The sequence below is a fragment of the Odocoileus virginianus genome, chromosome 34, assembly GCF_023699985.2.
Source record: "Odocoileus virginianus isolate 20LAN1187 ecotype Illinois chromosome 34, Ovbor_1.2, whole genome shotgun sequence".
Taxonomy (NCBI): Eukaryota; Metazoa; Chordata; class Mammalia; order Artiodactyla; family Cervidae; genus Odocoileus; species Odocoileus virginianus.
This window is the reverse complement of record NC_069707.1, coordinates 7,922,402-8,066,580: the sequence shown is the minus strand read 5'-3', so window position 1 is coordinate 8,066,580 and position 144,179 is coordinate 7,922,402. Positions and strand designations below refer to the sequence as shown.

At 43.9% G+C, this 144,179-nt stretch overlaps 1 long non-coding RNA gene across 1 annotated transcript; it reads right to left on the bottom strand.

The window, feature by feature from the left end:
• Positions 1-81,385: 81,385 nt before the first annotated feature.
• Positions 81,386-121,022, bottom strand: LOC110126781 (uncharacterized). Its single transcript, XR_002310539.2, has 4 exons — positions 120,739-121,022; positions 88,538-88,645; positions 87,190-87,343; positions 81,386-86,853 (listed from the first exon to the last, which is right to left on the bottom strand). It is a non-coding gene; the product is annotated as an uncharacterized lncRNA (long non-coding RNA).
• Between the last annotated feature and the right edge of the window lie 23,157 nt (positions 121,023-144,179).

The following is a 144,179-nucleotide window of genomic DNA, read 5'->3' as shown; positions in this document are numbered from 1 at the left end:
GAATCTCAGGTAACACCTCAAATACACTCGTTTCCAAATTGCTTTTGCCCTTCTCACACGAGCCCAAACTCTAACCCCAGGCTGGATGCTCTGTGTCAGGGAAGGAGGTTGACTGAGTCGATCAAGGCTGTGGCTGCTTATCTGCCTTGTCATTTGACTCTGTGTCAGTGGCTCTAACAAAGGACCACAGGCTGGGGGCTTAAACAGCATGGTCCTGGGGGCCAGAAGTCCAAGGTCAAGGTGTCAGAGGGGTTGGTTTCTTTTGGTCCACACCTCTCTCCTAGCCTCTGGTGTTTGGCTGGCAATCCTTAGGGTTCCTCAGTTTGTAAGTGGGGTTCCCCCTGGGTCTTCACGTTGTCTCCCCTACCCGTATATACCTCATTCTCTTCAGATGGAATTTCTTTTATGAAGACACCAGTCATTGGATTAGTAGCCCACAACACTCCAGCGTGACCTCAATTTAACTTCATTACGTCCGCAGTAACCCCATTTCCAAATATGGTCCTTCTGAAATACCAAGGGTTGGGACTTTACCATGTGATTTTTTTGTGGTGGGGTGATGGGGGTGAGGAGGAGGACACAACTCAGCCCATAAGAGGCCCCTTTCTCCTCCTTGGGCTGCTCTGAACAATTTCCAAGAGTCGAAAGACTTCTGGGACTTCCCTGGGGGTCAAATGGTTAAGCCACTGCCCTCCCAATGCAGGGGCCATACGTTCGCCCATAGGTCGGGAACTACGACCCTACATGCTGCACGGAGTGACTTAAAAAAAATCTTTTTAAAAAGTCAAAAGACTTCTGATCCCAGGCTGTCTTTTGCCACATCCCTCATTTCAGAGATGCATCCACCATCTCATGCTCTCAAGGCAGAGGAGCTGTGCTTTTAACCCAGTGGACACTGGAAGCAGGAATCCTTACCTGAGCAGTCAGCCTGACTTATGGTTGATGACAAGCAGGTCAAGAAGAGTGAGCGAAGCAGGTCTGTACTGGTGTTGAATTCAAATTGGATTTGATTTCATTCCAGGGCCCATGGAGACTCTTACTCACATTGTCTTCTTTTATAAATAATCTTCAGCTTTTGTTAGTGTCAAGCACTCAATTTAGCTCAAAATCAAGTTACTCATTATATTCAGCTACAATTCCAATGGCTCATTAAGCCAAGCCTGTGGCGGGATGAAGTCAGTGACCTTGCATGAATGAGCAGGTGACTAAGGAGACTCGGAGCCAGCTAATTAGGTAACACTTCTATTTCTCCTGAAACGTTAGACAAGCTGTATGTGTTGAGAGGTCTGAGAGCTCAGACATGAACCATTTCGTGCACCAGCATCTCGAAGACATCTGTGCTCTCACTGTTCACTCACCTTTGACACCGAGGACCCACTGGGGCCGGAGCTGATGTCAGGGCTGTCTCCTTCTCAGGTGAGAAGAACTTCTCCCCGTGGCAGAAAAGAGGCACAGGTGTCTCTCTACCCCCTGCCCCCAAAGACAACAGAAGCTCCATCTTTCCTCCAGAATCATGCAAGAGGCAGGGAACCGAGGTTGACCGAGAGCATCAAACTTTAGAAGACAAAGAATTGGAGTAGCTTTTTTTTTTCCATTGAACTATAGTTACTTTACAACTGTTGTGTTAATCTCAAGTGGACAGCGAAGTGATGCCATTTTATGGACAGAGGAGTTGCATGGGGTCTTTACGGACACGGGGTCACAAAGAGTCGGACACAACTGAGCGACTAACACACACACATATATGTACATATGTATTTGTTTACATATACACATGCATATGTACACATGTATTATATGTATACATATAGATGTACACATGTACATACATATATGTATTTATATAATATGTATATTTGTTTTCAGATTCTTTTCCACTATACATTATCACAACATATTTAATATACTTCCTTGTGCTACATGTAGGTCTTTGCTGTTTACCTACTTTATTTATTTCAGTTGTGTATGGAGTGGTTACTTTTAAGTACTGCATGGTTTTTAAGCCCCTCCCATCTCAGCCCCTGAAAATACGTCTGGTCTCAGAGACACAGGGGCCCGCACATTCAGGGCTGTCTCAGCACTCCTCATCACTGAGAAGTCAGGACCCAAGTCCACGGGCTCTTGTCCTCGTGCCTGTGGACCCACCTTTCTGCCCTCCTCCCTCCTGCTAAATAAGCACCCCATTGTTTAGGGAGCTCATGTTTGCCTGAGGCTGGAATTACCTTCTCTGCCCAGACTCACTCTTTCTGCCAGCTGACAGTGTGAAGATATCACTAATCTTTGAGTTTGAGTTAATGTCAAAAATATAGACAGCCTGGGAACAATTATGGACATCTCCAGATACACCATATTATCTTTGGCATCAGTTTTACTTGGTTGAAAATGAAACTCTAAAACGATGCATTCAGTTTGTTACTCATATGGCTATTCCCACACAACTCAAATGAAATATTGACCCATAACAGGGTTTATACTTGCTTATAACACTTTCAAAGACTGAGGTCGAGTGGAGCATGGATGATCACTCACTAGTTAGTGCTCACAACTAGTTGCAGAGCATCATAAAACCCAGATCAGAGACGCGGTGGTGCAAAGTCAAAGGCAGAATTAACTATGAGAGCAGAGTCAAGGGAACAAGCCAGGGTTGCTGACTGACAGGGTGGTAAAAGCCAGTAGCCAAGAAAATATGGAGATCCACTTTGGGAATCTGTGCTACACTGAAAACTGGAAGGATCACAGGAAGGAACCAGAAATCCATGCAGCCCAGCTGAACACCAGCAGAGAGCCTATCTTAAGTAAAAGACTCTTCTTGATGTTTTCAAATACTGCCATTTATACCTATGTACCCGTCAGTGTTGGGTCTGAAATTTCAGATCTGAGGCAGCTCTGTTTACATAATGTTTGCAGTTTTGTAGTGTCAATCTGTTGTTCAGTTATGTTTAGAACTGTGCAAAATACTATCTGTTATCTACAGATTGAGATTAATCCTCTTCTTCAAACTGGAATGCTCTATTTTTCCATATTTACAGTATTCACCATGGAAATGAATGGTTAGATAATCCTTGGGAAACCTGTTGACACCAATCCTGGCTGGGAGAAGTGGTTTCTAGCCAGAAGAATGTTTGGCTAACAAATGGTAAATGATTAACCTTGCTTGCCTAGTTCAAACATCCAACTAGATTTTTAACAATTTCCCAACCCCAACCCCCTAGAAGGACCCCAGGAGTCTTTTATGCTTTATCCCAACTTGTAATCACTCCCACTTACTCTGTAAAGTCCTCCATATATACTGCAAGGCCTTGAAAGTATGTAGACGGTGACTGCATTCATCTATTGGTTTCTTTTGTTCGATGTGGTGGAGAGGCAAAGATGGCCTGAGGTCTGATGGGCCGAGAGGAGAAAAGAACGGAAGCCGTCACCTCCCTTCACTGCCAAGGCTTCATGCTGTCCTGCTCACTTGCTGGTGGATCTTGGGTCATGAGACATGTAACAGCACATCTCCAATAAAGCAACTTTGTAAAACCAAAACTGGATTTTTAGGGACTTCCCTCGTGGCCCAAGGGTTAAGAATGCACCTTGCAATGCAGGGACGTGGTTCAATCCCTGTTCAGGGAACTAAGATCCCCCACGCCATGGAGCAACCAAGCCTGAGCCAAAATTATAGAGTCTGAGTGCTGCAACGAAAAATCTTGCATGCCACTATGAAAGATCCCGTGCGCTGCAACTAAGACCCAATGCAGCCAAACCAATAAAAATAAGTTTAAAAAAAAACTGGGTCTTTACTGTAAACTCGATTTAAGTGGGGGGGTTTATGGAGTTCAACTTATTAATTCATTCAATAAATACTTAATGAGAGTTGATATGATGCTTGGTATGTTCTAGGTGCTGGAGATTCAGCAATAAAAGTAAGTCCATCCCTCAAGTAGGAGTATTAAGAGATACACTCTATCATATACAAAATAGACAAGCAACATGGATTTACTGTATAGTACAGGGAGCTATATTCAATATTTTGCAATAAACCATACAAACTGTAATGGAAAAGAATCTGAAAAAAAGAATATAGACATTTAATTTTCTGTGCGTAACTGAATCACTTTGGTGTATACCTGAAACAAATATACTATTGTATTAAGGCACAAGAAAGGAAAGAAAAAAGTCCATCCCTAAAGGAGACTGTATTTCATTATGCCTGTGGGAGAGAGGGTCATGGGAGATGAATAATGGACAAGTAAATAAATGTACATGGGAGCAGGTGACACCTACTGTGAGAAATACAACAGTGTTTAGGGAGAAAGAGTGATGGCTGACAGTGACTTCTTTTTTTTTGATGGAGTCACCAGGGCCTCCCTCTGATCAGTGGTCCTGTAAGCAGAGACTTAAGTACTGAAGCCACCAGGCTCCCCAGCCCTCCCCTTGCCCCACCCCCACCATAGGATTTCTTATCACTGTCTCATTTCCCTTCAGTCCACAGCCCACAAAACTCAGCTCGGCCCCACTGCCTTAGGCCAGAAAACAAAGGGGAACATTATTCACCAGTCATTTTAAAAGCGATTGAGCCAGGCATAAGACACAAAGGATTTGAAAGGCGGTGTGACCTGGTATCACTGTGTCCCCTGCCTTCCCTTCTGGTTTCCAGGTTTGTTAAAATCCCTTGAGCTGGGACGAGGGCAGAGAGTCAGGGATGAGGCAGAGGAAGACGTGAGCAGGGAGTTCTGAGGCTAAGGACCACCTGGGAGGGAGCTGGGGCCACCTGATGGAATCCCTTTCTGAACTTTGGGGGATCCAAATAGGGGGCGTCCAGTAGCAGTGCTGTGCTTCCAAGGTGCAGTCTGAGGAGTCCTGCCCAGACACGTCGCAGCAGCTCCGGAGGGCTCCGGAGGCCAGAGACAGATCCAGGGACTGTCTGTGCCTCTAGAGGGGTGTGGGAAGGTAGCATCTTGAAGTTTCCATGGGAAGTGGGGGGTGGGGGTGGGCCGGTGGTTAGGGGAGAGGCAGGAGGAGGAGAGCGGGAAGCAAGTGGCAAGCGCTCTGGTCGCTGACCTGAACCAAGAGCAGCAATTCAGGAGCACGAGGGGCGCCCGCACAGCTGGGAGCCTGCCCAGCTGGCACAGGAAGGCCGCACGCCTGGCATAGCCCGTCCTGATGACGAGGACCGCACAGGGCGAGCTTCACCTGCCCTTGATTCCAGAAGCAGACGGAGACTGAGGTGGGGACGTCCCCATGCCCCACCTGCTGGGCTCACCTGGGTACAACCCAGGGAGGGGACGCACGGGGACTGTGATGCCAAGACCAGCCTTTGAACCCACAGCTACCAAGAAGTCTCTACATTTGACGGAGTTTCCCAGAAATGACTAGAAGAAAGTCATGTCTGGATGTGTTTAGTTTTTAATTGAACAGGATTCAGAGCCAGAAATGTATCTAATTATTCTAATTATGAAAAATTAACTTTCACCCACTCCAGTTTGCGACTGTGAAAATTAGCTCCTGCTACACAAAACTGAACTGGCTGATTCTGTGGGAATTTGTGAGACTGAGTTACTTGTACATAGATAATAAGGATGCCACCGAGCTCTGCCAGGGAGCTGCCCCAGAGTTCTGCTTTGAGGCAAACCCAGGCCTGCTTCTCATCCTGGATTCTCCACAAATGATCTGATACCCTGCAGGTCGCTGCTCTTTCATATTTGAAACTACCATGATGATATTGGGTTTTTATGTTGGCTGTGAGAATGAAGGTATTTGGAAGTGTGTAAAGCTCTAGAATGGAAGCTTCCATTGAATGCCTGTGGCTGCCAGGTTACGCTTCCCTTCTGGGGAAAGCTCTCCAAACAGGGCATTTGCATCCTGTGTGCTCACAGTTTCCAGAACTCTGTAATGCCCCTCCTTTTTAAAGAGGAATCCCCCCAAAGATGTGCATTTGAGTAACCATCATTCAGGTCTGTATATCTTGTATGTAACCTCAAAGAGCATATGAACATACATCAGGCAAATAAATGAATTTACATCAGGCAAATAAATAGAGGCCAACAAATAAAATAGGAGTAGACCGACAAATGTGGGTTCCCCTTGTGGCTCGGGGGTAAAGAATCTGCCTGCAATGAAAGAGACATGGGCTCGATCTCTGGGTTGGAAGGATCCCCTGGAGGAGGAAATAGTGACCCACTCCAGCATCTTGCCTGGAAAATCCCACGGACAGAGGAGACTGGCAGGCTACAGTCCACGGGGTCATACGAGAGTCGGACACGACTCAGTGACTAACCGACAACAACCAACTGACAAATAAAATACAAACCTCTTATCGGCAGTTTGCATCAAAGCAATACACTGATTTGGATGGTTAAGGGGGTGCTTTGTAACTGTGAGTCACGTTGTTTATTAGACACTCTTATTCTGTAGCATGCCAGGGGACATCTGTTGTAGCATCCTTTGTCCACCTTGTAGACGCATCAGCAAGCCACTTCCCAGGAAGGCCCTCTCCTGGGATGGAAGTGGACATCTGAGCGCATGTCGGGGACTGAAGTAGGCTGGGTGAGGCCCGGGGAGGCAGGCCCCGGCAGCTGCATTTTGTCTCAGAGCTGGAGCCCCAGGGTGGAGGGAGGCCAGTGCTGCTGTCTGCAAAGTACCTCCAGCTACTGCAAAGAAATGGCAACACCCGGCACGTCTGCACATCGTTAGAAGTGGGTTTGGTCACCTGCAAAGAATCGTCAACTGCTCTGAGTAAAGGTGATGGGGATGGGGGATAGGATGTCTTGGGGACCGCTCTTCTAGATAGGATTGCACTCCAGAATCCGCTCAGAGGGGAAGCGATTTTGGGGCTGGGGGAGGCAGAGATGGCCAAGGTTTGGAGACGGACTAGAGAGAGGCCAGAGCTCAGCCAGGCCCTGCCCAGGAAGTACGGTTCATTTAACTGGGCGCAGTGTGTCTTTTAGAAACTCGATTTCTGTTTCTGGGCTAAAGCAGTCTCCTATAAATTTTCTTTTGTTGACTGGGTCCCATGAATTCACTTTTCATCAGAGCCAACTTTCTTATCAGCAAACTAGTTTGCTGCTCCGTGTAGAGGCAGGCCAGACAGCTGTAGAGAGCTGCTGCTTTGACAGTATTTACAAAGAGCTTTTGAGACAAGATATGATCTTTTTATGGTATTTTTCCTCTTTCAATGAGAAAATGTTTCTTGGAATAAATGTGCTCATCACTTAGTAATTCCACAAACCTGGGATTGTTTAGCTAAATTTGTTTTTTCTGTGCCAATCATATACAAATGTTTTCAAGTTTGATGGAGCAAGAGTGAGAGAAAGGAATGGAACAAAGGATCAAGGTTACTCAAATGCACATCTTTGGGGGGACTCCTCTTTAAAAAGGAGGGGCATTACAGAGTTCTGGAAACTGTGAGCACACAGGATGCAAGATTGATTAACTAACTCCGCAGGCAGGACATGGAGTAAAACCCACAGAGGATGCATGGCTACTCCAGGCATCTTGTTGTTTAGTTGCTAAGTTGTATCCAACTCTTTGTGACCCCATGGACTGTAGCCCACCAGGCTCCTCTGTCTGTGCGATTTTCCAGGCAAGAATACTGGAGTGGGTTGCTGTTCTCGTCTCCAGCTCCAGGCATAGGGAACAGCATATGCCAAGGTCCTGAGAGAAGATAGAGCTTGGAGAATTCCAGGATCAGAAAGATGACTGGATCATCTCATCTTGAGAGCAGGGAGCAAGAGGAAGAGAGAGATGAGCTAGAGCTAGAGAGGCCAGAAAGGACCAGACTACAGGGGCACCAGACGCCACAGCAAGAGTTTAGTGGTTTATCCCATGAGAAGGAAAAAGCGCAAAATGGTTCAGTTCAGTTCAGTTCAGTTCAGTCGCTCAGTCATGTCTGACTGTTTGCGACCCCATGGGCTGCAGCACACCAGGCCTCCCTGTCCATCACCTACTCCTGGAGCCTAACCAAACTCATGTCCATTGAGTCAGTGATGCCATCCAGCCATCTCATCCTCTGTCATCCCCTTCTCCTCCTGCCCTCAATCTTTCCCAGCATCAGGATCTTTTCAAATGAGTCAGCTCTTCGCATCAGGTGGCCAGAGTACTGGAGTTTCAGCTTCAACCTCAGTCCTTCCAATGAACACCCAGGACTGATCTCCTTTAGGAGTAACTGGTTGGATCTCCTTGCAGTCCAAGGAACTCTCAAAGAGTCTTCTCCAACACCACAGTTCAAAATGGTTAAAACTATATAAAAGAGAGGGGGTAGGTTGGGAGGGTGAGGGTGGGGTGTAACTGGATTTACATGCTAGGATCGCCTTGGCTGCAGCAGAAAGGATTGGAAGCAGGGGAGTGGGGAGGCTGGACAGAGAACCCTGTGATATTGGTGCCAGAGCCTGAGTCCCAACTGGGGTGAATGGATAGAAGGAGAAATGGACCAGTCATGAGACCAAGAGGGTGAATCAGAAAGGACAGCCCTGGGTTGTGGATGGAGAGTGCCCAAGAGGGAACAGAAACGTTCGTTTGTTCAAAACTTTGTTTACAGTTGCAGAGGCGGGTAGAGCATTTGACTGCAAACTTTTGTTTACATTTGTATTAGTTTCCTAGAGCTGACTTAACACAGTTGAGGCCAGGTGGCTTGAAAGAACAGGAATTTATTCTCTCATTGTCCTGGGGACCAGAAGTCTGCCATGATGATGTCAGTGGGCCAAGCTCCCCAAAGGCTCAAAGGGAGAATTCTTCCTTGTTTCTCTTGCCTCTGGTGTTGCCAGCAATCCTCGATGTTATTTATTGCTGCCTCACTCCAGTCTCTGCCTCCGTCATCATGCGCACTTCCTCCTTCGGCGTGTGTTTCTCTGTACCTAAATCTCTCTCTCCTTTTCTTGAGACAGCAGTGATTGGCTTTAGGATTCACCTTAACCTACACTGACCTCAACCTAAAATGATTTTATCTGCAAATGAAGTCATATTCACAGGCACTGGGGATTACGACCTCAGTATGTCTTTCGTGGGGCAGAGAGGTGGAGGGGACACAATTCAACGGACTATATCCTATATCTTAAGATAATACCCTGTCATGGCTGTTGATGTTTTAAATAAACATAAAAGATCAACAGTTTCCCTGAATGTCATAGTTGTCTTCATTATTATATTACAACGTGTTGATTTTATGTATTGTATCATAGTCAATTTCCACAGCCTCACAAATGAATTCAGTATTGGTGGAATCCATATTACAAAGTCATATTACAGCTTACTGGTTTCTCTATTGTTATAGACATTTCTCATTTTCCTAAAAAAATATTTTGGTTAAAGTGTTTTACGGTGAATTTCTTTGATGACTTTCTCCTTTTCCCAAAGGAAAACATGGCTAAAGGTCATAACTATGTTAAATTTGATCTTTGAAGATGATAGCCACAGAATTCTATTGAGAATATCATCTGTGTGAAGGCTTTTATTGCCCTGGAAGAGAGCCTCATGGGTTCAAGTCCTGGATTCTGGAAGAACTGACATACCCAAGCCATGCTGAATTTGTGGTAGTTCTCCTAGTGAAGAATACACACACCCCAAAACGCATTTCAATAAAGACATCACCCCATAGTAAATATGATGCCCTGGAGGCAGAACCACTGTTAAGTTTTACAGAGTTAAGTTATTATGGCAAACCTCAGATAGTTGCAAGTACCTGTATATTTATCTGTGTGAGTATATGTTACCTTACCAGATACAATGGGCCTGAAAAATGACCCACTTTATTTTCGTAAGTCCCCAGGAAAAAATGGATAAACTATTGCAATTTTTCCATTCCTATAAACATATGCATTTTGTATGTTTATATACCCAGAATATGCTTTTCAAGTTCAGACATAACATTACTTGCCTTTGTTGCTTGGCCTGCCCCATTTGTTATAGTCTACATGGCCATCAGGGTTGTATCAACAAGACTTCAACTTGCCCTCAGCCAAGATGCACAGATTACAGTTTAGCCAACAGCGAGACCCAGTCATGCTCCTACTGTCTGGGTAGGAGCCAGACAAGCTCCTCCAAGCTCCTCTCACCCTCCAAGCCCTGGTGAGATCCCTCCCTGCTAGCATTTTGCTCCTTGGTCTTCTAAACATCCCTCTGGGTCTCATGAAGTCTCAAGATCTTGAGTACAGTTGATCTTTGAGCAATGAGGGAGTTGGTGGAATCAATCCTCTAAACAATCAAAAATCCAAGTATAGCTTTACAGTTGGCTCTCCATATGTGAGGTTCCACACCCTCAGATTCAACCATCATATGGTACTGTGCATGCGTGCCTGCTCAGTAGTGTCTGACTCCTTGCCACCCCATGGACTATAACCCACCGGGCCCCTCCATCCATGGGATTTTTCAGGCAAGAAGGCTGGAGTGGGTGGCAATTTCCTCCTCCAGGGGAGCTTCCTAACCCAGAGATTGAACCCGTATCTCCTGCGTCTCCTGCATTGGCAGGTGGATTCTTCACTACTGAGCCACCTATGAGGCTATAGTACATGATATGCATTTATTATTTATTATTATTTATTGAAAAAAATCCACTATAAGTGGACCAGCTCAGTTCAAACCTGTGTTGTTCAAGGGTCAACTGCATTGCATCTATTTCAACTATAGCAATAAGCTTCTTAAACCCAAGTTCCTTAAATGTCCTTAAACCTGGAAACTAAACCTGCAGGTCAACTCTACATCATTCTTTTTTCTCCAGCTCTGTTGAGATATGATTGACATATAACATCATATGAGTTTAAGATATGCAGTGTGATAATTTGATGCATCTATATCATGAAATGATTACCACAATAAGGTTAGTTAGCATATCCTTCACCACATGTAATTATCATCTTTTAATTGTGGTGGTGGTAGTGCTGACATTTGAGATTTACACTCTTAGCAACTTTCAAGGATAAGATTCAATATTGTTAACTATAGTCGCCATGTTGTATATTAATCCCCAGAGCTTATTTATATCATAACTGAAAGTGTGTCTTTTGACCATCACACCCATTTCCCTTCACCCACAACACCTGGCAACCACCATTCTACTATTTCTATGAATTTAGCTCTTTCATATTCTCTATATAAGTGACATGATGCAGTATTTTGCCTCTTCTGTCTGACTTATTTCACTTAGCACAATGCCTTCCACGTCCATCCAAGTTTTTGCGAATGGTAGGATTTCCTTCTTTCTCGTGGCTGAGTAATATTCCATTAGGTATGTGTATTTCTTTATACATTCAATGGACAATAAGTTTGTTCTATATTTTGGCTATTATGAATAATGCTGCAATGAATATGTGTGTATATAGATCTCTTCAAGATAGTGAGTTTTATTTCCTTCAGATAAATATCCCAAAGTTTAATTACTGGCTCATGTGGTCATGCTATTAAATTAGCTTATTCATTTTTTGAAGAATCTCCATACTATTTTCCACAATGACTGTGTCATTTGTATTCCCACCAACAGTGTACTAGGGTTTCCTTTCCTCCACACTCTCACCAATACTTGTTTTCTCTTTTTTTTTGAAAGTAGCTGTTCTATCAGGTGTGAAGTGATAGCGTGCTGTGGTTTTCATTTACATTTCCCTGATGATTAGTGATGTTTAGCATCTTTTCATGTATTTTGGGGCCATTTTGTATATCTACTTTGGAAACATTTCTATTTAGATTCTTTCTCCATTTTTCAATCAGATTATTTGCTTTTTTGCTATTGAGTTGTATGAGTTCCTGATATATTTTGGATATTAACCCTTTATTAGACATATGGTCACAAATATTTTCTCCCTTTCCATAGGTTGTCTTTTTATCTTCTTGATGATTTCTCCTATTGTGCAGAAACTTTTTCATCTGATATAGTTCAACTTGTTGATTTTTATTTTCATTGCTTATGCTTCTGGTGTCATGTTAAAAAAATCATTGCCAATACCAATGTCAGGAAGTTTTCCACTGTGTTGCTGTCTAGGAGTTTTACCCTTTGGGGTCTTACATTTAAATTCTTAACTGGTTTAGAGTTCATTTTTGTGAGTGGTATAAGACAGGGGTTCAATTTCATTCTTTTGCATGTGAATATTCAATTTTCCTAACATCATTTATTGAAGAGCCTGTCTTTCCCAACTGAGAATTCTTGGATCCATTCTCAAATGTTAGCTGACCTTATATGCATAAGTTTATGTCTGGGCTCTTGATACTGTTTCATTGGTCTATGTGTCTGTTCTAATGCCAGTACTAATATGTTTGATTACTATAACTTTGTAATGTAGTTGGAAATCAGAAAGTGTGATGCCTCCAGCTTTGTTCTTTCTCAAGCTTGCTTTGGCTATTGGGAGTCTTTTGTGGTTCCCTACATGGCATCCCACTCCAGTACTCCTGCCTGGAAAATCCCATGGACGGAGGAGCCTGTTAGGTTGCAGTCCATGGAGTCACAAAGAGTCAGGACTGCTTGACTTCGCTTTCACTTTTCACTTTCATGCATTGGAGAAGGCAATGGCAACCCACTCCAGTGTCCTTGCCTGGAGAATCCCAGGGACGGGGGAGCCTGGTGGGCTGCCGTCTATGGGGTCGCACAGGGTCGGACACGACTGAAGCGACTTAGCAGCAGCAGCACACCAATTTTAGAATAACTTTTTTCATTCTTGTGGAAAATGCCTTTGGAATTTTGATAGGGATTGCATTGAGTCTATAAATGGTTTTGGGTAGCATGGATATTTTAACACTATTAATTCTTTTGATTCATAAACAAGTATTTCCATTTACTTGTGTCTTTTGCTGTTTCTTTCATCCATGTCATAGTTTTCAATATATAGATCTTTCACTTCCTTGATTATATATATTCCTAAGAATTTTATTATTTTGATGCCATTTTAAATGGAATTTTTTCCTTATCTTTTTGCAGATAGTTCATTGTTCCTGTACAAAAAAATAAACTGATTTTTGTACGCCAATTTCATATCCTGAAACTATTGCATTTTAAAATTAGTTCTAACAGTTTTTTTGGTGTGGAGTCTTTAGGATTTTCTTAATATAAGATCATGTCTTCTGCAAATAAAGGCAATTTTCCAAGAGTATCACTCTTCTTTGCATTCTTCTACATATTCCTGTGGGCTTCCTAGGTAGCGTTAGTGGTAAAAGAACTCGTTTGCCAATGTAGGAGACATAAGAGGTGTAGGTTCGATTCCTGGGTTGGGAAGATCCCCTGGAGAAGGAAATGGCAACCCTCTCCAGTATTCTTATGTGGAGAATCCCATGGACAGAGGAGACTGGTAGGCTGTAGTTCATAAGTTCGCAAAGAATCAGGCACGACTGAAATGATTCAGCATGAACGTACGCACATATTCTTGTGCAAGAGTGAAGAGGTGGAATCAGTGTGATCTAGCTGGGACTTGTTCGTGGGTGGGCCATGCCTGGGAGCACCATCTCCTGTCCTCCCCATCTTTCTCCCTAGAGAATTCTCCAGCCTTGGTTCCCCACTTTCTGGATGATGTCTTGTGTGCCCATCCCTGGATTAATGCATCCCTTAATGCATTTAGTGGAATGAATGGCTGAATATCTAAAACCCTGTGCTGGGGCACAGCCACTGTCCCCGCTCCCCGGAGTCTGCCATCATGCTTTCCCCACCCCAGCCCTGTTCCACTAGCCACTGTAACTTACAGTCACATGTGGCTTCCCCCAGGCCTTTTCAGGAGACAGTGAGGGATGCTGAGGAAATGTAGAGAAGCCCTCCAACTGAACACATCCTGGGGAATTCCTTTGCCAAAAGTTCTGGGTTTGAATAGGTTTCTGTCACAGGCTTTACATGGACACATCAGAGTCATCAGATGGAGGGAATCCCCTAAGACTCAACCTGGTGTTGTGGAGGAGTATTTGGAACCATCATAAAAGGTTTCAGTTGACTGGCAGGTAAGGAATGACCAATTATTAATGACAATACAGAGAAAGCCTGTGAGGAGAAGGGGAAGAAGACCAGATAAGTCTGGAATGGAGGTTGATAAATGCTCCCAAGCAATGCAGATGAGCCTCCCTGTGGCGCTCACCCTCTTACCACAGAGAAAGGACCGGAGATCTCAGGAAAATCAGAGGTGGCCAGAGTCTAGAGGCAGAGATGTGTTCTTTACTCCCTGTAAGTCACAAAAACAGAAAGCCCTTTTTCTTTCTTTTGCCGAGAGATCAACTTACAGATGGGTTTGGGGAAGGGCGTGGGTGAGCTTGGTCAGTTTGGTTGGAAGATTTAGAAGCCAATTCTTTCTTCACACTCCACTTCCTCTTGTAGTCTGTTTCTGATCATCTGTTACTGATTCATTTAATAAAAATGAAGTTTAAAGGTTATTTAAAAAATCTTATGATTAATTATGCAATCGGACCATAATTATTCATTAACATGAGATTTTTGAAGATACATGGTAACAAAATAACCCCTTTAGGACTTAAAGGCATTAAACACGACTACATTTTTTTAAAGACCTCTTTTGGTATAATATGAGTACTTCTGGTACCCAGTTTATATTGGGCTAACCCAGATAAAGAGATTTAATGTGAATAAAGGCTCCATAAAAGATATATGAAGAGAATGGGAAACACATCAAGTACTTAACCAGCTAACATGAAAGAGACTATTTTATGTGTTCTGGAAAATTATATTGTAAAGGAGTGTTTTTCAAACAGTGAAAAAACAAAACCCAGTAGAGCTCTTTCTATAAATAAAATCTTGCACATACTCACAACATGTAAAACTGACTTGACAGAGCTCCTCCTGTTGGCTCCTGGATGGTGCCCCAGGTCCCTCTGTCCCATCCCCCTCCCCTCGGAGGTCCAGACTTAGAATCCCCAGCACTCTACAAGAAAGAGTTTGGAAACATCTAGAAGCTCCTACTCGGCTGTTCTCCATACACATTCAGGTGGTTCAAGAGTAAGTGAATTTAAAATGTGAGGGGAGGAACTTTAGATACAACACAGGGTTTTTTAAAAACATCAAACTCAAGCCCCCAACAGAATTTCAGTGATTTCTCAATTCAGTTCAGTCGCTCAGTCATGCCTGACTGCGATCCCATGGACTGCAGCATGCCAGGCCTCCCTGTCCATCACCAACTCCCGGAGCTTGCTCAAACTCATGTCCATTGAGACAATGATGCCATCCAACCATCTCAGCTTCTGTCATCCCCTTCTCCTGCTCTCAATTTTTCCCAGCATCAGGGTCTTTTCCAATGAGTCAGCTCAGTTAGAAGTACAGAAAGCGCCGTCTTAAGAGCACTCATGATCCGATGTCGACCTCTCTCTACAGCCTGGCCCTCCACCACCAGGGAGGGCCCAGCCCCACACCAGGTACCACGCCCCAGCCCCACACCAGGTACCACGCCCCCGCCCCACACCAGGTACCACGCCCCAGCCCCACACCAGGTACCACGCCCCCGCCCCACACCAGGTACCACGCCCCAGCCCCACACCAGGTACCAAGCCCCAGCCCCACACCAGGTACCACGCCCCCGCCCCACACCAGGTACCACGCTGTAACCCTCCGCCGTCCTGTCTGCCCCGACCTGTAGCACTGACACAGGCAGAGGCTGAATTGGGATGCGCTGTAAGAATAACACTGAATTACGAAGATTTGGCACGGGCTTCCCTGGTGTCTCAGACAGTAGAGAATCTGCCTGCGATGCTGGAGACCTGGGTTCAACCCCCGGATCAGAAAGACCTCCTGGAGAAGAAAATGGCAACCCGCTTCAGTATTCTTGCCTGAAAAATCCCATGGACAGAGGAGCCTGGTGGGCTACAGTCCATGGGGTCGCCAAGAGTGGGACATGACTGAGCAACTAATGTTTTCACTTTAATATGAATAAAGAACGTAAGTATCTCAATAAAAATTATTGAGATAATAAAATTTTAAATATATTTTAAAAATTTAAATATAAAAATTATTGGTGGAATCACATTTCGACATATTGGGTTAAACAAAATACATTGCTAAATTACTTTTATCTGTTTCTCCTGTTTAAAAAAATGAGGCTGTTAGAAAATGTACATTGCATATATGGCTTGCATCTGTGGCTGATGATACATTCACATTAGCGAATCTCCAGTCGGTGGTCTGACTGGTAACACAGGCGGCCCTTCCGGGGCGTCCATGGGCAGTTGTGGGGGAACATGGGGAACCAAGTTATGTACTCCTGAAAGGTGGGCCTGGTTGTCTCTAGGTCTCCTGAGCTTATAAAAAGATGTCGAACATCTGGAGGTAAATGTGTGTGGGGAGTGCATGTTCATGAGTGTGCATGAATTTTCCAAATTTTTTCATGTTGGCAGCTATTTCATAATTTTAAAAACTAATCTAGCACAGCACTGTTGAAGCCAAACAAAACACACTGGGAGCCAGACCTGGCCCACAGGCTGCCAGTGGGTGTGACAGTCTCCACTCTCTCCATCTTCCCCAGGACGCTGCATCTGGCTGCTCCCCGACCAGCTGGGAGGGCCTCTCAGGCTGGTTCCTGTATCTTCCAGGCCCTGGCACCTCATCTGAGACACCAAAGATGCTAAATAGACAATTGTCAAAAGACCAAATGAACAGGTTCTAGAATATTCTTATTTGGAGGTTCTCGAATGGGAAATATATTTTTTCCAGGGTCTGAGTTGTGCTCCTGCCCTGAAGGAGAACCAGCTACCTTACCTGCCAAGACCCTTCATGTCTGAACAACCACTGCAGAACATCCACTTCTTGGAGCAAAAGGAGTTCTTGTAAGTTCTCTTGTGTTAGCATTGAAAAAAATTGTTAATTAACTAGTTTATTTTAATTTGAGGATAATTACAACATTGTGGTGGTTTTTGCCAGACATCAACATGAATCAGCCATGGGTGCACATGTGTCCCCCACCCTGAGCCCCCCTCCCACCTCCCTTCCCACCCCATCCCTCTGGGTTGTCCCAGAGCACTAGATTTGGGTGTCCTGCTTCCTGCGTTGAACTTGCACTGGTCATCTGTTTTACATATGGTAACATACATGTTTCAATGCTATTCTCACAAACCATCCCACCCTCCTCTTTTTCCACTGAGTCCAAAATTCTGGTCTTTACGTCTGTGCCTCTTTTGCTGCCCAGCTTTTAGGATCGTTGGTACCATCTTTCTAAACTCCATATATATGCATTAATATACTGTATTGGTATTTTTCTTTCTGACTTACTTCACTGTGTATAATAGGCTCCAGTTTCATCCACCTCATTCAAACTGATTCAAATGCATTCTTTTTTAATAGCTGAGTAACATTCCATTCTGTATATGTACCACAACTTCCTTATCCATTCATCTGCTGATGGATATTTAGGTTGCTTTCATGTCCTAGCTATCATAAATTGTGCTGCAATGAACATCGGGGTACATGTGTCTCTTTCAAATCTGGTTTCCTTGGGGACCCAGCAGTGGGATTGCTGGGTCATATGGCAGTTCTATTCCCAGTTATTCAAGGAATCACTGCACTATTCTCTATAGTGGCTGTACCAGTTTGCATTCCCACCAACAGTGTAGGGGAGAAACATCAGAAAGTGTGATTCTTCCAACACCCATTCTTTCTCAAGGTTGTTTTGGCTATTCGGGGTCTTCGTGTTTACATACAAAGTTAATTTTTTTTGTCCTAATTCTATGAAAACGTCCATCAGTAATTTGATAGGGATTTCATTGAATCTGTAGATTGCCTTGGGTAGTATGGTCATTGTGCCAATATTGACTCTTCCAATCAAAGAATATGGTGTATCTTTCCATCTGTTTGTGTTGCCTTCAATTTCTTTCATCATTGTCTTATAGTTTTTGGAGTACTTATATTTTGTCTCCTTAGGTATGGTATTGTATAGGTAGGTATAGTATAGGTAGCCCTTCCCTAAAAGGTCTTAACATTAATATGCATCCATGTTTACTAAATAACTAACCTCTATTTTGTAAAGCATAAGAAACACAATTCTTAGATCATTTATATCAGAACATCAAGAATGCTTCTGAATTCTTGTAATCTGTGTTTTGGGCTAGAATCATATAGTGCATTGTGAAAAGATTTATTTAGACTATGTGTGAACTTAGTATATGTTAATTAATATAGTCGAATGATTTTTCTCTTTACATATACATATATTTGTTGAAGTATAGTTGAGGTACAATGTTTCTGGAACACAGAAATGTGATTCAGTTGTTACGCATATACATATACATATTTTGGGTTGTACATATACACATATTATTTTTCAGAGTATTTTCCATTATAGGTTATTACAAGATAATAACTATAGTTCCCTATCCTATACTGTAAACTTTTGTTGCTTGTTGTGTATCTTTTTTAAATTAGAAATCTAACATTCTATTCATACTAGATCAAAAAGGATTTTCTACTATGCTTGATAAAAGCTTGAGAAAGAATATAAAGAAAAAAGAGATGGAGAAATTGAAAAACATAAACTAAGTGAAATGGGAGCACTGAATATGACATATTAATAGAAAAAGTGAAACAAACTAGATAAAAGTAAAGGATCCTCATATAGTCCAGTTGTTTTTTAAACATGGCTTCTCATTAGAAACATATCTGGTTCTCTGGAGAAACAAAGAAATACCGAGGCATTTGTATTTTTCAAAAACTTCCAAGATAACTGTTACATGCATCTGGATTTTAAAGAGCAATTACAGGGTTTTCTATTAAATGGTAGTTTGGGTGATATAAAAACACTTCCCTGGTGGCTCAGATGCTAAAGCACCTGGATACAATGCAGGAGGCCTGGGTCCAATCCCTGGGTCGGGAAGATCTCCTGGAGAAGGAAATGGCAACCCACTCCAGTACTCTTGCCTGGAAAATCCCATGGATGGAGAAGCCTGGTAGGCTACAGTCCATGGGATTGCAAAAAGAGTCGGACACGACTGAGCGACTTCACTTCACTTGGTGATATAGCATTCTATTATTTTCTGCTGATCAGTTATGATACAGTGATATTAAGTGAATAATAGTTACATAATCACAACAGTAAAAGATGCTTATCAGCTTTCACAATCAATAGCCAGACAAAAAATAAAAGATAATTACAATTGCAAGCCACAGTGGAAACATGATTAACCTAACAGTATAAAATAAATACATACAATTTGGGAACTTAAGTAGAGTGATGTGGTAAGCGACAGTGCATACATGCACATTTTCATCCACCCAGCCTGTCTCTGTCTTTTGGTTGGTGCGATTAATCCATTTACATTTAAGGTAATTATCAATATGCATGATCCTATGATCATTTTCTTAATTGTTTTGGGTTTATTTTGTGTAGATCTTTTCTTTCACTTCTGTTTCCTCCCTAAAGAAGTTCCTTTATCATTTGTTGTACAGTTGGTGGTGCTGAATTTTCTTTAACTTTTGCTTTTCTGGAAATCTTTTGATTTCTTCATCAGATTTGAGCAAGAGTCTTGCTGGATAAGAGTATTCTTGGTTGCAGTTTCTTCTCTTTCATCACTTTAAATATATGGTGCCATTCCCTTCTGGCTTATAGAGTTTCTGCTGAGAAATCAGCAGATAACCCTATGGGAATTCCCTTGTATGTTATTTGTCATTTTTTCCTTGCTGCTTTAATATTTTATCTTTGTCTTTAGTTTTTGTTAGTTTGATTACTGTGTGTTCCTCCTTGGGTTTATCCTGTCTGGGACACTCTGGGCTTCCTGGACTTGGCTGACTATTTCCTTTCCCATGTTAGGGAAATTTTCTTTCAGCTTTTTAGGTTCAAGTTTTTCATTTCAGCTTTATTAAGCTGAATGATTTTTAACATGGTTTAAAAAATGTCATGTATGGATGTGAGAGTTCTACTATAAAGAAATCTGAGTGCCGAAGAATTGATGCTTTTGAACTGTGGCGTTGGAGAAGACTCTTGAGAGTCCCTTGGACTGCATGGAGATCCAACCAGTCCATCCTAAAGAAAATCAGCCCTGAATATTCACTGGAAGGACTGATGCTGAAGCTCCAATACTTTGGCCACCTGATGGGAAGAACTGACTCATTGGAAAAGACCCTGATACTGGGAAAGATTGAAGGCAGGAGGAGAAGGGGATTACAGAGGATGAGATGGTTGGATGGCATCACCGACATGAGCTTGAGTAAACTCTGGGGGTTGGTGATAGACAGGCAGGCCTGTCGTGCCGCCATCAATGAGGTTGCAAAGAGTCGGACACAATTGAGCAACTGAACTGAACTGAACTGAAAAAAAAGTTGAAACTGAGATATTGGAGTGTAATTTTATTTTTTCTGTCTTATAAGTGACTGTTCATTTTTCTTTTAAACAAGTTGTAAGGCCAGATATTAGTATTAAAATTTTATTTCATAATAGAATACAATATTACCTCAAGCTGTTTTTCCTCTTTTACAAGGGTTAGTGGTAAAAAATCAACTTAAAAAAAAATTTAAATGAGGCCTGAAGTTTACCTGGATCCCAGAATCTTAGGGAATCCACGCTCTTCATGGCCAGGTTGCGGCTGCATCTGTGGAGGAAGTGACTCTGCGTTGAGGTCTGTATGGGGCCAGATGCCCCGGGCTGGGTGTGGCTGGCCGTGAACCTAGCCTGTACAGGGGGCCACACAGAGCCAGCGTTCTGCCCACCCTGCATGCTGAGTCATCACACACCAGCGAGAACAGGTGGATCTATAAAACCAAACCCTTGCCAACACCTTATTTTTTTAAACATACAGTATAACATTTTAGAAATCTGGGAGGTTTAAATTCTTCAGATTCTTTTTTTTAGTCTAGTGATTTACAATGTAATAGCATAAGTCTTAACCCCGGGAGTTCATCTTCCTTTTCTGAGCCCCCAGCAACATCACTTTACTGTGTCCTAAATCCACGACAGGAGGAGATGACACCAAAATAGAGATTCTGAATGCGAGTAGCTGGCTCCCCGTGTTTCTGGACCGTACCAACCCAATCAACTTCGGTATCTGAAAACTTTGCACTTTCCAAATAGCAACAGTTAACAGAAATCAAAAAACCTTAGTATTTTATATCACCATGTGGGAAGCTGGCTAAAGCGCCTGCCTGGAAAACCCAGAGAAAAATAAGAAAACGGGCATTAAAAGCGTAGGAATTAAAGCACCTCTCTCTAGGAATGAAAAGGCAATCTAGGAACTTATAAACAGGACTTCTGAGTCAACTTTGGGCTCTGCATTTACCAAGTTTCTTCCATAACCTGGGGTGGACCCTAGCGACGTGGTCACAGGATCACAAGTTTTTGGTGATGTTCACACAGGAGGATGTGTTGGCTGCTCATGGCCAAGGCCATTATCTCTCTGCCCTTCAATGTCCCTATTGCCACCTCTCTCCCCATATGGTGGCACTGGAGAGTCAAAGGGCATTTTGGGGATCTGTCCAAAGAGAAGCTGAGTTTAGTGGGATACACACGTGTATTAGATATATATTATTATTATATTATATATATAAAATACACACATCTGTATCCCACTAAACTCATCTATATCCATAGCCATGTCTGTGTTTATGTCTCTATTTATCTATACGTTACAGTCGTTTCCATGTATGTTTAAGTCATTCCCAGCTGACACAGGAGAAGCTTCCAGGAATTCTCCAATTCTCCTCCCTCCCACCTGCTGACTCCACTAGGTCAGACACAGATGGGACAAAGACTCAGGAAGTCTTTGTCTTCCCATGCAACATGCGTGGGAGCTCCAGGGCCTGACCTTGGATTCACGTGGGCAGTGGAGAAGAAACAAGGTTAAAATGAACAGCATCAGAAGTGACACCACTTCCATTTCCTCCTCCAGGGGATCTTGCCGACCCTAGGACTGAACCCCTGTCTCCCTCATTGCAGGCGGATTCTTTACCACTGAGCCGCTAAATGAGGTCATTAAGGTGGGTCTTAATCCAATATAACTGATGTTCTTATAAGAACAGGAAATTTGGACATCAAGTTACAGAGCAAAGAAAATGTGAAAACAGGGAGAAGAAGGCCATGTGCAGACCAAGGAGACAGGCTCCGAAGAAACCAGCCTTGCAGACACTTTGATCTTGGTCTTATAGCTTTCAGGATTGTGAGAACATAGATTTCTATTGTTTATGCCAAAAAAAAAAAAAAAAAGTTATCCCATAGAAGTTCCTCCACATCAAGCACAAAAATTGTAAGCAGAGGATTTAGTTCAGATGCCTATTCAAAATTTAAGTTCTTTCTTACTGGGATTATACTCCAAAATGCAGTGTGTGAAATTATAAACATGTTGTGTGATTTTGTTCTTCTTTCTTGGGAACAATGCAGAATAGATAGTATCAGAACTCCTGTGTTTCGAAGGCACAAACTTGCAGCAGTAAACCCAAAAAGTTGAGTGTGTCCATGACAGCCCCTGGGGGAAGGAAGATTGATAGAGATTTTCCCAAATTTAATACTGATTCGGAAACTTTACACATCATCAAAATTGAGTCAAGAAGCTAAGGAAACTTTGCTAAACTATCAAATAGTAAAATAACCAAATTCAAGGGAAGACTGAACCACCTGATGTGAAGAGTCAACTCCCTGGAAAGACTCCAATGTTGGGAAAGACTGAGGGCAAGAGGAGAAGGGGGCGACAGAGGATGAGATGATTGGATGGCATCTCTAACTCAGTGGACATGAGTTTGAACAAATTTCTGGAGACAGTGAAGGAGAGGGAAGGCTGATGTGCTGCAGTCCATGGGGTCACAGAGTTGGATACATCAGCAATTGAACAACAACAAAAATAGTATGAAATTTTTACTAAATGAAAAAGTGGTCAGAGTATGCAGCCAAAAATGTAGGAAAACATATGATAGTCAGACACCTCATTAATAAAAATAGTACGATATTTTTCTAGATCTAATGATGCTTTTTGACAACTTTTGTTGTGGCTTATTTTCTCATACCAAATTCATATTTTCACCATGGCACCTAATTTCATCTTACGCCTGCTCAGTCACTCAGTCGTGTCCAACTCTTTGCGACCCCATGGACTGTAGCCCACCATGCTCATCTGTTCAAGGAATTTCCCAGGGAGGAAAACAGAAGTGGGTTGCCATTTCCTCCTCCAGGGGACCTTCCCAACCCAAGGATCAAACCAACGTCTCTTACGTCTCCTGCATTGGCAGGTGGACTCTCTATCACTGTGTTATCTGGGAAGCCATCTGGTCACTAGTTCATTCGTAGATGGCCGGACTACATAGTGACTTGGGCTTCATGTTAAAATTTTTCTATTCTTTTTCTCAGAGAGGACCACTCCCAAACTGTGTAAGCTTCAGGCCCCACAAAACCAGATCCACCCCTGCCCCTGGGTGAAAGAGGAGACGACATTCTAGAGAAATTGTGAAACACACATTTTCCTACTGGCAAAGGAGGGAAAAATAAGGTAAAAAAAAAATCCTGATGACAAAATAACTGAAGCAGGAAAATCTGAAAATGGCAAAAATTCAGCAAATAAAAATAAATCCTCTAGCTTATAGATCTGCATCCTCCTTCATCAGCAGTTTTCCTTCCAGCAGCCAGAGCATCCCCAGGGTCCAGCCTGGATAACAAGCCCTGAACAGGCTTCCAGAAAACGTCCGCTCAATGTTCTCATTCAGAACCTGCCTTCTCCCCTTGCAAGGCTTCAGCCTGGCCCCTGGAGCCCCAGACCAGATTATGAAATCCAGCTCTGCCTTGTAGATGGCTCACTCCCACGGGCAGACACTGTTCCCTGTGAATGAGAAGGAAGCAACAGACCCAGGGTGTCATGACCTTGTGAGTCTGTGTTTCTTTTTCCCACTACTGGGATGAAATCGTCCTGAGCCACTGGAGTTCTTTTCCATTACTGGTTGTGCAAGGAGCATCTATGTTGAGCATAAAGTGTCCCTTCCAGCCCCGGCCCTATTAACACACGCGTGATCCACCCAGACGTCATGGATTGTTCAATTTGTTCACACAAGCAAGACACTGAAATGGGCATCCTGTCAAGGCCAAAGCTATCCATCTACCCTGCCATCTCACCTTCTACTGGTATTTGAACTTGATTGTGTCTTGCTAACCCTAGACCGTGGCTCTGACGTCAGCTTCTGGCCGCCCTTCCATCTTGGTAACTCTCTCAACTCCATTCCCGGCGTGGGAACCCCGGTTTTGCTGTGCCCAGCCTGCCTTTCTGTGCCTTCCCCACGCAGAAACCACACCCCAGGGCCCCGCAGTGGTCCCAACACTCACAGACTCTCCTCTTCTCTGCTGTCTCCTCCTTCCCTGTGTGTTTGGCCATGCTCACCTTGGAGTCCCTGGTTGCGGTCTTGTCGCTGCAGCCTTTCTGCCCAGGTCCTTCCCACTCTTCCATCTCTGCCGGTTTAATTCTGAACGTTGATTTTGGGCTCTAGATCTGCAGCCACATCCCTCCTCTGTGCTTGGCTGGCTCCCAGGACCCAGGCCAAGGCCAGATCCCGGGAGACCCACTGCCAAGGACAGAACGTTGAGCACACAGTCCAGTTTTGCTGTTTCTCTTGGTCTGAACTTTCATGTTGCCCCAATCTAGCCCCTATTCCACAGAATTTCGTGGACTCATCCTTTCCAATGAAAAGAATTTGATGACTAAGTTTATTGGAATAGAAAAGTTGGGAGTTATCTGGTTCAACACTAAGTCTGGAGCCCCTGACATCACCGGCGCCCTGTGGTACCCAGCTTTGTTAACCCCTGGGTCCACCCAGCTAACCTCCCTCCTGGTCCAGAAACCAACCGGCTTTCCAAGACCAAAGATGCTATGTGCAGAAACTTGCAGGAGACTATGCACCCTACAGGCTTTGTTGTCTGATTTAATCTTCATCCAGGAACTTCTGTGTAAAGGCCACGCCTGAGAATGTGGTCACACAGGTGGATCCTTTCATCCTTATTTCTAGGTGGTGATGTATTTATACAGGCTGTCAAAATGAGGAGGTATAAATGACTGATACAGAGAAGAGGCTTCCAAACAGTTTACATTTAAAATAAACTTAATCTAAACACTTTGATATAAAGCAAATTAGCAGAAAAAGTGTTTTTGATAACAAAAAAATGTTGGTAATTTCCTAAACACAGCATTTTGTTCATTGCAGAAAGGCATTTCAGTGTTTTTTCAAACTTTGAAAGTATGGCAGAACCTGTAACATCAAGAAGGCCACTTAAAAGGAAGAGCCCATCAGGTTTCATATCTGAGAAGTTAAGAGGCTCATAAAAGTTTAAGACCATATCATTCCAACTTCAGACTTTGATATCCCCAAATTCTCTCCTTGAACTGGATTCCAACCAAGGGGAACAGATCAAGAAATTAGGTCTTTGTCTTCATCAGACCGAGTACACCCAAGAGGTATGAAGAGACAGGAGGCAGCAACTTCCTGGATGACAAAATTCCGCTGAATTTTCTCTAGACACTCATGGTGATAGGTCTCATCTGGAATTGCCATGAGTCATGAACAGATACCAAAGATCGCATCTGGTAAAAGGACCACAGATCATACATTTAAAAGCTGTTGTCTGATATTCCCTTAAATCTTGCTCTTTGCTCCTGTTACTAACTCATTTTGGACTGATCATACATTAATTGCTCTAAGCAATTGTATTTATTATATTTATATTTATTTGGCTGCAACAGGATCTCTTGTCATGGCATGTAGGCTCTCTTCCTTTGCACGGCCTGAGCCCCTCTCTAGTTGTGGCACATGGGCTTCGTTGCCTTGTGACATGTGGGATCCTAGTTCCCTGACTAAGGATCGAACCCTTGCCCCCTGCATTGGAAGGCAGATTCTCAACCATGGAACCACTAGGAAAGTCCCAGCTTTAAGCCTTGCTTGGTCAGCTACATACCATGTGTAACCTTCCTTCTAGAAATGCGAGGGCTTTCAGGTCTTGGTTCCACTTGGGATATGAGGTCCCAGACTCAGGACTGAGCATGGGGCACTGTGGGTGGTGGGGAATAGCACTGGATCACCAGATCAATGAAAAGAGCCAGTGGACATCAACTCCATTTGGAGAAACTAAAATCAAAGACAGGCACATGGTCCAGCTGTCGATGACTCAGTGAGAAACTCAGAGTTTGCTCAAACCCACCCTTTGAGTTAAGGATGCCATCCAACCATCTCGTCCTCTGTCACCCGCTTCTTCTCCTGCCCTGTCTTTCTGTTTGGGTTACTTTGCTGCACTCAGGGTTCCCTCCAGACTGTGGGTAGATAGTTCTTCTGCAACCAAATATTTCTGGTGGATATATTCTAATCTCTATACCAAAAGACAAAAATCTTTTTTGGCCCCTGAAGAATCTGTCTTTTCAGATGTAAAATAATGCCAAATTTTAGTCCCCACCAGGCACTCTCAAACCGTCCCCAGAGTACTGGGTGACGGGGATGCTCTGGCCATGTTTGTTTTCTTGGGATATCAGGTGTTGACAGTTTGTTTTCTTTAGGGTAGAACAGTCCTTTAACAATCTCAGTGGACACTTACCTCTCCCAAACTCCAAGGGGTATTTTCTTCTGTTGTTCTGAAATATAGTGCAGGAGTCTAGTGGTGCTTGGACGCTCAGTTCAACAGGGAAATAAATGACATATCAACTGACCACTGTCATCACCACTGTGGCATCAAGGCAGAGTCCATGGAAGGACCGAGGCACATGCATCTCCCCATTGGGTGGCACAGTCCCTCCCCTGGAATGTCACACACCTCCAGCCCCACGCTGTCCTGCCCAGGAGCGAGCAGACTTAACTGAAGGGTACTGCTACCATCATCCACCCTCCCCTTCTTCAGAAGGAGCTGTGTTCCGTGGTGTGTGCCGTTTTGGGTGGGGAGAGGACCATCAGGAGGATGAAGAGGTGGCCATGGTGGGGTTCAGGGTGGTTCTTCTTTATGGTCGGCATTGATGGAAGGGAGCCCATACTCCCTTTTAGGGAGGACTCTGGTCCTGGTTATCTGGAAGGTTTAGAGGGCAGAGAATCTTAGCGGAGAAGGGTTGAGGAATAATATTTCCCGCTCTAGCGTGGTCTGTGAGAGTGAAACGATGCCAGCTGAAAGCACAGCCAAGCACAAATTCATATACTTCAAAGAGTTTTTTTATTTTTTCAATCAGAAGAGACACAAAATTCCAGACTCTCGACTCTCTATTTCAGTTCCAAATTGATGAATTGCTGAGGATACCGTCTTTCCGAGAATCTGTTTGGAGAAAGCAGCAAACGTATGAAAAGAGAAAACTGTGTTTTACCCAAACGAGCTCCCTGAGTTTGTGGAGTATGTTATTAAGCAAAGCCATGTTGGGACAAGAATCATTTCACATTCCTAAAGGGTGACGCTCTACGATGCTTCGGTCTCAGGACCGACAAAGCTCTGGAGAAACGATGGAGAAGGAGAACTCTCAAGTTACAGAGAATCCGGAGTTTCTTGAGGAAAGGAAGAAAAGTGGGCACTTCTCAAACGCGTGGCTTCCTTTGTTAGCCCCCACCAGGCTGGCCTGAAGTTGACTGTCCCAGATACCCCCTGGCAGCTCTGTGGCTGGCTGGGTCCTAGAGGAGCTGGCGTGGGTTGGAAGCCCCATGCACCCCACCAGTCCGGTGACCCAGTCTGGGAATCAAACTGCAGAACTCTCCAAGAGGCCCCAGGCTCATCCACTCCTAATGCCTCCCTCGATACTGATTGGACACTTCGAGCACGTGGACCACCTAAGTGTGACATTCATTCCTGCCATGAGCATTCAATGAGCACCTATGGTATACCCTGGTGGCTTCCTTTGACTTCCTTGGTAGCTCAGACGGTAAAGCGTCTGCCTGCAGTGTGGCCCGGCTTCGATCCCTGGGTTGGAGAGATCCCCTGGAGAAGGAGACGGCAACCCACTCCAGTACTCTTGCCTGGAAAATCTCATGGACGGAGGAGCCTGGTGGGCTACAGTCCTTGGGGTGGCAAAGAGTCAGGACAACTGAGCGATTTCACTCCACTATGGTACCCTAGACAGAGAGTCCCCAGGGAACTTTCTGGGGGAGACAGATGTGAAAACAACACTCTCTGAGGGTCCCACCTCTTTGGGCTGTTGGGAAACCAGAGCGTGGGCTCCGGGAGAAGCACAAACCCAGCACAGGGGGAGTCAGCAACAGCGCAAGAAAGTCGTTTGTGTTTAGGACGTCCCTATGCATGCATATAGGATTCTTGGTGGTTTTATTCCCAAGTGGCCTTTATTGGGGGAAAAAAAAAACTCTAGTGATCTCTGTTTGCTGTGTGTTTGACATTGCTGTGCACAAAAAAATTCTATGAAGATGAAAAGAGAGAAAAAAACTACATAAGGAATAAAGATGGGCTTCCCTGGTGGAGCAGTGGTTAAGAACCTACCTGCCAATGCAGGAGACACAGGTTTGATCCCTGGGTCAGGAAGATCCCCTGGAGAAGGAAATGGCAACCCACTCCAGTATTCTGGCCTGGAGGATCCTATGGACAGAGGAGCCTGGTGGGCTATGGTCTGTGGGGTCCCAAAAATTTGGACATGACTTGGGGACTCAGCAAGAACACAAGCAAGGAGTAAAGGCACTGAACCTGCCATCAGGGCACTTCCGGTCTAGTGAAACCTGCAGGATACAGTGCCTGTTGCTTCAGAAAAAGGCTGGGCGTTTTTCTTTGCTGTGCGAACGCTTTTAAACTTAATTAGGTCCCATTTGTTTGTTTTTGCTTTTATTTCCATTACTCTAGGAGATGGATCCAAAAAATATTTGTGTGATATATGTCAAACAGCAGTCTGCCTATGTTTTCCTCTAAGAGTTTTATAGTATTCAGTCTTACATTTAGGTCTTTAGTTCATTTTGAGGATTTTTTTGTTGTTGTTGTATATGGTATTAGGGAATGTTCTAATTTCATTCTTTCATGAAATTAACTGCAGAATGGAAGAAAATATTTGCAAATGATGCAACCAACAAGGGATTAATTTCCAAAGTATACAAATAGCTCATACAGCTCAATACAATAAAAACCAAACAACCCAATTAAAAACGGGCAGAAGACCTAACTAGATATTTTTCCAAAGAAGGCATACAGATGGCCAACAGACACATAAAAAGATGCTCAGCCTTGCTAATTATTACAGAAATGCAGACCAAAACTACAAGGAGGTACCAATATAATATGTAATATCACTGATATGCTAAATCTAAAAAATGATTAAATAAACTTATTTACAAAACAGAAACAGACTCACAGCCATATAAAACAAACTTATGGTAACCAAAAGAGAAAGAAAAGTGTTAGTCACTCAGTCATGTCCAACTCATTGCAACCCCATGGATTGTAGCCCACCAGGCTCCTCTGTCCATGGAATTCTCCAAGCAAGAATCCTGGGGCAGCTTGCCAATTCCTTTTCCAAGAGATCTTCCCAACTCACACATCGAACCCCCATCTCCCACACTGTAGGCAGATTCTTTACCATCTGTGCCACCAGGGAAGCCCAAAAGAGAAAGGGGGGAGGAGTTTGGAGTTTGGGATTAACAGATACATATTACTACATATAAACTAGATAAACAAGGACCTACTGTATAGCACGGGCTTCCCAGGTGGTGCTGGTGGTAAAGAACCCGCTTGCCAATGCAGGAGACATAAGAGATGCAGGTTCGATCCCTGGGTCAGGAAGATTCTCTGGAGGAAGAAATGGCAACCCGCTCCAGTGTTCTTGCTGGGAGAATCCCCCTAGACACAGGATCCTGGTGGTCTACAGCCCATGGGGTCACACAGAGTTGGACACGACTGAAGCAGACTTAGCACGCATGCTCTGTATAACACAGGGAACTATACTCAACAGCTTGCAGTAACATATAATGGAAAAGGACCTGGAAAACACACAAACACACACATTCTCTCTCTGTATATATCTATCTATATATTTATATATATATAATGATCATTTTGCTGTACATCTAAAACTAACATAGCATTCTAAGTCAACTATACTTCAATTCAAAAAAAAAGAAGGAAAGAGTCTGAATGAGAGAAGGTGCCCAGAGGGAGACTCAGCAGAGGTGGGCAGCAAATGCCTCCCAAGGGGGTACAGAGCGTGCCAGGTGGGGTGCAGGGGTGGCGGGGAGGCAGGCAGGGTCTTCTGCACACTGCAGTGTCGGCAGAGCTGGGGCAGGTCTCAGGCAGGGTGTGGTGTGGGGGCCGGGAGTGGGGTGTGGGTGGGAAGAGCTTGAGGAGGGGAGGGTGGGAGGTGAGGGAAGAAGTGTGAAGGTAGATCAGGCCAGGGAGGGTGCAGGTCCTGCTGCGGGGAGGGACCAAGTCAGAGGGTTTGGATTTTCTCTTTCAGGCAATGAAGAGTCAAGGAAGGGCTGATGAAGGATTTTAAGCTGAGGAGTAACAGCATTTGCTATTCAAAAATTGTGAATTCTTTTTTTTTTTTTTTTTTTGAGTACAAACTACTGCCTGCTCATTGACCAAAAAAACTCAGCGAGCACAAAAAACACTAAGAAAGTTGAATATAATTTACAAAAATGAGAAATCATAATCCCATCACCTAGAAAGAAAGATAAGCAAATGGTGAGCATCTGGTGTTTGCCTTGCTGTTGTTTATAGATCCTGGGGTTGGGGGTTTCGGTGGGAGATGAAGGTGTGAGACCCCTGAGAGCTTGCCACATCAGTCAAGGTGGAAAGAAGGCAAAAGGAGCCTCATGACTGGACTGTCCCCAAGGTTCCCAAGGAAACTTCTTTCTTGGTTGCGCTGAATTCAGGTCTGTTTACTTTCTTCCAGATGAAGAGAACAACACTTATACACAGTGTTACCTGAAAAATTTTTAAAATATGGTGAAAATATTTTCAACAGCCATAAGTTGTTTCTCCTCTTTTCATCTGTTTCCTTTTCATAATGTTTAGAATTCCGGGCTAAGGAAGGGAGGGGAGAGAATTAAGAGGTGGGACCCCTTGGATAGGGCTTCCCTGGTGGCTCAGATGGGAAAGAATCTACCTGCAATGCAGGAGACACAGGTTTGATCCCTGGGTTGAGAAGATCCACTGGAGTTGGGCATGGCAATCCACTCTAGTATCTTGCCTGGAGAATCCCGTGGGCAGAGGAGCCTGGTGGGCTACAGTCGATGGGGTTGCAAAGAGTCAGACACGACTGAGTGACTAAGCATCCACACAACCCATGCATTACATGAACCTTTTGAAGACCTGTGTTGGCTCTGTCCCCACCATCACACCGGGCCCGTGTTACCACAATGCCCCTCCCTCGCTGGTATTTCCTCACTCACCTGTTACTTTGCTTACTCTTTTGTGTTTATTTTCCATCTCCTCCAGTTAGAACATGAAATCCTCAGACAGAGAAGTGTCTGTCTTGTTTCCCATGGAATCTCTGTGAAAGACCGTCCACATTGCCATCAGCTTGCTCTCTGGTGAATCGGATGCGGCAATGCTTACAGAAACTCCAGGCACAGTCCAATGCAGGGTGCTGTTTTTATGATGTTGCTCAAGCTGGTTGTTGACTAGCTGAGCCCTGTGCTCTCCAGACATCGATCCAAAATCCTAGCTTGGAGAAGAGTCCAGAAATCGGCTGTTTCCAGTTGTCCAGTTTTTCTAGGACTTTCACTGAATCAGGCTTTCTGATCGCTGTTGTCTTCCGCAGGAGACCTGGAGTCCCTGCCGGTCTCACAGAGTTCCACTAGGATTTATTTAGGAAGTGACTTTGTTATTTAATGTTGACGACGAGTCCGCCACTTCCACTGGGAAGCCACTGTACATGGAGGTACCCATGGCAGGTTGGATTTGTCAGAGGTGACTGAACCAACATGCATCCTACCCCATGCACTCTGACTGTGTGATTGATGCACCTACAAAGAGAGAGGGCATCTGCATTCCTTCCCCCTGAACCAGGGCAGAACTCTGTGACTGCCTTGGCCAATAGAACACAGTGGGAAGGATGCCACAGGCCTGCCAAGGCTGGGTCATAAAGGCATACAGATCTGCCACTCTCTCTGTCTAGAGATGGTCACACTTAGACACTGGTCACCCAGGTCACAGGGAGAGTCACATGGGAGTGTCCTGGCCCACAGTCCCAGTTGGGCCCCCAGCTAATAGCCAGCATCAACTACCATGGATGAGAGTTGTGAGCCTTCAAATGATTTCAACCCCCGACCTTCGAGTCTTCCATCTGAGGCCCCAGGAGTCACCCAGCAGATAGAGGCCACCCCAGCTGTGCCCTAACCAAATTCCTGATGCACAGAAACTGTCAGAAGTTTTAAAAAATGTGGGGGGGGGGGGGTGGAGGGGATTCCCTGGTGGTTCAGTGGTAAAGAATCTTCCTGCCAGTGCAGGAGACATGGATTTCATCCCTGGTCTGGGAAGATCCCACAAGCCATGGAGCGGCAAAGCCTGTGTGCCACAGCTATTGAGCCTGTGCTCTGGAGCCCGGGAGCTGCAATTATTGAGCCCACACACTGCAGTTGTTGAAGCCTGCGTGCCCTAGAACCTGTGCTCCACAACAAGAGAAGCCTCCACAATGAGAAGCCGGCACATTGAAGCTAGAGAGTAGCCTCTGCTCGCCACGACTGAAAAGCCTGTGCAGCAACAAAGACCCCGGAGAGTCAAAAATCAATAAATTTTAAAAAATAGTTTTTTTAAAAGAAATAATAAAGGATAATCGTTCAAGCCACTAAATTTTGGAATCATTTGTTATGTAACCACAGATAACTAATGCACAGCCTTCTTGAGACCACTATGTTTTCACTCACAGCCTATGTGAACCTCAATAAAAGAAATAACAAGGATGGGGGCTTGGCCATCTGGCTGGAAGAGGGGTCTAGGGGACTTGTATCCAGCTCTGCTTGCTTCCAGAGCAGTCTGTTTTCATGTGGGGTGACTGGAGGTAAGACATGATGGAGACGCTGATAGTTAGTGTCACTATACATGTACAAGTGTCTCTGCGATCAACCAACCCAGTAAGTGCATTCAGTAGCCCTTCTATAACCTGGTAAAAGCAATCCGAGGCCCTTCTCATTGATCCATGAGAATAGCTAAACAAACTGCTACTTTGAGAACTAGATGTATTTTTTGGGTCTATAATGTTATTGGGGATCTCCAGTGAATGGAAGTAGGCCTACCCCATCCCCCTTCCCACCTCCTACACCCACCAAACCTCCAATTGTGTCAATGCTGGAAATGATGAAAGCTCCATTTTTAGAAGTGCAAGCCATTTTGAGGACTATGAAAAGACAAGCAATGACCGCCAACATTTGTGTTAATGTTATACATCTGGAATAAAACAAGAGGAGTGTATGTGACATCATCCTAGCTGTCAAGAAGGCCAGAGAATAAATGGCTTCCAAGAAGTGTGTTCCTTAGACGCCAGCAAGTCTCCTGCTAGTGAAGGGACTATGGGGATACAGGTCTTGATGAAGAGCGATCTGAGAGTTGATTCCATTTCTGTAAACAAATGGCCTCTCATGTGTTGACTTGGCACACAGTGAGCAGTGCACTTGGAAAGCTTGCTCCACTGGAGACTTTTCTGGGAAAATAGCAAGGCTTTTCTGAAGGAGTCAAAACGTATGAAAAAAAAAAGGATTAGAAAGAAAACAGCTTTGGAGAAGGGATGGAAATCATGGCGCTGCGTCTTACTTTTCAACTTGCTTCCTGGAGGATGCCTCGCTAGTTCAGCATTCCCCTCTGAGTAGCAGCAAGTTATCTCTGGTTCACCCTTGAATGAACCGCAGTAAAAAATGCCTGGGGTGGCAAGTGTCAGGCTGATGTAAGGGGAGGAGATAAATGAGAAATGCAGGGTTACACCCTTTCTAGGGAATGTTTGAAAATGTGCCAGTGTTCCTGAAAAGGAACGACTGCTTTCAGCGTTTGAGAACTAAGAGGGGACGTTTAGAGCTCCAGAAAGGGGAAGGGGGTCTGTTTAGGACTGGAGGAGCCTTGCTTTGTACATTTAAATGGCTGTCAGGATCATCACACTAGACCTTTTTTCCTAAGAGAAAGTTGTGACGTTTGTAGTAAAAAGAAACGGGGGAAGATCACGTATCTCTATTTTTGTTAGAGGAATAGTCTTTATTGCAAGAATCTTTGTGATTTACCTAAAATGGGTATCAGGGACTACAAAGTAGAAAATGGATCTTTCTGATATCCTGCTGTGGTATTTCACCTGAGTTTAATCCTATACCTGGAGCCAAAAGCCTTTCCTCACTTGCAAAATACAACTCCACAAAACCATTGCCTGGGGAGAGAAGTGAGGCCTCTTCAGTGGACCCATGAAAGACAAAGTCAAATTTGAAAACCAGAAGACAGATAGCCAGGGTCTTTTCTAAACTTTACAGAGAACAGTGTATCTGATTCATCAATATATAGATTCGAGTCCAACAAACATTTTTGAGACCTCTTTTGTGCCAGAAACATATTTTATATGTGATTTATATATACATATATAAATTCTAAAGGAAGTCAAGCCTGAATATTCATTGGAAAGACTGATGCTGAAACTGAAGCTCCAATACTTTGGCCACCTGATGGGAAGAGCTGACTCTCTGGAAAAGACCCTGATGCTGGGAAAGATTGAAGGCAGGAGGAGAGGGGGGTGACAGAGGATGAGATGGTTGGATGGCATCACCTTCTCAATGGACATGAGTTTGAGCAAACTCTGGGGGATAGTGAAGGACAGGGAAGCCTGGTGTGCTGTAGTCCATGGGGTCACAGTTGGACGTGACTTAGCAACTGAACAACAAGAACAAAATGTGTATCTCTCTCTCACACACACACAGATACAACACAAACAGACAAGAAAGCAGGACTGAGGTGAAAGAAGTCTGGTGAGTAGGTAGGATAGATTAAATCCCACAACTAAGGGAGCCCTCATTCTCCTGTTTACTTCTAGAGATTTGCTAATTATCTTAAAAGAAGAAAATCATCATGCCTTGAAGACTATCAGGCCCAGTTTTGGGTTTCACCCAGCTTTGCCCAAGTAAAGCTGTGATGTGCTTTGCCTAGACATTTATTGTTTGTTTGTTTTTTAAATATATTTTTATTTATTTATTCAGCTGCACTGGATCTTAGGTGCAGCATACAAGGTCTTTGATCTTCACTGTGGCCTGTGGGATCTAGTTCCCTGACCAGGGATCAAACCCAGCCCTCTGCATTGGGAGCTCGGAGTCTCAGCCACTGGGCCACGAGGGAAGTCCCCCTAGTCATTTACTGAAAGCACGAATCTGCAATAAGGGTAAATGATAGGAGCATCTAAAACAAAATAATAAGAGGCAGTCAGACCAAACTCTCCATGGACACTCCGGGCAGCAAGGCTGTCCTGTCCATGATTGACTGAGCGTCCCGTGACCAGCACTTTCATATTGGGGGCTCCTGACTGCTTCCTGCTTGTTCTGGCTTGTCTGATTGGAGACCAGAGTTAGGAAGACTTGGTTTCTCTTGCCGCCTTCATCCCTAACCTGGGCATGCTGTTTTTCTTCCTGTCCTCTGCCAGCTGGAGAAATGAGGTAAAGTACGCCCACAGTCAGGCAAGCCACAATGAAATTTGATGGTGGAAAGTTCTTGGCTGTGAGGTGCCATTCAAGTCCCAAAGCTTATAAAAATTGAGATTTAACACACAGAAGAGTGGTCAGGACAGAGCGCAGAGTCCCACATTCTTTAGTTACATCCTCTGATATGATGAGGAAGAAAAAGGGGTGAGATCTGGGGAGCACAAGGGTGCAGTGATTACATTTGAAACCGGCTACTGGATCCAGTGCAAAATGAATCAGGACTGCCTTGTACAGAAAGTATTAAGGTGTTCAGGCTGCTGACCACAGAGCCCTGATCTAAGCCTGAGGCCCTTGTTAGCAGGGACCTGGGTGATGACCCAGACCACGTGCCATGAGGCCGGTCCTTCACAGAATCAAACCAAAAGGGGAAGAAGTCTCTGATGCTCAGTGAAACTCAGTGAAGCTGAAGCGAAGCTGAAACACAGCGGATGCATCAGAGAACGGGCAGTGAGGGCAGAGTGAGCACCAGCCCCATGAGGGCCGGGATGTTTGCTCTCACAATCAGGGGATTAAGGGGAAAAAAAAATCATAAGACAAACCGGTTGCTTTAGGATGCATTCTTATTTCCACGCTCATCTTCAAGGTGGCACAAATCTATATTACTAAAATTAGAATACCCTTCAACACTTTGGGGATGAAACTTAATTCATTATATTTAATTATAGATAAACATTTTTTAATGTATAAGTATATTTACATTTTTCCTTCCTAAATGGGAGTGAAATCTCAAAAAAAGGGGGGGGTGTATGTATACAGATGGCTGATTCACTTTGCTGCAGAGTAGGAACTAATGCAACGTTGGAAAGCAACTATATGCCAAAAGAAGTTAATTTTAAAAAAATACTCTGAGTTAGGCCATTTGAATTCATTGGTGCTTTTACTTGTGTTCTTAGGATGATTTTTTTTTTTTTTTTGAAGATTTTCCAAATTCAGTCTAAAAAGACTAAAAGCTTAATTGTTAAAGAAAACTTTATCGAACCTAATGAGAATTTAGGTATTGAGCATCCTTTTCTCTCTCTGTGTCTCCTTTTGTTACATATTGTCTCCCTTCCTTTTTCTTTCTTCCCTCCATTCTCTCTCCTCCCCCTGCACCACACGAGCCCAGATGTCTTTTACTGTCTGCATAATACAGCTATGTTTGGATGGCTTCTAACTACAGCCATCAGGGAACCCTGAATCACAACATTATATGAGCAATCTCAATTTTTCAGGATGCTTGCTCCATTTCTACAGAGATATTACAGTAGTCTGATATTACTATTACTTAGATAACACACTGGCCTAATCCAGAGTAAGCATAAAAGATAAATACATAAAAGTATAAATAGTTGTTCAGCCGCTAAGTCGTGTCTGACTTATTGCAATCCCATGGACTGCAGCACACCAGGCTTCCCTGTCTTTCACTATCTCCCAGAGTTTGTTTGAATTCATGTCCATTGAACTGGTGATGCCATCCTACCATCTCATCTTCTGTCACCCCCTTCTCCTCCTGCCTTCAATCTTTCCCGGCATCAGGATCTTTTCCAATGAATCTGCTCTTCCTATCAGGTAGCTAAAGTACTGGAGCTTCAGCTTCAGCATCAGTCCTTCCAGTGAATATTCAGGACTGATTTCATTAAAGATGGACTGATTGGATCTCTGTGCAGTCCAAGGGACTCTCAAGAGTCTTCTCCAACACCACAGTTCAAAAGCATCAATTCTTCGGTGCTCAGCTTTCTTTACAGTCCAACTCTCACATCCATACATGACTACCGGAAAACCATAGCTTTAACTATGCAGACCTTTGTGGGCAAAGTGATGTTTCTGCTTTTTAATACACTGTCTAGGTTGGTCGTAGTTTTTCTCCAAGGAGCAAGTGTCTTAATTTCATGGCTTCAGTCACCAGCCACAGTGATTTTGGAGCCCAGGAAAATAAAATCTGTCACTGCTTCCATTTTTTCCCCTTCTCTTTGCCATGAAGTTGCCAGATGCCATGATCTTAGGTTTTTGTTTTTTTTTTTTAATGTTGAGTTTCAAGCTGGAATCAAGATTGCTGGGAGAAATACCAACAACCTCTGATACACAGATGATACAACTGTAGTGACAGAAAGTGAAGAGGAACTAAAGAGCCTCTTGATGAGGGTGAAAGAGGAGAGTAAGACAGCTGGCTTGAAATTTAACACATCTTATCTAGAAAACTGCATTTGCAGGAAGATGACTAGATTTTCAGGTGAAAGTTGATTACATTTTCTTGAAATACACGTACTTTTCTAGCTCAAGTTTGTCAATTTTGTTTATCTTTATGAAGAACCAACTTTTGGTTTCCTTGATTTTCTCCATTGTTTTCTATTCTCTGTTTTGCTAATTTCTGCTCTATTCTTTATTATTCCTTCCACTTGATTTAGGTTTAGATTGCTGTTGTTTTTCCAGTGCCTTAAGGCAGAGGGTGAGGTTATTAATTTGAGATCTTTTTTTTCTGTACTATCATTGGCATTTATAGCTATAGATTTTCCTCTAAGCACTGCTTTAGCTGCATTTCATAAGTTCTGGTATGTTATGTCTTAAATTTTTTTTTTCCATCTCAAAGTGTTTCCTAATTTCTCTTATGATTTCCTCTTGGTTATTTAATTTCCACATACTCGTGTATTTCCTGAATTTCTTTCTGTTATTGATCCTTACTTTCTTTCCATTGTGTCTATAAAACATACTTCACATTATTTCAGTCATTTTAAATTCATTTAGACTTGTTTTATGGTGCAGCATTTTTTTAATTTTCAAGAAGTTTCCATGTACATTGAAAAAAATGTGTGTTCTGCTGTTATTACACGGAGTTTTCTAGAGATGTCCATTAACTCTCGTTATGGTACTACTATAGTCTTCTGTTTCTTTGTTGGTTTTCTGCCTAGCAGTTCTATAATCCATTATAGAGAGTTTAATATGAATGTCTCGAACTGTTATTGTTGAATGGTATATTTCTTCCTTTAATTCTGTCAGTTTCTGCTTCATATACTTTGGAGCTCTGTTAAGTACATAAATATTTATAATTATTTTTACCTTCCAGATGGATTGATCTTTTTATAATTGGATTATTATCCACTCAAAACCCATTCATATATAATATTATTATTGATATCATTGTGTTTACACCTGACATTTAACTTTTTGGGGGTATGTTCATATATGACCTTTTTGTTCCCCTGCTCCTTCTTCCTGCTTTCCCTTGCATTGAGTAAATATTGTCTAGTGCAACATATTCATTCTTTTAATGGTTTTTCACTGTATTTTTGAATACTTTCTTAGTGGTTAGTTTAGGGTTTGTATATATCTTAATGAGTATATAATTCAGATTTATACTACCTTAATTCCAGTGAGAGAAAGAAAATTATTCGTATATAACTATTCTTTCCCCATCCTCAGTATTATCACACATATATAATATATTAGAAATCCAATATCACACTACAAAGTTATTACTTTATATAATTTTATATCTTTTAGAGAATGTGAGAGAAGGAACAAGCCATGATTCAAATGCCACAGACTCTCAACTCCTGCAGATGTTGGGTAGATTTTCCTGAGTAAATTTTCTTGGTTTGCTGTATCCCCTCAGAACAATTTCCAGAGAGCTTAAATGATGCTTGGTGTTCTTTATCATTGTCACAGTTGTGCTTATTCTGCAGGGACAGGCCCACGTAGCAAGTCATTTTGCCATCCTGGATGTGGAACTCGGAGGGCCGTACTTCAGCTTCTCATTAGAGGCATGCTTTGTGTGCACAGAGAACAGCTTTCAGGATGGTTTAAATGGCCTGTGCAAGGCTTCCCTGGGGGCTCCGTGGTAAAGACTCTGTCTGCCAATGCAGGAAACACTGGTTCAATTCCTGGTCTGGGAAGAGCCCTTATGCTGAGGAACAAGTAAATGCACGCATCACAAGCACTGAACCTGTGCTCTAGAGCCCAGGAGCCACAGCTATTGAGCTCACATGTCACAACTACTGAAGCCCAAGCGCCCTAGAGCGTGCGCTCTGCAAGAAGAGAAGCCACTGCAATGGGAAGCCGGCACACCGCAGCTACAGAGCAGCCCCGGTTCTAGGGGAAAGCGGCGCAGCAACGAAGACCCAGCAGTCAAAAATAAATGAATAATAACAAATTAGAGTAATAAATATAAATACATAATAGAATAAATACAAATTACAAATGGCCTGTACGATGGAAGGCAAGACTTCTTTATAGTCACAATGTCGCTGAACACATGTGGGCTGCATGTTTTGAGTCTGATTGATTGGATAAGTTTTGGTTTGTACCCTACCATCTGCATCAGACAGGATGGGAGATGGTCTGACAGCTACAGACACGACAGCAAGAAAGGTGAGAATTAACAGAGAAAGTAAAGCAAAGGGCAAGTAAGAACGGCTCAGAGGTATTGCTAACGATGTTGCTCAGTCTCTAAGCCGTGTCTGACTCTGTGAGCCCATGGACTGCAGCACACCAGGTTTTCCTGCCCTTCACCGTCTCCTGGAATTTGCTCCACCCCTGTCCACTGAGTCGGTAATGATGAATTTATGCTAAGTGTTCTCTCTTTCTTGACTGCTCAGTGGAACCAGAAAAACATGTGGCTTTTTTTCAAGAGGAACTATACTTGAGAGCTTAGTCTCCATACAGGAACTAAACTTGAGAGCTTATCCCATGATTGAAACTCACAGCCTGAGTGAGCACCTGAATTAGGTTCTTTGGGACTTATTTCTCAACAGCACTTAACCTATGAGATCAGCTACTCACTGACACAGTTCCCAAGCCATTTGCTTTAATACAAGTGTTCCTTTTCTCTTGTGCCAGTGTCTATAAGCTCCACACACAAATTCACTACCTATCTTGTTTCTCAGAAATATTCCCCTAAAATTTACCATTGCCTTTTTAACTTTTTAACTTGCCTTCAATAACTGAAGTTGAAAAGTATATTAATAATCCATTTGGATTCATTTGGAAGATCTTGGCTCTGAATATACAGGGTTGATATACCAACGACTAAAGTCCCCTTCAGTCTAATTTTTGTTGTTTCGTAACACCAATCCAAAGTCTTTTATTCTTGCTTCAAACTCTATTGTTAAGTCATAAATATTAAATTCCATCACAGCAGTCATTGGTCCTTTAAGACTGTTGACTTGTAGCCACATAAAGGTGATTATATCGCCACTGGAATTTCAAAACTTGGAGCTGCTTTATTCAGTTGCGGTGAAATCTGCCTACTGATAATTATTCCCACCCTTCTTCTTTGCTAACAAAAACCCTGATTTTATTCAGAGTGGCAATTTGACCAGCCCCAGACAATGATTCATGATGGGTTTAGGCCAATTATGGCAATCTTTCATCTTTGCCACATACTCTTTTTCCCAGACTGCTTTGCAAAAAAGGGTGGCTGTTTGACCCAAATCTGGTCATGAGATGGTTTGAGGAAGCTGCTAGGGGGTTATCTGGGAAATATTTTCTTCTGTTGTAAAAGGAAATCCCTTGTTTTTCATCCAGAATCTTTTTTCTTTTTAAATTAAATGTCTCTTGTAAGGATTTGATATTAGAACTGTGACAGCTATTTTGTGGGTACAAGCCTGGGGATAAAATATTGATATCTCAAGGACTAGAAGGATGAATCTGCATCCTGATGACATTTTCAGAATTCCTGCACCAAACCTGGACCCTTATCTTCAAACATACTATGTGAGCAAACCACTTTAGGGTTTAAGTTGCTTTCAGTCAGGCATTCTGTTGCTTGGAACTTACTTACAGTGGCCCTACCAAGTGGTTAGTTAAAATTGGTGGTCTACAGAGAATTTTATCATGAAGGCAGAATTAGATCTTAGCCCCATGGAGGGTAATACTTAAAACAAGATTTGAATGATTTATTCAGATAGTTGTGTCACTAATAACTTCTGAAAACCCTCTAGTTCAGTAAATAGTCATTGAAAACCCAAACAGAGCAGTGCCATTGGGGGTTTTCCATGTCTGCATCTGAATAAAGGTGTTTGGGACTCTGTAGGAGACCCTGGTCAGATTTGCAAGACAAAAAAGAACCCCCATCCTGAGTGGATCTCACCAAATATTTGTTGCTTTGGGATGTTCTGCAGATTCCTGCTCAGAGCTCCTAAAGAAGCATCTGCAAGCTCTTTCTTGGCTCTCAGCTCTCCTTGGAAATGGAGGGTTGCCTCGTAGCCCACGGCATCCCCTTACCCTCCATCCCTGTCTTTACTGTGCCCCAGGGTTGATGTGTGCTTAAGTGAGCAGGGGCCTGGCTGTGGACTCCTCATGTGGGGTCTTTGCACCATCACAGTTGAATTGATACACTAATCTCTCCTGTTTCTAACTACAGGACTCACCAACCACTGTGGGAGGTTGACTCAATACACATCTGTTACTATTTATAAAACAGTGTGTCTGTTCCCCATTTCCTTTTTAAATGCATCTAAAAGCAGGGCATGTATGGATGTGAGAGTTGGACTGGGAAGAAAGCTGAGTGCTGAAAAATTGAAGCTTTTGAACTGTGATGTTGGAGAAGAATCTTGAGAGTCCCTTGGACTGCAAGGAGATCCAACTAGTCCATCCCAAAGGAAATCAGTCCTGGGTGTTCGTTGGAAGGACTGATCCTGAAGCTGAAACTCCAGTACTTTGGCCACCTCATGCGAAGAGTTGACTCATTGGAAAAGACCCTGATGCTGGGAGGGATTTGGGGCAGGAGGAGAAGGGGATGACAGAGGATGAGATGGCTGGATGGCATCACCGACTCAATGGGCATGAATTTGAGCAAACTCCGGGAGTTGGTGATGAACAAGGAGGCCTGGGGTACTGCAATTCATGGAGTCGCAAAGGGTCGGACACGACTGAGCGACTGAACTGAACTAAACTCAAGAGCAGGGCCTCCAGAAGTCACTGGGGTCCTGCCTCCCTTCAGATCAACACCAAATCCATACTAAGACATCTTTGTTCATTTCCAAGGTAAACCATTCAATATCACTGTCATCCAACTCTATGCCCTGACCAGTGATGCCGAAGAAGCTGAAGTTGAATGGTTCTATGAAGACCTACAAGACCTTTTAGAACTAACACCCAAAAAAGATGTCCATTTCCTTATAAGGGACTGGAATGCAAAAATAGGAAGTCAAGAAACACCTGGAGTAACAGGCACATTTGGCCTTGGAGTACAGAATGAAGCAGGGCAAAGGATAATAGAGTTTTGCCAAGAGAACGCACTGGTCATAGCAAACACCCTCTTCCAACAACACAAGAGAAGACTCTACACATGGACATCACCAGATGGTCAACACTGAAATCAGACTGATTATATTCTTTGCAGCCAAAGGTGGAGAAGCTCTATACATTCAGCAAAAACAAGACCGGGAGCTGACTGTGGCTCAGATCATGATCTTCTTATAGCCAAATTCAGACTTAAGTTGAAGAAAGTAGAGAAAATCACTAGACCACTCAGGTATGATCTAAATCAAATCTCTTACAATTATACAGTGGAAGTGAGAAATAGATTCAAGGGATTAGATCTGATAGACAGAGTGCCTAAAGAACTACTGATGGAAGTTCATGATATTGTACAGGAGGCAGGGATCAAAAGCATCCCCAAGAAACAGAAATGTGAAAAGGCAAAATGGCTGTCTGAGGAGGCCTTACAAATAGCTGGGAAAAGAAGAGAAGTTAAAGACAAAGGAGCAAAGGAAAGATACACCTATCTGAATGCAGAGTTCCAAAGAATAGCAAGGAGAGATAAAAAAAGCCTTCCTCAGTGATCAATGCAAAGAAATAGAGGAAAACAATAGAATGGGAAAGACTAGAGATCTCTTCAAGAAATTAGAGAATCCAAGGGAACATTTCATGCAAAGATGGGCCCAATAAAGGACAGAAATGGTATGGCCCTAACAGAAGCAGAAAATATTAAGAAGAGGTGGCCAGAATACACAGAAGAACTGTACAAAAAAGATCTTCATGACCCAGATAATCACAATGGTGTGATCACTCACCTAGAGCCAGAATGTGAAGCCTCATTCCTGGAATGTGAAGTCAAGTGGACCTTAGGAAGCATCACTATGAACAAAGCTAGTGGATGTGATGGAATTCCAGTTGAGTTATTTCAAATACTAAAAGATGATGCTGTGAAAGTGCTGCACTCAATATGCCAGCAAATTTGGAAAACTCAGCAGTAGCCACAGGACTGGAAAAAGTCAGTTTTTATTCCAATCCCAAAGAAAGGCAATACCAAAGAATATTCAAACTACTGCACAATTGCACTCATCTCACATGCTAGCAAAGTAATGCTCAAAATTCTCCTAGCAAGGCTTCAACAGTACACGAACTGAGAACTTCCAGATATTTAAGCTGGATTCAGAAAAGGCAGAGGAACCAGAGGTCAAATGGCCAACATCCGTTGGATCATTGAAAAAGCAGAAGAGTTCCAGAAATACATCTACTTCTGCTTTATTGACTATGCCAGTCTTTGACTGTGTGGATCACAACAAACTCTGGAAAATTCTTCAAGAGATAGGAATACCAGATCACCTTACCTGCCTCCTGAGAAATCTGTATGCAGGTCAAGAAGCAACAGTTAGAACTGGACATGGAACAACAGACTGGTTCCAAATCAGGAAAGGAGTACGTGAAGGCTGTATATTGTCACCCTGATTATTTAACTTCTGTGAAGAGTACATCATATGAAATGCTGGGCTGGATGAAACACAAGCTGGAATCAAGATTGCTGGGAGAAATATCAACAAACTCAGGTATGCAGATGACACCACCCTTTTGGCAGAAAGTGAAGAAGAACTAAAGAGCCTCTTGAAAGTGAAAGTGGAGAGTGAAAAAGTTGGCTTAAAACTCAACATTCAGAAAACAAAGATCATGGCATCTGGTCCCATCACTTCATGGCAAATAGATGGGGAAGTAATGGAAACAGTGGGAGACTTTATTTTGGGGGGCTCCAAAATCATTGCAGATGGTAACTGTAGCCATGAAATTAAAAGATGCTTGCTCCTTGGAAGAAAAGTTATGACCAACCTAGACAGCATATTAAAATGCAGAGACATTACTTTGTCAACAAAGGTCCATCTAGTCAAAGCTGTGGCTTTTCCAGTAGTCATGTATGGTTGTAAGAGTTGGACCATAAAGAAAGCTAAGTGTGGAAGAACTGATGCTTTTGAACAGTGGTGTTGGAGAAAACTCTTGAGAGTCCCTGGGACAGCAAGGAGATCAAACCAGTCAATCCTAAAGGAAATCAATCTTGAATATTCATTGGAAGGACTGATGATGATGATAAGCTCCAATACTTTGGCCACCTGATGCAAAGAACTGACTCAGCAAAAACCCTGATGCTGGAAAAAATTGAAGGCAGGAGGAGAAGGGGACAACAGAGGATGAGATGGTTAGATGGCATCATCAACTCAATGGACATGAGTCTGAGCAAACTCCAGGAGTTGGTGATAGACAGGGAGGTCTGGCATACTGCAGTCCATGGGGTCACAAAGAGTCAGAGACGACTGAGTGACTGAACTGAACTGAACTAAACTGATGTGATTCAGAATTTCTGGAGTGCTTTTCTAATAAACATTTTGTCCCAATAATTTTAAGTGTTAGGCATTTTAATCATCTATTTAAATTAAGTTGAGACCAGGAAGGTGAAGTGACTTGCTTAGGATCACAGGGAGTGACTCATAGAGAGATGTTCTGTGTGTGTCCTCACTCTCCAGGAAGGCTGGGTGAGACCAGGGGTGGGTGGTTCTGAAGAACCAGAGGCAAGTGTCAGACAAGGAGGAGCATCCTCAGATCCTGGTCTCTGAGTGAGTGCACGATGGTGGAGCACCAGGGGTCAGGGGGCAGGAATGGAAGCTGCAAATACAGAAAAGCATCTGGAGTGGCCTTGACTCTGTGCTGGTCTTGTGACAGCTGGAACCCCCACCCCTGAAGGCTAAAGCAAATGGCTGAGAGTTAGAGACTGGGGTTTCATAGTTACTCTAAAAGAACTCAATACAATGTGAATCAGGTTCTACAAGAAATGCTCGAAAGAGAAGGCCAGCTTGATCTTAAAATGTTGTCCCTGAAACAATACAAGAAATGTCTTTAAAAAAAAAAAAAAAGAAACGTCTTTGAGCAGAGGTAATAGAGATGTAGAAATTCTTGGTATTCAAAAGACAGAAGGGAAGTGTCGTGGTCTAGGCGCGGGTTGGAAAAGAATTTCCAGGCATGAGGCAGAATGAAAGAAGAATAAGGTTTGTTAGATTGGGGAGGGGAGAGTCACTGCCAGCACTGTGGGCCAGTTTCCTGATAGTCAGGAAGAGCCAAAGGTGAACAGGGTTCCTTGATTAGTTTTTATACCTAGGGTGTAAGGAGAGGGATAGGAGTCTTGTGGCTCATATGCTGAATGGATAAGGTAGGTATATTGGGTGGGGGAGGGAGTGGGGGTGGGAGGGGTAGTAAGGCAAATACCTTCTCCCCATATGGGGAAGGAGGGGAGACAGGTTATACTGGTCAGGAGGACCTGAAATTCATTAATAGTTACAACATCGGGATGGGGGAGAAGAATGACAAGGGTCTGGTTTTTCCATTCCTGTATTCCAAGACCCTCTTTGGTTTTTTCTGCTCTTGCATTCCAAGACCCTCCTTGGTTTTATCTGCTCTTTTTCCCTTGGGTCACCACAGGAAGTAAAAAGGAAGTGTCATTAAAGCTGATGAAGCTTCTTACAGAAAAGCCAAGCAGAGCAGTGAGGTTGGGAGTGGGGCACAACTTAAAAACATTACTTTCTGACATCATTTTAGCTTAGCAAGACCCTAGAAGATTTTTAAGACAAAAAATAGCAACTTCTGAAAATCCTCAGGCTCATAATTTCATCTAACAAATAACACAGTCATGTTTTGGATTCTTTCTAGTTAAAAACATTTGTCTCTTGGGTAGGGGGTGGGAACTGGTCCCATGGACAGATATTATGGTGAAGGGTGTAAGGTGACCAAATGTTTGCACAGGATTGAGGGGGTTTCCCTGGACACAGGTCTTTCAAGGCAACAACTAGGAAAGTTTCAGGCAAACCAGGGCAAGTTGGCAGTCTGGAGTCACACTGACCCTCAGTTCAGTTCAGTCGATGAGTCGTGTCCGACTCTTTGCGACCCCATGAATCTCAGCATGCCAGGGCTCCCTGTCCATCACCAATTCCCGGAGTTTACTCAAACTCATGCGATCAAGTCGGTGATGCCATCCAGCCATCTCATCCTCTGTCGTCCCCTTCTCCTCCTGCTCCCAATCCTTCCCAGCATCAGGGTCTTTTCCAATGAGTCAACTCTTCGCAAGAGGTGGCCAAAGCATTGGAGTTTCAGCTACAGCATCAGTCTTTCCAATGAACACCCAGGACTGATCTCCTTTAGTATGGACTGGTTGGATCTCCTTGCAGTCCAAGGGACTCTCAAGAGTCTTCTCCAACACCATAGTTCAAAAGCATCCATTTTTCAGCACTCAGCTTTCTTCATAGTTCAACTCTCACATCCATACATGACCACTAGAAAAACCATAGCCTTGACCAGATGGACCTTTGTTGGCAAAGTAATGTCTCTGCTTTTTAATATGCTATCTAGGTTGGTCATAACTTTCCTTTCAAGGAGTAAGTGTCCTTTATTTGCATGGCTGCAGTCACCATCTGCAGTGATTTTGGAGCCCCAAAAAATAAAGTCTGACACTGTTTCCACTGTCTCCCCATCTATCTCCCATGAGGTGATGGGACCAGATGCCATGATCTTAGCTTTCTGAATGTTAAGGTTTAAGCCAACTTTTTCACTCTCCTCTTTCACTTTCATCAAGAGGCTTTTTAGTTCCTCTTCACTTTTTGCCATAAGGGTGATGTCATCTGCATATCTGTGGTTATTGATATTTCTCCCAGCAATCTTGATTCCAGCTTGTGCTTCTTCCAGCCCAGCGTTTCTCATGATGTACTCTGCATGTAAGTTAAATAAGCAGGGTGACAATATATAGCCTTGATGTACTCCTTTTCCTATTTGGAACCAGTCTGTTGTTCCATGTCCAGCTCTAACTGTTGCTTTCTGACCTGCATACAGGTTTCTCAAGAGGCAGGTCAGGTGGTCTGGTATTCTCATCTCTTGAAGAATTTTCCACAGTTTATTGTGATCCACACAGTCAAAGGCTTTGGCGTAGTCAATAAAGCAGAAATAGATGTTTTTCTGGAACTTTCTTGCTTTTTTGAAGATCCAGCGGATATTGGCAATTTGATCTCTGGTTCCTCTGCCTTTTCTAAAACCAGCTTGAACATCTGGAAGTTCTCAGTTCACGTATTGCTGAAGCCTGGCTTGGAGAATTTTGAACATCACTTTACTAGCGTGTGAGATGAGTGCAATTGTGCAGTAGTTTGAGCATTCTTTGGGATTGCTTTTCTTGGGGATTGGAATGAAAACTGACCTTTTCCAGTCCTGTGGCCACTGCTGAGTTTTCCAAATTTGCTGGCATATTGAGTGCAGCACTTTCACAGCATCATTTTTTAGGATTTGAAATAGCCCAACTGGAATTCCATCACATCCACTAGCTTTGTTCGTAGTGATGCCTTCTAAGGCCCACTTGACTTCACATTCCAGGATGTCTGGCTCTAGGTGAGTGATCACACCATTCTGATTGTCTGGCTCGTGAAGATCTGTTTTGTACGGTTCTTCTTCTTGCCACCTCTTCTTAATATTTTCTGCTTCTGTTAGGGCCATACCATTTCTGTCCTTTATTGGGCCCATCTTAGCCTGAAATGTTCCCTTGATATCTCTAATTTTCTTGAAGAGATCTCTAGGCTTTCTCATTCTGTTGTTTTCCTCTATTTCTTTGCATTGATCGCTGAGGAAGGCTTTCTTATCTCTCCTGGCTGTTCTTTGGAACTCTGCATTCAAATGGGAATATCTTTCCTTTTCTCCTTTGCTTTTCACTTCTCTTCTTTTCACAACTATTTATAAGGCCTCCTCAGACAACCATTTTGCCTTTTTGCGTTTCTTTTCCATGAGGATGGTCTTGATCCCTGTCTCCTGTACAGTGTTACAAACCTCTGTCCATAGTTCATCAGGCTCTCTGTCTATCAGATCTAGTCCCTTAAATCTATCTCTCACTTCCACTGTATAGTCATAAGGGATTTGATTTAGGTCATACCTTAATGGTCTAGTGGTTTTCCTTACTTTCTTCAGTTTAAGTCTGAATTTGGCAATAAGGAGTTCAGGATCTGAGCCACGGTCAGCTCCTGGTCTTGTTTTTGCTGACTGTATAGAACTTCTCCACCTTTGGCTGCAAAGAATATAATCAGTCTGATTTCGGTGTTGACCATCTGGTGATGTCCATGTGTAGAGTCTTCTCTTGTGTTGTTGGAAGAGGGTGTTTGCTATGACCAGTGCGTTCTCTTGGCAAAACTCTATTATCCTTTGCCCTGCTTCATTCTGTACTCCAAGGCCAAATGTGCCTGTTACTCCAGGTGTTTCTTGACTTCCTACTTTTGCATTCCAGTCCCTTATAATGAAAAGGACATCTTTTTTGGGTGTTAGTTCTAAAAGGTCTTGTAGGTCTTCATAGAACTGTTCAACTTCAGCTTCTTCAGCATTACTAGTTGGGGCATAGGCTTGGATTATGGTGATATTGAATGGTTTGCCTTGGAAACGAACAGAGATCATTCTGTCGTTTTTGAGATTGCATCCAAGTACTGCATTTCGGACTCTTTTGTTGACTATGATGGTACACCGTTTCTTCTAAGGGATTCCTGCCCACAGTAGTAGATATAATGGTCATCTGAGTTAAACTCACCCATTCCAGTCCATTTTAGTTCGCTGATTCCTAGAATGTCAACATTCACTCTTTGCATCTCCTGTTTGACCAGTTCCAATTTGCCTTGATTCATGGACCTAACATTCCAGGTTCCTATGCAATATTGCTCTTTACATCATCAGACCTTGCTTCTATCACCAGTCCCATCCACAACTGGGTATTGTTTTTGCTTTGGCTCCATCCCTTCATTCTTTCTGGAGTTATTTCTCCACTGATCTCCAGTAGCATATTGGGTACCTACCAACCTGGGGAGTTCCTCTTTCAGTCTCCTACCATTTTGCCTTCTCATACTGTTCATGGGGTTCTCAAGGCAAGAATACTGAAGTGTTTTGCCATTCTCTTCTCCAGTGGAGCACGTTCTGTCAGACCTCTCCACCATGACCCGACCGTCTTGGGTGGCCCCACACAGCATGGCTTAGTTTCACTGAGTTAGACATGACTGTGGTCCTGTGATCAGATTGGCTCGTTTTCTGTGATTATGGTTATAGTGTGTCTGCCCTCTGATGCCCTCTCGCAACACCTACCGTCTTACTTGGGTTTCTCTTACCTTGGACGTGGGTATCTCTTCACGGCTGCTCCAGCAAAGCGCAGCCGTACCCTACCACTACGCAATCCTCCTTAGAAGAGCCTTAGTTTCCGTAGTTGCCAGGAGGCCCCTCACCTGTGACATCCTGGCAGGTCAGGGACAGGATGGACAGACAGATGGCAGTGGGGTTGGGGTTTGGAGGGGGAGGAGGATGTTCTGATCGTGGTGGTTGGGGATGGATTTAACCAGGGTGGAGGGTCAGGGTGGGCAGACACTTCCACAGCCTGCTTCAGCAACAGTCTCTACCCCATTTGATATTGTTTTAGTGGTCCACTTTCAGAAGAAAAAAATAAACATTAAGTCCCTCATATGTTCAGTAGAGCTTTTAAGAACTCTACCTTCAAAAAAATGAGTTTTGTCGTCATGACAAAAAGAGAGACTCTAGTGCTCATATCCTGATGAATTCTAAAATGCCTGTCCCACTTCCTCTCTCTGCACCCCCTTCTCCATTCTCTGCTTGCATTGGTATGTCAATTGAATTATTGTGGACCAGTCAATTGGTAAACTGGGACTGACTTTTTCTACTGAATCAATGTCAGTGTGATGAACTTTGCCTCTTCATGTGTACTGCCTCAGAAGTGACATTGCATGACAAAAAACTATTTTCTAATAAAAATATGAATGAAAACCAAAATCATATACTAAAATCGAAAATGAAAATAACAGACTGGAAGCGATCTCTGTATGATGTCACGGTGGTTGCAACAAGAAGTGAGAAGAAAATTGAAAAGCAGAGGGACTGATTTTCCTTGTGATTCTTCTATCTTGGGGTTCCAGCCTCTGAAAGGCAGGGGCTGCTTGTTTGATGCAAAGTGTACCCGTGACCTTGGGCAAATTATTTAAGCACTCTAGGTCACAATTAACCATTTTAATAATGTGCCTACCGGGAACGCTACTCAAAGCACTGCAGTGATCTGAATGGGAAGGAAGTGCAAAAGGGAAGGGGTGTATGTATGTATGGCTGGTTCACTTCACTGTACAATAGAAACTAACATAGCATTATTAAGTAGCTCCAATAAAAATTAATTTTAAAAAATAAAGATGAAGAGGAATGTAAGTGGTAGAATCCAGGGTTAATAAACTAAAACTGAATTTTTAATAGAACATCTAATATGTAGTAAGTGCTATAATAAATACAACTAGATGATTAAAGACAAGTAAATAAATAATGCCCATATGAATTCCACTTTACAGGGCTGTTATGAGATTTAACAAGACAGCACATGTAAAGAATGGTCTTTAACACATAGTAATTGCTCAATAAATGAAATTTTAAGGTGGTAAAACTACCTAAAATAACACTCTGAGGTAAACTTCTTTTCTGAAAAAACTGTCATTATGTGTCAAATTACTATATGCGAGTTTGTAAAGCAGTTTAAGTCATCAGCATCACTCATAAGTATTTATGATATCTCTGCTCTGGAAACAGTGTGTGTGTGTTGTGTGTGTGTGTGTGTGTGTACACATGGTGGGTGTTTTTGTAGCAGGGATGGGCCGTGTTTGCAGGGGAGGTGAGGAGAAGTACAGGGCAGGTTTTAAATAAAGGTGACACTTGAGTTAAGATTTTAGTCTCCAACCTTGTCGAAGAGACAAAATCTGGGCCTAAAAATTAGCTACAGATCACTACTGTGTATAAAACAAGTAACTACTGAGAACCTCCTGTGGAGCCCAGGAAACTCTACTTAGTGCTTCCTGGTGATCTCAATGGAAATTTTAAAAAGAGGGGATATATGTATATATATATATATATGGCTAATTCACTTTGCTGTACACAGAAACTATTAATAACACAATGCTGCAAAGCAACTAAACTCCAATTAAAACAACAGCAACAACAACGCAGAGTCCTGGGCAGCCTTAAACAGTTCACCTTTTGAAAACAGATCCCCTCATACTGCACTGCAGGTGGTAGCTTGCCTTCCTGGTGCCCAGGGGCCTCCCCCTGCCCAGGGGTAACAGGAGGTGTGCTGTGGGCCTTGTACAGTCCAGCTCCTCACACCACCCAGTGTGAACCATGTGTCTGAGTGAGCAAAGGAGAGATTTTCACACTTTCACAACCTGGCTTTGCCGCTATAGCAACCTATGGCCTGATTTTAAATGGCAATATCCTTTTAGCCCTAAATAATCCTTACTGTCTTTAGAATGTGGAAGTTTTATTAAAATTTGAACATAAGAGAATGACATTTATTCAACCTCTGGGAATTGGTATTAACACTATCCCACCAACTCACATTGGAATATTTTTGAAATGAATACAGGGTGTGATGTTAATTTTATGTGTCATCCTGACTGGCCTATGGTACCCAGTTTTTCAGTAAAGCACTAGTCTAGGAGTTGCTGTGAAGGTATTTTGTAGATATGCTCAGCGTAAGGTGACTTTAAGTAAAGATTATCCTCCGTAATGTGGTTGGGCCTCATCCAATCAGTTGAAAGCCTTAAAAACATTAACATGGTTTTCCCTAAAATGAAGGAATTTTCTGACTCGACTATAGCATAAGAATGCTGCTTGAATTTCTAGTTTTCTGGTCTACCCTGCAGACTTTGGACTTTCTAGCCTCAAATCTCTCTCTCTCTCTCATTTCTGTGTACCCTATTCGTTCTGTTTCTCCAGAAAATCCTGATTTGTATCCCCTTAAATAATCTCACAGGATCCAGAAAAAGGATAACTTGGGAAGGGGAAAGTAGTCCACAGTGGGGGAGGGGTGGCCGAGTCAGATAAGCAACTTCTTTCCTGCCCAGGACGCGTGGGCCTACTGACCTCTGAGTGCACCAAGCAAGAGAGGCTGAGACACTTCTACAAATGCTACAAGTTTGTTCTCTTTTTAAAAAGACAATTGATTTCACACTTAGTGAAAGATACGACCACCATATTTATTTACTGCAACAAGATCGGGTGATGATAATGTTTTCAGTTTCCATCACACTAAACTGGGTACTCAAAAACAGCATTAAAATTGGTCCTCTTCAAAGTTTTTCCAGATGATTCTTCCTCTTTGATGGGAATGAGGTTCTACCCCATCCCATGCTGTTCAGGCTGCCTCTCATTTGAATATAATCTCCTCAATCCCGCTCAGGAAAACCCCTTTCTCCCCCTTCTCCAGTCTCCGACATGATTAATGAAAAGTCTTTATCTTCATAGTTTTAACTAATGGCTAATTCCTCACTTCTGTAGTGTTAGCCAAAAGAAACTACTCTTCATTAAGGTTGCTTTGATGTGCATAATCAGCCATTTCTCTTACATTTGAAATGTCTTCATTCCTGTAATATTTTCGTGGCTGCAGCAGCTGTTGGACATTTCCTAGTTTTTGCAGAGCTTTGCAGCTGTGGAAAAATCCTTACCCAAGGTTCTGCAGCTTAGTTTAATGCAGATGTCTGGACCTGGTGCGGTTAGCATAAAAATTCAATAGCAGCAGTGATTATTTTTTATTATTGTAATATACGGGAAGAAGAGCCTGGCTTCCCACTTGGAAAGTCCCACGGTGAGTCAATCAAGTTTCCACCTCTGACCTCTTTAGATGCTGGGATGGGGAACCTTGGGATTTGGGGCTGAATCGAGGGTCAGGGTCAAAGCCCTGAGGCCCTGTGACCCGGGCTGGGAGCCTGAGGAGCAGAGCTGAGGTCACTGTTGGCCTCGGCACCTCGGCTCCTGCGTGTCCACTGGAGCTGGCGGCAGAGACTTGCTCTCATCCCAGGTGGGAGGGTCATGCTTTTCATTTGTTTTTCTGGTCCCAATAGAAACATTTTCTGATTGAAACGCTTGAGAGAATCCTTCACACAGGAAATCTGTGACAACACCCAGAGATGTATGGTTCATCCTCTTAAAAGGAAGTAAAAATGTTTCAGTGTATTTGCACTAAGCTCCCCGTGGTTCGGGAGACACCCCATGTGCAGGATCTCAGGTCAGCACTTCTTCTTATCCAGGCTCTAAATCAGAGAGTCGACAGGCTCTCATTGTGATGACTCAGTTGCTCAAGTACCTTTCACTTAAAGGGGTGACATGATCTTTTTGAATCTGCTGTTGTTATTTGGTTGCTAACTTGTGCCTGACTCTTTGTGACCCCATGGATTGCAGCATGCCAGGCTCCTCTGTCCTTCACTATCTCCCAGAGTTTGTTTGAACTTATGTCCATTGATTCCAGGATGTCATCCAACCATCTCATCCTCTGTTGCCCCCTTCTCCTTTTGCCTTCAATCTTTCCCAGCATCAGGGTCTTTTCAAATGAGTCAGTTCTTTGCATCAGGTGGCCAAAGTATTGGAATTTCAGCTTCAACATCCGTCTTTCCAATGAATATTCAGGACTGATTTCCTTTAGGATGGACTGTTTGGATCACCTTGCAGTCCAAGGGACTCTCAAGAGTCTTCTCCAACACCACAGTTCAAAAGCATCAATTCTTTGGTGCTCAACTTTCTTTATGGTCCAACTCTCACATCCTTACATGACTACTGGAAAAGCCATAGCTTTGACTGGATGGACCTTTGTCGGTAAAGTAATGTCTCTACTTTTTAATAAGCTGTCTAGATTTGTCATTTTGGTTCATCAGGGGTTGCCACTTCCAAGTTCACATTTTACCTGATCTCCAAGTGAATTGTGGTGGGGGCAGAGGGGGTGAGTATGAAAAGTCATTTTGAAATTTCCTTTTTTTCTAGCTTCTAACCTAATCTACAGGGAACATGATTTTGTATCTATGACATCTTAGGATATTTAAAATGTTTCTCATCTTGCAGACAAGATTCGGGGTGTGAAAGGGTGATGGATAGAAGGACCCCCAGCAGAGTGAGGAGCGTGGTGGATGATCAGGGAATCTCTATAGATACTCAGGGACTGAAGAGCAGTTTTAATAATCAAGTCAAAGAGCATCACGAACCATAATGTAAAAAACTTGTCCTCCCACCGCAGGGAAGAACAGGGCAGGATTAAGAGAACCCAGAGAACCTGGTGGGCTGAGGACCTGACCTGAGGAACTCACAGGACACTTACAGGAAACCATGACTAAGGGCAGTTAGGGTTTATCCACCTTCAACAGCAAGTCCAGCAAGGAGTTACCACAGTGGGTTGGTTGGTTGGTTTTTCATAGAAACAAAAACTGCTGGGTTTTCTGTGGTACTTTAGTATTCTCCTTATGTTTTTTCTTTTTTCTCCCAGTGAGAAGGAAGGCCCTTGTTTTACCAGACCCAACCACCCAGCGTGTGGCCACACTCGACCCCTGCTACCTGTCCTGCCGCTGAAGGCTTCTCTGGGCCTGGGGCTGGACACCGTTGGGGAAGCCCCTTGGAGAAGCCTCTGCACTCACACACCTGATGAGACGGGCCGGCGGGGGAGGGAAAGGCCTCCTCACGTTGCTGGCGATGTGCCGCTCCCCTCACACCGCATCAGGACCCCAGGGGGATTCCTCAGAGCCCAGGGCTGCAGCCCCCGCGGAGGTCAGCACGTGGTTGAAGCATACGGTGAGGACGGCCAGGTCTAAATTCCAGGACCAGGAGGCCCGTTGGCTGTATGAACCCATCTCCAGAGCCTCTTCTCCCCGTCAACCACTGTGTGTGGCCAAATATGGGGTGTGATTTTAGGCACTCCCCACAGTTACCACCACCAGCCATGCTCCCACTACAAATTCTTCTACATCTGTCTGAGAAGGGCTATCCCTTAGTACTGACCGAAGTCAGTACTTTAGAGGGAGTCCTCTGAGCCTCCCTTAAAATACATTTGGCAGGGGGGGCAGAGCAGATTATTCACTGAACCACTCACACTTCATTTATCACAGATTAACTCATTAGAGAACAGAAAAAGCCCTGGAAGGAAGGGACCAAAAAGGATGGAAACAATTTTGATAAAGGAAGTAAAGCAAAATATTCCACAAAGAGGAGGGTGGGAGCAGGGTGGCCCGATACAAAAGCTGTGGCAGGGAGACTCCAAACCACAGTGGTCCCAGGGCAGTGAGACAACAAATGGTTCTAACCAGTCCCACTTCCTCTTCACCTTTAAAGACCTTCAAATCAGCCCCCCACCACTGAAGTCCCTCCCCAACCTTCACAGCTCTGCAAAGCCAGCCAGCAGATACAACAAAATTAATTAATTAAATAGATGCTTGATTCAGTTTAGTTCAGTTGTTGCTCAGTCGTGTCTGACTCTTTGTGACCCCATGAACCACAGCAGGCGAGGCCTCCCTGGCCATCACCAACTCCCAGAGTCCACCCAAACCCATGTCCATCGAGTCAGTGATGCCATCCAACCATCTCATCCTCTGTCATCCCCTTCTCCTCCTGCCCTCAATCTTTCCCAGCATCAGGGGCTTTTCAGATCAGTCAGCTCTTCGCATCAGGTGGCCAAAGTATTGGAGTTTCAGCTTCAACATCAGTCCTTCCAATTAACACCCAGGACTGATCTCCTTTAGGATGGATTGGTTGGATCTTCCTGTAGTCCAAGCAAATCCCAAGAGTCTTTTCCAACACCACAGTCCAAAAGCATCAATTCTTCGGTGCTCAACTTTCTTTATAGTCCAACTGATACTTGATTACTACATAATAAAAGTCAGTGTCTCTGGATTTTGTGTTACTCATGCAAATAAATTTCAAGCACTAAATGAGCTCTTCCCAGCACCCTGCTTTCCAGAAAGCATCCTTTGAGCAGTGGTCAACTAAACAGGATGGCCTTCTTCCAAAAACCTCCTATATTCCTGGGGCCCCCTTTTCCAGTCTCAAAAAGCTTTGCTCACCCAATTCAGGTGAGTCAACAGATTCCAGGATGAATCTTTGCCATTATCCTAAACAGTGTGTGCAAATATCTGCTTAACATCAACAACACAAGCGTTTTGAAATGACAGTGACAGATAACTAGTCAGTGGGTCAATGTGGGGCTGCCCAGGTGCTGCAGAGAACAAGGGTGCCCTGAGGGTAAAGTTGCAGGGGAGGCGGGAGGGGAGGAAAAGGGAGAGGACTCTTGTTCATTCCTAACCTCTGATCCACTAGCATCTCAACACTGCAGAAACTACAAGGTGTTGGCTTTGTTAGTGGTGTACAGGTTACAGAGAGGTCATGGGACATGCATTTCATAACCTCTACCCCTCGCTGAACATTAAGATCTTCAAAGGACTTCCCTGGTGGTACAGTAGATAAGAATCTGCTTGCCAATGCAGGGAGCATGGGTTTGATCCCTGGTCCAGCAAGATTCCACATGCTGTGGAGCAACTAAGCTCATGCATCACAACTACTGAGTCCCCACTCTAGGGTGTGCAAGCCACAACTACTGAAGCCTGTGCACCTAGAGCCTGTGGTGTGCAACTAGAGAAGCCCCTGCAATGAGAAGCCCAGGCACCACAAGGAAGAGTAGCCCTGCTCGCCACAACTAGAGAAAGCCTGTGTGCAGCAACAAAGACCCAGGGCAGCCAAAAAATAAATAATAATTAATTTTAAAAGATCTTCAAGATCTGTGCTCAGGACCTTACACACATAGTCTCATTGAAGCATCACGTGGATTCTGAGAAGTCGATGCAATTATGATCAACATTCTGCAGATAAGGAAACTATCTTCAGAGAGGCCAAGTCAACCTACTGAGAATCACAGTCAGCACTGTGACCCGGGCGGGTGTGATTCCAAAGCCTGAGCTCTAACCACCAGCTCACACAGCCTTGATCTTTTGCCAGTCACAGCGCTCCCCTGCCTTAATCCTGGCCTCAGATGAACCCTAATAAGTCTCCATGGTTCACATAGGAGGCTGTCTCTGACTGGCTACCACATACTCCTCAGGGTCAGGAGCTGTAATACATCCTGCCTGGACCAAAGGTCTTAGCTGACTATAACAGGAAACAATCATTTAAATCAGACACTGAAAAATTACCTGCAATTGAATTAAGCACAGAGAGCTGACATTTCCTTTCATTTATGTTACGGACACAGTCTTTCTTCAATATATTTGGCACATAACAATATCTCTTTTATGACTCCTTTAAACATGAGCTCATTTAAAATTTCATTGCATTTATTAAGTTTCAGCTTGAAATGTGGCTGGCCCGTTAGGCTTCCCTGGAGAGCCCAAATTTGACCACTTAAGCAAAGAGAACATTAAAAAAAGAATTTCCCAGAGGGCTTATGTGTGCCTGTCAGTGGCTGGATGATGGTTGTATAGTGTTCTGGGATGTCAATCACACACTCGCCCCATTAGAGTTCAAGCAGCTAAAATAAATCGTTGTCTCCTCTTTGAGTCACACTTTCTTTAGTATCTGAAATGGAACAGCAACTTCATTCTATATCTCCACCTCAACCTCTCCATTCTATTTAAATCATCTCTCTTGAAGTCATTTATTTTATGCTATTCCAAGCTCCTCTGGTCTGGCCAATTTATTAAAGGAAACACTCACCTCATTCTTGGAAACTCTCAATGGGAAAATAAGATTATTCAATTCATGCTAAAATCTCCAGGAGTTGTTAGCAACACAAGAATTTTCCTGCCTGTCTCACCCAAATGCAAAATTCTAAATAGATATATCTTATATTTAGATTTTTTTACAACATAAAATTTACATATCATCTGTATTTACTTACATAGTGTTTTAAATTCAAATTGATTTAGAATTAAAAGAGATGCCTTAAGATGTTTACGTCTTGATTTTTCTCTTTATTATTTTATGCATTTCAAATATACATATAGAGAAACTTCTTTTTCTCATCGGATTGGGGTAACTGGTACCAGATTTATCGTTACACCACAAACAACTACGATATGGATGGGTGCTCAGTCATGTCTGACTCTTTGTGATCCCATGGACTGTAACCCACCAGGCTCTTCTGTATGTGGGATATCCCAGGCAGGAATATTGGAGTGGGTTACCATTTCCTCCTCCAGGGGATCTTCCCGACCCAGGGATTGAACCCACCTCTCCCGTGTCTTTGCCACTGAGCCACAGGAGAAACCCAAACAACTATAAGTCTGAACCAACATGACTACTTTGTTTTTAGGGACTGAACAATAGGCTTTGCCACACTGGGATCCCAGAGAAAAGGGAAGTACACAATGTGAGCCCAATGTTCATCCTCACTCTCCAGGGTGAGATCTCAACTGGGGTCTGAACTGGGGACAATTTCTTAACTTCGGGCATCAGGAGGTGGAATTCAGAGTAGGGCAGTCCTGTTGTTGTTCAGCTGCTAAGCTGTGTCCAACTCTTTGTGACCCCGTGGACTGCAACACACACACACACACAGGTTTCCCTGTTCTTCACTATCTTCTAAAGTTTACTTAAGCTCATGGCCATTGAGTCTGTGATGCCATCCATCCATCTCATCCTTTGTCACCCTCTTCTTCCTCCTGCCCTCAAGCTTTCCCAGAATTAGGTCTTTCCCAGTCAGTTGGCTCTTTGCATCAGGTGCACAAAGTATTGGAGCTTCATCTTCAGCATCAGTCCTTCCAATGAATATTCAGAGTTGATTTCCTTTGGGACTGACTGGTGTGATCTCCTTGCTATGGATTTTCCAGTAGTCGTTTACCAATATGAAAGTTTGATCTAAAGAAGGCTGAGTGCCCAAGAATTGATGCTTTCAAATTGTGGTTCTAGAGAAGACTCTTGAGGGTCCCTTGGACAGCAAGGAGATCAAGGAGGGAGGTCCTTCTGAGATAGGAAAGCATAGTTTGTGTTTCAGGGCTTAGAATTTAAGGGAGAAGGGTGTTGCCCTGGGGAAGAAGGAAGATAGAAGTGGGAAGCAGCAAGAATGTACATAATAATTCTCCGTGGGTCCTTGGTCAGGGGCTGGCTTCAATATTGTTCCAATAGGCTTAGCAGAGAGAGTTGCTACAAGGTTGAAAGAAGAACAGACATACTAAAGATACACAGTTCTTAAAGAGTGTGGAATTCCAGCTCAGCCACAGTGGAGAGACCTTATTAACATCTCAAGTACTCAGCTGAGGCACCAGTAAGGCTAATCCTTAGGTATAAGTAAAGCTCTGGAAATTAAAGGCCGCTTGTATTGTCCAAAATGTACAGCATATTAACAAAAAGTTTTAGACATGTGAGAAGCAGAAAGCTTTCACCTGCAATCAAGGACAAAAATAGTAAACAGAAACAGATCCTGAAATGACCCAGATATTAGAATTACTATATAAGAACTTTGAAACTGGTATAATAAATATGCTGAAAGTCTTAAAGGAAATTATGATCTCAATAAACAAAGAGTCTCAGCAGAGAAATTGAAACTATAAAAAAGAAACAAATGGAAATTCCAGAAGTAAAACAACCAAATTTAAAATGAAAATATGAATTAATGGTCAGATTAGAATGACTGAAGAAATGGTCAGTGAATTCAAAGGCAGATCCATATAAATTACCCAATCTGAAGAATAGAGAGAAGTAAGAGCAAGCCAAAATAAACAGAGTTTCAGTGACCTATGGGTAGCAAATGATCTAAAGTGCATGTAATAAATCCCAGAAAAGAAGAGAAAGAATAAAAGCAGGAAAATATATTGGAAGAAAGTATGATCAATATGGCAAAAATCATTACAATATTGTAAAGTAATTAGCCTCCAATTAAAGTAAATAGATTAATTTAAAAAAAATAAAAGTCAAGGAGCAGGGGAAAAAAGAAAGTATGATCAAAATTTCCCTAGATTTGGTGAAAACACACCAACTCACACAGCCTACATGTCCAGAAAACCAGGCCAAGTTGGATCATAGTCAAAAGATAAAGAGAAAATTTTTAAATGGAAGGGAAGATAAAATAGAGTGGGAAGAAATGATCTGTTACATTCAGAGGAACAATAATTCAAATTATGGTTAACTTCTCATCAGAAACAACAGGAGCCAGAAGGCAATGTTATGAAATTTTTAAAGAGATCTTTTTTTAAAAGAGGACATATTCAGATAAATAAAAGCTGAGAGAATTTATTTCCAGCAGAATTTCATTACAAGAAATATTAAAAGAAGTTACTTAGTATGAGAAAAAATGATATCAGAGGGAAACACAGATATATAAGAATGATTAAAGAACATAAAAAAGTTAAAATATGGATAGATACAAAAGAAACATCTTTTCTTCTCTTAATTTCTGTAACAGATAAATAACTATTTAAGTAAAAATACTAACACTGTAAGATGAGGTTTATAACATATATGTAAAGTAAAATACATGACTTAAAAGCAACCATATCAATAATTACATTGAATAAAATGGACTGGGCATTTTAATTAAAAGGTAGAGATTATAAAGCAAAACCCAGCTATCTTCTGTCTGTAAGAGATATACTTAAAATATAAGGCACAAACAGGTTGAAAGTATTAAGAAGAGGATGGAAAGATAAAGCAAACAAACAGTATATAAGCACTCAGAAACTAGCATGACTCTATTAATATTAAAGTAGATTTTAAATCAAGGAGTGTACAGAAGAGAAAGAGGGACATTTCACAAAAACAAAAGGATCCATTGAAAAGGAAGACACACAAATATACACATAAGCTATCTGTATGTGTATAAGCATGTGTTTCTATTTTAACTATTATTTCTCCATTCCACTCTGCTTCAGAACACAGTTTCTGTGACCCAGAATCTGGACAACTATTACCCATGTTTCTCAGGCTCTTGCATTTAGGGTTCTGTATGTGACCAAGGCTGAGAGCCATCAGACGGTCTTGAGTGAATTTTGGATGGCAGAGTGAGGCAGACACTGTGCTTCCAAGAGGCACAATCAAAGATGTGCTTAGAGCCTTTTTATATCAGCGTTAGTGGAGGTATCAGTGTCTAGTAAACCTTGGGAGTCAACTGACAAGGAATAGGGCATACTACTGTGGGTCACAGAAAGTCCTGGAGGCAGTAGACACATCAGCTTTCCTGACAGTGGCTGCCTCTTCATCATAGGTCCCTTTACTGTGGGGTTGCGCTTCTGGAGCCAGTGGCTTCTGAATCGTTGAGAAGTCAGCAGTCTCTTGGTGGGTCAGTGTTGCTGTGTGCCTTTGGGACATATTTCCTGAAAACTCAGCACGAAGTCTCTTTCCTCAGCACTGCCACTGGTTCTCTAAGTCAGTTAAAGACCTGTACTAAGTTCTTTGCAGGTAAACTGTACCCCCCAAGCTTCTCTGGCCGTGGGATTCTCCAGGCAAGGAGACTGGAGTGAGTAGCCATTCTCTTCTTCAGGAGCTCTTCCCAACCCAGGGATCAAACCCGGGTCTTCAACATTGCAAGCGGATTCTTTAACGTCTGGGGCACCAGGGAAGCCCATGTAAAATAACTAGAGGGTTCTGTTTTCAACAACTTAACCCTCACAGACACAAGTATGATCTAGCCTTCATTATCCAATATAGACTAAACTAACCATTTGTAGTAATCAGAATCTGTCTGGATATTATTCCTACTTTCTTTAGGTGAATTTCTCTTGTCCTTTAAGACTTAATTCTTGCTTCTGTGGAAATGTCCCTGGTTTTGCAGGTTTACTTATAACCTCTTCACCTATGTTTCCACCACATTTTGCCTGTTCAGTTTTTAGTGGATTCTTACAGTGCATCATACTATTTATTATTTATAGTGTATCATGTAACAAATGCCTTTCTCCTTCAATAGTTTATACAGTCTTTGAGATGACAGCATATCACATTCATGCCTATATTCCCTCTAGCTAACAGAAGATATAGTATACCACACATATTCAAAATTGTTTATTATGAATGAATGAATAAATAAAACCTGATAATGCAAACACCTGAAGTGTGTGTGTGTGTGTGTGTGTGTGTGTGCGCGCGTCTTCCCCACCCACCCTCCAGCCCCTGGTTTTCCTCTTTATGTCAAAAGTTTCTGTAACTTTCAGGCCATTGGGTGAAACCTGAAGCTGAGATCTTGTCTGCTTCTCATGGTTAGTCTGGTGCATTTCGAGTTCAGAGCAGTGGAGACAGAACTACTTGAGTGTGTTGGCCTGTTGACACTGAAGCTCCAAACAAGCACTTTGAAACTAAGTTATGTGGTCCATAAACTGATTTATGTGGTCTTCTTCAGTCTGATTGCCTTTTTACCTACTTCCAGCATCCATCCTCAGGGAGCTAAATTAGAGTTGCAGCTCCGTGATCATGTGACCGGGGTATCTCTCTGCCACCAAAGGAGAAGCTTCTGGTTGAAAAACTCTCACTCATCACAGCAGGACACCCTGTTCAAAATCAACTTTTTGAAAACACGTTGAGAGAACATGAGTGAGAAAACACTGCAAGCAGGCACCATTTCCTGTGATGTAGGGCTCCAGCCCTCCTCCCCCAAATACCCCAGGACCAGTGAGGGAGGCGGACTCAGGAGCCGTGGGCCCAAGGACATCACCCTCCTCCCACATTCACCCAGCATCTCACCTCCCCACTGCACGACTTCTCTGCGTGGACAAGAGGCTGCTGGGCACCCAAAGGTAGCTCACAGCTTACAACAGAGGGTGGCCCTTCGTGCCCGTCTCCTGCCCAGATCAAGAGAGTTTAACTTTGAATAAAGAACATAAGCTTGGAACTGACAGGACTGAATCATTACAGACAGGAGCTGAACACTCAGGAGCCCGAAACCAAATGAAAAGCAGCCTGGAGGCCCGCGTGCCCTGCTCTCACACTGCTTATGGGATTCACAGGGAAATTATTGAGAGTCTACGCGGCCAACTGCTCCTTGAAATCCTGATTAAGACAAAACTGTTAAGTGTCCAAGAGAAGAAATACAGGGAGAGGTCCAGAATTCAGGATTAGCAGCCAGCACAGCTGGAGGGGCTGCTGGCGGGGTGCTGGACAGGGTGAAAGCCTCAGGTAAGGTGGGTTTGTTTACCCCAGCTCAGCCTCTGGAGGTGTCAGAGCATTCCACAGCCTCTCAGAGGACGTGCACAGATACAGTGCTCTAAACACATGCCCTGTCACAGTGAAGGCATTTTTTAAAATCAGTGTTTCACCAAATTACGTTGGATTCTTTTGTGTCTTTGTAAAAACTAGTTTTCTGTAGGTGTTTTTTCTTTTCCCATCCCATGGCTGAACTTACATTTTTAGGGCATAGTGACAGACTTTCAGAGCAACCACTGTGAAATAGAATAATCTCATAAGCTGCTCTTTATGATCATCTGTCAGCTGAAATAACAGGCTCACAGCTGGCCTGAGTCTCAATCTCCACCTCCCCAGATCCAGGTGCATGTGTGAGTACCCCCTGACCCCCAGCCCCAGACTTTGTGAGAGAAGTTGGTACCCAGAAACACAGAAGTGACCTGAGACAGAACCAGAACTGGATCTCAGCGACATTGCGGCGCTGATTCGTGGCCCAGCAAACACAAGCATCAGCTGATCAATATTAAACCCCAACATGTGCCAGACTTCGAATGAGTCCTTTTTCATGAAGAATATCAATTAATCCTCACCACCCTCCTAGGAGACTGACACTATTATTAAGCTCATTGACAGATGAATAAAAAGAAACCAGGAGGATTAAGTGTCTTTTCCAAAGTCAGCTTCTGCTGGGAACCCAGAGAGGCGTGCCTGGCTGACCATGGCCTGTGCATCCAACCGTGTCACCTGATCCCCTAAGTTCACGAGGAGCCCCAAGATGGACCCAGACCCTGGCATGAGATGTTGAAAGGAAGACGCTGTGAGGCCTTCTGGCTGCCATGCCCAGAGCTGCTTGCTCTGTTCCCCTAGATTTTGCTGTGGGCCCCTCTTCTGCACCCCCTCCTCTTGCTTCATCTGTATCACTGACCCCAACTACCCTCTCAATGCACTGAACTCAGCGTTCCTGGTTTAAGTTTCCTCAATGGCTCATTGGACACAGAGGCTGCTTTTAATTCAGTCATGTCCATAATCAGTTGGTCCCATGAACTCAGTCATGAGTTTCCACATGGGCCAGTTGCTGAGTTATTCACAACTGAAACTTGGCCTTGTGCACATGAACCACAGCAGCCTTTGAAGGAGCTCTGAGTCCCACTCACTTCGTCTGGAACGGGTGCACAGACGTGTTGATTTCTGCCCTGGCCAGCAGCTGGGAAAGATTGCCATCCTAGTTTTGCAAGTGATGGTGATGAATCATAGCTCCAGCTCTCTCTGAGGCAGGTGCCAAGCTGACCTAATCTTGAGGTGAGGTGGGGGGAGGGGTCCACCTCCTTCTGTGGACATTTCTGCTTTACATTTCCAGCAGGTTTTATGAAGTCTGAATGTCAAGGGCCCCACCATTTGTTAATAGAATCACTACTAATGTAAAGAAAGAAAAAATGGAGGCAGACAGAAAGTCAGTGAGTTCATAAAGCCGCCCACACACCTGTTGGGCCAGAGCATTGGGTTCAGTCAAGCCCCGAGAAGCCCACATTCCTATCATAGGTCTCCGAGGACAGCCCCAACCATGAACCTCGTGACTGTTGGCCTTCCAAGGAGGAGGAAAGAGGAGAAATCATGGGCAAAATGTGAGCCTCTCCTAATGAGATCTCAGAAAATGTTTCTCCAAACAGTCAGCTGGAGGCCTGGGTCTTGGGTTTGTAGGAAGCTGGGCAGGAAAAGGGGTGCTGACTAAAGGGGAGGAGAGATTATTTTTCAGGCAGAGGGTTCACTAAGTCACCATGACTTGGCTCCTGATCTGGCTGGTGACTATTCAGATGCTCAGAAGTCCCAGAGGAAATGAGAATGGGGAAATGAAGATAAAGAAGAGTGGGAAAAATGAAGTCTGACATTTGTAATAAGGCCAAAAAGTCACCAGATGATTTGCTTTTGTGCCTAAAATATTTAACAAAATACTTCATTAATGGAATAATATAGCCAGGGTACAGACTTCCCTGGTGGCTCAGATGGTAAAGAGTCTGCCTAAAATGCGGGAGACCCGGGTTCAATCCCTGGGTGGGGAAGATCCTCTGGAGAAGGAAATGGAAACCCACTCCAGTATTCTTGCCTGGAAAATCCCATGAGAGGAGCCTGAGTAGACTACAGTCCATGGGGTCGCAAAGAGTCGGACACGACTGAGTGACTTCATACCATATGTTGGTCATCAAACATAATTATAAAAGACATCACAGAGAACCAGCACTTAACAACCAGACCAATACCTTTGAAATGACCTAGTTGTTTCCTCCTGATTGACCTGTGATAAGGAAAATCCTAAAGCTTGTATTCATCATTGCACCTTTTAAAAATAGTTTACACATGTATCTTTCAGCAGTACATGGCTTGTTTTTGAGCCTTATAAAAATGGTACCATAAAAATAGCTAGCTAGCACGAAGCTGCTGCAGAGCCCTGGGAATTCAGCTCAGTGCTCTGTGATGACCTAGAGGGGTGAAATGGGGTTGGGAGGGGGTTCAAGAGGGAGAGGATGTATGTATAGCGTAGCTGATTCACATTACTGTACAGCAGAAACCAATGCAGCATTGTAAAGCAATTATACTCCAATCTTAAAAATAAATGGAAAATAAAATAAGAAGCAGATCTGCCCCCCCCAAAAGGTACCATAGTGAATATACAACCTTCTTTCACTTGCTTATTGCACTCAGAATTTTTTCCAAGATTCATCCTGTTTGTTATATGTTGCTCAATTAATTCATCTTCCTTGTTATTTAATATTCCATTGTATGGGTGTGCAATACATTTATCCAGTCCTAACAATGAACATTAATGAAATTAAAAGACACTCCTTGGAAGGAAAGTTATGACCAACATAGACAGCACATTAAAAAGCAGAGACATTACTTTGCCAACAAAGACCCGTCTACTCAAGGCTATGGTTTTTCCAGTAGTCACGTATGGGTGCGAGAGTTGGACTGTAAAGAAAGCTGAGAGCCAAAGAATTGATGTTTTTAAACTGGTATTAGAGAAGACTATTGAGAGTCCCTTGGACTGCAAGGAGATTCAACCAGTCCATCCTAAATGAAACAGATTGCCAGTCCAGGGTTGGATGCATGAGACAAGTACTCAAGGCTGATACAGTGGGATGACCCAGAGGGATGGGATGGGGAGGGAGGTGGGAGGGGGGTTCAGGATGGGGAACACATGTACATCCATGGCTGATTCATGTCAATGTATGGCAATAACCACTACAATATTGTAAAGTAATTAGCCTCCAACTAATAAAAATAAATGAAAATAAATAAATAAAAGATTTTTTTTAAAAAAGGAGATCAGTCCTGGGTGTTCATTGGTAGGACTGATGTTGAAGCTGAAACTCCAATAGTTTGGCCACATGATGTGAAGAGCTGACTCATTTGAAAAGATCCTGATGCTGGGGAAGATTGAAGGTGGGAGGAGAAGGAGATAACAGAGGATGAGATGGTTGGATGGCATCACCAACTCAATGGACATGAGTTTGGGTAAACTCCGGGAGTTGCTGATGGACAGGGAGGCCTGGCGTGCTGCAGTCCATGGGGTCTCAAAGAGTCAGACACGAGTCAGCCGCTGAACTGAACTGAACAATGAACATTCGGGCTGTTTCCAGGTTTTTTGCCCTAATAACACTATTAAGGATGCAATTGCAGCTGTCTTCCAACCCCCATACACAGATATTCTCTGTGGTCCATGTACCCACTCCTGGGAGTGGAATTGGAATTTCTGACTTGGAGAGCGTGTTAAGCACTTTCTCAGCTTTAGAAGATAACACCGCATTTTTCTCCACAGTGATTGTACCAGCTTCCATTCTTACCTCTACAGCATTTAGATCTTCTCCAGTACTTAGTGTTTTCAGCTGTATTGATTTTTGTTAATACAGTTCAGCCAAGGTATATTTTGCATGTTCTTGGTTTACATTTCCCTGATTTAAAAAGATATTGACTATATTTTGTATGCTTACTTGCCATTCATACATCCTCTTCTGGATGCTTACTTGCCATTCATACTTCCTCTTCTATAAAATATCCAGTTGATTTTTTTATTTCATTACTTCTCTTTTCCTTGGGCTTCCCTAATAGCTCAGCTGGTAAAGAATCCGCCTGCAATGCAGGAGACCCTGGTTCAATTCCTGGGTCAGGAAGATCTGCTGGAGAAGGGATAGGCTACTGACTCCAGTATTCTTGGGCTTCCCTTGTGGCTCAGCTGGTAAAGAATCTGTCTGCAATGCGGGAGACCTGGGTTTGATCCCTGGGTTGGGAAGATCCCCCTGGAGAAGGGAAAGGCTACCCACTGCAGTATTCTGGCCTGGAGAATTCCATGGGCTCTATAGTCTATGGGGTTGAAAGAATTGGACATGACTTTCACTACACTGACAACATGAAGGAATTTTTAATGTACAAAGAGTAACCATCACTTGTTGCTTAAATGTTTTAAAAAAACACATTCTAGACAGGAGCATGTTTCATTTTATTTTTACTATCTATTTCATTTTATTCTTACTCACAGAAATCCTTCCTTTCAGTGCAGTTGAGTATATCAATTTTTCTTTTATAGTTAATGCTTAGTGTAAACTTCTCTGCCTCCAAAATCTTAAAGATACTCTCCAGTATTTTTTCTTATGGTTCAAGAATTTTGCCTTTCACATGGAAGGCTTTACATCCATCTGGAATTGATTTTTGTGTATGGCATGATGTCTGGGTCCAATTTCATTTTTTCCCATCTAGGTAGCAAATGGTCCCAACAGCACTTATGGAACAGTTAATCCTTTTCTAGTAATCTGTGCTGCCACCTGTATCATATTTCAAATGCAAAAAGGCGTGGGACTGTTTTTGGTTCTCAGTTCGGTTACATGGGTCACTGTGTCTCTCACTGAGCCAATACCATACTATTTCAGTTAGCCTTACTTTATTTTTTTATTTTTATTTTTGTAGCCCATAGTAAATTTATTGTGTCTTCAAGACACTGCGATGTATACTCCTCTCCCAGAGAAGGTTCTTTCAGAGACCAGGAATCGTTATGCAAATGGGTTGCTCATTTGTCATTTTCATAGGCAGCTGGATTCTTCCTCTTGGATTTCTCAGACTCCTGTGTTCCCTGTGTGTAGATAAGAAAAAACACTAGGAAGGGCGGTGCGAAGCAAAGGATGCACGCCAGACTTCAACGCGGCACGTTGGCGATGCCCTTGCTGAAGTAGTGCAGGAAGGTGTGCTGCTCAGACAACAAGCTATAGGTGATCACGTGGCCCATGTCAGATGCCCAGATTCATGGTCCACAGTCATGGCGCTGAGGTCACTTCATCCTCTGCAGAGCAGAATTCACTCGCACATGTGCTCAGTCACTCAGTTATGTCCGACTCTTTGTGATCCCACGGACTGTAGCCCACCAGGCTCCTCCGTCCATGGGATTTCCCAGGCAAGAATATTGGAGTGGGTTGCCCCATGCCCTCCTCACAATCCACCTATCTACCCTCATTTTAAACATAGATACCTCTTCAGACCGTTTCCTTTACCTTGTTTTTCCTCTTTGTTAGTGTGCTGATCCTATTACACTAGAGCCTTTGTTTTCCATTTAAATTGTATAGAAACTGCCGTGTTCCTTGAAGAACTGTTACACATTTGAGACAATTGACTTACTGGATGGTAAGTCAACGTGCACACACACACACACACACACACACACACAAAATCATGTTCTCTCTCTCCATTTATTTAGAACTTTGATATCTTTTAACAGAATTAAAATGTTTCTTCACACAGCTCTGGCATAACTTTTGTTAGATTTCTAGTGCCTAATTTTGAAAACAGGTGTGTTACAGCAAATACTAGCTATTGCTATATTTTATAAATTGTTGCTGGTGTTTTATAAATGCAGTCAACTTTTTATATCAATCTTTTCCAAAATTTATATATTTTAATTGGAGGCTAATTACTTTATAATATTGTGGTTTTTCCCATACACTGACATGAATCAGCCACGGGTGTACATGTGTCTTCCCATCCCAAACCCCCCGCCCACCTCCCTCCCCATCCCGTCCCTCAGGGTTGTCCCAGTGCCCTGGCTTTGAGTGTCCTGTTTCATGCATTGCACTTGGACCAGCCATCTATTTCACACATGGTAATATACATGTTTCAATTCTATTCTCTCAAATCATCCCACCCTCACCTTCTCCTACAGAGGTCCAAAAGTCTATTCTTTATATCTGTGTCTCTTTTGCTGTCTTGCATGTAGGGCCATCATTACCATCTTTCTAAATTCCATATATATGAGTAAATCTACTGTAATGGTGTTTTTCTTTCTGACTTACTTCACTCTATATAATAGGCTCCAGTTTCATCCGCCTCATTAGAACTGACTCAAATGCATTCATTTTTTTCATAGCTGAGTAATATTCCATTGTGTGTATGTACCACAACTTTCTTAGCCATTCATCTGCCGATGGACATCTAGGTTGCTTCCATGTCCTAGCTGTTGTAAACAGTGCTGTGATGAACATCGGGGTGCACGTATCTCTTTCCATTCTGGTTTCCTCAGTGTGTATGCCCAGCAGTGAGATTGGTGGGTCGTATGGCAGTTCTATTTCCAGTTTTTTAAGGAATCTCCACACTGTTCTCCATAGTGGCTGTACTAGTTTGCATTCCCACCAACAGTGTAAGAGGGTTCCCTTTTCTCCATGCCCTCTCCAGCATTTATTGTTTGTAAACTTTTTGATGACAGCCATTCTGACTGGCCTGAGATGATACCTCGTTGTGGTTTTGATTTGCATTTCTCTGATAATGAGTGATGTTGAGCATCTTTTCAAGTGTTTATTAGCCATGTATATGTCTTCTTTGGAGAATGTCTGTTTAGTTCTTTGGTCCATTTTTTGATTGGGTTGTTTACTTTTTCTGGTATTGAGCTGCATGAGCTGCTTATATATTTTGGAGATTAATTCTTTGTCAGTTGTTTTATTTGCTATTATTTTCTTGCATTCTGAAGGCTGCCTTTTCACCTCGCTTATAGCTTCCTTCGTTGTGCAAAAGCTTTTAAGTTTAATTATGTCCCATTTGTTTATTTTTACTTTTATTTCTATTACTCTGGGAGGTGGGTCATAGAGGATCTTGCTGTGATTTATGTCAGGGATTGTTTTGCCTATGTTTTCCTCTAGGAGTTTTATAGTTTCTGGTCTCCCACTTAGATCCTTAATACATTTTGAATTTACTTTTGTGTATGGTGTTAGAAAGTGTTCTAGTTTCATTCTTTTACAAGTGGTTGACCAGTTTTTCCAGCACCAGTTGTTAAAGTGATTGTCTGTTCTCCACTGTATATTCTTGCCTCCTTTGTCAAAGGTAAGGGGTCCATAGGTGCATGGATTAATCTCTGGGTTTTCTATTTTGTTCTATTGATCTGTATTTCTGTTTTTGTGCCAGTACTGTACTATCTTGATGACTGTAGCTTTGTAGTAGAGCCTGAAGTCAGGCAGGTTGATTCCTCCAGTTCCATTCTTCTTTGTCAAGATTGCTTTGGCTAGTCGAGGTTTTCTGTGTCTCCATGAAAATTTTGAAATTATTCTAAATTTTGAAATTGTTCTAGTTCTGTGAAAAATACCATTGGTAGCTTGATCGGGATTGCATTGAATTTATAGATTGCTTTGGGTAGTATCCTCATTTTCACTATATTGATTCTTCTGATTCATGAACATGGTATATTTCTCCATCTATTTGTGTCATCTTTGATTTCTTTCATTAGTGTTTTATAGTTTTCTATATATAGGTCTTTTTTCTTTAGGTAAATTTATTCCTAAGTATTTTATTATTTTCGTTGCAATGATGAATGGGATTTTTTCCTTAATTTCCCTGTTTTCTCATTGTTCAGTTCAGTTCAGTCGCTCAGTTGTGTCCGACTCTTTGTGACCCCATGAATCGTAGCACGCCAGACCTTCCTGTCCATCACCAACTCCCGGAGTTTACTCAAACTCATGCCCATCAAGTCGGTGATGCCATCCAGCCATCTCATCCTCTGTCGTCCCCTTCTCCTCCTGCCCCCAATCCCTCCCAGCATCAGGGTCTTTTCCGATGAGTCAACTCTTCGCATGAGGTGGCCAAAGTATTGGAGTTTCAGCTTCAGCATCAGTCCTTCCAATGAACACCCAGGACTTATCTCCTTTAGGATGGACTGGTTGGATCTCCTTGCAGTCCAAGGGACTCTCAAGAGTCCTCTCCAACACCACAGTTCAAAAGCATCAATTTTTCGGCACTCACCTTTCTTCACAGTCCAACTCTCACATCCATACATGACCACTGGAAAAACCATAGCCTTGACCAGACGGACCTTTGTTGGTATATAGGAATGCAATGGATTTATGTATTCATTTTATATCCTGCAACTCTACTATATTCATTGATTAGCTCTAGTAATTTTCTGGTGGAGTCTTTAGGGTTTTCTATGTAGAGGATCATGTTACCTGCAAACAGTAAATTTTACTTCTTCTTTTCCAATCTGGATTCCTTTTATTTCCTTTTCTTCTCTGATTGCTGTGTCTAAGACTTCCAATGTTGAAGTCACCACTACTATGTTGAACAGTAGTGGTGAGAATGAGAACCCTTGTCTTGCTCCTGACTTTAGAGGAAATGCTTTCAATTTTTCACCATTGAGGATAATGTTTGCTGTGGGTTTAACATAGATGGCTTTTATCATGTTGAGTTATGTTCCTTCTCTGCCTGCTTTCTGGAGAGTTTTTATCATAAATGAGTGCTGAATTTTGTCAAGGGCTTTCTCTGCATCTATTGAGATAATCATATGGTTTTTATCTTTCAATTTGCTAATATGGTGTATCACATTGATTTGTGAATATAGAAGGATCCTTGCATCCCTGGGATAAAGCCCACTTGGTCATGATGTATGATCTTTTTAATACGTTGTTGGATTCTGTTTGCTGGAATTTTGTTGAGGATTTTTACATCTATGTTCATCAGTGATATTGGCATAGTTTTCCTTTTCTGTGGCATCTTTGGTTTTGGAATTAGGGTGATGGTGGCCTCATAGAATGAGTTTGGAAGTTTACCTTCCTCTGCAATTCTCTGGAAGAGTTTGAGTTACTGGTGTTCTATAAATGCAGTTGACTTTATATACCAACCTTAAATCCAGTTATCTTGTAGAAACACTCTTAATGAGTTTTCTATAGATACTTTGAGGCTTTTTAATGTAGATTGAACTGTATCACCTAATAAGCAATGATAGTTTTATCTTTTTCTTTTCTTACCTGCTTGACTTGTAATGTTATTCTCTTACTGTGCTAGCTATGATTTCTACTGTCAAAAAGATGGTGATTGTGGTATCTTGGTCTTGTTCCTAAATGGTATCCAGCTTGAAATTAATGCTTCTAGCATTTCACCATTGAGAATAATGTGGGCTATGATTTTGATACACACCATTGATTAATCATTAAGGAAGTCTCTTTCCATTCTTAGATTACTATATATTTTTTTACTTTTATGAAATGCTTCATCATCTATTGAAAAGCAGGAGATAATATGTTACATCTACAGATTTTTTTTTTTATAAACAACTCTTACATTACTGAGACAAATTCATCTTTATCTTGGTGCATTCTCTGCTTTGTTACAATCCTATCTTTGATTTCCTAATATTTTATTTAGGATTTTTGCATCCATGTTCATGAGTGAGGTTGTCTGACAACTTTCTTTTATATAGTCCTTGTTTGGTTTTGTCATCAAAGTCATAATGACCTCTTATACTACATTATCTCTTATGCTATAGTACATTGCTTCCTCTTTTGTGTATTCTCTGAAACGGTTTGTGTGAGAGTGAATGAATAGTATTTCCATAACATCTTATGGAAAAATACAAAGAATTTTTTGGCCAACCCAATAATTTAAAAGTTTGTTTTAAAACTCACCTATAAAACCATCTGAGTCTCTGAGGAAAGGTGATATAACTTTCCATAAATGCTTTAAGAATAATGGAATTATCAAAGCTTTCTATTTCTTCTTGAGTATGTTTTGATAAGTGATATTTTCCTGGAATTTATTCATTTCATTTTTTAAAATTTTCATGTTTATAGTATATTGTTATATATATTTGTTGTTAAATATATGATTTAAAGGCTTCCCAGATGGCAAATAGTGATAAAGAACCTGCCTACCAATGGAGGAGACATAAAAGACATGGTTTCAATCCCTGGGTCAGGAAGATCCCCTGTAGGAGGACTTGGAAATCCACTCCAGTATTCTTGCCTGGAGAATCCCGTGGACAGAGGAGCCTGGTGGGCTATGGTCCATAGGGTCACACAGAGTCATGGGTCACACACGACTGAAGCAACTTCGCTTGCACATATACATATGGTTTAAAAATATATATATATATATTCCATAGTATTCTTTCTTAATATCTCTCTTCTATATATATTTATGGCATTCTTTCACTCCTAATTTTTTGTTTATGACTTCTCTATATTTTTCTTGATTCATCTCAGCAATGCTTTGTCTATTTTATTAATCTATTTAAAAATTCCTCTTGGCATTGTTGATTACATCTTTGCTTCCTATTTCACTTATTTTTGCTCATTCCTTCTTTTAATTTTTAAATTTTTTCTTGAGTTACTTTGATAACTTCTTGTGTTGGATACTCAGCTTCTCAAGTTTTTGCCTTTCTTCTTTCCTAAGACAAACTTTTAAGGCATATGTATATCTCAAACTATTGCTTTGGCAATATCTCATGAATTTATATATATACATATACTGTCATTCAATTGTACTTTTAATTTCCATTGAATTAAATGTTGCTTCTTCTTTTACACATTTTTCAGAAGCATACTCGTTAAACTTAAAAACTGCAGGTTTTCACATTTAATTTTTGTTATTTATTTCAACTTAACTGAGGCTTGCCTGGTGTCTCAGAGGTAAAGAATGTGCCAGCTAAGTAGGAGACATGGGTTCGACCCCTGGGGAAGATCCCCTGGAGAAGGAAATGACAACCCACTCCAATATTATTGCTGGGGAAATCCCACGGACAGAGGAACCTGGCAGGATACAGTCCATGGGGTCACAAAAGAGTCAGACATGACTTAGCAACTAAACAACAATTACATAGTAACCAAAGAATATGTTGTGCGTGATTCCAGTTCTTTCAATTTATAGAAATTGGTTTATGGCTTAGCATGAGGTCTGTCTAATTTTTGTGAACGTTCCTTGTGTAGAGTGGAGATGAATGTGTATTCCCTAATTTCTGGTTCTGTGCATGCATGCATGCTAAGTCACTTCAGTTGTGTTCAACTCTGTGCTACCCTATGCACCATAGCCCACCAGGCTCCTCTGTCCATGGGATTCTCCAGGCAAGAATACTGGAGTGGGTTGCCATGCCCTCCTCCAGGGGATCTTACAGACCCAGGGATAAAACCCACATCTCTCATGTCTCCTGTATTGGCAGGCAGGCTCTTTACCACCAGTACCATCTGGGAAGGCCCCTTCTGATTTTATAAATGTCCACTAAATCTATCAAGTTTATCATTTTTTTCAATTTTTTCTATATTTTTACATTATTTTGGTTTGCTTGACATACCAGTAATTGAGAGAAATATGTTAAATTCTCACACCAGGATCATGAATCTGTTTATTTTTCTTGATTGATTGATACGGTCAGTCAATCATATTTTGAGGTTATGTTATTTTACCAAATCCAGAAATTAAGAATTATATATTTTAAATGAACTTAACCTTTCTATGTAGTGAACTTTTTGTCATAATGATGGTTTTTTCTTAAAGTGTTTGTGTTGGATATAACTGCAGATACCACATCTTTTGTTTGCTTTGTTTATATTTTTCTCATATATATTTTTTCATCTTGTTTTTCTAATGTGTTTTAAGTTTTAGTAGTGCATGTAAATTGGCAATCTTGTAAGCTACCTAGAACAGGACCTGGCCTAGAGTAAATATTCAAGAATGACCATGATTAATTAATATCTTTGGAGAAGAGAGGAAAGTTTCCAATGTTAGGGCAGCCTAGGAATTGGACGTAAGTCAGTTTTCAGTCAAATTCATTTTGTACTTTGGTTTTCTCTTCTGCAACACAGTTTTCCATCTTTCAAGAGAAATCCACTCTGTCCAAAAACCTCAGAAGTGTTTATGAAAGGACTATGTAAGTAAAGTATGCTATAGCTTTGGTTTCAGGATCCAAGACAAATTCAGTAGGAAAAAGAAATCTCACAAACTTTCTCTACTGGGATGAAAAGTCCGTTGTTTTTTTCCTTAAGGAGTAGCAGTTGAGGAGCAGGTGGAGATACTAACATCCCGAGAGGCTTTCAAAACAGTGCCTTCTGGATCCTGAGGTAAAAAATTCTGACACAGTCAAGCTGGGACTAGAAATCTCCTCTCACACATCAAGCAGCGAATGGAGCTTGTTTGCCTCATTTTGTTCCTCATTAAGATGTGTCCAATCCCAAAGAAAGGCAATGCCTAGGAATGTTCAAACTGCCACACAAGTGCACTCATTTCACAGGCTGGTGAGGTAATGAATGCTCAAAATCCCTCAAGCTAGGCTTCAGCAGTATATGAACCCAGAACTTCCAGATGTACAAGCTGGATTTAGAAAAGGCAGAGGAATCAGAGATCAAATCGCCAACATTCATTGGATCATAGAGAAAGCAAGGGAATTCCAGAAAAACATCTACTTCTGCTTCATTGACAATGCTAAAGCCTTTGACTGTGTGCAGCATGGCAAACTGGAAAATTCTTAAAGAGATGAGAGTACCAGACCACCTTACCTGCCTCCTGAGAAACCGGTATGAAGGTCAAGAAGCAACAGTTAGAACTGGACATGGAACAACAGACTGGTTCAAATTTGAGAAAGGAGTATGTCAAGGCTGTATATTATCACCCTGCTTATTTAACTTCTGTGCAGAGTATGTCTTGCAAAATGCCAGGTTGAATGAATGGGAAAAATATCAACAACCTCAAGTATGCAGATGATACCACTCTAATGGCAGAAAGCAAAGAGGAACTAAGCAGTCTTTTGATGAGGGTGAAAGGAGAGTGAAAAGGCTGGCTTAAAACTCAGCATTCAAAAAACTAAGATCATGGCATCCAGTCCCATCATTTCATGGTAAACAAAAGAGGGAAAAGTGGAAACAGTGACAGATTTTATTTTCTTGGATTCCAAAATCACTGCAGCTGGTGACTGCAGCCATGAAATTAAAGACACTTGCTCCTTAGAAGGAAAGCTATGACAAATCTAGACAGTGTATTAAAAAGCAGAGACATGACTCTGCCAACAAAGATCCATAGAGTCAAATGTCTGGTTTTTCCAATAGCTGTGTATGGATGTGAGAGTTGGACCATAAACAAGGCTGAGCATCAAAGAACTGATGCTTTTGAATTGTGGTACAGGAGAAGACTCCTGAGAGTCCCTGTAGACAGCAAGGAGATCAAACCACTCAATCCTAAAGGAAATCAATCCTGAATATTCATTGGAAGGACTGATCCTGAAGCTGAAGCTCCAATACTTTGGCCACCTAATGCAAAGAGCAGACTCATTGGAAAAGACCAATGCTGGGAAAGATTGAAGGCAAAAGGAGAAGGGGGCAGCAGAGGATGAGATGGTTAGATGGCATCACTGACTCAATGGACATGAATTTGAGCAAACTCCAGGAGACAGTGAAGGACAGGGAAGCCTAGTTTTCTGCAGTCCATGGGGTTGCAAAGAGTCGGACACGACTGAGCAACTGCACAACAGCAGGATCTATCTGGGGGACCTCCCTGGCAGTCCAGGGTTAAGACTTTACCTTCCAATGCAGGGGGCACTGGTTCAATCCCTGGTTGGGGAGCTGAGACGGCTGAGCTTCATGGCCGAAAACATACAACAGAAGCAATGTTGTAACAAATTCAAAAAAGACTTTTAAAAAGGGTCCACATCAAAAAAAAAAAAAAAAAGATGTGTCAGATGAAGAGAGTAGGGAACCATGCCTGTCTCTAGCCTTTCACAAACAATCTAAGACAACACTATACAAAATCCCAATTGTGTTCCGTAGCCTTTGTGCCCACCTGTGGATCAGACAGCTATCCTACCAGCCGCTCCCAGCTGGGCTGATGGATAATGCAACAACCTAATTATTCAGCTTGGAGTTTCATCAGCAATGTGTGCCAATGCTGGTCCAGGGGCTAAGGCTCCTCTTTCCCAATGCAGGGGGACCAGGTTTGATCTCTGGTCAGAGAACTGGACTCAAATGCCGCAACTAAAGATCCCACGTGCCCCAGCAAAGACTGAAGATCCCGTGTGCAGCGACTAAGAGCTGGCCCAGCCAGATACATAGATCAGTGTTAAATAAACCAATGAATGTGTGCTTTGCTAACCAGGGACGACATCGTAAAGCTGGGATGTCACATATGAGAGAGTAAATGGATAAAAGCGGGAGTGTTGGCCGTGGAGAAGCTGCCTGAAGCCTTTCAGACTGTCAGTGGGGATTTGGAATCAGACACGGGGCAGCAGCCACTTTGAGATCAGGACTCCAGCCCCTCTTTCTCCATTCGACAGCTAAGGGCCTGTGTGAGGGGCAGAGAGGGGCTCGGCTTGGTGCAGCAAACACACAACAGGAGAGAGGAATATTGAAACTAAATATTGTAATTAAAGCAACACACAAAGTTCATCAGAAAGGAAACAGAGGTCTGTGAGCGCTGCCATAGCACAGAGAAGGTGACAGTTCACGGGACGAGACTGTGTGTGTATGAGTGTGTGTGAGAGTGTGTGAGAGAGTGAGTGTGTGAGCATGTGTGTGAGTGTGTGTGACTGTGTGTATGTGTGAGTGTGAGTGTGTATGAACTGTGAATGTGTGAACATGTGTGAGAGTGTGTGTGTATGGACATGCATGTGAGTGTGTAAGTATATTTGAGTGTATGTGTGTGAGTGTGTATGTTTGAGTGTGTGTATTTGTGTGAGTGTGTGTATGTGTGCATGTTCATGTGCGTGTGTGTATGTTTGAGTGTATATGTGTGTACACATGTGCATATGAATGTGTAAGTGTGTATGTGTGAGTATGTGTGTGTGTGAATGTGTGTGGTGTATATGTGTGAGTGTGTATAAGTGTGTAAGTGTGAGTGTGTGAGTATGTGTGTGTGTGCGTGTGTGAGCATGAGTGTGTGAGTGTGTGTGGTGTATATGTGTGAGTCTCTATGTGTGTGAGTGTGTAGACAGGAGGCTCATTTTCAGGGACTGACTTGCGTGTATGCTGGGTTGACAGCGCTGAGACCTGCATGCAGGGCAAGCTGGCGGGCAGGAAGTCCAGGTGAACGCTGGTCCTGATGTCCTGGTCTTGAGTTCGAGTCCCGCAGGCAGCTAGCTGGAAGCTGGGGGCATCTGTGTTTCAGTCTTCAGGCAGAAAGTCCCCTTCTTTCAGAACCCCGTCTTTGCTCTTACAGATTTCCACTCATTGGATGAGGCTCACCCACATTCTGGAGGATAGTTTTCTTTACTCAAAGTCTGCTGGTCATAGATATGAATAACATCTAAGAAACGCCTTCCCAGCTGCACCTGGGCTGGTGTTTGAGCCACGTCTGGGCCCCACGGCCCTGCAAGAACAGATGCCATGAGCTGTTCATCAGGGAAGTCATCTCCGGGGACGTGCTGGTTCATCAGAGAGGGGACCCCAGGAAGGATCCAGAGTAAGGGAGGGGAAAGGCCATCCAGGGAGTGGAGAGAAGCCGATGAAGAGTGTGCCCATGGGCTAGTTGTTGCTATGGGCAACTGGGACCCATTCCCGCCAGGGACCCTCTGTGGCCTTGGGGGCTTTGAATTACAGGCAACTGGCAACAGTGCCTGTGCAGCAAAGCCCAGTGGCCTCATCCTAAGCCTGAGCCCTGGGGTCAGGGCTGCCTGGTGGCCCATTACAGACCCTGACCCTGAAATTCACAAGCAGGAGTGATTAACCCTTGTGTTCCCACCTGGACACATCCCCAGATGGTGAGCCCTCAGCTATCCCAGTCTGGCTGAACTGCCTTGAGTGTGGGCTCAGAAAGTTCCTGGTGGGGCTGGAGGAAGCTTCCAGCACACCACCCTCGCCCCCCCAAAAAAAACGAGACTTGAAACCAGGGAGCAGGCCTTAACCTCATCTGCCAGCCTTGCCCAACTCAACCTTTTACTGTGTGACTTTGGCAAACTAACCCCTCTGAGCCTCTAATTCCTTATCTGTGGATGGGTGGGCTTGAAAATTAAGGAGAACATGCTGGGAATGAGGATGAACTTTCAGTCGACCTTTCCCATCTCCCCCGCCCTGGGCCAAGCTGAGCAGTCCGGATTCACTGTTTCCAAAGCAAGGAGGCTCTGCTCTCCCTTTGTGTCTGCAAGCTCCGGAGCCTTCCGGCAAAGCAAGGTCTGCGTCGAGGGGTCAAAGTCACCAGACTTTGCCTCCCATGACTCACTTTCTCAAACAAGATAGGCTGGAGGTGCCAACATGGGGGAGAAGGATGCCTTGAATTCTCTAGAGTCGAGTCCGTTTTGATGTCGATGGCCTAACCCAGTTCCCACAGGACCAAACCCCCCTCACGGTCTTATCTGGGAATGACTCAGGCCACTCTCATAAAGCGCTTTCTATGGTGACCTTCTCATAACCTCCACATCGAGTCCGCCATCCGAGGATGAAGCAGCTGTCCCAGGAGCCGAGGTGCCCCCTGCATCTATATTGACCATCAAGTCTTTCACGGCACCATCCTGTCCTCCACTCCCTTTGCTAACTGTGACCCATGCTTGGCCCTCAGGAGGAGATGCTCTTGGCCAGCTTCCCAGTTCTCATGCCGTGAATGTGCTTCTGTAGGGACTGTCCACCTTCTCTGATCCAGAAGGTGACAGGATCTCTGAAGGGTTTCTCGTAATTTCAGCTGGTATTTAGGCAGGCATGGTAGTCAGTGGCTCATTTAACCTCACAGAAGCTCTGTGAGTAGGGGCCAGTCTCTGCCCATCTGACAGCTGAGGGGACGGGTGCAAGTTTTTGCTGTTGCTGTTCAGTTGCTGAGTCATGTCCGACTCTTTGCGAGCCCAGGGACGGCAGGACGCCAGGCCTCCCTGTCCCTCGCCATCTCCCGGAGTTCACCCAAGTTCACGTTCATTGACTCAGGGGGATTAATAACGTGGTTAGTGTAAATCAGAATGCAGTGGAGTCAGGATGGGAAGCCGTGAAGTCCAGCTCCGGAATCTGCACTTTTTTTTTTAAACTTTTTTATTTTATATTGGGATATAGACAATTGACATGTTGTGATGGTTTCATGCAAATGGCGAAAGGGACTCAGCCATACATATACATGTATCCATTCTCCCCCAAACCCGCCTCCCATCCAGGCTGCCACATAACATTGAGCAGAGTTCCATGTGCTACACAGCAGGTCCTCACTGGTGATTCATTTTAAATATAGCATTATCTGCCACGCTGTCTTTCCTCCTCTCTGTTTGAACATCTTGACTTCTCTCTGGCTGAGGTTTATGAAACCAATGGTGGGCCTGATCCACCAGGAAAAGAGTTGTTTGTCTGAACTGTGTGTCTGAGAGGGAGAGGCGTGCTGTTAAGGTACAACCACACTGTATAAAGGGGATGAGCACCTTCCTCCCCTTCCGCCCTGAGAAGCTGAGGGAGCCGGCCCACCAGGACCGGCCTGTAGACACACTGACCCGGGCTTCGGGGGCGTGGGGGGGAAGATCCCTCCCCCAGAGGCCCGCCCCAGGCCCAGGGCAGGGCAGCCTCAATTCCATGGAACGTTTCAGAATTTGGGCCACCTCAAGAGACTCCAAACCAGAGAAGACTGAGCCCCCTGCCCAGCCCTGCACAAGTCACTGAAAAGAAAAATAGGGCTCGACTATGAACTAAGCATAAAGAAGTCCTGAAAAGTTATGATTTGCACCTGCTAACTACTCCAGTTTTTTCAAATCAAACAGCAGGTTCTTTTGCAATTCTGTGTGTACTCCGCTGTGCTCGGAGCACCTTCTTGGTCTGCCCTTTGAGCAAGTCCAGCAGTGCTCCTGTGTTTATAATAAAGTCCCCTTTCTCACTGGAGTTTCTATCCCTGTGGTTTCTGCTCTAGCATCTGACTTCCAGTGGCTGAGTTGCTCAGCCGAATCTGACTTTGCAGGAAGCGCCCCCCACCGAGCCCCTTGCAAACACAGCGACCATCTGCAATGAATTACAAAGGCCTTTTAGGCTATGTTTTGACCCATTATTGTAAGTCTTATTGTTTTTGGTTGAACGTAGGTCTTTGGTAAATGTGTTTGCCTGAAGATGTGCTCAATGAAGTTTTAATGACATCTTCCTAGAGATTGAGAACAAGCATGTCAACAGGAAAACCTTGTCAGTGGGAAACAGCAAGTACTGGGAGTGGGCTGGGGCACCTTTAAACATCTGGTGCTATTTTGGAGGAAGTGTGATCAACCAGTTTCACTGTGCATGGACACGCGGAGGAAGCCCTCGGTCAGGGAAGACAGCCATCCATGTCATGACTGGAATTATCTCAAGAGCAAGTTTGCTGGTGCCACGAAAGGTCCTGGGGGTGTGATACGTCTGCTCCCACAGCCACAGGACACGGTTCCCCGGGTCACTGGGCCCGTGCTTGGCACCAGAGTGGTCCCATTTCAAAGGGATGCCCCTGTCAGGCGAGTGTATGCTCCTCGGTTCTTTGTCTCATCACAACAAAAATTTGGAGTGATGGACATTAAAGCCCCTTGGCGGGTCACAGTTCTCGGAGGGCAGACCATGTTATAGTTCTTAAATAACTCAGTGTTACAGCTCTATTTATTTAGATAATAGCAGGAAAATCCATCTTTGAGGTGTGAGGGCATGTCGACCCAAAGATGCGAAGAGAAGAGCGCCCCATCGCGTTGGAGAGAGAGAGCTTTGGCTCCTCTTTTTATATGTGTCTCTGTCCCTGGGCCTGTCTTATGTAAATCTGGCCAGCCAGGAGTGTTGTTTCTTTTACCTGAGGTTCTCACTCAGGTCCTCGGACCTTCCTTTGTTCTATTTTCTCGGGCTCTTCCCTTCCAGGTCTTTTAGCCACCACCATTCTGGACTCCTTTTCCCTATTCTAACTACCTAACACACCCAACCACCCTCCCTGTTTTTGTCTCCAAGGCCACCTGTGCAACGCACCAGGCACTTATTTGCTCTCAGTTCTGGAAGCCCCAAATTGAGGGGTTGGCAGGGCCACAGTCTCTCGAAGCTCTTCTGGAGGGTCTGCGCCCTGCTCTCCTCCTGGCGTCTGTGTCCCCAGCAATCTCGGGGTCCCCGCTGGTAGACACGAGGCACTGGCCTGCATCATCATGGCATTCTCCCCCTTGTCTTCACAGGATTCTTCTCCCTCTGGGTCCATCTGTCTCTGTGGTCCTTCTCCTCTTCTTACAAGGACCGCAGTCACGTGGACTTCATGACCTCGTCTTAACTCCATTTCACTGCCAAGATTCTATTTTCAAATCGGGTCCCTTCACGAGTACAGGGGTTAGGATTTCAGTGCATCTTTGGGGGCTGGGGGACACAATTTCACTCAGAATAGTGTCCACTCAGAACACTGTCCACTCAGAACCATGTCCAGACTTCCCTCTTCTTCCCCACACCTTGCCTCCGGCTCTGAGTGGGAACCCAGGTCTGCCCTGTCCGATTCCCTTGCCCCCTCCAGTAGCTCCCCCAGTTTCATCCACCTGCCCTGGGCTCAGCTTGTGGGCCCGGTGGCCTTGGGCCCTTCCTGCAAGCCTCCTCCCACCCCAGGTTATACCCACCAGCATCCAGACCCTGCTCGGATTCACCTTCCCCCAGGCTAATCCAGGAAGGATTCTGGAAATCTCACAGGGCCCCCTTGGCAGCTGATCATGGGGCCTGGGGCCCACTCCTGAGGCTGGGGTTCTGTCTTCTCCCTGGGGGAGAGCTTGGCTCCCTCCAGCACCTGTGCGGGTTGGGTCTTTCTTGGCTTCCCAGGACTACTTGGGTGGTTGACATCTGCTCCTGGTAGAGGGGACACCTCCCCTGGCGGTGAAAACAGCTGCCACTTGCTTGACAATCTTATCTCGTCTCTGAAACTTTCAGAACATCATGGGTGCACAATGCTTTGTACTTTGCAGGGGGCACACAAGAGCATAGGTAGGTGCTGCAGCCCTTATTAAATCAATAAACAAACAGATCATTTTCTCTGTGAGAGGTAGCAAACCATTTGACTTGGCACTGATGCCAAATTGACCAGACTACTCAGAGCCAGGAGTTTTACACTTCAGTTTGCAGAAGGATTCCTTCCGGCTGCTCATTGCACATCAGATTTCTGCAGTTCCCCTAAGTCCTGCATCTTGTGAGCAAAACACCCAGATCGGAGCCCAGCGGGTCCAGGCCCTTGGCCTCAGCCTTGCTGCCCCTCGGTTAGGGGACAGCGGAGATGGTGGTAACGTTGCACGTGTGACTTCAGAATCCAGGGGCCTGAAATATTCCCTGAGCTCACTCTCCTGTCCTGCCTCTTAAATTCCATCCTCTCTTCTTTTCTAGTCTATGCTATTATTCTCTTCTCCCTTTACTTACAAGGTAAAAAAAAAAAAAAATTACTATATACCTGAAACTAACACAACACTGTAAATAAACTCTATTTCAATTTAAAAACAACAACAACAACACCAAAATGGGGGCAGGGGAGCAGCAGGGAAGGGGTGAGTGTCCAGACAGGGAGAAAAAGGAAGAGGAAAGAAGAGACAGTGAATGGGCGCACAAACAGCCCCAGGGCACGTGGTCACTCACTGTGGGATTTCCCCAGCTACAAGGAGAGGTAAGGGTCCAGAGCAGTGGCCACACAAGACAGAGAACCAGCATTGAGGACAATTCTCACTGGATTTCTGCTCAGCCCACCCAGGGCCCCAGATGAGCTTCGGTGAGCTTTTCAAGCCTCAGCTTCCGTCTCCCACTTCCGTTCCTTGTGGAGCAGGGAGGGGATGTTCTCATTTGGATTGCTTCTTGGCTCGGTTTCTTTTTTCACCTTCTGGGAAGATTTCCTGCATAAACGATCTCTCTCCAAAAGTTCATTTCCAGGGACTTGTTTTTCTTTAAAAAAAAAAAAAAGTCTACAGATTTTTCTCTGCAGACTTCATGTCTGAAACACACCCCGTTCCCGCTCCGGAATAGTTTCCTCTGTACGTTTCCCCTTGTGGGTTTTATTCCAAATGGAGCCAGGGTGGCTACCACCAGACAAGGCCCTTTGTGCTCCCCTCCTGGAGGCCAGGGGGTGGTTCAGCAGGTTGTCGACACAGAGAGAAGGCAGGGTTCCGGGCCGGACCCTTGCCGGAGAGCATGCTCCTTTTTTAGACAAATGATGAACTCCCCTTCTTGAGCCCTTTGAACAGGCTCCCCTTCGTGAGAACTGCGTTGGCAATCCTGTGAACACACCATGTTGTTGTCAAGTAAAGCCCGGGACCCCAGGGAGCACGGCCACCATCCTCCAGCCCTGGTCCACTGACAGATGTCCATCTCTTAGGCTCTGGGCTGGCAGAACTGGGAGGATGCTTGTCAGGAAGGAAGTGAAGCTGGAGTGTGGAACATATAACATTAGGCTTAAGGTTGAAGGCTGGAAGGAATGAGTGCTTTATTTGCTTAAGGCAGCTCGGTTACACCTGATTTTCATAAACGAAATAAGGCCGAATGGTATTTAAGACAACTGGACACACTGGAACATGGGATACAGCATGAAGAAAACCCAGAAGTTGGCAATAAATACACTGAATAAATTCAGTCAGTCATTTCAATTCCCTTTTGGTAAGACATTCATGGGAATTGGATGTTTGGAGGGTCTCCACGAGTTTTTACTTCTTCGTGGAATGCTTAATCCCCTTGTGTTGTGACAATAAGCTGCACTGCAGCATCGATGGGAAGAAGGGGCTGGTGTCTCAGGCACAGCTGGGTCTGATGAAAACTGTGCTTTCCATTGGAGGCTCCCCCAACTACAAATTTTGGAGGCTCCCCCAACTACAGGTAAAGACCATATTCAGGAAAATAGCAATAACTAACATTTTTTTCTAAAGACTCTGTTTTTATGTGGACCATTTTTAAAATCTCTATTGAGTTTGTTACAACATTGTTTATGTTTTCTGTTTTGGTCTTTTGGCCATGAGGCATGGGGGAGCCTAGCTTCCCAAGTAGGGATCGAACCCATAACCCCTGCAATGGAAGGTGAAGTCCCAACCACTGGACTACCAGGGAAGTCGCAATACTAACATTTTTGAGTATGGGCCTCAGGTACTGGGTTAACTGCTTTACAAATTATTTTATTTAACCCTCATAAGCCTCATAGTGGGTTTCCCAAGTGGTTCAGTGGTAAAGAATTTGCCTGCAATGCAGGAGACATGGGTTTGATCCCTGGATCAGGAAGATCCCCTGGAGAAGGAAAATGGTAACCCACTCCAGTATTTCTGCCTGGGAAATCCCATGGACAGAGGAGCCTGGCAGGCTATAGTTCATGGGGTCGCAAAGAGATGGACACGACTTGGCGACTAAACAACAAAGCCTCACGATACAGCATGATTCCACTTTATGGGTGGGAAAACTCGGAGCCAGAGAAGCCCGGGGACTCGCCCAAGGTGATGCACCTAGTAGCTGGGACGTGGATTCGGCTCCAGTCTGGCAGCTGAGTCCATAACCTGTGCTCTCATTTCCTAAGATTATTAACCGACTCTCAGTTATCCAGGAGCTCATCACTTGGAGTTATCTTTTTCGTGTTATTCTAGCTTTACTGAGATGTAATTGACACATCACAGTACAAGGTTAAGGTGGACAATGTGCTGACATGATGTACTTGCATGCTGTAAAACGATCACCACCTTAGGGTTAGCTGATCCCTCCCTCACGAACAGTTGATTTCTTTCCTGTGGTGAGAACATGGAAGATCTACTCTCTTGACACTTTTTAAATGTATCATACGTGGTATCAACGTCAATCACCATGCTGCATATTAGATCCCCAGAACTCATTCGTCTTCTCATTAGAAATGTGAACACTTTCCCCCACTCCCTGTCTCCTGGTAACCACTACTCCACTCTGATTGTATGACTTCAGTTTTTTCAGATTCCACATGGAAGTGAAGTTATACAGTATGTCTTCTGTAACTTATTTTACTTAACACCCTCAAGGTCAGGCCATGTTGTCACAAATGTCAAGATTTCCTGCATGCTTATGGCTGAATAACTGTCCTTTATGTAGGCTGTGCTGGTGGCTTAGATGATAAAGAATCTGCCATCAATGCAGGAGATGTGGGTTTGATCCCTGGGTGGGGAAGATCCCCTGGAGAAGGAAATGGAAAAACCACTTCAGTATTCTTGCCTGGAGAATCCCATGGACAGAGGAGCCTGGCGGGCTACAGTCCTCAGGGTTGCAAAGAGTCAGACACGACTGAGCGAACAACACCTATACTTCACTTCATATATATTATATACGTAATATACATCTTCTTTATCCATTTATCTGTTGATGGACACTCACCTTGTTTCTTAAGACTCGGTTATGGCAAATAACCCTACAATGAACAGGAGGGTGCAGATATCTCTCTAAGACTCTGATTTCCTTTCCTTGGGTGGATATATATCTAGTCTTGTTTTCAACCCACTCCAGTATTCTTACCTGGAGAGTTCCACGGACAGAGGAGCCTGGAGAACTACAGTCCGTGGGATCACAAAGAGTTGGATATTGCTGAGCGACTGAGTACACAGCACACACACAGATGCCGATAGTTTACACAAGACAGAGGCAATAATATGAGCTGTGTTACCATTTCCTGTGAAAGGCACAAAGGTAATATAGCATGAAACCTCAACCCACGAGACATTTATAATCCATTTGTAGAGACAAGTCTAAAAATAATTTCAGTTACAATTCAAGTTGACATCAAATGTTCACTGAAACCATATTTTATCAAAGCTCAGGATCTACACACGTAACCACCACCTCCCGATGCCCAGATCTCTCCGGTGAAGTCAGCATGTCTGTCACATAGAGACTCCTGTCTGAGTGTCATAGAATCTGCAGGATTCTGGAGTGAAGATGGGACGCGGATGAACCTGTTGGCAGGGCAGCAATGGAGATGCAGACATAGAGAACAGACTTCGGCACACAGTGTGGGAAGGAGAGGGTAGGATAAATTTAGAGAGGGGCATTGAAACATATACATTACCATATGTAAAACAGATCACCAGTGAGAATTTGCTTTGTGATGCAGAGAGCTCAGCCTGGTGCTCTGTCCTAACCAGTGGGGTGGGGTGGGGTGGGGTGGGAGGTGGGAGGGAGGTTCAAGAAGCAAGGAACATATGTCTACCTATGGCTGATTCATGTTGATGTATGGCAGAGACAAACACAATATTATAAAGCAATTGCTCTCCAATTAAAAATAAACAACAACAACAGGAAGATGGGACCCGGCAGAGGGCGGAGGGTGCATGGGCAGGAAGGGAGGGTCAGAGGTCAAGGAAGAAACAGAATGAGCCCTTGGCCAGTTCAAGCCTCCCTACAGCCATGCTCCCCAGCCTCAACACCACTGACACTGCATCCCTGCCTTCTTTCCTTGTTGAGGAAGGAGAGGCAGGCGAGAAGAGACCAGAAAGAGGGAAGGAAACAAAAAATGTATTAAGGAAAAGATGAAAAAAAAAAAAACTGCCAGCAAAAGAGAAGGTTTTAATGATCTTTGCACTGCTCTGAAGGTGAGAAAGAGAAATAAAATCTCTAAAAAACATAACCCTTCCTCTTAGCTATTTCAAGCAATGACTTTGTAATATTTACTTCCCTGGAGAAGAGGAAACAGGCAGAAGGAAATGAACGGACAGGGCTTCTCTAGAGAAATAAAATCTCTATAAAACATAACCCTTCACTCTTAGCTATTTCAAGCAATGACTTTGTATTATTTACTTCCCTGGAGAAGAGGAAACAGGCAGAAGGAAATGAATGGACAGGGATTCTCTACATGGGATGTGTGTACCTCAGAGGAATCCGTAAGCTCAAAAGTTTTTCAAGTTACTTCGTTGCTGTGATTTTTCTGAGGAAATGGTTCTGGAGCTCCCATCAGCATCTCAAGGATTTCCCAGTCCTGCAGATGAAGGCAGAGATATGTTAGAAGATGTAGCTTTAAAATTCTCACTTGGCAGGCTATTGTGAATCTTCCCCCAGGGGGCTTCCCCCGAAAGGATAAAAGAGTGACTTGATCAGACTTTCCAGAAGCCCAGATGTTACACAGAGTCATTTCCAGGCACATGTCCATATCCTTTAACCATGTCTCTTATGATAAGATTTCAGCCTTTCTCACTATTCCCCAGTTGCTTCTAAACATGCACTGGTCAATTTCTCTCTTAGCATGTGGCATCCACAAAGCCAGCATCGTACTCCAGAGTAAGTCCAACCAGCACAGAGAAAAGAGAGACACCAGCTGTTTTTTGGACACTGTGCTTCTGCTGATACAATCTAAGATCACATCAACTTTTAAAATAAGCACATAACTCTCTTGTCTTGCATCAAGCCTTTTTGACAAGTGAAATTTCTTAGTCTTTCTGTATCTGTTACCTCTGAACTCTATCAGTTTTCATTTCCCTTTTACTTATATGGTTGATTTTGAGAGTAATAAAGGGCAGAAAATTATGTTTATCTTTTTCCAATTTTATCTTGCTGGATTCGGTCATTGTTACCAGTTGCTGATTTAGGTTGATCAATGAATCAATGCTCTTTAAGTAGAAAGTGATCAAACAGTTGTCAATTGAGCTATGATGGCATCCAGCCCACATCACTCCATCGTGGCAATTTGAATTTCATGAAATTCTTTCTTAAGCAACTTGCTCAAACTTACCCTTCCCAGGTGGCACAGTGGTAAAGAATCCACCTGCCCATACAGGAGATGCAAGAGACATGAGCTTGACCCCTGGGTTGGGAAGATCTCCTGGAGTAGGAAATGGCAACCCACTCCAATATTCTTGCCTGGAAAATCCCATGGACAGAGGAGCCTATTGGGGTACAGTCCATGGGGGTCACAAAGAATCAGATACAACTGAGCGACTGAGCACACACACACACATTTAGTTTGCCTCATGTAAACTGTGGTTGAAAGACAGATTTTGGCTCAACAATTAAAGCTCCTTGGGAATAGAATTGATGCTCCAGATGGCTGTGAGTGTCCTGTCAATGAAGATTGTCTAATGTCTAGCTGGTCGTGGATCAGAAATAAAATAGAAAAGTTTCATGTATCATATGAAGTATTGAATTCTGCAATCTGCATGGTGACTCACAGTTCCAGAATTTTTTGACTGCAGATGACTTCAGCAGGTAGTGAATAAATCAAGTGGAGGCTTCAGGTGCAGCTTGATCCAGAGCACAATGATGTCATCATGACGCCTCTCTCCGCTCAGCTTGCTGTGTGTGTTGGTTTCACCTGTTGGCTGTCTCACTTGGCTACAGTCAGACAGCTACAGCATCCTCCCGAGCCTGTGTACTCAACCTACCAAGCCCAAAGGATTCCAGCGTTCCCAGCAAACTGCTTCAGGCTTATGCAGATCAGGCTGGACTGGGTCACATGTCCATCCTACAACAATCACTGTGGCCAAAGAGATGAGACCTACTTCTGTGGCTACTGGTCCCTGGATAGCAAGTCACTGCTCGACTTAGGGACTCGAACAACAATCAGTTCATTATGGCTCCTGGTTTCTGTGGGTTAGGAATTTGAGTAAGCTCACCTGGGTAAGCTCTGGCTTAGTCTCTCGTACATCTACAGTCAGACCGGGCTGGGAGATGGAAAGGTGGGGGAGGGTAGTCGGTCCTGGGAGCTGGCCCTCCTCCCAGAGTCTTGGAGCTTCTCCGTGTGATCTCTCCAGCTGGGCCAGTTTGGGCTTCCCTCACAGCCTGGAGGGCTTGCCCGGTGGCTCAGAGGGTAGAGTGTCTGCCTGCAATGCGGGAGACCTAGGGTCGATCCCTGGGTCAGGAAGATCCCCTGGAGAAGGAAATGGCAACCCAGTCCAGTATTCTTGCCTAGAAAATTCTGTGGACAGAGGAGCCTGATGGGCTATAGTCCATGGGGTGGCAAAGAGTCGGACACGACTGAGCGGCTTCACTTTCACTTTCTCACAGCACGGAGGTCTCAGAACTGTCAGAGTGCTCACCTGGCAGGGTCCCAGGAGAACAAAGAGTGAGTGTTTGGCATTTTTGTGACCCAGCCTCGGAAACCACGCAGCGTGACTTCACCCTACGCTACTGAGTGAAAAAGTCACAAAAACACACCCAGGTTCAAGAGGCAGGTACACAGACTCTGCCTCTTAATAGAAGAGCAGCAGGTACTAAAAGAACATCTAGAAGCACAGCCATCTTTAGAAAGTATAATCGCCGCATAAAACAATGGGCTTAATCCAATCCAAACCCAGTGCTGAGCTGAGAACCCTGTAGGTGACAGTCCCCGCTAAAAAACCTGGGTGTTGTTGATGGAGAAGAGAGACATGGACAGTGACATGGGAAGGCCACTATTTCTTCCTAATTTGATGTCTTAATATCTATTCTATAATAACTTTATCATATGACTTAAATTTTGCAGAAAACTTATTTTTCACCAAAATGAAACACAAAAGTTTAATTTTAAAAGAAGATTTTATTAGATTACACCTCATTAACTTAGTTAGGTCCAGTTGAAAATTAGTCTGACACATTAGGCTGAGGGTTTTTTTGTGTTGGTAGCACAGCATAGCACATAAACAGTATGGCATTAGCAAAGGCAATAGCCAATAAACTGTTTTTAGAGGCAAACAGTTTTAACATTGTTGAAGAACAAGGGCTAATTACAAATGTTTCTGGGAATCTGCTCATTCAGCACTTTTGCGATTATGAAACTTCTCTCCTATCCTCATCCTGGCTATAAAATTATTAAATTCTAGGAGGAATTTAGCAAATACAGCAAAATGTGTGGAAAATAAAGCTTTATTTTTCCCCCCAGCCATCCACAACTCAGTATTTTTGTGCTTTTGCTGAAGTAATATTGACCCTATCCTATTTACAGTCAGGCTTTATAATTTCAGGAAATGACTGCCAAAAGAAAGATGAAATTTATTATTATAAATTCATACTTGAAAGGTTAAAAAAAAAAAAAAGCTGCCTTTCGTGGATGCACAGCTGTTGTTTCAAAGATTTACTTTCCTCCAAAAAAGAGGAGATATATGTAAACACACAGCTGATCTACTTTGCCATAGAGCAGAAACTAACACAACACTATAAAGCAACTAAGCATATGTGTTAAGAAACTTCAGTTGTGCCCGATTCTTTACGACCCCGTGGACTGTAGCCCACCAGGCTCCTCTGCCCATGGGATTCTCCAGGCAAGAATACTGGAGTGGGTTGCCATACCCGCCTCCAGGGGATACTCCCAACCCAGGAAATGAACCCGTGTCTTTTAAGTCTCCTGCATTGACAGGTGGGTTCTTTACCACTAGCGCCATCTGGGAAGCCCTGGAAAGCAACTATACACCATAAAATTGTTTAAAAAGATTTCCCTTCCTTCCTCCAGGTTGGCTGATAGATTAGAGCATTCCTGCTCTGAACCTTTTTTGTCTTGCTAAATAAATGCATCGGCAAGCTAATTAAAATGAAAGCCCTCCACCCTCTCCCTGGGAGGGGTGGCCAACGTCAGTTAATCACCTGTTGATGACTACAGATTGTCAAAGGGGGTTTTCTCTTGTAAATCCGTGGCCTGCCCGGACTGGCAAAGGGGTTGTTGAGTGCGTGGAAAGATGCTCAGCGCAGGTCTCACAGCCTCTGCTCCCTGACACCACAGCCCACTCCCAACAGAACGATGTTCAAGCAGTTGAAGGACTGGTTCCACAGCTCTATGGTTTGGCGGTGGCTAGGTGAGATTTCTGAGCAGTTTCTTCACTCAGACGCCTATTATGCCAACCCCTCAATAAAGGAATCAGCTAAGAAGATCAGTGTTCAGACAATGGTTCATTGTCAGGTCTGTATGAATTCCAACAGCAGGCTGGCCGGATGACTTTTTTAAAAAAAACCATATTGACTAATGGACCTATTATTTTCACATCATGCAGGCTGTTGGGAGGGTTGCAAAAACCTTCTCTCCAATTTTAGTTTCTTGCTGGACACACTGAGTCTGAACTTGTGATTCCTTTGTCTCTGGTCCAGTGCCCCATGGACTTACATCTGATTCCTGTGGAGAGAGGGGGCTGCAGGTAAAAATAAAATGAGCTGCCTCCTCCTAGAATTCCAGACAATATCAACATTCAAAGTAGTATGACTGACACTATACAAAAGACCGTAACAAATATTGAACTGTTAATGGCACGCATAGGGATGCAGGGCATGGATGTCTATAGCTCTCTTCAGTTCAGTTCAGTCACTCAGGTGTGTCTCACTCTTTGTGACCCCATGGACTGCAGCATGCCAGGCTTCCATGTCCATCACCAACTCCTGGAACCTACTCAAACTCATGTCCATCGCGTTGGTGATGCCATCCAACCATCTCATCCTCTGTCGTCCCCCTCTCCTCCCTCCTTCAATCTTTTCCAGCACCAGGGTCTTTTCCAATGAGCTGGTTCTTCACATCAGGTGACCAGAGTACTGGAGTTTTAGCTTCAGCATCAGTCCTTCCAATGAATATTCAGGACTGATTTCCATTAGGATGGACTGGTTGGATCTCCTTGCAGTTCAAGGGACTCTCAAGAGTCTTCTCCAACACCACAGTTCAAAAGCGTCAATTCTTTGGCATTTAGCTTTCCTTATAATCCAACTCTCACATCCATACATGACTACTGGAAAAACCATAGCTTTGACTAGATGAAGCTATGGCAAAGTGATGTCTCTGCTTTTTAACACACTTTCTAGGTTTGTCACAGCTTTTCTTCCAAGGAGCAAGAGTCTTTTAATTTCATGGCTGCAGTCACCATCTGCAGTGATTTTGGAGCCCCCCCAAAATAAAGTCTCTCACTATTTCCATTGTTTTCCCATCTATTTGCATGAAGTTATGGGACCAGATGCCATGGTCTTTGTTTTCTGAATGTTGGGTTTTAAGCCAACTTTTTCACTCTTCTCTTTAACTTTCATCAAGAGGCTCTTTAGCTCTTCTTCACTTTCTGCCATAAGGGTGGCGTCATCTGTTCATCTGAGGTTATTGATATTTCTCCCAGCAATCTTGATTGCAGCCTGTGTTTCATCCAGCTCTCTTAGAAATGCCTAAAAGTGCAGAATGCAGAATTCCTAAAAGAAGTGCCGGTCTCTTAGAAATGCCCAAAACAATATGACGGGCTGATGAATGGGTGAATGGAAAGAGAAGAAGAAATGGTGGGGCCAAGTGTCTTGGGTGGACCAGAGGCAAGAGCTCCCTGGAGACCCACCCCCACCCCAAGACTCATTTTGGGGGACTTTGCAGATGTCCCGAATCTTGCATTAAGAATCGACCATTCTTCAATTTTAAAAAGAGAAAGAAAGCCACTGGAGCTCCAGTTACAGATGAAAATGCATATAATTTTTCAGATCTACAGTACAGATTTGTTTTGATCAGGAAATTTCACATCATGAACTAAATTATGTTTGTAACTTTTTAAGATGACCCTTCTTTTTTTGTAAAAAATCACTTTCTCTTAGATAGCAGAGTACACATCATCTACCACAAGTTTAGCAAAAGACAGAAAACATTTCCAATTAAATATTATCAAAGTTTACTCCCTGATACATAACCATAATGTGTTAGTCACTAAGTCGTGTCTGACTCTTTGCCACCCCATGGACTACAGCCCACCAGGCTCCTTTGTCCATTCTTGCCAGGATCCTCCAGGCAAGAATACTGGAGTGGGTATTTCCAGGGGATTTTCCTGACCCAGGGATTGAACACAGGTCTCCTGCATTGCAGGCAGATTCTTTACTATCTGAGCCACCAGAGAAGCTAATCCATAACCATAATATTCTCCTTCTTTTCTGTGATGAGTTACTGCCTACGGAAGGAAGACCCAGGATTGATCCAAAATTGGGCCTTAGTCCCTGCACCATTGACAAGTCATGGTTTAAATACGGGAGTGAGAGTGACTGGATGTGTTTTTGTCATGTAACTCTGATTTTCTCTAAAGTAGAAGCTGAGTAATGTGAAGTGGACCCGTGGACATCCATGTACTCTGCTCCCTACCCGTGAGCAGAGTGGCTCTGACGCTGTCTGGAACCACTAGGACACTCTCCAGACATTAAGTACTCTTTCAACTCCTTCTTTCATATTAAAGTGTGAATGACTCAGGAACAGTTATTGAATCGTCCCCACATAGAACCAAGCTTTAAAATCAACACACACATGAAAATGTATTATTGATTGACATGTAAAAACAAGAGGTGAAGATAAAGAAGACTAATTTCTTTACATTCATTCTGAACAAGATATTTATATCTCAGTCACCTTGATGAGGCTCATTTGCAGGAGGTCTCCCAAATTTTCCACTGCCAGACATTCTTACTTTGCAAATCTTGTCCCACTGCTCAGAGTGGAGGAGGGAGCCCAGAGGGGGCAGGTGACCCCCCCACCCCCAGATCCAGTCTCAATTCCCCTTCCAACATAAACCACCATAGGGTTACCCAGACTTAGAGTCAAGAGTCACATGAAGGAGAGGAAAAAAGAAGCGTGCACTGGGAATGTATGGACAATGGGAAGTGCCATGTGACAGGAACAGGGGCTCCCAGAAGTCCAGGCAGGAGTACAGTCAAGGGAACATGACAAGGTCAAGGTCACTGCCAGCAACCCCTACTGTGTGTGACCTGATTGAGCTCAGGGCAGGTTCTCAGCATTTGCTGCTCAGTTCTGGAATAGGCTTCCAGAAGGTAGTTGATGATCAACATGTGATTAGAGGCTCTTCTAGTCTCTCTAATAGCGAGACTCTTTCACCCTGACTACACAACCCTTCAATTCAATATCAGTTGCCACTCCAGGTCGATATTCCACATTTAGAGAGTCATTCCTTTGACTTCAATCTTTATCCCCTATTGTATTTAATACTCATTACAGTAACTCTGGAGGAGGGCACAAAACCCACCCCAGTACTCTTGCCTGGAGAATCCCGTGGACAGAGGAGCCTATGGGGTCGCAAAGTGTCGGACATGACTGAAGTGACTTAGCACACAGCATCACACGGTAACACTGGTCATGGTAGTCCGCAGTGCAGTAGACGTAGACTCCTAAGAGCCCTTCCTGAGAACATGTTTTGGTAGAGGGGAAGACACAAAGAGCATAAGCAGGTCGGGAGCCTGGTATGGAGCCAACAGACAGATCTGCAGCAGAGATGGGCTGGGGCGGGGGAGAGGCTGGGAGGCAGGATTCTCCAAATGGGACGTTTTATATGCGAGCTTTCTTATTGAGCCTCACTTAAGGACAGACCTAACAAGCTCAGGATCATACAGATCATAGAGAAAGGCTCTTTTCCAGGACGTTTGCTATTCTTTCTTTTCCTTAACCTTGGCCAGAAACACACAAGAAGATGATTTTGGCAAGAAATGAATGAATCTACATAGCCAACCCTCTCTCTAGAAAGAAGTCAAAGGATGGTGCCTGCTGAGGGGTGTCTGGGTCTCAACTTCAAAGCCGAGATGAACTGAGTGGGCGGGGCTGCCCCGAGAACCCCCAGGCAGGCGGGAGGGGACCGCAGGGACCCTGCCTGGAAGGCAAGTCACGGAACCCAGGAACCACAGAAGAACACGACAGCAGACTTGAATGTTGACAGGGAAAAGTCAGTCTCAGTCCAAGACATATATGGATGTTGGGTCCCGAAAATGGAGCAAGCCAGGAGCGGAGGCCGACCAACTTGAGGGGTCCCAGGGAGATGGACACAGCCATCAAAAAGCCCCTGCCCAGCACTGCTGGGTGGGAGCAGTGACCTCAATTTTCCAGCATCTCCACCAAACACAGATGGCGCCACCTTGCCTTTACAGGTAGGAAGGCTGAGGCCACATTGCTAGTTAGTGAAAAGTGGAGCTACTGCGCCGGACTGTGAGAGGAAAGTTTCGTACAAAGGACACACGATTTACTGCTCTTAGGAAAATATTATCAAAGGATTGTGATTCCTCCTTTTCCGAAGATGGAGAATGCTTGCTCTGAGGCCAGCCTGTAAAGTGTCCAATGCAAGCCTGCAGATCTGGAAAAGCCCTGTGCCGGGTGATCCATTCACAGGAAGCAGGCAGGAACCAGAGCTGCTCACACATGACCAGTTGCCTTAGCTTACGCCTGCTCACCGGATCCTCGGGGGGGGGAAGCAACCCATCATGCACAGGTTTGAAGATGAAACAGCATCACTTCTTCTGCTGGCAAAGCAGGTCAAAGGGCCATCCGAGTCTCAGGGAGAGAGGCAAAGGACTCCACCTTCAGATGAGAGGAGAGACCAAGCCCCATTTCAGAAGAGAAGAGGGGGACCTTTCCGGGAGTCCAGTGGCTAAGACTCTGTGCTCACAATGCATGGGGCCCGGGATCAATCCCTGGACAGGGAACTAGATCCCTCATGCTGCAACAAAGTTCAAAGACCCCACAGGCTGCAACTAAGACCTGGCACAGCCTCGTAAGTAATTAAATATTTTTTAAAAAGAGAGAATAGGGACTGGCCAGGGTTTGGGAAGGCTTCCCAGGTGGCGTTAGTGGTAAAGAATCCGACTGCCCATGCAGGAGACATCAGAGATGTGGGTTCACTCCCTGGGTCGGACAGACCCACTGGAGGAGGGCATGGCAACCCACAGCAGTATTCTCATCTGGAGAATCCCATGGACAGAGGAGCCTGGAGGGCTACAGTCCTTAGGGTCGCAAAGAGTCAGACACGACTGAAGTGACTCAGCAAAAATGTGTGCAGGATTTTGGTAGCCATCTTTGGAAACAAACATCCACAGAACCCCAAACTCGGTACAATGCCAAGCACCCTGGTCTTGAGGGCCACCAGTGACCTTATCACGTCATCAGGACCACTTCAAAGATAGCTTGCATCCAAGCCAAGGGCACAGGGCCGAAGGTGACCCCAGCCTTCAGTTAGTTCACAGGCTCCGTGTCCTCTGAAGGTCGGCCCAAAAGCAGAAAGAAGCAGGCCCCCATGAGTCAGATGTGGCTCCTGCTGCCCAGAGAACATGGTCCCCTGAGAGGAGAGGCCTGTGTTCAGAGGGACTGAGTCCTGTTCCCTCTGGAAACAATGAGGACTTTTGAAAGCAGGGAGCACTGGGCTGCCAGTTCACCTGGGTCTATTCAGTACCTCATTTTTCTAGGCATTCTGTCACACCATGCTACCAAGATATAGAAAATAAAACTTTAAGCTGAGAAGTTATTAAGCCCACAATTTTTTTAAAAATGTAAAGTGATTTTTTAAAAAAAAAAGTCTCTTGATCTTGAAAGTCAGAACATGAGCCATAACCATCCAGAGCAGAGGAGGCGGCAGGGTGTGTTCTGTTTATTAAGGGCAGATGCCAAAACCCAAACTCAGAGAAACTCGAAGAAATCCTGCCCCTCTTGAGAGTGTCAGGGTGTTGTTCAGGTGCTCAGTTGTGTCTGACTCTTTGTGACCCCATGGACTGCAGCACGCCAGGCTTCCCTGTCCATCACCAACTCCCGGAGCTTGCTCAAACTCATGTCCACTGAGTCAGTGATGCCATCCAACCATCTCATCCTCTGTCATTCCCTTCTCCTCCTGCCTTCAATCTTTCCCATCAGGGTCTTTTCCAATGAGTCAGTTCTTCTCATCAGGTGACCAAATTATTAGAGTTTCAGCTTTAGCATCAATGAATATTCCAACGAATATTCAGGACTGATTTCCATTAGGATGGACTGGTTGGATCTCCTTGAAGTCCAAGGGACTCTCAAGAGTCTTCTCCAACACCACAGTTCAAAAGCATCAACTCTTCAGTGCTCAGCCTTCCTTATAGTCCAACTCTCACATCCATACATGACTACCGGAAAAAGCATAGCTTTGACTAGATAGAACTTTGTCTGTAAAGTGATGCCTCTGCTTTTTAATATGCTGTCTAGGTTCATCATAGCTTTTCTTCCAAGGAGCAAACGTGGAGTGGATCAGGTGGTAGGAGCCAATCTAGGGATGACAAGTTTCCCCAGGGTGCCCTCTCTGCTGAAGCTAAACCCAGCCACTGCTGACAGCGCTGGGATGTTCACGTGGGTGCATCCCCGTGGGCCAGGGCTCTCACCCCATCCTCCATCCTTGGTCTAAGAAAGTCAAAAAAGCTCATCCTCCCTGCAGCCCTCAGCCTCCAGAACAAACCACTGGGCTCCCAGCACAGAAACCTTTTTCTGTTGCAGACGTAAGCCTGTTTGTCCATGAAAACACAGTTGCTTTCCTCAGTGTACCTGCTACTTGGCCAGGCTGAACCATGAGACCTGCCTGCAAGGTTGTTACTGATGCCCCATCCATTACTGAGGTCCTCCGTGGGCCACCCAGGTGTGGAACATGAGAGCTCTCCCAGAAACCCAGAGAGACACAGTTGAGCTCTGGAGGCTCAAAGCCTAGCAGAGAGGACAGAAATGCACATTTCTAGGTGAAAATCAATGAATATCTAGAAGTTCAATGTTTCTCACCCAGTAGTTTCTGATCTTTTATTTAATTTGGGAACTTGTTTTTCTATGTGTTTATGTGACACCCTCTCTTCTCCAGGGTTTTTGAGGTGGCAAAAATGTTCAGGTTTAGTCATCACTGCCCGCAGTTTGCAAAGGTGCCTGACCTCTGTGCTGCAGCCAAAAACACAATAAATAAACAATCCACAGCTCCAGATGTGTGGAAACCAGGTTGGGAGGAATGAGGGTGGGAACTCACAGCCGCCAGGCAACGATCCTATCTCACGCTTTTATCAAAGGGCATCCTCCCTTGCAGCCGGGATGCTTTACATTAGGAAGCTGACTTTGTCAAAGCCTCGCAGATCTAATTATCCAATATTGGACATGCTGTGGGGTGGAGCTGTCTAGGAATGAGACAAAGCAGAGGGTGATTATTTTAGAGTTCCACACAGGATTTCTGTAAGGGCTTCCACCTATGGAGATAGCTTCACAATTATTTCTTTTTTTTTTTTTTCCCCCACAATTATTTCTTTCACCTGAATGGATCAGAACTGAGTATTTTATTCATGAAGGAATAAATGATGAGTCAGCATTGTCTTGGATCTGACTGAGCGGAGATGCTATTTTGAGCACTCATATTTTGAGCCATTCATATTTCCTGGCGTGTCTTCTCCCTGGTCCCCTCCCCTTCTACTCTTTGCTTCACTTACCCTCTAGATTTCACGTCCCCCTTTTTAATCTTGAATCACCCCCAAATGCAAATGAAGTCTTTTAAAGATGACACAGGAAGGCATTTCTTCATGAAGCCTCAAGACTTGTGCCCAGCAGGCCTCTTCCTTAAGGTTCTAGAGGCTGACGAGGGCTCCTCCGCTCTGAAAGCAGCTTGAAGCAGAACTTAGAACTGAGAATTGTCCTCATCGGCTATTTTCTAGCGCCAGAGTCGGCTGCCTCCCCTGGGAGGGTCAAGTTGCAGGCATGAATCATAAGCGAAGATTCCTTCCTAAGTCATGCTGCTCCCATTGAGAACACCCCTGGACTGAACCATCGAATGGTAAAATGCTTTTATAGTGGCAACCGAACCTGACCCCACGGCCACAAGGAGCTGGTAACTCGAAGGGAACTAATGATGATTTGCATTTTTCAAAGGCTACCCAGAATAGCATCAATGTTCTCTTCACTAGCTCCTAGGCAGTCATGATGACACTCAGATAATGCTTATCTCTAAGGCATTTACAGTCATGTTCATGGGGCGAAGTTCATTGATGATGCATTTCACAGACACTCATCACCATCCCCAGCTGGAAACTGAAACTTCCCACGGAGTTTCAGATAAAAGATCAAACAAAGGCCAGCTTCCTCCAGGCCAGAGGCGGGATCTGAGGACACGTCTGCCATGAGTGCCCCTCTCCCACCAACGTCAAGCTTTGGGACGAGGGTGGGGCATCCGCACTGAGCCTTGCTGACTCTGGCCCCGCAATGAGTCCTTGCTGCCCTGAGAGAGCCCCTGTGAGGGTCATGCTCCCAAATCAGAGAGTGTGCATGCTTGCATGCTAAGTCGCTTCAGTTATGTCTGACTCTTTGCGACCCCATAGATAGTAACCCACCAGGCTCCTCTGTCCATGGGATTCTCCAAGCAAGAATACTGGAGTGGGTTGTCATTTCCTACTCCAGGGGATCTTGCTGACCCAGGCATCGAACCTGTGTCTCTTATGTCTTCTGCATTGGCAGTCTGGTTCTTTACCACTAGTGCCTCCTGGGAAGCCCTAAATCAGAGAAAAGTTCTATGAAATATTGATCTTGGGGGACCAGAAAGAGCTACTTGTAGGAAGTTTCGAATGGAAAATTCTTCACAGTTCTTACGTGGATGTGAGTGGAGGTATGAGCCTTGTACTCAGAAGCTGATGTGAGCCTCTGAGTGCCTGTGCCCAGACCCAAAGCAGCCCCCCAGGGGTGGCACTGCTGATGACACCCCAGGGACCCTTGCTGCCACTCCTGCCAAAGAGGAATTGGACCAGGGAGCTCTCAGGACTCTGGGTTGGGGCCCCTGAAGCTAAAAACTTTTTAAAATTATCATTGCTTTCTGTGGCCAAAGGATTTTCTCATCTTCCCACCCATCACCTCCCTGTTTCTGATGCTGAGGGAGGTACTTCATACAGCTGGGGCCAGTGGCGGCCTTACAGCAAGACCTCAAGTGCTTTGACACTCTGTCCCCCGAAGGCCGGGCCTCTCTCCCCTTGATTCTGGAGGTGTCTGTGACTGCTCTGACCTGTAGAAGGGGGTGGAAATGACTCTCTGGGGCCCCTAAGGCAGGCAGAAAAGGACTTACTTACCAAAACACTCTCTCTGGGGGCTCTGACCCTCCGGGTCAGAAATCTGATGACCCCAGGGCCACCAGGTTGGGAGGAAGCTCCAGCCACGTGAGGAGGCCACATGTAGGCACTCCGGTGGAGAGCCCCTCAGGCCAGCTTTCCTGTCATCTCAGCCCGGGCACCTGACATGTGAGGGAAGAACCAGTTCCATTGTTCAAGACCCTCTCAGATGTTCTGGTCTCCCCAGGTGAGACCTCAGACACCATGGGGGCAGAGATAAGCCAGCCTGGTGTATCGTATTTAAATTTCTGTCCCGTAGTATCCACATGCATAATAATAAGCTTCTCTTTTTATAAACCCAGGCCCTGGGGTGTGCGTAGGCAGCTCTAGACAGCCAGAGCACATCCTAAGGTTCGTCTCTCATCCCAGCTTTCACAGAAGAACCACAGACCATCTGCTGAGCCTCCACCAGCAGCAGACAGACATGCGTGCTGTGTGTGTGCTGGGTGCTGCGTGTGTAAGGGGTTGGTGTAGAGGACGTGAAAGCCCCAGCCCCAGTCTCCAAGTCACTTCTGATGAGTTGAGGGGTCCTCCTCCACCACGTCCTGCACACGCAGAAGTGAAGGTTATGTTTAAGGAGTGAATCTCCCAGCAGCCCTTCACTGTGGAGGGACCCTCCCTGATCCCGTCAGGACCACCTCCTGATCCCAGGACAGCAGCGGGCACTAACCGGCCCACATTCTAAACATTTGCACTCCAAGGGGCAGAAGCCACCTAGGACACAAGGGAATCTGTGTCCCCTGGAGTCTGAGAGCTCTGCCCCTGGCAGCACCGCAGAGGGCCTGGGATCTTCCCAAAGCTCTTGGAGAGGTTGTTCTGACCGCTCAGTGGAAAGCCAGCTTGCAGACCCTTCCCGGTGGAGCAGAGCCTGACTGGTTGTGGGGAGCGCAGAGAATTGGAGCTGGAAAGAGGCAGGAAAGAGCACCACTACAGGCGCCCCTGGCAGCACATGAAACAAATGAAGATCACATTTGTGAGTCATGACACCAGCGCAGAAAAGCCTGGAGGCATCCTTTCTCGTGTCTCCCTCCCCGCCGCTCCCCCTTCCCCGATCTACCCACGGCTCTGTCTCCGACACCTGCCTGCTTGGAGTGAGCCCCGGGGGTGCCGAGGACACAAGGAATCCAGACAACCAGACACTCAGGCAGGAGTTAAATTCCAAGGGCTCAAGTTCTCCGGCCAACAATGACTTCACGTTCTTGGGAATAAACTATTGACCAGATGCACAAAGAGAAGATCCATGTGCGAAAACGAACACAGAGACCAAGATAGGAGTCTGAACCCAGAGAGTCTTTCCCAGACAAATCAACCCCGTGGGACTCAACTCCCAAGTCCCAGACCCTCAAAACCCTCGTAAGAGCAGCCTTGCATCTGTGTGAGCCGAGGCTTCCTTGGGTTCGGCCCCGAAGACAGTGTGTCCTCAGCATATAACTTCCAGGAAGGTAATGCCTTTGGGCTCCATTTACTTGGAAGTCCAACTCAAATATGATCACTGTCTGGAAAACTCGCTTTTTCTGTGCTGGCAAATGTCCTTTCTATCTGTTTTAAATTTAAAAGCAACACATGTCCTAGAATGTTTAGAAAATATAACCCCACATTCCCATCCACGGGTCGTTACTTCAGCAAATCTGAAACGTTTTCACTTTAGATCTCACACTGGCAGCTGCTTTGTACAGAAAAAGAAACTGAGGCAGCAGCTAGGGGAGAAGTGGATGAAAGTCAAGGTGCTGACCAGCAGAGACTGGGACTTTCAGCAGTGGGCATCCTGGGGCAAGAGTGTGTCTTGTCCCTTTCCTCAAGAGCATCATGACACCCAGCAGGGATTCTCATAAGGATATGAGGAATTAATGGATGGATAAATGAAAAGCAAATACATTAATCTGTGAATGGAGAGCCAATGAATAAGTTAGTGAGTTGCTCAGAAAGATTGAAGGTGGGAGGAGAAGGGGACAACAGAGGATGAGATGGTTGGATGGCATCACCAATACGATGGACGTGAGTTTGAGTAGGCTCCGGGAGTTGGTGATGGACAGGGAAGACTGGCGTGCTGGGTCCGTGGGGTTGCAGAGTCAGACACGACTGAGCGACTGAACTGAACTGAACACATGCACATACACGCATGGGTAGATGAATGCATAGTGAGATGGCCCTAGACAGCACCTTCTTCTCCCACAATGATCTGAATATCAAGCCTAGCCCTCCGTCCCAGTTTCCATTCTTGCATCTCTGATGGCTCTCTGGTCACATAGCTCATTGGATGACCTGACATTCCTTTAAAATTAACACTGAAACTAAGTTCATCATTATCTCATCACGGAATCCAGCTCCCTGCCCACCCCCTACAATGTCACTAGTTTCTGTTGGAGGCACAATGTCTCTTAATGATTCCCCAGGGGCAAATCTTAGACTCTTCTTTACCTCCTAACTTCCCTGAACCTCCATATCTAGTTGGACAACCAACTCTTTTCATTATTTTTTCAAAATATCTCCTGTCTTGCTATCCCTTCCATTTCATGCCTCTGTCACAGTCAGTCTCTGGTGTATGTGTCATTATCACTTGGCCACAGAGCTCTGTAACTGGGATCCCACATCCAGTGTCTCCCGCTCCTGTCCTCCCTCCATGGAATAAAAGCCAAAGACCCAAGCCAGATATTCCAGGTGTTTAAAATTCCTGACCTTTCTGATCAACCTGCTTGTTCTTATCTTCACCTTGCAAATTTGCTCCTTACAGCCAATCTCACCTGTAAAAGGTATAATTTCCCTTTCTTGGCTCTTGAAATGAAATTCACACTTAAACAGTCAGCCCAGGGACTTCCTAGTGGTTCAGTGGCTAAGACTCCATGCTCACAACACAGCGTTTGATCCTTGGCCAAGGAACTAGCTCCTGCAAGCTGCGACTAGGGATCTGCATGCCACAACGAAAGAGCCCATGTGCCGCAACAAAGATCGAAGATCCTGCCTGCCTCAACTAACACCTGGCACAGCCAAATAAATCAGTAAGTATAAATAAATATTAAAAAAAAACAAACCTCAGCCCACTCCCTGTCTTCCTGATGGGAGGAGGAGCCTTCTGGGCTGCAACCCTGGAAAGTCTCACTCTCTAAGGAATCCGACCCCAAATCTCTTCCCCTTCAGGATGGCAGTGGCCGTCTTGCCTTTGCGGTCTTACACTCTGCCTCATTTTAAACGTTTTTTAGCCTGTGTTCACTGTGATGGTATTGGCAGTGCCACCCTGGCTTAGGTCGTATCTCCCCTGAGATGCTAACACCAACCATAGTTTTGGCACCTTGTCTTTGAATACAGAAATCCCAATTCTCACATTCATGGTGGAGGAGAGGAAAAGTGTATCCTTCACTAGTGCACTTAACACGCTACTTTAATCTGTTCATCCTCTCCAGTTGACTGAAGTTTCTGGGAAACAGTCATTCTGTCTTATCTATCTTTCTGACACCAGGACAGAGCACCCGAGCAAGTAATCTTGATGAGCTAATCATCGTGATCGTCGCAGTTACATTGTTGTATGCAGTTATACACAGCACTCTACAATCAGCCGTTAGAAACCTGTACGGGCAGTGAGAAAGTCACCATCAAGGTAATGTGATTGGAAGGACATGATGGAAAATGACTAGGACCCACTGTCCTACAGACTCTGCCCCTAAACTGACGAAAGTGTTCCCTTATTGAAGGTGATTTTGTTGGTTAGCCAGCACACAGGTGGGGATTTATCTGATGCCTTTTAACCTTCACTACCGACGTTTCAAGAGAACAGCATTGAAACATGTATATTATCTAGGGTGAAACAGATCACCAGCCCAGGTTGGGTGCATGAGACAAGTGCTCGGGCCTGGTGCACTGGGAAGACCCAGAGGGATCGGGTGGAGAGGGAGGTGGGAGGGGGGACCGGGATGGGGAATACATGTAAAACCATGGCTAATTCATTTCAATGTATGACAAAAACTACTGTAATGATGTAAAGTAATTAGCCTCCAACTAATAAAAATAAATGGAAAAAAAAAAACCTTCACCACCATCTGGGGATAAGGAAGGCTACATTAGGGATAAATTTGACCTCCTTTAAACTTGACTCAGAGGTTAAACTTACACTCAGACAGATACATGCATATACCAATTTATTAATCTATAGACAATTCCAATTCAATTAGAAAATCTGTTTCTTTGTTCATGTATGAATCTTCAGGGAAAATCCTTAGCTGACGTCTGATTTAGTCGCACAAACCTGTTAACAAAGAGTACATACACGCACACTCAGTTGCTTCAGTCGTGTCCAACTCTTTGCAAGCCCGTGGACTACAGTCCTCCAGGCTCCTCTGTCCATGGATTTTCCAGGCAGGAATACTGGAGTGGGTTTTTGTGCCCTCCTCCAGGGGATCTTCCTGACCCAGGGATCAAACCAGCTTCTCTTAAGTCTCCTGCATTGGCAGGCAGGTTCTTTACCACTAGCACCACCAGGGAAACCCAACAAAAGGTACAAGAGAAATAAAGTCAAGGCCAGAAAACATGAAGAAAAAATAATATAAAAATAAGTATGAAGAAAAGCTTTAAATAGCCAGTGTGACTTATGTTTTCAGACAAATATCTGCTCCAAAACAGCTGAATAGTTTCTTAACAAATAGCAAAATAAAGATAATTTAATACTTAGTTCTTGAGTACAATTTTGGCCTTTTGGTATTCAAAGATATGCTTAAGAAAAACGTGGTTTATTTTGCTGGATTGACTTTCAGATAAATGGTTTAATAATGTTTATAACACATAAGCTTTAAAACCTGTTTCCACCAGCTTTTAAGCATATTGTATTTCTACTGCCAAGAATTTTGTAAAAGTTCCTAATTTTTCAACCAGAAGTGACAGAGCCATTCCTTTCTTTATATGCAAACAGTAGAACTTTGAAAGCTATTGTCTCTATGGTGAAATAATGAAATAAATATTATAAGAAAGAACTGAATGATTCCGTGCATACAGTGATTGATTATGAAGAAATATTAGAATAAAAAAATAGTGGACAAAACTCAGCCCTTCTCTGTATCCTGCAACCTATGCTAAATTCAGGCAGCTTAATCTCTACACCATCCGCCTACTGTAGGTTAGAATTCGTTTGTGCCCACTGGACGTGACTTTATACAAGCATCACCTTTTCACACCTAGGGTGTCCCTCCTGCAATGCAGGAGAACTGGGTTCAACCCCTGAACTGGGAAGATCCCCTGAGAAGGGAATGGAAACCCACTCCAGGATTCTTGCCTGGAGAATTCCATGGACAGAGGAGCCTGGTGGGCTACAGTCCATGGGGTCGCAAAGAGTTGGCTTCAATCATGAAACTGGTCATGAGTTAATTATTTGATCTATCTGATGCATGGATATATTTGGGCACTCACAATGACACTTGAATAAGTATTCCCTAAGGTTCCTACTAACTAGAAGTCTGATTTATCTGAAGACTGCTTAGCCTGCAAACAAAGGCAAAATATGAGCTGAAGCCTTATAGCAGGTTTCAATATTAATACTATATACTAGAAACTTGCACATTTTCAAAGTATTCCTGGCTACATTAATCATAAAAATAAACTACCAGATGCCAGAATGTAAGTGTCTGCTGGGCCCAGCTGGTCTAGACCCTACAACCAGAGAAATACAAGCAATTCAGATAAAGCTCTAAAGGGAGCAAAAGGCACCACAGTTTCCAAAGCAGGGAAAGAAAAAGGACAGATGGAAAACGTTAAGGAGGCTTCAGCAGTACATCCTACAGGTCAGAAAGGAACCAGGTGGATTTTTCACCTGGCTCAGAGGAGGTAGAAATGAGCTTGTTCAATCTCTACATCGTGTTCGATGCTTTGCGATCCCATGGACTGCAGCACACCAGGCTTCCCTGTCCTTCATCATCTCCCAGACTTTGCTCAAACTCATATCCATTGAGTCAATAATGCCATCCAATCATCTCATCCTCTGTCACCCCCTTCTCCTTGTGCCCTCAATCTTTCCCAGCATTGTTACCGAGTCCAAGCTCACTCTGCTCACCATATGACAGGCCAAGGAATCTGAGAGATGAAGGGTTGAGGCAAGGAAGAGGCTTTAATCGGGGACCCAGCTGACCGAGAAGATGACAGGCTAGTGCCTCAAAATACCGTCTTATCGGGGTCTGAATGTCAGGTTGTTTTATAGCTCAGAGATGGAGGGAGGTGAGGAAGCAAAGTAAAAGGGCCATTAATCTTGCAAACATCTCTTAGAATGACAAACCTCAGGCAGAGGATGTGTTAATTTCTTCCTTCCTGCCATCTACAAGTGGACAAGGTTCTGAACAAAGGCACTCTAGTTTAACAGTCAGGCAGAGGGGCAGGATTCTCTGAGGCAGACCATTCTGTATGACTATAAAGCAACAAAAGCAAATCAAAGAAACAGGTCCAACATGGAGTCAGAATTGGCTTCTTCTCTGCAACAGCATCAGGGTCTTTTCCAATAAGTCGGCTCTTCCCATCAGGTGGCCAAAGGATTGATCTTCAGCTTCACCATCGGTTGTTCCAATGAATATTTAGGGTTGATTTCCTTTAGGATTGACTGGTTTGATCTCCTTGCTGTCCAAGGGACGCTCAAGACTCTTATCTAACACCACAGTTCGAAAACATCAAAGAATTGATGCTTCTGGTCCAACTCTTCTTCTTGGTCCAACTTCTTTCTGGTTCAACTCTCACAACTGTACATTACTACTGGAAAAATGGATGACTACTGGAGATGAGATGGTTGGATGGCATCACCAGTGGAATGGACATGAGTTTGAGTAGGCTATGGGAGTTGGTGATAGACAAGGAGGCCTGGCATGCTGCAGTCCATGGGGTCGCAAAGAATTGGACACGACTGAGCAACTGAACTGAACTAACTAGAGATGAGGAAAAGGGCTGAAAATGGCCGCACCCACCAGAAGATTGCCCCCTGCTGGGGGCCTTTGGGAACAAGAGGAGCTATTCACTTCCCAGGAAGTCTTGCCCAGGCCCCTGAGCCACCTGCCCATCTCCTTTATTTGCTGATGCTGAGTCAGTTTACGAATTTCACTCGATTGACCCAACGTAGACAGGCATCCTGGGCCACCAAAGGTGAATGTCTACACTGCCTGTAAAATATAGACCCCTGGGCAAACTGTATCACACACTGATCTTTAAAAGTATGCTCATTGCAAAAGAGTAAACACATCTCCAGCAGAGAGAAGAGGCCTCTACCTTCCAGGCCGACTGTACAGACTTGTATCCAGGGAAGCACCTCTCAGAGCCATAAACCCAGATCTATTTACAGTGTTCTGTGCATTCCGTTGAGTCAGGCCAACGGAATGTGTGGCTCCGTGTTCCCAAGTGTGATGTGCGGTCTAGAGGGCCCTGCAGTTAATGTGCTGATGCTTTTCTGTAATTAAATCAGTACTGACATTTTCAAGGCAGGGAGGGAGACATTCTTATTGTGGAAAATCTCAAACATAAACAAGAAGAGAGAAAGCTAGAGAGTGAGTCCTCCTTTGTCCAATTTTAATAATATTTAACAAACGCAATAATTTACTGATCATTGTTTCCTTTTTCTACCTCGCTCGCTCTCTCTCACACACATACACACATATACACTTTTTTTCTGAACTACTTTAAAATACATCTCAAGATGCAGACGTAGAAGGTGCCCTGTGGACACAGCGGGGGAAGGAAAGGGTGGGACGAATTGAAAAAGTAGCATTAATATATGTACACTACCGTATGTGAAATAGAGAGCTAGTGGGAAGCTGATGTATAACACAAGGAGTTCAGCCCAGGGCTCTGTGATGACCTCTAGGGGTGGGAGCAATGCTACAGAGGAAGGGGATATATGTATACTTATAGCTGAGTCCCTTCATTGTATAGCAGAAAAAAATACAACATTGAAAAGCAATTGTGCGTCAGTTTTTAAAAAATTGGTAGAGTCATAATAACCAAAATAATTACAGATCACAAATGAAAAAAAATAAAGCATATCTCAGGTATCATGCCATTGTGCTGTAATTATTTCAGAAGACATCTCTGATAGCATGAATTTTTCCATGATTGCCTTAACAATCACACTTAACAAAATCAGCAAGGCTTCCCTATTACCAGTTAGTGTCCACTTTATATTTAAATTTCCCCAATTATTTCAGAGACATCTTCTTGTATTGTCAGTTACAATGTTGGAATCGCCACCCAGGCCAGTCCTGTGTTGCTATGGATGTGGGTCTAATCCAGCAACTTCAAGCTCTCCATCTCCTTTGACTTCCTTCCATCCCAGTGGTAAAGCCAGAGGGCAAAGGGGAATACAGTGTTTACTTTATAAAATTAGGGTTCGTCACCCTTTCCAGTGTTCAAAGTTGAACTCCAAGCGAGTGTACTTATGACCTTTGGGAAGATAACCACCATTTGAATGATAGCCCCTTTCTCTCCTCTCCTTTCACCTGCTATTCTTTGTCCATCTTCCCACAATGCACATCTAATTGTCCTTCCCAACTTCCCACCTCTGCTTTCTGGTGCCCTGGAGGTGGTTTCCTACTCCCTTCCTTTCTGCAATGTCTGTTTGCCTACCACATTTTAGTGACTTCAGACACCAACCTCCAAAAGACTAACCCACCAGGGTCTGATTTCTTTTCATTCGTTTGTTTGTCTTTAAAAGAAGCATTTGACTGCATTCCCACCCAGAATCTTCCTTTTACCAACACTTGTTCCTGTCGCTCATGACACCGCGTGCCTGGTCCACTCATGGCAGCACCTGCCCCATGCCAGGCCCACCGACCAGGCTCACCTTGTGTCAATCACTCTCTTTCCTTCTACACAGCCAGCCTGCAGCTCAAGGCAACATCCTGAGAGCTTTTCAGTTATTTGTTAGCTAATTCCTGCTGGTCTAGAGACTATTTCTGAAAATATTCATTAAAAAATAAACTCATTTGAGGTAAGCCAATCCCCAAAGCCTGATTTCACTGATATGAAGTATGTAAATGAGTAAAAATCACAGAAATAAAAAGTAGGATGGTGATTGCCAGGAGCTGTAGGAGAGGGAACTCGTGTTCAATAGCTCTGGAATTTCAGTTTTGCAAGAGGAGAAAGTTCTAGAAATCTATTTTACAACAATGTGAATGCACATTTCTGAACTGTACATGACAGAAGTCTAAGGTCATAAATTTAACTTTATGTGTTTTCACCACAATATAAATAGATAAGAAGCTAGAGAAACAAATAAGTAAGAACTCACTTCAAGCAATCTTACTCTGATTTGGCCCTGACCCAAAAATAAACACCTCTGACAGCTTTGCAATTCTGATTTTTACACGACTTTTCTTTTGTAAATGAGGAAACTGAATATTTCTCCTTTCTGACCATCTGTCCCCAAAGTTAGTTGCCAGTTTGGGGTTGTAGCAAAAGAGCAAATTAGCCAAGACGGTGGTACCAGGCTCTCTTATCCCCACGACCTCTTGCTTTCGCTCCATGTTTGGTGAATACTGATTATGTAACAGCTGAGATCACTTATAGCACTGCGCAGGCACGTCACAAAGTACTCGCTCGGCCATGGGCTACTTCTGTTCCCCACAGCCAGTCCCTCTCATCAGGAAGCTTCCACAAGCCTCTTGTCCTTCTCCATCAGAGGGCAGACAGAATGGAAACCACAATCACAGAAAACTAACCAAACTGATCACAGGGATCACAGCCTTGTCTAACTCAAAGAAACTATGAGCCATGCTGTGTAGGGCCACCCAAGACGGACTGGTCATGGTGGAGAGTTCTGACAAAATGTGGTCCTCTGGAGAAGAGAATGGCAGACCCTTCAGTATTTTGCTTTGAGAACCACTTGAATGGTATGAAAAGAGAAGATATGACATCGAAAGATGAACTTCCCAGGTCGGTAGGTGCCCAATATGCTACTGGAGAAGAGTGGAGAAACAGCTCCAGAAAGAATGCAGAGGCTGAGCCAAAGCAAAAAGCACACCCAGTTGTGGATGTGACTGTGATGGAAGTAAAGTCTAATTCTGTAAAAGACAATATTGCATAGGAACCTGGAATGTTAGGTCCATGAGTCAAGGTAAATTGTGTGAGTGGGTGAGTGAAAGTAGTTCAGTCATGTCTGACTCTTCGCCACCCCATGGACCATACAGTCCATGGGATTCTCCAGGCCAGAATACTAGAGTGGGTAGCCTGTCCCTTCTCCAGGGGATCTTCCCAACCCAGGGATCGAACCCAGGTCTCGTGCATTGCAGGTGGATTCTTTACCAGCTGAGACACCAGGGAAGTGATCAGACAGGAGATAGCAAGAGTGAACACCAACATTTTTGGAATCAGTGAACTAAAATTGACCAGAACGGGTTACTTTAATTCAGATGAACATTATATCTACTACTGTGGGCAAGAATCCCTTAGAAGAAATGGAGTAGCCCTCATAGTCAACAAAAAGAGTCCAAAATGCAGTACTTGGGTGCAATCTCAAAAACGACAGAATGATCTCCATTCGTTTCCAAGGCAAACCATTCAACATCACAGTAATCCAAGTCTATGCCCCAACCACTAATGCTGAAGAAGCTGAAGTTGAATGGTTCTATGAAGAACTACAAGACCTTATAGAACTAATACCCAAAAAATAGTCCTTTTCATCAGAGGGGACTGGAATATAAAAATAGGAAGTCAAGAAATACCTAGAGGAACAGGCAAATATGGCCTTGGAGTACAGAAGAAGCAGGGCAAAGGCTAACAGAGTTTTGCCAAGAGAACGCACTGGTCATAGCAGACACCCTATTTTAGCAGCACAAGAGAAGACTCTACACATGGACATCACCAGATGGTCAATCCCAAAATCAGATTGATTATATTCTTTGCGGCCAAAGATGGAGAAGCTCTATACAGTCAGCAGAAACAAGACTGGGTGTTGACTGTGGCTCAAATCATGAACTCCTTATTGCAAAACTGAGACTTAAATTGAAGAAAGTAGGGAAAACCACTACATCATTCAGGCATGGCCTAAATCAAATCCCTTACTTATACAATGGAGAAGACAAATAGATTCAAGGGATTAGATCTGATAGATAGAGTGCCTGAATAACTCTGGATGAAGGTTTGTAAAGAAGTGGTGACCAAAATCATCCCCACGAAAAAGAAACACAAAAAGGCAAAATGGTTGTCTGATGAGGTCTTACAAAGAGCTGAGAAAAGAAGAGGAGTAAAAGGCAAAGGAGAACAGGAAAGAGAAATCCAATTGAATGCAGAGTTCCAAAGAATAGCAAGGAGCGATAAGAAAGCCTTCCTCAGTGATCAAGGCAAAAAAATAGAGGAAAACAATGAATGGGAAAGACTAGAGATCTCTTCAAGAAAATTAGAGCTACCAAGGGAACATTTCATGTAAATTAGGATACAATAAAGGACAGATATGGTATGGACCTAAGAGAAGCAGAAGATATTAGGAAGAGGTGGCAAGAATACACAGAAAAACTGTACAAAAAAGATCTTCATGACCCAGATAACCACGATGATGTGATCATTCACCTAGAGCCAGACATCCTGGAGTCCGAAGTCAAGTGGGCCTTAGGAAGCATCACTATAAACAAAGCTAGTGGATGTGATGGAATTCCAGCTGAGCTATTTCAAATCCTAAAAGATGATGCTGTGAAAGTGCTGCACTCAATATGCCAGCAAATGTGGAAAACTCAGCAGTGGCTACAGAACTGGAAAATGTCAGTTTTCATTCCAATCCCAAAGAAAGGCAGTGCCAAAAATGTTGAAACTACTGCACAATTGCACTCATCTCACACGTTAGAAAAGTAATGCTCAAAACTCTCCAAGTGACGCTTTAACGATACGTGAATCGAAAGTTTCAGGTGTTCAAGCTGGATTTAGAAAAGCCAGAGGAATCAGAGATCAAATTGCCAACATCCACTGGATCATCGAAAAAGCAAGAGAATTCCAGAACAATCTACTTCTGATTCATTGACTATGCTAAAGCCTTTGACTGTGTGGATCACAAAAAACTGTGGAAAATTCTTCAAGAGATGGGAATACCAGACCACCTTACCTGCCTCCTGAGAAATCTATATGCAGGTCAAGAAGCAGCAATAGGAACCGGACATGGAACAATGGACTTGAGAAAGGAATACATCAAGGCTGTATATTGTCACCCTGCTTATTTAACTTATATGCAGAGTACATCATATGAAATGCCAGGCTGGATGAAGCACAAGCTGGAAGCAAGATTGCCGGGAGAAATATCAATAACCTCAGATATGCAGATGACACCACCCTTATGGCAGAAAGAGAAGAGGAATTAAAGAACCTCTTGATGAAAGTGAAAGAGGAGAGTGAAAAAGCTGGCTTAAAACTCAACATTCAAAAACCTAAGATCATATCATCCAGTGCCATCACTTCATGGCAAATAGATGGGGAAACAATGGAAACAGTGAAAGACTTCATTTTCTTGGTCTCCAAAATCACTGCAAATGGTGACTGCCGTAATGAAATGGAAAGATGCTTACTCCTTGGAAGAAAAGTTATGACAAACCTAGACAAAATATTGAAAAGCAGAGACATTACTTTACCAACAAAGTTCCATCTAGTCAAAGCTTTGGTTTTTCCAGTAGTCATACATGGATGTGAGAGTTGGACTATAAAGAAAGCTGAGTGCTAAAGAATTGATGCTTTTGAACTGTGGTATTGGAGAAGACTCTTGAGAGTTCCTTAGACAGCAAATCAGACCAAACCAGTCAATCCTAAAGGAAATCAGTCCTGAATATTCATTGGAAGGACTGATGCTGAAGCATAAGCTCCAATACTTTGGCCACCTGATTCGAAGAACTGACTCTTTGGAAAAAACCCTGATGCTGGGAAAGATTGAAGGCAGGAGGAGAAGGGATGGCAAAGGATAGATGGTTGGATGGCATCATTGACTGGATGAACATGAGTTTGAGCAAACTCTGGGAGTTGCTAGAGATAGACCAGGAGGCCTGGCATGCTGCAGTCCATGGGGTCGCAAAGAGTTGGACATGACTGAGCAACTGAACTGAACTGAAATGAACTGAACTGAAGCATACACAAGCTCCACCTGGAAAGGCCCTTGCGACTGTGCGCTGTTAGGTTATATTGTTATGTCTGCTGCTGCAGCTGCTGTGCCAGCCGGGAGAGAATAAATGCGTCTGCAGTTCCTGTGGCTTCTTGCATTCTCTTCCAGCTTGTGCCTTGACTGCCATGGGTTCAGTGAACATTGCACACTGTGAGGTACAGTGAGGTGGGGGTATTATTGGTTTTTTTAAGCTATTTCACTGGGCCTCAGTGCAGGCATTTTTTGGAATCTAAACCACTTTCTTGTGTGCATCTTAAGTTATTCTGTTCCAGATATTTTCATTTTACTAATAAAGAGGGACGAGAGTTAAATTTTCAGCATTTATCAACTTCCATCTCTAAAAGAAAATTAATTTAATTTTGGAATCTTTGGGAATTTCTGGCAAGATCCAGAGCCAGAGATGTCATCCAAATCTTTCCCTAGCTTCCTGTGTGTTGACTGGCTGTCACACAAAAAAAGCCAGATTCCAAATTCATGTATGAACACTTTCTAAATGGCTGCTCCTTGGATCTGCTGAGTCTATCAGGAGGTGAGCATAGGTTACATGGACTTATCAGTAGGGCAGGAGACCTGGGTCAGGACCCTCTGTCTCATCCTGAAGATTCTCCTGCAATCAAGATGCAGAAGACTGAGAAAATGCTTCAAGCAAGGGGGTCCCATGAGCACATGGAGGGGCACCAGGCCCCGCCAGGAGAAACAGAACCAGCCCTGAGTCGGGCTGACCAGCCAGGGCAGGTCAGGGAGGAGCCAGGTAAGCTGGTCCTGGGTGATCCTTTTTAGTAGCTCTCCAGGTGGTTTTGATCTTAATCCTCACTGTCCATCAAAACCACCTGGAGAGCTACTGAAAAAGGAATGCTGAGGACCAACTAAATCAAAAGTCTCTGTGAGGGGGAACCCAGGCATCTCACTCCATTTTCTAAAAGTCTACTGAGGGAGAGGGAAGCTCATGGTCTAGCATCGTGGTCTGTAGTCCCCTGGGAAGATCTTCATGAAGTGATAAGGCAGCATCTCAGTTCCTGCCTCCTCTCTTCCTTGTCAAAATACAAAGCCTCTGGGGTGTCCTACACCTTTGTGTGGGGCTCCCCTGGCGGCTCAGTGGCAAAGAATCTACCTGTGAATGCAGGAGATGTGGGTTCCATCCTTGGGTCGGAAAGAACCCCTGGAGGAGGAAATGGCAACCCACTCCAGGATTCTTGCCTGGAAAACCCCATGGACAGAGGAGCCTGGCGGGTCAAGGTTCAAAGGATTGCAAAGAGTCACACAACTAAACAACTGAGTATGCACGCGCACACATATGCGTACCTTCATACAGGATAAAATGGGGTCCTCGGCCAGCAGTACTCACATCACCTGGGAGTTGGACAGAATGCAGGATCTGGGGCCTCACCCGCCCCCTCTGAAGGAAAGTCTGCCTAGTTCCCAGGGCCCCGGGTTCCTCCTACAGTCGTTAAGGCTTGAGAAGCCCTGTACCCCACCATTTCATGATTCCCCTTTTACATATTACAAGCTCTTCTATTAGAGATCCTCTAAAACAAAGGATGCTATTGGAAATACAGTTGCCTGTTTTAGTCATGCACACCAAGGGCTCTCAGTCCCTGATAAAAGTCATTCCCTCTCACATTTCCTGTTGTCACACTGACATACAGTGATAAAGGCGAGGACAGCTGTTTTTCTCTCAAGCTAAGTCTGTCCCTTGGCCCAGATGCACTTCTAGGCCTCAGAGCTATTTCTCAGAAAGAAACAGAAGAAACCCCACCCCAACACTGTCCCAAAGGCCAAAAGGGGAGAGTTATTTGTACATGAGGATGCTAAAGGCATTATTCCATCTCCTTTAAAATTTTATTTTCTCTTCTCATCCAGACTAGTCCAGGAAATAATTTATTTTCAAGTTTTTTTTTTTTTTTTAGTTTCCAATTAAGAAATCTTGGAAAGTAGTTGACCTATATTTACTGTAACCATACTTTCCAAATAAAATTCCAAACACATGGTCTGATAAGTATGCATGCACTCACCACACGATTTAAAAATAAAATTAGAAATAAAATGCATTGCTTTTTTTTCCTGCTTAAAAAAGTAACCCATTTTTATTTTAGAAACTAAAGAAAAGTCAAAGAAGCAACTAAAAACATCTGTAATCCCACCACCCAGAAAGAACTACTATTAACATTTTAATCCATATTCCTGCTCAGTTTTTATCTATAACAGAAGATAAATTTATCAAGTTAGGTAGTACACTAAATATATAACTTTAATTCCTGACCTTTCCATTTACATCTATGTCACAAGGATTTTTTTCTTATATCATTGAAGATTGTCTGTAAACTTTATTTTTAATGGCTGCATGCTATTCTATCTTTGTATATGCCATAATTAGACTTTGATAAACATTCTTATATCTTTGTTCACACTTCTGAAAATTTCCACCACATAGCCAAGAAACAAAATTACTGCATAATAGGATAAAATTACTTTGAATCTCTTCATGCATATCACCAACTTTTTTTCATGGAAACATTGCACCAACTTATACTTAACACCTGTTTCTGAAGTTACGTGAAAATATTTTAAATCAGTACTGTTCCAGAGAATTCAGATTTAAGAAATAAGTTTACTGAGCATATATTATGTGCCAGAGTGTGATAAGGACTTTGGATGTACTGTGTCAGTTACTCCTTACAAAAGTGCCATGAGGACAAGACGCCATCATGAGTCCCATTTTACCCATGGAGAAGGTTTGGGGAAGTAGCCCAAATTATACAGCCAATTCCTTGTAAAGTTCAAATAGTGAAACTGATCCAATGTGGTTTGTTTGTTTTTCTGACTTCAGTGATCACGCTCTGTACTCTCTACTCAGGGGGCTTCTGCCCGGAGGGTCCCAGCAGAGGGTCTGGAAGAGGGTCAGAGCCTCAGGACAGGGTCCTCAGCTGTCAGGACAGACAGCTGACCTGGGCCAAGAACCCTGAGCAATGAGTCCAGAACGCCCTGTGCTCGATGCCAAGCTCTCAGTGACACTGACGAACTTGGGAACAGCAAAGCAATAGCATGCCGTGGTGACTGAGAAGGACTGACATGGTTATCTGTAGCACATGTGAGACACCCAGGAGCCCCTTGCAGGGGATTTCATGGAAAGAGAGCAAAGTTCTGGGGCCTCAGAAGTTTTACTAGTGGGCATCAGAGTCATCATAATCATACTGAGCTAAAAGCAATCGTGACCTAGAGAAAGGTGACTTTGTCTTTCCTTTATAGATGAATTAATGTGGGGCTCTTCAGGGCACCCCCTAACCTACACATTTTGCAGGCTCTTCAGTGCTCAGGGGATCCTTCATGGACGGGGCTCAAGACCCAGCCCAAGTTCCATTGCCAGTCTGGGCGTGCATGGAGCTCCGCCCACCTGCTGTTTTGTTCCTGATCCTGCTCCCCCTCCCCACCTGCTTCCACAGCCCTGGGCACTCTGCCCATCGCCTCTCCACCCAGTCAGGCCAGTCTCAGGGCCCCTGCCTGGCTCTTCCGTCTGCCTGGAAAGCTTTGGCCCATCTCTGCAACTCAACCACCACCTTACCGACAATGACAGCGCCAACCCCCCTCCCGAGCCCCCGCCCCATGCCCTCCAGGGGGACAGTGAATTCTGCTGGTTTTGTTTGCTGATCCTTCCAAGTGCCTAGAACATTCCTGGCAAATAGCTCTTCATAAATATTTGTTGAACTGAATGAAATCACCAAATGGGTAAACCAAGGAGATGATTAAGTCTTGCTTCAGTTATTTTTACATTGAGAAAACCGACAGCTTGAGAAATGAAGTGACCTTAGCCAAGATCACTTGCAGGTTTTCTTTCCCCGAAGTGCCCAGACTTTCAGAACTGGCCTTGAAGTTCTCCAGCTCAGCCCAAACAACACTCTCCCTCTGTGAGGCTGATACCCGCTACAGATCTGGTTAAAGCAATTGGACAAAAGGCATAAATGATGACCAAGCACCATCCTTCCAGGGAGTAAGCTTCAGATGAACCTCCAACCTAAGAGAAATCTCACTTTGAGCTGTGAGTCAATTACATACATTCTCCTTTCCTACCCTCCCAAGACCAACCATCTAACAACACGGAAGCCACTGGAAGCCAAGTCCCCAACCTGTCTTGTTTAGTAGTTCAAATCTAAGTCCCATCCTGTCTCTCTTTTCCAAGTGGCCAGACACTGGAAGAAATCATTCCAAGCAATGAGACCGAGTGAGCTGCTCTGGGGTTGTTCAAACCACAACTCATTACAAATGCCCAGCGTCATAAACACCTCTCTCAACTATTTTCCTCTTTCCTCACCAAGAGTTTGCAGAGAACAAACACAGATTATACATAATTTTGGAGCAGATTTATTTTTTCCATGATATCTGCTCTCTTTCAATGAACAATTTGTCATATATGTTAGCTTAAAATCAAATAAAAACCTGGCAATTGTTATCAAAATCAAGAATCCTCCTAAAATAAAACCTCTCTCAACAAGTAGGTGTTCTAGGATTTCAAATACAAGGTCCACGGACCCCCAAGAGATCCTTGTGTGGGATTCTGTGGTCTGAGAAGCCCCTAAAATTGTTGGCAAACTCTTGTGGATATATGAAGATGTGCTTTCTTATTGGTGAGCTTTCATAAGATTCTCAAAGGAATCTTTCTCCCCAGATTACTGAGAACCATTGATTTTTGACATAGGACAACATGTTAAAACCTAAATGGGTGACAATCAAACTTAATTTCACAGTGTGGAATGCAAAATGTGTCGTAACATGGTATATCAGGTTGGCCAAAAAGTTCATTCGGGTTCTTCCACACTATCTATGGAAAAACCCAAACGAACTTTTTGGCCGACCCAACATCTACAACAGGTTTCCCTGGTGGCTCAGTTGGTAAAGAATCTGCCTGCAATGCAGGAGACTTGCCTGAGTGCAGGAGACCTGGGTTTGACTCCTGGGAGGGGAGGATCCCCTGGAGAAGGAAATGGCACTCCACTCCAGTGTTCTTGCCTGGAGAATCCTATGGACAGAGGAGCCTGGTGGGCTACAGTCCATGGGGTCTCAAAGAGTCAAACACAACTTAGGGACTAAAAGACCACCACCACCACATTCATTAAATACTGGTAGCTCTGACATGGTAGACATCATCATAATGTATCTTCTCTAATTCTGGCTCTGAATCATGAGTGAAGAGCAGTATAGAATATTGCCATCACCCAGCTCAGGACTTCCTAAGAATCCCTCCTTTGGAGCCACATAAGGCAGCCCAACGTCTGCACAAGAACTTCCGAGTCCAGAGGGGCAAGCTTGGCTCTGCCAGGAGATTCACCTAAAGAACCAGCAAGAAACGAACTGTGATCTCTTTCCCAGAATGGGTGCCATGCCACCAACCTCTCACAGGAATGTGTGAGAGCAAAGTGGGTTAAGAATCAACTCTCCTGGGCTTCCAGAGTGGCTCAGCTGTAAGGAATCCACCTGCCACTGCAGGAGACATGGGTTCCATCCCTGATCTGGAAAGATCCCACATACCCTGGAGCAGCTAAGCCCGGGCACCACAACTATTGAAACTGTGCTCTAGAGCCCGGGACCAACAATACTGAACCCACCAGGCCACAACTATTGAAGCCTGCACACCTTACAGCCCATCTCCATGACGACAGAGGCCACCTCAGTGAGAAGCCCGCACACCGCAACTAGAGTAAAGCCTGCACAACAATGAAGACCGTTCACAGCCCAAAAAAAGAAAAGAGAGAATCAGCTCTCCCCAAATGCAAATGGCATTGATGGAAAATACATCATGCACGTATGTGTTATCATATGAAGGTTGCCTAGAAGAAAATGATTTGGAAAGCGACGGAGACATTATTTACAGCTTTAAGACAGAGACTGTTCAAAATGGGGGAAACAAGGTACTTCTCTCCCTACCACCGACGTGATTTTGGTATCCATCTTCAGTGTGTGTCTCTGAGTCTTTGTGAGTCCCCTGCAACCCTGCATGATTCACTTGAACTCAAGTCACTGTCACAATTTCCTAGTAGTGGGGAAGCATTTAATCCCCAGCAGCAGCGATTTTCTCGTTTAGCAAGACGATGAAAGGAAGTGAGAAGGTTTGGCTCAGTGTGAAAGTCTCAGAGTGTCCCCATGCACACAGGCTCCAGGGAAGTCAGTCTTGACGGAGAGATCGGAAAGCGGAGCTCGCTTACCTTCGCGGATCACAGTTTCCAGCGGAGCTTCCAAAAATTCATTTTGTGTATTTTCTGGCAGATCCACTTCTAAGTTATTGGATTCTAGCAGACTCAGGTCAAATATCAGCGTGTGTCCTTATAACTGAGTCACCAACATCAACGACTGCCAAAGTGGCAGAGCAACCTCTCAAATCTCCTCCTTCTGTGCCCCTGTGTGGGGACAAGCTCTCACGACTCCAGACAAAGGCTGGCTTCCCTTATCTGGGCCACCACCTAGCCCACTACCTTCTCGCACATATAGGACCATAGCCACTTGTTTGCCAATAAAACTCTTACCCCTGTGAATGTACCCTGGAGAAAAATCATTCCTAAGTCATCAAATCTAACTGGTGGAGGGCTACTGCCCCCTAGGGAGCATTTGGGAAACGTGTGTCAGAGTTAGTTGCTCAGTCAAATCCGGTTCTTTGAGACCCCACGGACTGTAGCCGGCCAGGTTCCTCTGCCCATGGAATTCTCCAGGCAAGAATACTGGAGTGGGTTGCCATTTCCTTCTCCAAGGGATCTTCCTGGCTCGGGAATCGAACCCGGGTCTCCTGCATTGCAAGCAGGTTCTTTACCGTCTGAGCCACTGGAGAGCCTAATTCTTTTCTGAGAATTATGAAGATTGGGTGTTCCTGCATTGAGCGGATGGAGGCCAGGAACACAGAAGACAATTCTGTGCAACTGTTCCATGTCCCACCAGACAGTTATGTAGGTGAGAAACTGTTTGTAGTTTTCTGAGCTTGGAACCCAACTCCACTTTTACATCCAACTAGAAAGTACTTTTGTACAGTCTCAGTAGACACTGACTTTTCCAAAAATGCAATCACCGTGTAAGTCAAAGAGAAAATTGTACATTGTGTCTTTGAAATTTTACCGAGAGTTCAGCATTTCAAAAAATCACAGCACCCACAGCAACACAGCTTATAGCACGACAGTTGTCCTGACACTCCCGTGGCGTGTGTGTTCCCAGTGGCCACGTGCAAGAGGGTGTGGGTGAGAGCCTTAATATGCCCCTCTATACGGTGGTGCCTACACACTTACATGTTGAAAGTAAAAGCTGTACTATTTTATTGCAAATTATTTTCTTTTATTTCTCCTTTATTGAACATCTAGGCCATTGTATTAGCTCTTTAAATTAACTTCTATGAGCGAGTATTACATAAATTATTCTTAATGCAAAATATTTGCCTTTAAAAAAGATTTTTAGGGACTTCCTTAGCAGTCCAGTGGTTAAGACCCTGCACTTCCACTGCAGGGGATGCAGGTTCGATCCCTGGTCAGGGAATTAAGAACCCATGTGCCATGTGACCTGGTCAAAAAATTAAAAAAAAAAAAGACATATAAATATATATTTAAAGGGTCATTAGTTTGAATCAGATTTAAACATTGGTGCAAACCATGAAAACTCCTTTATATTAAGAACTGCCGAATTAAATGGTCTTTAAGGATTTTAGATGGGATGTGAAGTGAACCATTTCTATTTACTAGTGCCCTACAAAGAACAGTGAGTTCCTAGTATTCAACCATAGGTACACATGAGAATAATGTGAGAGCTTTTAAAAATTGCCAAGACCTACTTAGTGACTGATGCTGAAGCTGAAACTCCAATACTTTGGCCACCTGATGCAAAGAACTGACTCATTGGAAAAGATCCTGATGCTGGGAAAGATTGAAGGTGGGGGGAGAGGGGGATGACAGAAGATGAGCTGGTTGGATGGCATCAATGACACGATGGACATGAGTTTGAGCAAGCTCTGGGAGTTGGTGATGGACAGGGAAGCCTGGTGTGCTGTGGTCCACGGGGTCTCAGACACGACTGAGTGACTGAACTGAACTTAGCGACTAAACCACCACCACCCTGACCAATGAGGTAAAATCCCGTGTATCAATTGCACGTACTTAAACCTTAAGACAGCCCCTTGGAGGAGTGATTCTCGGTCCACATTGCATGTTAGGAGGTGCCCCCGAATGTAGCAGCAACCCCAATAGGAAAGTCTGAGTGAGATCCAGGCCACACGAGTTTTCCTAAATTTCCCAGGTGACTCTAATTTATGACCATTGATGGGCATCACTCTTCCAGAACATAACTAGGAGTTCTGAGAGCCTAGGGCTCCCCAGGTGGCTCAGTGATAAAGAATCTGCCTGCCAGTGCAGAGGACTGGGGTTCGATTCCTGGGTTGGGAAGATCCTCTGGAGGAAGAAGTGGGAACACACTCCAGTATTCTTGCCTGAAGAATCCCACGGACACAGGAGCTCATGGAGTCTCAAAGGGTTGGACACGACTGAGCGACCGGGCATGCATGCATGCATGCTGAGCACCTGAGAGGTTGGTCAAGAAAGGCTATGGGCTCTGGAAATTAAACATCAGGCTTTAATGAGAGCTACGCCATTTGCTTTCTGTGCCTTGGCATCCTCTCCTATTGAATGAGGATCACAGCAACATCTGCTTCAAGGGATGTGGGAATTAAACAAGTTCATTCATACACGGCCCTTGGAATGGACCAGGTGTTCTGTACTCCAGAGTCACCCAGTGAGACTTAGAAAAATATGAGAAAAATATTCAGTATTATCCCAATCTTTGTCATTCACATGTCACATTTCATTCACATCTATTTCTAAGATGATAGAACATTCTGATTTAAGACTATGATTTTGCTTCAAGATGGCAAACCACCATCATTCAAATGTCCCCTTCTTTTCATAGCACTCTTTTTTAAAAAAAAAAAAACACTTATTTTTAAATGTGGGCCATTTTAAAAGTCTTTATTGAATTTCTTACATTATCGCTTCTGTTTTATGTTTTGGTTTTTTGGCTGCGAGGCATGTGGGATCTTAGCTTGCTGGCAAGGGATCAAACCCTCACCCCCCACACTTGAAGGCAAAGTCTTAAATGCTGGACTGCCAGGGAAGTCCCTCAATCACACTCTTGATTTAGTTAAAATCTGCCTTTGTCTCCTGTGGTCTATGTACATCACTCTACCACCTGCCACACTCCAAGGCCAAGGTTAGAGGCTCAAGTGAACCCTGGAAAGAGCCCAGAGGAAGAAAATGTCCCACCGTCATTACAAAGTGAGCATCAATATTCTCAAGCATGTTTTTCCATATTTTTGAGAGAAAGTTTCAGTGTATAGAAAGTATGAATAAACATCTTAGGTCTTTATGTCAATGGAGAGGTTAAAAAAAAATATTAGATGCTGCCGGAATCTGAGGGCTCAGGGATTCCAAGATGACTTTGAGAAGAGAGAAATTCTACAGAGCTCAGATGGTTGACCACACAAAGGAAATCCATTTGAGAAGCTGTCCAGCTAGCTCCGTGCATGCACAGACACTGTAGTATTATTTTCCTGGCACTCAGCAATTCATTCCCCAGGTCTGAGAACATCATCTAAATCCTAATTGATGCTGTAGCTGCGCTTGACCGAGAGACGAAGATGAGTCAGAGCTCCTCTCTAGTTTAAACCACGTATCACAACTGGAATAATGATTTACATTGTCTTCTTCACTTTTCTGAGTTAATTCACAACAGTGTGTGTGTGTATGTGTGTGTGTGTGTGTGTGTGTGTGTGTGTACAAAGAGGGCTTCCCTGATAGCTCAAACAGTAAAGAATCTGCCTACAATGCAGGAGACCTGAGTTCAATCCCTGAGTCAGGAAGATTCCATGGAGAAGGGACTGGCAGTCCATTCCAGTACTCTTGCCGGCAGAATTCCATGGATAGAGGAGCCTGGTGGGCTGCAGTCCATGGGGTTGCAAAAAGTCAGACACGACTGAGCGACTAACACATGTACAGAGAGAGGGTATAATTTTATGACCTGAGAAATCCGAATCTTCTAAGACAGGCGGAAGGTGGCAGGCAGTCTGCTTTCTACCGGGGAGGGGAGCAGGATACCTCTGAGAACAGGAAGGCACACCATCCCAGGCCTCCGGCATCCCATCCATCCTGGAGATGGTGCAGCTGCTGTTCTTCTATAGGTCGCCTTTCCCCCGTCACGTGACTCAACATCTAGAATCGGAACTGGCAAACGTTTCCTTTAAAGGTCAAGATAGTAAATCAGTCAGTCAGTTCAGCCACTTGGTCGTGGAAATACTTAAGGCTTTGTGGGATGTCCCTGTCTGATAACCCCCCTTGTTTTCTTCTCACTCTCTTTTTCACAACCTTTTAAAAATTTAAAGTCCATCCACGCTCCAGAGATGCACAAAAACAGACTGCAAGCTAGACTTGGCTGCCGGATGACAGTCTGCCAACCTCAGCTCTTGATAAATGGGTCTAAAACTGGTGCCCAGGACTTAGTCAGGGCTGAGGTTGGCAGCCCTGGTTTGAGCAGAATATGGAGCTAGATGGAGAGTCTGGAGGAGACGACAGAGCAGGCAAGAACAACCAGCAGAGCAGGGACAGGATCTGGGTCCTCACCCCCTTCACTCCAGATGTGTCTCAGGTCAGTTCAGTCACTCAGTCCGACTCTTTGTGACCCCATGGACTGCAGCACGCCAGGCCTCCTCGTCCATCACCAGCTCCCGGAGCTCCCTCAAAGTCATGTCCATGGAGTCGGTGATGCCATCCAACCATCTCATCCTCTGTCTGCTGCTTTCTCTTTCTCTGGATTCAGAGAGGACGAGAGAAAGAGTGCTGGGGAGACCCTCCGTGTACACGAAGCAGTCTCAAAACACAGAAATGAGACCTCTTGAAGAAAATGGCTGGCCCGTTCCCCTTCATGAAAGACTGGAATTCTCTAAACTCAGAAATCCTCTCTGATAATTCAAGCTACTATGGGCAGGGGTGTCACCTGGCCCCCCTTCTCGTTGCCCTGTGAGAACTGGGCCTCAGGACTAGTGCAAAAATAAGTCTTATCACCTGCTGCTGAGGGGAATAAAGTCCTGCCTCTCTGACCTGGGAGTCCCACGTCTTTCTAGGTCTGTGCCCTGAAAGAGAAGTCTGCAGAAAAAGGAATTGTGAGCCAGGAAGGCATTCCCCAACGTCTGCCAAGGCATCTTCAGATAACGTTAGCGACTATATTTTGTTTTTACCTTTGTGTCTGACTCAGAATTTAGGATGTGGCCTGACAGTATAGATATTTAGTGAATGTGGATAGAAGGAAGGAAGGAGGAAGTAAAGAAGAGGAAAAACGAAGGGCAGGAGGAATCCCTTTCAGGACTCACTTGTGTAAACTCTGTCATAAGCATTTTCCGTGACCACTCAATTTTTCCAAACAGAAAGAAACCAGATATTTCTAGTTCTGTCACTCTAAAGTAAAGGATGAATTTATCCATAGCTCTCCTTACCCGCAGCTTGGGACGAGAATCCAGGACTGAAGTAAAGCGATAAATAAAGACTAAAAGATGGTGTGGGGCGGGGGTGGGGAGGGGGAGATATGGTTTCCAAAATGAGTGCTACATGATTTGAGAAGGAATATCTCAGGGGTCCAACTGAACTGTTCAGCTGCAGGCTGCGATATTACTGAAACAGCTGATGTAGACACCCTTTGTGCAGTCACCCTAAAGGAGTCATTTGGAGCCAGCTGCTCTGGCTGCAGGATCTCTGTGTACTGTGCGTAGCCTCTCAGTCATGCCCGACTCTTTGTGACCCCATGGACTGTAGCCCGCCAGGCTCCTCTGTCCATGGGGATTCTCCAGCCAAGAGTACTGGAGTGGGTTGCCATGCCCTCCTCCAGGGGATCTTCCCAAGCCAGGGATCAAACCCAGGTCTCCCGTATTGCAGGTAGATTCTTTACTGTCTGGGCCACCAGGGAAGCCCAAGAATACTGGAGTGGTTAGCCTATTTCTTCTGCAGGGGACCTTCCCGACCCAGGGATTGAACCAGGGTCTCCCGCATTGCAGATGGATACCTTACCAGTTGAGCTACCAAGGAAGCCCAGAGGATCTCTACGTGTGGCTAAATGTGTAAAGAAGCAAATGGGGCCTCAGATGAAGTGTCAGTTATGAAGGTGCTCTCATGACAAAAGCTGGCCCCAAAGCAATCCCAGAAGCTTTGAAAGCACTCTGGGGGTAGAAAGCACCCCCAGAGGACATAGGGTTCGAAGTAGGGCTGTTGTTGTTATTATGTTATTTTCCAAATAATTTTCAATCATCTGTCACAGCTTTGAGGAAAGTCTTCAATATCATTGTCCCACACAGTGAATGTGGGTAAAACAGGAAATAGATGGAACTTTAACAGGCAAATCTGGAGACTGAAGCATCACAGAAACCCTGGCACCAACCAGAAGCGTAACAGGTCACCTGCACCCTTTCGAGGCATTCAGAGCAGAAAGGCAGCGTGTGGGTATCGACTTGCACGGCACATGAACAGGTGTCTGTGTTGCAGATGGCTGGCTGGTCCCCAGGGCCGGGTACCTCTCTGACACCTTCCTCATTAGCAAGTGGGACCAGTGTGATAACCCACCCAGTCAGATGCTGCTCCATCCTTGATGCCAAAGAGTTCACCTGTCGTCTATAGCATTTTGCAAACACTAATTCACAGTCCCAGGCCAGGTAAGCTCTGTATTTCCTAGGTAACTTTTAACAATTTTAAAAGCTAAACATCAGAGGTTCTGATTCAGGCATAGAAACTCAGGAATATGTTTTTTTTTAAATTCCCCTAGTGATGTTAGACAGTCAAGTACAAAAAATCACTGGTGTAGATTTCTAATTTTGAATGTAATTAGATTGTCTTGCTGTTCTTTTATATTATTATTCAATTATTACTAGGTTGAAGTTACTCATCTAAGATTTGAGAGCACTGTTCCCCGATCCCAGTCAATGGTACTCCCAGTACTGAATGAATGAATGAAGGTACACCCAGGGTCAGAGGGTCAGGAGGGACAATGTTTCTCTCGTGGTCTCCACATTCCTGGGAGAAGAAACACAAATCCCCCCTTTTAAGGAAACAAAGAGGGAAAGGGAGGGAAGAGAAAGAGGGTATAAGAAAGAATGAAGAAAGAAATCACATTAAAAACTGACAGAAAATGTTCTTTGGCTTCAGGGGGCCCGTGTGATAAGCCTCCAAAGAGAAGGCACTATGAGCTCTCCGGTAAGGACTGCGGTATGAACACTGCTGGAGTTCACAAACTCAGATCCTGGCTCAGATGCCAGCTCCTTTCTGGGTTCCTTGGTCCCTCCAAGGAAGCCGGGATCCTTCCAGTGTTAACAGGTATCACGGGAGTTAAGTTGGGGGACGCTCTACCCAAACAAGTATGGCAAAAATTGGCTTAAGGAAAGTTAGCCGGGTTTCTATGCGTCAAGATTTCTGAGCTTGAAACTTGCTAATGTGTGCAGAACTTTTCCTGAAAAGAAGTGTATTATTAGAGCTTGCCCCAGACGCAATTGACAATGGCACCAATCGTGCAATACACACGCAAGGATCGGCAGAGATGCGCTGAGCACCTACTATATGCCAGGCACTGTGCCAAGTGCAAAACAAGCCCTTTTCAACCCCTGCTCCAGCTCCACGGTGCTTTCTGAGCAGACACTTGGGGAGCGCTCGTCTTGTGGTCCTGCGTCCCCAGTTCTCCCCTTCCCCTCCCCCTCCCCTCCAGTCCTGTATTTTTTCTCGGTCTTCAAGGTCCTTTGAGGACGGGGGATCTTTTCCTGGCTGGGCTCCAGCCTGATTCTCACCCTTTGAACTTCCGGGAGAACCTTGGCCTTGGCCATCATTCCACTTGCCCCTGTAGACAGGGTCACCTGGGCCCTTTCTTCCAGTGCCGCGCTTGTTACCTTACCCAGCCTCCCTGAGCCCAGCTGCTGGCATTCATCACTGCTGTCTGTCTCCTCAGTGCTGACCCCCTTCTTTTCTTTCCATATCCTCCTGAGCTTGCACCTGAAGCTCTTCTGTCGACCTGGTTCCACATCTATGGTTCCATCCTGGTTCCATCTGTGTACTGGGTCCGTGTTTGAGCTCCCTTAGCCTCCTACCCTTGCCCACCCTCTCCCTGGCCCATCTGGCTCAGCCTGGGACTCCTCCCCTGGGAGAATCACTATAGTCCCTCTTCAAAAATTGATACTTAGCTCCGCCAGATGGTGAACACCCTGTATCCTGCTGGGGAACATCCCTCAAGGTTGTCCACAAGTAAAGAAACAAAAATGAAATACTCAGCCCTGTCCACATGCTGTTTCCTTCATCCATCCTCTGCCCTGAGTCGCCCACCCACCATGGGAGGAGTCCACCCCCCTCTCCGGAAGCAGCTCTGTTCTGGAAGCATGATCCCCACCTGCCCTGCCCTGAATAAGCAGCAGAGCCCCATGCTCTGTGGGGTTTTTGTTTTCTTTTTTTTTTTTCTTTTTGCTGCATTGAGTCTTTGTTGCTGCACATGGGCTTTCTCTAGTTGCGGCCAGTGGGGGTTACTCCTCTTGGCGGTGCACGGGGTTCTCGTTGTGGAGGCTTCCCTTCTCTTGTTGCAGAGCACCGGCTCTAGTTGTGTGAGCTAAGTAGTTGCGGTAAGCAGGTTCAATAGTTTTGGCGCTAGGGCTTCATTATTGGAGAAGGAAATGGCAACCCTCTCCAGTGTTTTTGCCTGGAGAATCCCAGGGAGGGCGGAGCCTGGTGGGCTGCCGTCTATGGGGGCACACAGAGTCGGACACGACTGAAGCGACTTAGCAGCAGCAGCAGCGCCTCATTGCCCCATGGCATGTGGAATATCCCCAGATAGGAATCGAACCCACGTCCTCTGCAGTTTCAGGTGGATTCTTAACCACTGGACCGTCACCAGGGAAGTCCTCATGCTCTGGTTTTATACAGAAGATCAGCTCTGCTTCCTGGTGACAGCCTATTGGACCAGGAATTAGCACCTGAGCAGAAAGCAGCTCCCACAAGCTGGGCCCTGGGCAGCCTGGCACCACTTCCCCAACGTGGCTTGGATACAGCTTCTGTCCTCAGCTTCAGTTTCACCTGGAGAGCAGCAAGATGGCCTGAGAAGGCAAACTGATCAGGTTTGCTTCCGAGCAGGGGAAGAAATGAGTGAAGACGGCAAGAGGGAAGGGCAGTAGAAAAGCACCAAGATGCTTGACGGGCAAGGGTCGATGGTGGAGCCACAGAGGCTGGTTAACGCCAGAGAATTCTTTGCCTTTTGAGTTGTCTGCATTGCTGAGAGGCAGCCCCAGCCCTTCAGTCTCAGCACCCACTGTGTTGGAAAAGTCTGCTGGGCCACATGGACTTCATGCGAGTGGTTATGAATAAGTTTGGTCTGATTCTGTTTGTTAGAACACAAAGAGGGTGGTGTTTAAACCAGAATCAACTCTGAAGAGTAGAGAATTTTTTTGTGTATGAGAGGCACCTGAACCCCCTTGGGTTCTCCTGGGGCTTCCACTCCTTTGCGCAGAGATCACCAGGAAATGTGAGGCCACAGCTGACACTTAGATTTGATCCACTTATTAATTTGCCCAACCAACCCCACAGCAAGCAAAAGCGGGAAGGGTTTCTGGGTAAAGTAGGATTCATTGAAAATATTTGTGCAAAGAAAGTGAGTTTTGTAGGCAAAAAGGAAGACAGCCTCCCATAGAGCAGGTGTATTTCAAGATGGCAAACCAACAATATCCGTTAAACTCAGAGATGCCAATAGGCATGAGGGCTGGTGACTCACGTGCGGCAGGTGTGGGAGGCGCTGAAGGAAGATCCTTCCTTCAGGTTAAAGGCACCTATTGTTTGTCAAACAAGCAGCCCCCTTCCACTGGGAGCTTTTCCTACCATGCATCTCCATCCACAGGGTTTCCATGGGCAGTAATGTTTTCTATGACCCATCCTTCTCCTGGCGTAACAGTTCTTAAATGTGGAATGCTGGCTCTGGGTGGCCACGGTTCCTACAATGTGGATGCTGGTACCCTGGCTCTCTGAGCAGAGAAGAATGATGCATGATGAGCAGAAAGGCTCAAGAGATTCTTGGTGGCTTCTAAGTCTCTGTGTTCCAGGTAATCCTGAGACATAGCCGGTTTTCGGCCCTTAGATTTTGGATGTCCCACCTTCTAAACATAGGTGTCCTTAAAAAGAGCTCTGTCTGGTACAGTCTCTGTGAGATTCCAGAAAAGAAAGAGGAAAGAAGCCAGTGGCGGCAAGACGACGGGCCAAGAAGCTCGAATGGTTGTCCAGGCTCGATGAGGCTGAGAGCTTGACCATGGCTATAACAGTGGGAATGAGCACATCTCTTGGAGGGGATCACACTGTCAGAAGGACAACGGAGTAAAGAGTTTCCCAGCATGTGGAGCACTCACCATAGCAACCTGTTCCTGTGACACCTTCATAGACGGCAGCATTTTTATAGCAGTGATGGATATAACAGCCTGGGTACTAACCCAGTAGCTCCTAGGACAGGACTCAACCACAAAACATGTCAGAAAGCCAAGGGCATTAATTGAGACTCAGGGGAGCTATAACTTAACCCAAAGAAGAGATTTACCCAGCCTTTCCAAAAAGGAAATTAAGCAATTCAGCTACCAAATTCACCAGCAAGTCCTAATCTCTCCGAATGAAAGGGCAGCTGTGACTCCACAGGAAGCACCAAGGTCTGTTCCCCGGAGGGCCTGGACCAGAGCTGAAGCATCTGGTATCCAGGGAAAGTGATCAACTGAGAGTTAGGTCCTGGAGGGGCGCCATGGCAACCGGAGCCAAAAATGTGTCCAAATCCAGAGAAACATCACAGCTCATTAGACTAGTCTGTGTTTTCTAACCACCTATACAAATATTTGTGGATCTTTTCCCCTGTAATCTAGGCTGATGATAAGCTTTGGGGAAATTTATAGGGCAGTGATCTCACAAACTTTCCTTGCACCAGTCTTTCCTTTAACTAAGATCCCTGACATTAATTATTAGCCATATTAGAGGGAGTCTCTGGGAACAATGATTCCTCCAGGGCCTTCTTTTAGAGGAAAGGAAGGTTTACACAGAATCCTATCATTCCATGACATTCAAGTTTATTATCCATTAGTAATTCCAGAACCTCCAAAGAAAATGTGAATGCTTAACAAGAAGAAATCAATCTGCAGCAGAAGTAAGTAAGTTAGTCCTTTGGCCCTCCCAGCATTCAATTTCAAAGTATAGAAATTTTAGTTCCTGCACAATGAGGGATGGGAAGTAACCTGGATCAGTCAGGGTAGGCTCTATGTTATGCTGCAGATGCAAAAGACCCAACAACCTTAGGGGCTTAAAGTGTGAAAGCAAAAGTGTCCGACTTTTTGTGGCCCCATGGACTATACAGTCCATGGAATTCTCTAGGCCAGAATACTGGAATGGGTAGCTGTTCCCTTCTCCAGGGGATCTTCCCAACCCAGGGATCGAATCCAGGTCTCCTGCATTGCCGGCAGATTCTTTACCAGCTGAGTCACAAGGGAAGCCTTAGGGGCTTAAACAGAAGTTCATTTCTAGCTCACATTCCATGTAGCAAGGCCAGCAGGGGGCACCACTTGCAACAGTCGCTCATTGGCCTAGGCTAAGAGTGCTGCCATCTCCAATTGCTGATGGTAGTGCTAGAGGGAGAAATCTCTTACTGCTTCCACCCAGAAATGCTACGTGTCTAGTCCACTTACATCTCATCAACCAAAGTGAGTCATGTGGCCGCACCTTACTCTCAGGTGGCCAGCGAAGTGAAATAATACCCTGTGCTTTAGGGCTTCCCCGGTGGCTCAGATGGTACAGAATCTGCCTGCAATGCAGGAGACTGCAGGTTTGATCCCTGGGTCGGGAAGATCCCCTGGAGGAGGAAACGTTCTACACACTCTAGTATTCTTGCCTGGAGAATCCCATGGGGTCGCAAACAGTCAGACACAATTGAGCACATATGCAATTAGTCATTAGTCAGCACAAGAGTTGAGAAGATTTTATGGAAAAGCTGGCTTAAAATTGGTCTTCAAGATTTCTTTCCTTCAACTAAAAATTAGGGCAGAAATAAATGCAAAAGAAACTAAAGAGACCAGAGCAAAAATCAACAAAGCTAAAAGCTAGTTTTTTGAAAAAGTAAACAAAATTGACAAACCATTAGCAAGACTCATTAAGAAACAAAGAGAGAAGAACCAAATTAACAAAATTAGAAATGAAAATGGAGAGATCACAACAGACAACACTGAAATACAAAGGATCATAAGAGACTACTACCAGCAGCTCTATGCCAATAAAATGGACAACTTGGAAGAAATGGACAAGTTCTTAGAAAAGTATACCAGGAAGAAATAGAAGATCTTAACAGACCCATCACAAGGAAGGAAATTGAAATTGTAATCAGAAATCTTCCATCAAACAAAAGCCCAGGAACAGATGGCTTCACAGCTGAATTCTACCAAAAATTTAGGGAAGAGCTGAACACCTACCTTACTCAAACTCTTCCAGAAAATTGCAGAAGGTAAACTTCCAAACTTATTCTATGAGGCCACCATCACCCTAATTCCAAAACCAGACAAAGATACCACAAAAAAAGAAAACTACAGGCCAGTATCACTGATGAACATAGATGCAAAAATCCTTAACAAAATTATATCAAACAGAATCCAACAACATATTAAAAAAATCATACACCATGACCAAGTGGGCTTTATCTCAGGAATGCAAGGATTCTTTAATATCCGCAAATCAATCAATGTAATACACCACATTAACAAATTGAAAGATAAAAACCATATGATTATCTCAATAGATGCAGAGAAAGCCTTTGACAAAATTCAACACCCATTTATGATTAAAACTCTCTAGAAAGCAGGAATAGAAGGAACATACCTCAACATAATAAAAGCTATATATAACAAACCCAATAACAAACCCATTTCACCCTCAATGGTGAAAAATTGAAAGCATTTCCCCTGAAATCAGGAACAAGACAAGGGTGCCCACTCTCATCACTACTATTCAACATAGTTTTGGAAGTTTTGGCCACAGCAATCAGAGCAAAAAAAGAAGTAAAGGGAATCCAGATAGGAAAAGAAGAAGTGAAACTCTCGCTGTTTGCAGATGACATGATCCTCTACATAGAAAACCCTAAAGACTCTACCAGAAAATTACTAGAGCTAATCAACAAATACAGTAAAGTTGCAGGATATAAAATTAACACACAGAAATCCCTTGCATTCCTATACACTAACAATGAGAAAACAGAAAGAGAAATTAAGGAAACAATACCATTCACCATTGCAACAAAAAGAATAAAATACCTAGGAATATATCTACCTAAAGAAACAAAAGACCTATACACAGAAAACTATAAAACACTGATGAAAGAAATCAAAGAGGACACAAACAGATGGAGAAACATACCATGTTCATGGACTGGAAGAATCAATATTGTCAAAATGGCTATGCTACCCAAAGCAATCTATAGATTCAATGCAATCTCTATCAAGCTACCAATGGTATTTTTCACAGAACTAGAACAAATAATTTCACAATTTGTATGGAAATACAAAAGACCTCGAATAGCCAAAGTAATCTTGAGAAAGAAGAATGGAACTGGAGGAATCAACCTGCCTGACTTCAGACTCTACTACAAAGCCACAGTCATCAAGACAGTATGGTACTGGCACAAAGACAGAAATATGGATCAATGGAACAGAATAGAAAGTCCAGAGATAAATCCACGAACCTATGGACACCTTATCTTCGACAAAGGAGGCAAGGATATACAATGGAAAAAAGACAACCTCTTTAACAAGTGGTGCTGGGTAAACTGGTCAACCACTTGTAAAAGAATGAAACTAGAACACTTTCTAACACCATACACAAAAATAAACTCAAAATGGATTAAAGATCTAAATGTAAGACCAGAAACTATCAAACTCCTAGAGGAGAACATAGGCAAAACACTCTCCGACATGAATCACAGCAGGATCCTCTATGACCCACCTCCCAGAATATTGGAAATAAAAGCAAAAATAAACAAATGGGACCTAATGAAACTTAAAAGCTTTTGCACAACAAAGGAAAGAAAAAGCAAGGTGAAAAGACAGCCCTCAGATTGGGAGAAAATAATAGCAAATGAAGCAACAGACAAAGGATTAATCTCAAAAATATACAAGCAACTCCTCCAGCTCAATTCCAGAAAAATAAATGACCCAATCAAAAAATGGGCCAAAGAACTAAACAGACATTTCTCCAAGGAAGACATACGGATGGCAAAAAAACACATGAAAAGATGCTCAACATCACTCATTATCAGAGAAATGCAAATCAAAACCACAATGAGGTACCATTACACGCCAGTCAGGATGGCTGCTATCCAAAAGTCTACAAGCAATAAATGCTGGAGAGGGTGTGGAGAAAAGGGAACCCTCTTACACTGGTGGTGGGAATGCAAACTAGTACAACTGCTATGGAGAACAGTGTGGAGATTTCTTAAAAAACTGGAAATAGAACTGCCATATGACCCAGCAATCCCACTTCTGGGCATACACACTGAGGAAACCAGATCTGAAAGAGAAGTGTGCACCCCAATGTTCATCACAGCACTGTTTATAATAGCTAAGACACGGAAGCAACCTAGATGCCCATCAGCAGTTGAATGGATAAGGAAGCTGTGGTACATATACACCATGGAATATTACTCAGCTGTTAAAAAGAATTCATTTGAATCAGTTCTAATGAGATGGATGAAACTGGAGCCCATTATACAGAGTGAAGTAAGCCAGAAAGATAAAGAACATTACAGCATACTAACACATATATATGGAATTTAGAAAGATGGTAATGATAACCCTATATGAAAAACAGAAAAAGAGACACAGATGTACAGAACAGAATTTTGGACTCTGTGGGAGAAGGCGAGGGTGGGGTGTTTCAAAAGAACAGCAGCAAAACATGTATATAATCTGTAGTGAAACAGATCACCAGTCCAGGTTGGATGCATGAGACAAGTGCTCGGGCCTGGTGCACTGGGAAGACCCAGAGGAATCGGGTGGAGAGGGAGGTGGGAGGGGGGATCGGGATGGGGAATACATGTAACTCCATGGCTGATTCATGTCAATGTATGACAAAACCCACTTCAATATTATAAAGTAATTAGCCTGCAACTAATAAAAATAAATGAAAAAAAAAATTGGTCTTCAAGAAGGGGCAGGAGTTGAATAGGCTGTGAGGAAGGTGGGAGGGAGGCAGGGACAGTGACCCAGCAGGCAACATTCACAGGAGATAACAAGGGTTTGGGGTCTTCGTGGGCCCAGGACTCCCGTTCCCTAAATGTCTGTTGAGTAGACTTGGCATCTCTGGGGTACACGATAGAATAAAAAATATAGTTAAATCTGACTCATAGAATACTGGAAATAACATATCATTTTGCTTATTTACATAATGAAACCAGGCAATCTGACTTTTCACATACGTGGAAATCTGAGCTTACATTGCAATCTCCTCCAAGATTTTCTCTGCTCCAAGCATTGCAACAACATAATACAAGTTGTTAGGATCCACAACAGCTTCCCATGTGGCTCAGATGGTAAAGAATCCACCTGCAATGCAGGAAATCTGGGTTTGATCCCTGGGTCAGGAAGATTCCCTGGAGAAGGGAATGGCTACCCACTCCAATATTCTCACCTGGGAAATCCCTGGACAGAGGAGCCTGGCAAGCTACAGTCTGTGGGGTCACAGAGAGTCAACTGAGTGATAACACACAGACAGGATGCACAATCGTTAGAACACTTATCAGGAGAGGTAGAAAGGGGGAAGCTTTCTGTTACTTTTCAAATACCTCTTGGTCAGTTCAGTTCAGTCACTCAGTCGTGTCTGACTCTTTGCGACCCCATGAATCGCAGCACGCCAGGCCTGCCTGTCCATCACCAACTCCCAGAGTTTACTCAAACTCATGTCCATCGAGTTGGTGATGCCATCCAGCCATCTCATCCTCTGTTGTCCCCTTCTCCTCCTGCCCCCAATCCCTCCCAGCATCAGGGTCTTTTCCAATGAGCCAACTCTTTGCATGAGGTGGCCAAAGTATTGGAGTTTCAGCTTCAACATCAGTCCTTCCAATAAACACCCAGGACTTATCTCCTTCAGGATGGACTGGTTGGATCTCCTTGCAGTCCAAGGGACTCTCAAGAGTCTTCTCCAACACCATAGTTCAAAAGCATCAATTTTTCAGTGCTCAGCTTTCTTCACAGTCCAACTCTTACATCCATACTTGACCACTCTTGTTAGGGGTTTTGAAAAGAATAATACCTACCAGTTAGCAATCTGACAACCCTCACTAAACACTTATACACAGAAACTCTTAGAAATAAATATGAAACCTAAATCTAATATTTTACCGAAACCCAGCATACACTCATCAAAGAAATTAACTCTTAGAAGCAAATAGAAGAAAGGCAAAGAATCATATCTACAGTTACATCATTATCTAATCACAAATAGAAGCCACAAAGAGGAAATTCAGGAAGCCATCAGAAACCCCTAGCTCTAGACAAAAACTGCATCTATTGAAGATGTTCTTTCAAATCATTAAGCCTTCCACTTGGAAGAAAATGAAAAAACATTGCAAATCAGGGTTTGTTCTATTTCTTTTTTTTTGCCTCTTGGGTTGGGTGCTTAGTATAGATTATCTAAAGTCTGTTTAAGTAACCATATTTTGGTATTCCCAGCTTAGAACAGAAATTCCAGGTTTACAAATAATAGAGAAGAGGTTAGGTACATTGAATTAACCAGACTATGGTGCCTCCTCAATAGTCAACAAAGGAGTAGAGTTTATATGAGAGGCAATAGGGAGTCAATACAGGTTTGGGGTCAGAAAAATAGCATAATGAGAGCTCTAGTTTGGGAGATTAATCTGTAAAGAGTATACAAATAGACTGGAGAAACTGGAGTCAGAGAGACTTCAAAGAAAAGCAACACATTCATTTACACAAGAGTGATGACTGGAGCCGAAGAGGAGAAATCAGAGAAACTTATGTAAAGAAATCTTGGTAAAACAACAGATTTGAGAATGAAGGCAAATGAAAGATGACTCAAAGCTTCCCAACCTGAGAAATCAGAAAGGTAGAATCATTGATGGAAATGAGCACCTAAAAGATGGAATAATTCAGGTAGAAGAAGGTCAGAAATCAAGGCCCAGGTTTACATCTTCAGTTGCCCTGAGTATTTGTAGAAGTGTGTATGTTCTTAACCCTGCACAGGTATTGCAAAAACAGATTAATCCATCCTTGACCAAAAGCATATTTCTGTAATTCTCCAGTAATGGGATGTTCACACAGAGGTGAAAATGAGCATTTCAACCAAGAAGACAGACAGACCAGCCAAGCAGAGAACTCAAGTGATTCTCAAATTCATTCCAGTTATAATTTGTAGCAGAACCTCAGAGTCACCCCCTTTATCTCAGTTCAGTCACTCAGTCATGTCCGACTCTTTGCGACCCCATGAACTGCAGCACGCAGGCCTCCCTGTCCATCACCAACTCCCGGAGTTTACTCAAACTCATGTCCATTAAGTTGGTGATGCCATCCAACATCTCATCTTCTGTCATCCCCTTCCCCTCCTGCCCTCAATCTTTCCCACCATCAGGGTCTTTTCAAATGAGTCAGCTCTTCGCATGAGGTGGCCAAAGTATTGGAGTTTCAGCTTCAGCGTCAGTCCTTCCAATGAACACCCAGGACTGATCTCCTTTAGGATGGACTGGTTGGATCTCCTTGCAGTCCAAGAGACTCTCAAGAGTCTTCTCCAACACCACAGTTCAAAAGCATCAATTCCTTGGTGCTTAATGCCCTAATTCTTATCCAAAGCTCAATTCCAGCACTGACTCTTTCATGAATCACTCTCCAACCCAAGTCTTAGAACCAAACACTCTTTCTCTATGCTGTCATTGTACTCCATGTACTTACTTAACTTCTATTCTATAATATTTACTTATTCCCACTCTATCGTTATTATCTGTTTTCTGGTTTGAAGTAGATGGTAGTTCTTAGCAGGCAAAGATTTTGTTTATCATCTCTATATCCTTAATGGAAGTAAAGTTGCATAGTAAGTACATAATATGAATGAACGAAGACAAGATTCTCATTTTGATGAACTGACTTGTAACAGACAAAACTTTCCATCAGTTATCATAGATAACTGACTAAAATTTTGAAAGTATCTGTTCAAAGGCATTGGGGAGCTGCCAAGGTAGCAGGACCTGAGGGGCTAAAATCCTAGAGAGAAAGAAAATGTATTGATGAGTCTGACATCATACACCACTCTTCTTCTAATGAAATTATTAATTTATAATCAATTTTTCTAAGTCTGAAAATCCAAGGAGAAGGTGGCAAAGTAAATGAGAAGTAACCTAGACTTTGTGACAGCCTCAAACACTGGAGAGTTAAAAATTAGAATCCAGGGTCACCAAGGCAAGTAGCCCTTGCAAAGCCAGGAACCCAGCGAGCAGGGATGCACAGAGAAGTGTGTCTGACATTTGCCGTGCTTTTTCCCTGTCGTTTACTGATTTGTAAGCAGTGCCCGGCCTTCCCAGGTGGCGCTAGTGGTAAAGAACACACCTGCCAATGCAAGAGACATAAGAGATGCAGGTTCGATCCCTGGGTCAGGAAGATCCCCCGGAGGAGGGCATGGCAACCCACTCCAGTATTCTTGCCTGGAGAATCCCATGGACAGAGGAGCCTGGTGGGCTGCCATTCCAGGGTCGCAAAGAGTCGGACACGACTAAAGCGACTTAGTGCACACACACAGCAGTGCCCACAAGATTGAGTAGGTATGCAGAGCTGTCAGTGGTCTCAAGGTGCCATGGAGATAAAAATTGGAGGTCAAGGGCTTATCCAGGCTTTCAGCTGGGATGTCTGAACTACTATATTGGGATAAGAGTGAATCATGTATAGACCAACCCTCCTGAGAACTGAAACCAGAGTCTAGTCAGCTCAATCCAAGACAGGATTTAGATTACCTGCCCCTATTCTAGCTGCTTTCCAGAAGCAAGAATATCTCTCTGGAGAAAGACATCATCCAGAGCACCTGTAATTTTCCATATACATTGCCTGGCATTCAATAACTTTTACCAGGCATACTAGGAAAGAAGTCCAAATAGCTTTAAAAAAAAATAAATAAAAAGACATTATAGAAAAAGGCCCATAGGAGATCCAGATATTGGCGCTATCAGATATGAAACTTAAATGTGAATAGTAAGTTCAGTAAATAGATGACAGGATAAAAGATTTCACCAGAGAAGTAAAATTTATTTTAAAAATCAAATGGATATTCAAGAACTTAAATATAATAGCTGAAATTAAGAGTTCAATTGTTGTTTAGTTGCTAAGTTGTCTCCTCTGTCCTTTATGATGTCCTGGAGTTTGCTCAAGTTCATGTCCATTGAATCAGTGATGCTATCTCATCCTTTTCCACCCCCTTCTCCTTTTGCCTTCAATATTTCCCAGCATCAAGATCTTTTCCATGAGTTGGCTCTTAGCATCAGGTGGCCAGAGTACTGGAGCTTCAGCATCAGTCCTTCCAGTGAATAATCAGGACTAATTTCCTTTAGGATGGACTGGTTTGACCTCCTTGCAGACTGGTTTGATCTCCTTGCAATCCAAAGGAATCTCAAGTGTCTTCTCCAGCACCACAGATCAGAAGCATATATTCTTCCGCTCTCAGAAGAATTATGGTCCAACTCTCACATCCATACATCATAGTTTTGACTATAGGGACTTTTGCTGGCAAACTGGTCTCTTTGTTTTATAATATGCTGTCTAGCTTGGTTGTAGCTTTCTTCCCAGGAGCAAGTGTCTTTTAAATTCATGGCGGCAGTTACTGTCTGCAGTGATTTTGGAGTCCAAGAAAATAAAATCTGTCACTGCTTCCATTTTTTCCCCTTCTATTTACTATGCAGTGAAGGGACCAGGTGCCATGATCTTAGGTTTTTTTTGAATGTTGTGTTTTAAGCCAGGTTTTTCACTCTCTTCTTTCACCCTCATCAAGAGGCTCTTTAGTTTCTCTTCACTTTCTGCATTAGTGTGGTATCATCTGCATATCTGAGGTAGTTGATATTTCTCCTGGGAATCTTGATTCCAGCTTGTGATTCATCCAGCTTGGCATTTCACATGATGTATAGATAGATGGTTTTAATGTTAGATTAGACCCAGAAGAAGGAGGGGATTCATAAACTGGAAGACAACTGAGTGGAAAACATCCAGGATGTATCAGGGGGGGTGGGGGGGGAAGAGAGATACAAAAAAAGCACATTTTATATGAGACAGGTGAAAATGTCTTACATACATGTGATTGGAATAAGAAGGAAATGAGGCTGAAGCAATATCTGAAGAAATAGTGGCAAAGAATCGATAAAAGGCCTCAGTATGACTGGCTAAAATTTTTCAAATTCACTCCTGAAAAAGTAACTAAAAAATTTTTGTTGCATCAGAGCATGTTTTAAACTGTGGATCACAGCCAGCTTCACTCATTATTTGTGCTCAGTCTTTTCCATTCAGATCTCTGCAATAACAGAAGGTCTATAAAATACTCAACAGAGCACCAGTTGCTAAGTGAGGATAGTTTAAACAAGAGAAGAAACATAGGCTGATTTTCTAAAGGTGCCTTGAGTATTTCCAAGCAGACCGACCCAACAAAGTGATGTACATTTATCTACAAGAGGAGATGAACTGGCTCAGAAAAAGTCAAAAGTTTTGTCTCCAGATTTTACATAGGTTATACATAGAATAAATACAAAAATAAAACACATGCAAATAATAAAATTGCAAGTATTGTATACACACAATGAAAATTTTTAATAAAAACAATAACAGCAATAATTCAGCCCAGGAGCATCAGTTTTAGAAAGAAAGAGAAATGCAGATTTTTTAAATCAGTTCATATAAATCATGTGAAGTCACATGGCTTTAAACAAAATGCAGAAATTTGTTTCCGTTCTAAACTAATCTAATCAATTATCATCCCTTCATTTAACTCTCACAAAGCAATTAACTGTAAGAGCTAAATTCTTTTCTTTACAACATCTACAATTTAGATTTTTTTCCCCCTTTTTTGACAGTTTTATTGAGGTTTGTGCTCAGACCCTCAGTCATGTCCAACTCTTTGCAACCCCATGGACTGTAGCCCGCCAGACTCCTCTATTGATGGGATTCTCCTAGCAAGAATACTAGAATTTTATTGAGACTTAACTGATACAAAAAGAAAATTGCACGTTAAATTGATACAATTTGATGACTTTGAGACATGCATACACCCATGATACAACCGCCACAATCAAGGTAATAAACATGTCCATTACCTCCAAAAGTTTCCTTGTGGCCCTTTGTGGTTCTTGCTTTTGTTTGTGGTAAGAACACTAAACTGAAAGAAAGTGAAAGTCGTGTCCCACTCTTTGCGACCCCATGGGCTGTATAGTCCCTGGAATTCTCCAGGCCAGAATACAGAAGCAGGTAGACTTTCCCTTCTCCAGCAGATCTTCCCAACCCAGGGATCGAACCCAGGTCTCCCACACTGCAGTGGATTCTTTACCAGCTGAGCTACAAGGGAAGTCTGAGGATGCTGGAATGGGTAGCCTATCCCTTCTCCAGCGGATCTTCCCAACCCAGGAATCAAACCGGGATCTCAAACATGAGATTTACCTCTTAACACATTTTGAAGCACACAATCCTGTATCATTAACTACAAGCACTACGTTGTACGGCAGATCTCTAGGACTCTTTCCTCTAGAATAACTGAAGCTTTGTATCCATTGAACAACAACTGCCCATCTTCCCCAGCCCCTGGCCACCTCCATTCTACTTGCTGCTTTTATGTGTTTGACTATTTTAGATTCCTCATAAAATGGAATCCTGCTTTCCTAGGGGCTCAGTTGGGAAAGAAACCTGCAGGCAATGTGGGAGACCTGGGTTTGATCTCTGGATTGGGAAAATCCCTTGGAGACGGGAATGGCTGGCTACTCACTCCAATAATTCTGGCCAGGAAAAACTCATGGACTGTATAGTCCATGGTGTCTCAAAGAGTCAGACATGACTAAGCAACTTTCACACACATATAAATGGAAGCAGTGTCTGTCCTTCTGAATCTGGCGTATTTCATTTATAACGATCTCCAGCTTCATCTGTATTGCCACAAATGGCAGGACCTCCTCCTTTATTAAGGCTGAGTAGCTCTTCATCGTGTGTGTGTGCCGTATTTTCTTTAAACATTCATCTGTTGATGGAGATTTGGGTTGTTTCCATGTTTAATTCAGATTTTCGAAAAAGGACACTGGTCTTCCTCTCCAGTTTCAGTATAGCTCTTCACTTTAATCCCTTTTAACTGAAGATAATCAGCATGCATAAGACTGAGCTGACAAGATATTGCAGATTTTCAGAACAACTGGGGCTAGTCCCCTCACTATGTCAGGTGAGTCGTGCAGAACATCGTGGCTGTAAGAAGACTGCCGTGAAGATATGTACATCCAGTTTTTAGTCACGTGACCGCTTTGTCACAAAACTTCTGTTTTTCTTGAGAAGATTAATAGAAATCAATGTTCTCATCTTCTCCCAAGGATAGGCCAGTTTGTATACACTGTTGCCAAGTAAATCTGAAGACTCTTTTAATTTTAGAGAAAAACAGAATTTTGTAATTTAACTCTTTCCTTTTTATCCCAAAGGGGAACATTCAGAGGACAACTTCTGAGTACTCCATGTTTTCAACAGAATCCGACGCAGGTCATGCCAGCATGTCTTTTTTTTTCCCAGAAAATAAATTACTTCACCTATCCCCTGTGAAAAGGAAATTATGACTAAATACTTTGAATTCTTTCTTGAGTAAATAAGTTACATTTATGGGACATGAAAGCCAAAATTAAGTGGTACAGAATGAAACAAAGCTTCAGGACATGGGGACAGAAGAGGACCCCACCCCTGCCTTTAGACCTTAACTCTGAGTGGCTGTGCAACCCAAATACGTTGGTTTCTGCCATACATCAACATGAATTCAATGGCTTTCATTAACACCAGGCATTGCAACTAATAATCTGCTCCCCCTGGCCTGTTCTTAACACTTCAGTTCAGTTCAGTTGCTCAGTCGTGTCCAACTCTTTGTGATCCCATGAACCGCAGCACACCAGGGCTCCCTGTCCATCACCAACTCCCGGAGTTTACTCAGACTCATGTCCATTGAGTTGGTGATGCCATCCAACCATCTCATCCTCTGTCATCCCCTTCCCCTCCTGCCTTCAATCTTTCCCAGCATCAGGGTCTTTTCAAATGAGTCAGCTCTTTGCATCAGGTGGCCAAAGTATTGGAGTTTCAGCTTCAGCATCAGTCCTTCCAATGAACACCCAGGACTGATCTCCTTTAGGATGAACTGGTTGGATCTCTTTGCACTACAGAGCATCAGACAAAAATTCTAGGAAGAGACTGACTACTTTTATTGCAAAGTCTTTAAAGAACATACTGGTCATACCTTTCTCACTGCTTTTATGCTTGCACAGGACTTCTCTTGCTAGACTAGCAAGTTAAAAATCTAATTCTCAAAGTTAACTTTCTATAGATAATTCCAACATGGAATACTTTGGAGTT